This window comes from Schistocerca cancellata, chromosome 5 (assembly GCF_023864275.1).
Source record: "Schistocerca cancellata isolate TAMUIC-IGC-003103 chromosome 5, iqSchCanc2.1, whole genome shotgun sequence".
Classification (NCBI taxonomy): Eukaryota; Metazoa; Arthropoda; class Insecta; order Orthoptera; family Acrididae; genus Schistocerca; species Schistocerca cancellata.
Genome location: NC_064630.1, coordinates 631015165 through 631159343, shown reverse-complemented (window position 1 = coordinate 631159343; position 144179 = coordinate 631015165).

Below are 144179 nucleotides of genomic sequence, written 5' to 3'. Positions count from 1 at the left end.
GTTTGCCGGTCTCAGCTGCCTCATTCAGTGAATTATAAACGCAATTTCTTGAGCCAGTATTCAGAGGCACCTTTAGACCTTGTACATATCGGTTCTAAGATATTTATACGATGATGGAGAAAGACGTGACTGACAGTACCTACCAAAAAAAATCAGCAGCACGTTTAACGTAAGGGGATGTAAATATATGTTTTTTTTCTACAGTGGTTATTATAATTTGCTTTTACCAATTTATATGTAAATTTTTAAAATTCGTGGAATATTGTACATTTTGGTGCGGTGGTCCATTAACGTGATGTGTATGGTTCGTAAATGAATTTTAGCACAGCAAGCTATGGAAATTAGTGAAGTAAGTGCATAAGAATTGGTGTTCATGAATGATGTGTGTACACATGCGTATACCAGTGTATGGGTGTGTGTGCTTGTGTGCTCGTGTTTTTGTGTTTGTGTGGTTTCGCATGTGCACTCATTCACGTGTGTGCCTGCGTGAGTGTGTGTGTGTGCGTCCGTGTGTGTGTGTGTGTATGTGTGTGTGTGTGTGTGTGTGTGTGTGTGTGTGAGTCCGTGTGTGTGTGTGTGTGTGTGTGTGTGTGTGTGTGTGTGTGTGTGTGTGTGTGTTTGTCTTACATATCTCCTTCTCAACCCAAGGGTCGATTATAACCCAATCTGGTACACACATTTCTGATCTGTGAAGAGGTATTGTGGAAATAAGAATTACCTAGCTCCCATTAGGGGTATGCGCGAAGGTAAAAGAGAATGCTGAATCAAAACATCTTTCAGCCATCTAAATTTCCAATGGTTATTTTATTGAGCAACCAGTTTCAGCGATATGTTACGCCATCTTCGGGCTCCTGCGTACAGACAACATGGCAACAGTGTGAAATACATGACAAAAGGGGCAGTGTTAGTCTTACATATATTGGTAATGTGTAGTAATATATAACAATACCGAAATGAACAGGGAGTAACATCAGAATAAAGATAAATTAGATTTAATCGTAAACTGCTGAGTACAAACTGAATGTAAAATATTTAACTACATGTTGTTCTATAACAGTAAAAAATAAACCATTCACTGGAGGGAAACCCCACAGTTATCAGTATCATGATGTTTCATATACTAATAATAACTATTAAAACGAGATTATAAAGTTGCATCAAAGAAATAGATTCATAAGGTGCCACTTATGTAATAAAACTTTTAAATGAACGAGACTCCCTACTTACTGTAATAAACCATAATGGACTCCCACACGCAGTAAGTATTGAGAAGATCATAACGAACGTTATCATGAAAGTGATAAGTCTGCTGGTTAGCAGACTTGTAGCTGGGTGATGTACCAAGCCATAAACTACGAACTAAGTCTGAAGAAGACTACTGCAATACATATGAAGTGTATGCATTTCAATCAGAACAACCAAGGACAGGTACCTCTACATGCGATGTAGATCTTAAGCAGGGGAAGACAAAGGAAAATACGACCTACGACACAAAAACAACCAGAAAACATATTCAGGATACGGAATGCGTCAGTTGGCACCTTCATGAATAGATGGTTGGCAGAGAATGTGGAGGTAACTAAAAAAATTCCAGACATGTGAAAACGAACACCCGTCATGAGCCATCAAAAGAAGGTAAAGAGGAAACAACTTACAACACTAATACCATAATGCCAACAATTGTAGCGTATAACCACCATGGTTACATGTTGAAGAATGAAGTTAAGCACGTTAGTCTGTCAAGGCTGCGTCACGTTGCGTCGTACTGGAGTTGAGAAAAAAATGGAAAGGAACTAAAAACATCAATGCTGTCTCAAGAATAATAACTGCACATTTGTAGTGCAGCCAAGTAAGAAATATGTATAAAGAAATATTCCTATTCATGCCGAAGACCAGTAAAACAATAAAATGTTTACTTACATGCCTACTGTACGAAACTGCTAGCGAGAAGTACAACAATCACAATGTACAGTTATGTATCCCTTGTAACGTTATCTCATGTACACAGTACACATGAAAGTGTTGCATTGAGTACTGAGTCATAACCAGGAAACTATGTTAATGTATTCTAATATACAGGCAAACACAGCTGTAAAGTAGAGCCCCATTGTAATGATCAGAAATTTAAATCTCCCAAACAATTGTACATTAGTCTACAACCATATTTGGGAAACCAAGCCCGTGTGCTTTAAGCAGACCAATCTTAAGTAAACAAGGGCCTGAAAATCAGAAAAAGCAAGTGCATCCATATCAGACAGAACAACATGTACAACCAGGGTAACTGTGTTAGAGACCATTAACAACAAATAAAGCTTTGTGATTTGAAACGGTTAAACCAAAGTCACGAGACTCATATCATCAACACGAAAAGTACTATAGACATCGCAACGTTATCAAAAGGGCAAAGCATGCCAAAATCTCTGGAAAACCGTATAATTACTAACCTGTGCAAAAAAGGGTGGGCGGGTGGGGAGAAGGCGAACACACGACGTGAAACATGACGTATTTGTGGTTACAGTACAAAACTGAGGGAGACAAACACAGTAACCAATTAGTGGAGATCGTGCAGACGGTAACAGCTGTCCCATTACACATTGCCAAATAACATACTAAAACTGATATAGTCTCTTAAAAATTCTCGAAGAGTAGTATGCGTAACTATCTGAGTATCGGGTGGGAACGTATATCCCTCTTTGCATGTGTCGTACTATACTGCAGACATCTACAAGACCACGACAGCCAAAATCACGTCGTGGTAAACAACCTACATTCTTCATAAGAAGGCACTCAGCTGCGCTCAATTCTCAAATCAAATAACTGACAATTGAAAGCCGAGGAGCAAAGGCATACTCACTCGCAGGAACTAAAACTGCTAAGGACTCAAACAGTTGTAGAAAATGATAAGGAAACCAGCATACCAGTAAAAGTGAGTAGTTTCAGTGCGCCTACCTAAAACAGCATATAGAATGTGTCAGCAACTAATAGGTAAGCTGTGTGGAATCTAGCGAGGGAGTATCAGATCCATCAAGCCCCCTGGGACCTAGGTGTGATCGAAAGCAATGAAGCAGCAAACCACTACAGTTTTAAGAAACCAATAACGCTTGAGCACTTGCCCGCGATAGGCTAAGGTCCCGAGTTCGAGTCTCGGTCGGGCGCACAATTTTAATCCGCCAGGAAGTTTCATATCAGTGCACATCCTTTCTTTCAGGAGTGCTAGTTCTGCAAGTTTCGCAGGAGAGCTTGTGTAAAGTTTGGAAGGTAGGAGACGAGATACTGGCAGAAGTACGCCGGAAATGCATATCCTCATATTTCCATCTATTGCACTGCACTTTTTTTTCCCTTATTTTGTTACCTGAAGATATAACATTTCTGTGTCTTTGTATATTGTAATTGTTTTACTATTTGTATATATATATATATAAATTTATGTCGATGTATAATTAGTTTGTTTGTGAATATTATTTGTATTTATACGCTGGGTCTGGCCTAGGGAAAACTATGCTATCGAACGAATACATCGATAGGTCGTGTGGAGAACCAAAGTGTTTAGGATCTTTGGTAGTGTTAACTCTGTCGCGTGGACCGCGGGCAGAGGGGTGTCTGGCTGGAGTAGTGCAGTGGAGCAGGTGTGTTGTGTGTCGCTCCCGGGAGTTGCCGCGCTTTCAGGGTTTGGCAGCATGTAATTGCGCTCGACTTGCGATGATAGTTTCTGACATGGTGTCGCGGACGGGAAGCATTAGCTGGCGCACATCAAGAGCCCGTTTCGCCTGGCGACCGTGTCGAGAAGAAGGCGCGCCAACATCCAGCTTCTGCAACAGCGACGGCCGACAATGAGTGACTGTCGCCACCTCCTCGATCGACGGCTTCAAATCTTCAATCAACCAACAAGGAAGACTGGAAGCACGTAAGGTTTTAGAACTGTATGGCAGACCTCAGCTTTTAAAATTGTTGCATCACAAAATTACAGCAACTTAGCATGAACCTTTGTTGCTCATTGTCCCAATGGCATTACCAAGCAGTGTCCCTTCCTTTTCCAGAATGAACCCGAGTGTCGTTGAAATTCAGACGCCAGCATTAAAGTAATATCATTCCATTTCACTGCTTTAATTTCAAAGTTCAGTTAAAGTATTCAGAGCTGGCTACAATATTTAGATTACACAAACACAAATTAAGAGTGCGAGTTTTGTTACCATATTTTAGCTTACCTGTGACTGCAGCTCAGCTTGGTACGTACTAAATTTTACTATTGTTAATTGTTCAGAATCAAGTTCAAAGTCAAATCTTTTATTTCTAAATTGCGTAGATTCAAGTAGCTTTTGAAATGATTGTTGTGGTAGCCCAAGGTTAACCGTATTTTACTGAATTTCGATGTGTTTCAGAAACAAAGCTCACTATTTATTTCAGTTACTAAATTAACTTTCAGTTTTCCGGTTTTATTAATTCTTTTGCTAAATTGAGTCAGAGTGTAGCGAAATTTACTACTTCTGACAAACTTTCTGTTTTCACACTACACGTGTCAACCTTCAGTTGCCATGCTTCTAGTGCTAATTATATGTGTAAAAAACTTTCTTTTTCAGTTACTATAGTAATTGTCCATGGGACTGACGACTGTAATTTCCCCCAAATCTCAAATATCTAATTACCGCTAGTTAATTGTTAACGTAACGGCCGCACATTTACTTTATTTATTAACTTTACCCCTTTTCAAAATTAATTTCCACCAGTTTCATTTGCATTTTTCCTTTCATTTAGATGTAACCCATTCCTCCCTCTTTACCGACAGATTAACTTCGGTGACGATTGCTTTTCCCAAATTCCCATTAGGTACACGTGGTTTAATTTTTCACTGTCATTAAGGTCGATAAGTGAGGAGGAGGTTACAAGTACCGGGCGTGAGTCGTGCTTCGGTAGCTCAGATGGTAGAGCACTTGCCCGCGAAAGGCAAAGGTCCCGAGTTCGAGTCTCGGTCGGGCACACAGTTTTAATCTGCCAGGAAGTTTCATATCAGCGCACACTCCGCTGCAGAGTGAAAATCTCATTCTGGAAACATCCCCCAGGCTGTGGCTAAGCCATGTCTCCGCAATATCCTTTCTTTCAGGAGTGCTAGTTCTGCAAGTTTCGCAGGAGAGCTTCTGTAAAGTTTGGAAGGTAGGAGACGAGATACAGGCAGAAGTAAAGCTGTGTGTACCGGTCGTGAGTCGTGCTTCGGTAGCACAGATGGTAGAGCACTTGCCCGCGAAAGGCAAAGGTCCCGAGTTCGAGTCTAGGTCGGGCACACAGTTTTAACCTGCCAGGAAGTTTCATATCAGCGCACACTCCGCTGCAGAGTGAAAATCTGATTCTACGTCATTACTAATCATGGTGGGTATAAAGGAAGGAGGGAAATAATATGAAATAACTCGTGACAGCAGGTCATATATGAAAAGTTAATGAAAGCGGCCCATGCATTAACGTTAGGTTCAAACGAATTAGTGCTATGACACTGTATCTGTAGGAACTAACGAATAAGTCAGTAACTAAGTGATAGTATATATGTAAGAAGTAAACACCATGTAACAGAAAAATCACAAAAAGAGAAGAAAATAACACACAGTGAAAGATAGCCTCAGATGCGTATGTATAGCCGGTATATACCTCTGTAGCAAGGTAGAAACGTACTCTGGTACGCTCTGTGCAAACATTACTAAATCCCTTGTTACATGAAATGGGAATTCGTATGCAGTTACATTAACATCTACCATCCATACTCGTATTCATACTACTCATAATTATACCGGAGAGGGAGGAAGTATAACAGAAAACTTGACACTACGAAAGTACATATTGTCAATACAATTGTACTTCTCATACTTATAAAGAAGAAAAGAAAGAAGTAAAAAGAGGGAAAATATAAAATCTCGATACTATGAAGGTGGATATTGTCAAGAAATCGCATCAAAAGCTGAGGTGGTTATTAAGCGCCAAAACCTTACACGAAAAATGCGTGGAAAAGCAACATAGGAACGAAAGTTTACCCTGGCAGACCTGACGGAAGATTTCCACTTCTGGTCGAATCAGAACAGGGGCCAGCATTCAGTGATTCCCATCCGGACGTTTCTGTTCAAAATAGACAATAAGCTATGTACCTACTTGACACAGCGATCCCTTCGATCACCACTTGCCGATGTCAAACATTCAAATCAAAGCGGTCAAAGATGAAAGTCCCTGTAATTTTCAAAGACGTAGGTCACAGTCAAGGAAAGACATCTCAGGTGCAAGTCATGGAGAGTACCGTAAGTGCAAACGAACCGGAATGTAGGGAGTGCCTGTATATTGATAAGAACAACAGGACCCCTACCACAGTAAACCACGCTGAGCACCCGACCTAGAAAAAAACCCATATATCACACAAGGTAAACAAACCACCAGAAAAGAAAGTCAGAGAATTAATAAGAAATTCGTAAAATAGTGGAAATTCGTATCGGTTCACCATAAAATATGTGCATACAAGCGTAAGTGCACAATAAATTACGAAAACGGCCGAAAAAACGTTTGTTCTTTGAATCTGTATTTGTTCTTTGACTCTGTACGTTCGTTCAGTGAGTTAATAGGCGCCTTTTGAAGGTGCATATCGTTTTATCAAGAGGTCACTGTGCTTCTTTTGTCTACGGAATTGTTGTTGTTGTTGTTGTGGTCTTCAGTCCTGGTTTGATGCAGCTCTCCATGCTACTCTATCCTCTGCAAGCTTCTTCATCTCCCAGTACCTACTGCAACCTACATCCTTCTGAATCTGCTTAGTGTATTCATCTCTTGGTCTCCCCCTACGATTTTTACCCTCCACGCTGCCCTCCAATACTAAATTGGTAATCCCTTGATGCCTCAGAACATGTCCTACCAACCGATCCCTTCTTCTGGTCAAGTTGTGCCACAAACTTCTCTTCTCCCCAATCCTATTCAATACTTCCTCATTAGTTATGTGATCTACCCATCTAATCTTCAGCATTCTTCTGTAGCACCACATTTCGAAAGCTTCTATTCTCTTCTTGTCCAAACTATTTACCGTCCATGTTTCACTTCCATACATGGCTACACTCCATATAAATACTTTCAGAAATGACTTCCTGACACTTAAATCCATACTCGATGTTAACAAATTTTTCTTCTTCAGAAACGCTTTCCTTGCCATTGCCAGTCTACATTTTATATCCTCTCTACTTCGACCATCAGCAGTTATTTTGCTCCCCAAATAGCAAAACTCCTTTACTACTTTAAGTGTCTCATTTCCTAATCTAATTCCCTCAGCATCACCCGACTTAATTTGACTACATTCCATTATCCTCGTTTTACTTTTGTTGATGTTCATCTTATATCCTCCTTTCAAGACACTGTCCAATCCGTTCAACTGCTGTTCTAAGTCCTTTGCTGTCTCTGACAGAATTACAATGTCATCGGCGAACCTCAAAGTTTTTATTTCCTCTCCATGGATTTTAATACCTACTCCAAATTTTTCTTTTGTTTCCTTTACTGCTTGTTCAATATACAGATTGAATAACATCGGGGAGAGGCTACAACCCTGTCTTAGCCCTTCCCCACCGCTGCTTCCCTTTCATGTCCCTCGACTCTTATAACTGCCATCTGGTTTCTGTACAAATTGTAAATAGCCCTTCGCTCCCTGTATTTTACCCCTGCCACCTTTAGAATTTGAAAGAGAGTATTCCAGTCAACATTGTCAAAAGCTTTCTCTAAGTCTACAAGTGCTAGAAACGTAGGTTTGCCTTTCCTTAATCTTTCTTCTAAGATAAGTCGTAAGGTCAGTATTGCCTCACGTGTTCCAGTATTTCTACGGAATCCAAACTGATCTTCCCCAAGGTCGGCTTCTACTAGTTTTTCCATTCGTCTGTAAAGAATTCGTGTTAGTATTTTGCAGCTGTGGCTTATTAAACTGATTGTTCGGTAATTTTCACATCTGTCAACACCTGCTTTCTTTGGGATTGGAATTATTATATTCTTCTTGAAGTCTGAGGGTATTTCACCTGTCTCATACATCTTGTTCACTAGATGGTAGAGTTTTGTCAGGACTGGCTCTCCCAAGGCCGTCAGAAGTTCCAATGGAATGTTGTCTACTCCGGGGGCCTTGTTTCGACTCAGGTCTTTCAGTGCTCTGTCAAACTCTTCACGCAGTATCGTATCTCCCATTTCATCTTCATCTACATCCTCATCCATTTCCATAATGTTGTCCTCAAGTACATCGCCCTTGTATAGACCCTCTATATACTCCTTCCACATTTCTGCTTTTCCTTCTTTGCTTAGAACTGGGTTTCCATGTGAGCTCTTGATGTTCATACAAGTGGTTCTCTTATCTCCATAGGTCTCTTTAATTTTCCTGTAGGCAGTATCTATCTTACCCCTAGTGAGATAAGCCCCTACATCCTTGCATTTGTCCTCTAGCCATGCCTGCTTAGCCATTTTGCATTTCCTGTCGATCTCATTTTTGAGACGTCTGTATTCCTTTTTGCCTGCTTATTTACTGAATTTTTATATTTTCTCCTTTCATCAATTAAATTCAATATTTCTTCTGTTACCCAAGGATTTCTACTAGCCCTCGTCTTTTTACCTACTTGATCCTCTGCTGCCTTCACTACTTCATCCCTCAAAGCTACCCATTCCTCTTCTACTGTATTTCTTTTCCCCATTCCTGTCAATTGTTCCCTTATGCTCTCCCTGAAACTCTCTTCAACCTCTGGTTCTTTCAGTTTATCCAGGTCCCATCTCCTTAAATTCCCGCCTTTTTGCAGTTTCTTCAGTTTTAATCTACAGGTCATAACCAATAGATTGTGGTCAGAGTCCACATCTGCCCCTGGAAATGTCTTACAATTTAAAACCTGGTTCCTAAATCTCTGTCTTACCATGATATAATCTATCTGATACCTTTTAGTATCTCCAGGGTTCTTCCATGTATACAATCTTCTATCATGATTCTTAAACCAAGTGTTAGCTATGATTAAGTTGTGCTCTGTGCAAAATTCTACCAGACGGCTTCCTCTTTCATTTCGTAGCCCCAATCCATATTCACCTACTACATTTCCTTCTTTCCCTTTTCCTACACTCGAATTCCAGTCACCCATGACTATTAAATTTTCGTCTTCCTTCACTATCTGAATAATTTCTTTTATCTCATCATACATTTCATCAATTTCTTCGTCATCTGCAGAGCTAGTTGGCATATAAACTTGTACTATTGTAGTAGGTGTGGGCTTCGTATCTATCTTGGCCACAATAATGCGTTCACTATGCTGTTTGTAGTAGCTTACCCGCATTCCTATTTTCCTATTCATTATTAAACCTACTCCTGCATTACCTCTATTTGACTTTGTGTTTATAACCCTGTAGTCACCTGACCAGAAATCTTGTTCCTCCTGCCACCGAACTTCACTAATTCCCACTATATCTAACTTTAACCTATCCATTTCCCTTTTTAAATTTTCTAACCTACCTGCCCGATTAAGGGATCTGACATTCCACGCTCCGATCCGTAGAACGCCAGTTTTCTTTCTCCTGATAACGACATCCTCTTGAGTAGTCCCCGCCCGGAGATCCGAATGGGGGACTATTTTACCTCCGGAATATTTTACCCAAGAGGACGCCATCATCGTTTAATCATACAGTAAAGCTGCATGCCCTCGGGAAAAATTACGGCCGTAGTTTCCCCTTGCTTTCAGCCGTTCGCAGTACCAGCACAGCAAGGCCGTTTTGGTTATTATTACAAGGCCAGATCAGTCAATCATCCAGACTGTTGCCCTTGCAACTACTGAAAAGGCTGCTGCCCCTCTTCAGGAACCACACGTTTGTCTGGCCTCTCAACAGATACCCCTCCGTTGTGGTTGCACCTACGGTACGGCTATCTGTATCGCTGAGGCACGCAAGCCTCCCCACCAACGGCAAGGTCCATGGTTCATGGGGGGGAGGGAATAGGAATAGGAATAGGAATAGGAATAGGAAACCTTAAGATTTTCATTGATGCCTGTGGCAGTGCGGTTCATTGTTTTTAGGTGCTCTTTAAATGTAGACTGCTTAGTCGTGTGGAGGAACGTATGTTCGCGGTATCTTTCTTCAGAACATCTGCCTGTTTCACCCATATAAATGGAGTCGCCATCGTAACAGGTTATTTTACGTACACTTGATCTTGGTAATGGGTCAAAAAGTTACGCGGTATGTCTCAACAATTTAGACAACGTGTTGTTGTTATTGAAGGCTGTGTTAACGTCTCGTTTGTGAAATATGTGTGCAATATTAGTAGAAACAGAGAGCCAATATAATTTATTCTAGCAAAAACGTTTTGCTTACTTTTGTGTTGAAACTGAAAATTGTCATTTGAACATATAATTCTTGACTGAAATTTCATTCAAGTTATTACAGAGTTAGTAAGTTGGACTACCAACATAGTTAACAATAGTTCTCATTGGATTGTTCATTTTATGAATCTTAGGCTGTGCCCTTAAGCAAAAGGCCCATGCGTTCATAACTTCAAGAGACATTCTGTTCTGAATAGCTGAAGTCACGCAACCATCTGTATAAAGATGGGCAGATCAGAGATGGAAAGATCGGAAATCTTTTGAAGAATTTTTGTATGTTCAGTTTCGATCGTTTTTGGTTGAAATCTGTTATTGAATGCTATATCTTTTAGTGTATGTATTTCAAGGTTCTTCTCATAAGCGTCTAAAGGAATTTTTGTTAATCTGCCGACCAAACGATATAAGAAGGAACTTTAAAACCTATTAAGTGGACAGAATGAAATTGGGTAATAGCGTCTGTTGTCGCTGGCTTTCTGTAAACGGTGAACCTGTACTTCCCATTACTCTTCGTTAACGTAATATCCAGAAAATTTATTTTGCTGTTTTCTTTCTTTTCGTATGTGAGTTGCATCTTTTGATGCATGTTATTGAGAGCATCGACGAATTTCTTTAAACTACCATTATCATCTCAAAATAATAACAATTTATCGTCAATGTAGTGATAATAATACAGAATCAAATCGGCTAACTCTTGCTGCTGTGCGAAAAACTTTTCCTCAAGGCGACTGGCAAACAGTGTACCTGCGACACAACATCCCACCGCCAATCCATCATGCTGTCTGAAAAACTTGCCTGTCAAAGAAAAATAAATGTGTGCTAGTACAAGCTCTAAAAGTTTTAAAAAGTCATCAATCTCACCAGTGGACATAAGGCCATGTTTAAAAAAATTCTTCCTAAACAGAGGAATGACCTCCTTGACAGAGAACTTGTATATAGGTTTGTAGGTCTAATGACATGCATGTCGTTACATTCTTATTTTTCTCAATAAGATCACAAGTATTTGTAACAGAAAATTGTCTTTTGACTAAAATATCATTCAACTTATTACAGAGTTTGTAAGTTGGACTACCAACATAGTTAACAATGGTTCTCATTGGACTGCTCATTTTATGATTCGTAGGCTGTGACCTGAAGCAAGAGGCCCATGCATACATAACTTCGAGAGACATTCTGTACTGAATAGCTAAAGTCACGCAACCATCTGTATAAAGATGGACATACAGAAACCTGAAGCTAAAATGTTTGCTGATTCCTGACATCTAGGCTGCCTTGCATGACAGGCTTGTCGTGTGGGACAGTTGAGCCGAATGAGAATGAAGGAGAATACCTGTAGAAAGGGTGTATGAGATGAACAGATAGAGATGGGAGGAATGAGATGGATGTAGAGAGGGCAACAGAAGGACCTGGACTGATGGAGAGGAGGGAGGAGGGAGAAGGGAGCATAAAAGATTTTATAAGGGCATACTTTTATCGTGTACTAGCATTTTACCCACGGCTTTGTCTTCAGGTGCAAGTAACACAGACATTGCACCAGTCTCCTCGTCTCGCCCCCCCCCCCCCCCCCGGTTTCTCTGTCCATTTCCTCCTCCTCCTTCTCTCTTTCCATCTCCTCCTCTCCCATTTCTCTGTCCATTTCCTCCAACCTCTCTGTCCATCACTTCTTTCTTCCTGTCTCTGTCTAGCTCTTCCACATTCTCCTCCCTCAATTCCTATTCCACCTGCCCATCACCCTTCCCCACTTTTCATCTTCCACCTACTCTCCCCTCCTTCACCTGTTTCACCACGTTCTTCCCCTTCGCCGTACAAAACTTTTTTCCCATGTTAGGTATGTAGTGACATATTACTAGCTTACCTAATGGGTTAATGGTGATGCAAATGTAATGTAAGATATGTGAAGATGGATGGAAAGCACTACACTCCTCTTACATGCCTTCCATTACAACACCTACGTATAAATATTTTTTCTGTTCTTGAAAAGTTATGGCTAATTTACAACACCTTAGTAAGATTTGATCCCACATCTGCTCTGAAATATACCTCCAGACACTGAACACGACCAATTAATAACGCGATCGGACAACAGTTATGAAGATTCGGAGATCGCAAAACTTACACAACGCACCATGAGAAAGGAAGGATCACTCGGCAGTAACACAGCTGAGATGTAAATTACGACTATGAGTGTAATCATCTTACTACATTGCCTGAAAGTTTAATAAATTGTGTCTTACAAACTCAGCTTGTACAATACAAATGCTTTCGACATTCTTGACCTCCGCTGAGAAACAGTGAGTTTCTATGATGGAAGAAACAAGTTTCGATGACGCTGTCTGTGCTGCCGCGTATCTCGAGCTATTCCATTAAGGCCGCTTTAGCTGCAGTGCTGCGATCGACTTAAGGAACGTAATTCCAAGTGAAGGTTGATGTTATTTCGTAGCCCCTGTGCATTTTGTAACTTAAATGGATGGTGCACGTTTTACAAAGCAAGCGTTAAGTATTGACATATAGTGATATGGAACACGTGGTGGTATTCATGAGTAAACGAAGAGACTCAAGATGATAAATTCGCTAAGACCAAATATACGAAAAATGCAGTATAATGATTGGAATGACAATATAGATACGATTATTCTACATGGTTAAATAGAAGTATCGACTTGACTCGTTCACATCGCTTCGACATCATAACACAAGAATATTCCAAATAAGATTGCCATCTTCTCAAATTTGATTTTGCGAGTGAGAGTATCTGTAAGTCCCTTGAAATTGCGTGTTCTTAACTCTGCACTCCCTTTAACTACTTTAATATGCTGTTGAGTGTTAGGAATGCGCTCGACAACAACGAAGAACATTCACAGTTGACAACACCAATGTTATTTTGCTCAGTAGAAGAAGAACATTAGCGCAAATTCCTCTGACCTCTCTCTTATTTTACACAAAAAAACAAGAATCCTATAAAACTCGTAACAGGAAAATTTCCTTAAATTACCAAAACCTACCTTTCAGCTACAAAACTTTACCAATGAGAGGAAATTATTTTTTTATAGACTTCAAAATTCCTTGAATTGACTTAGGATATAAAATTTAAGCAATGCCGTTAAAATTCACTACAGGCTGGTTAGTAAATACTCAACAAATGCGTACGCCCGTTGGTGACTTAAGTTTAGCATAAAACGAAGTTATTTAAATACAGTTCAAACTACGCTACAGGCGACGATAAGGCAGCAGATGGGATGAGCGGTGCAGACCCGCCACGCACGGCCGTACTGGTAGATGGGCGGCTTAAGTGCGACAGACTAAATACAAATGTTAAAAACTAATATCTGTTTTTACAACAAAGTAACGACACATAACTTGTAACCCCAACATAAATGATAAAAACTTTTGTCCACTGACTACGTAAGGTGATCAGCAAATTCTCAGTACATGAAACTCTGAATTACACTGAGCTATACAATCCTTAACAACCGGATAATACCATAATTATAGCGGTAGGTGAAGAGAGAAGTTTTCAGTACCTCAAAATTGTTGTATCATTTGGTTGTCCATAATAATTGCAATGAAAAGGGGGAGCGATTATTGAAATAAACGTCACTATTCCTTAATAGCACAGAAGACAAACTCTTAACGCCCAAAAAATGTTTTACAAATGGTTGCCCGTAATAATTGCAGTGAAAAGGACAACCCTTACGAAAATTACTTCCCTATTTCAGTGTGCGCTGTTATGAAACTTCCTGGCAGATTAAAACTGTGTGCCGGACCGAGACTCGAGTTCGGGAACTTTGCCCTTTCGCGGGCAAGTGCTCTACCAACTGAGCTACGCAAGCACGACTCAGGACCTGTCCTCACGGCTTCAGTTCTGCCAGTATCTCGTCTCCTACCTTCCAAACTTCGCAGAAGCTCTCGTGCATACGTTGCAGAACTAGCACTCCTTGAAGAAAGGATATTGCGGAGACATGGCATAGGCACAGCATGGGGGATGTTCGCAGAATGAATCCTTTCTTCCAGGAGTACTAGTTCTGCAAGGTATGCTACGGTTTCGTACTCGGAAAGGGGTACCGATCACCGTGTGTTCTGATGAGCGAGAACGGGAGCCAAGTCTTGACAAGCCGAGATCGAAAGCGAATTACAGTGTGAAAAGTACACAGTTCTACTTATTCACAAAATCGTGCTTGAGTTCCAGTCGTATAAATGCAATCCAAAATCACGACGCAGGCTACCATGTCGAAAGCCCAAAACCGCACATAGGCATTGCGCGTATGTACAACATTACGTAAGAAGCTCGCGCTTAAGGAGGTAGACCAAGGTACAAATTTTTTTGCCCAATTTTTTATTGGCTTACGTGTTTCTCAGAGTGTCTATTTTTAGTGATTAATTCATATGAAGTGTGCCAAAAATAATAAAATATGTTAAAACAGCGATATACTACATGGGGGCCTCGCGCGTCCGGGCGCTCGAATACAACCGACATAAAACTGTAACAGTTACCGAAGGAATTGCAGTCCTGTTAGTTTCTAATGGTATCGCCGAGGGCACTGTTATCAGATAAAATATTACTCTCGACAACATGTCTCTTTATAGCATTATTCGTTAATGGTCAACATTCTGAAAGCACTTGTCTGTTTCGCTTCTGTTTAATGCGCCATTTCGCTTGTTTTTTATGCGAAGTAAAACGTGTGTGCTTAAAAATGAAAAAGAAAAGTATTTATACGGATAGCAAAGGTTAAAAAGTAATCCCAGTCACGCAAAAAAACGCTTCGATTGGTAAGAGGAGGCCAGTTAACCGACACAATTTCGTCAAAATGAGAGCGTTTCAACATCGATGGAAAAAGCCAAGGTGTACATTGCCGACTGCCGATTTGTTCAAATTCAGTGTTTAAAAAAAAAAAAAAACAGGAGTTGAAACTTGTTCGTTAAAACAACATTGTTTTCAAACATGCGGGAGTTATAACTCCTGAAATATATACGCAGTTACGTTATAACTTATATTAACTTGTAGGTGAGCATTTTTGCGATAGATTTTAGACTTTTGGTGCATGTTTTTACAATTACTTTCTTGTCAAAAATAGTGACTTTTACTTGCCGCCATTGCTTAAAACTGTTTTGTAAATATTCATACGTACTACGTTAAACAATATCATAAGTTTCAAAGCAGTTCTAGAAATTTGGTTTTGGGTTCAAATTTGTGTCGATGGGAGCTCCCACCAACTGCCCTCGAGCTCCTCGAAGGCCTTTCGCCGATGTCGTGTAGCGTCCATTGGATGCACGGATTTTGCTTAAAAATGGGTAATACAATTCTTAGAGAGTACAATAAAGGTCTAAAGTGAGTTTTGTCATTTGTCTGTTATTTTATTTTAAAAAATTATGTATGTACGTAACAAAATCGAGCGTCACCCTGATCCACCTCCTTCGGCGGTCGTGTTTCACACACTATCACGAGTGCAATGTTTAAATAAATGATATTAAGTGTTCAGTTACATACTTTCTCATAACCGGCATTATTTTGAATTTGCATATAGTGAGTTACATTATACGTACGCCCAAAAGGCCCTTTGAAACTACGTAGGACACAGTAAATAGGATATGACAGTTACATAAGTACTGGATGATTTTTATTGTATTGGGAAAAAATGGTTCAAATGGCTCGGAGCATTATTGGACTTAACTTCTGAGGTCATCAGTCCCCTAGAACTTTGAACTATTTAAACCTAGCCAACCTAAGGACATCACATACATCCATGCCCGAGGCAGCATTCGAACCTGCGACCGTAGCGGTCACGCGGTTCCAGACTGTAGCGCCTAGAACCGCTCGGCCACTCCGGCCGGCTGTATTGGGAAAAATCAGGTGAATTTTCACTAAGGTGGATGAGATCTGCGAACTAAAGAGCTTCTTTCGTCTGCTGCAACTACGTGCTGAAACACAAGAGACGTTTTAATTTGAAGAGAAATACTCCAGGAGTGATTTAGTTTAGTAGAAACTTACGTCCGTTGCTGCATACGGCTTAAGAGACGGACCAATATTAGGGTAACAAACTTATTATTAAGAGTTTATTGTGAATGTTCTAACAAAGTAAATTATATAAAATAGTAAAAAGACTATATACTCTACTTTGTGTCATCTATCTTCGGAGTGGATAGCTGCTGTCTTACATCATTTTCTACCTTGTGCTAATCTGTTCATGCGTCTGCTACACGGAACATCCCCTACGAAGACTATCTTGATCTTCTTGTAGCATATTTCTCCCCTACTGCTCCTTCCACCGTCAGGTTGACTAATTCTGGACGCTATAGCACATGTCCTACTAATCTGTATCATTATCTGCAGAGTAATTTCCCTAGATTCCTATTATCTTCTTGTATTTTTGATAAATGCTTCACATGTACACAGAATGTTTAATATTGCTACGAGTTTCATATTTCAATTTTTTTACATTTCCTTTATCTCCACATTTCCAGTGGACCACATCTCACTTCCAAACAGTGTTGTGCTCCTCATTTGCATTCTCGGGAGCATCTTCCTCAATTCTATATCAATTTCTAATACCAGTAAAGCTCTTTTATAGAAGAAAGCTTCCTTCTTTTGTGCCAGTCTACTTCCAATATTTTCAAATGGTTCAAATGGCTCTGAGCACTATGGGACTCAACATCTTAGGTCATAAGTCCCCTAGAACGTAGAACTACTTAAACCTAACTAACCTAAGGACATCACACACACCCATGCCCGGGGCAGGATTCGAACCTGCGACCGTAGCAGTCCCGCGGTTCCGGACTGCAGCGCCAGAACCGCTAGACCACCGCGGCCGGCTTCCAATATTTTCCTTGCTTTTACTAAGCTTAATAGCGTCGCTTACTAGAATTGAGACTTCCTTCACGTCTTACAATATTTTGTTCTCGCTTTTGATGTTAACAAACTCTCTACGTCGCTTCTACCAGTTTTCATCAGATTTGCATATGTTTTATTAATCCTTCAGTGTGCTTTTAGAAAGACGTTTCTCGATTGCAGTGCATCCTATCACTGATATCTGTTCATTTTGAAATTTTATTCCTGTTATCAGATGTAACGGGATGAACTACAGTGGTTGTCGAAGGGGAAGACGGAGCACCAAGACACGAGGAATCGATCCAGCAGATATCAAAATGGATGAACAGTCCCCTGTAGCAGCAAGACACTTACGAGACAGCATTCCGTATGTCAAGCCTTCTCTACTGCTTGCCGCGTGCTTACAGCCACTACGGTAAGTGATTCTGTTCCAGGAGAGTCCGACGGTAATACAGATACTCCGTACTTACGAAACGTCAGCACAGAGCAGCTGTATTTAAACCCGCACGGGACCAGCAACGAACTTCTGATGCGAACTTGCGGTTCCGAGCAGGGCCCATGGGAAATCAATATCTGATAGAAAAAATACCCACTAAAGGTCTTCATTTTGTCGTGTACGGTCGAGAACTTGCATGCATTCAAACACGCAGTCAAGAATTATTAAACTCGTCTGAAATAGTTACTCGCTACCCGCTGGCGACGGCTGCTGGCTATAGTAAGACCTCCACTGACACGCGTTGTGATGCACGTGCTAATACCTGCCTTTCTCGTGGGTCCCATTTGGCACTGCCGCACTACCTTCGCCAGGCCCCACACCTCTATCTGGCGCCTGTGAATCTGTATTTTCAGGCACTTTGACACATTCCCGGGAATGTAAGATGGGGATCCAGCCATCCTCGCCCTTGCCGAGAAATCTCGCCGACCACCATTGGCCGTGGGGCAGTCTGAAGTAACCGCAGCTGAGCAGCCACATCGGGCAGGTATGCCATTGGCCAGGAAACATGAACTCCCCTCGACAGAGCAGCTGCAGCAAGCGTACAGCTACCAACTATCAACACCATAACAGTGAGCCGGGTCGGACTCGCTTAGATGACGTTTGTTCTGTGGTATTTAGTCGCAGTGTAGTGGCGTCTTATTTACTACCGTAACGAGTTGCTGACTTGCCTCCATCAGTGGCAGCAACAGCGCTTATCGTTACTAGTACTGTTGTACCATCTTTTTCCCGGCGCGAGGTCAGTCCACGACCGCTGGCAGTGTGCACGCAAGGTCGGATTGTGAGGCACTACCTGCAAGAGCTACAAAGTTCGTTGCCCACCAAACGTGGACACTGAAGTTGAGTGATCAGTTAGCCTGTTACGAAACCTCAACTGCTGTGACATCTCTTCGTTCATTGCCAGTTGTTGCTACCTGGGCCGTTCTGGTTAGCAGCAACGTATGGTCTGTTGGAGTCGGCTAAATTTTGCAGCCATCTTCCTGTATGGTCTTCAACTATTAAATTGGTTGTTACTGATCAGTGAAGTGCACCAGCGGTATTTTCTGCCTTGTGGCCGTTAACGCCCCAGTTACCTGCACTGGTCGTTGGCGTAGTTTTCCGGCAGTGTGTTTTTCCTGTCCATGTTGATGTATGTCCGGCACGGCGTATAGTTCCACAGCCTTTTAGTTGTTTGTTCATATTTTTCTTAAGAGTGGGCATTGTGCCTTGGCTGTTTTTAGACGCCAATTTTGAAGACGTAATGCGGCTGGTATCTTCCTCCTTGGCTGATATTTTCCATTGTCGTACAGTTGGTCGGGTGGAAGGGAATTGATTGGGTTGTTGGTCGGTCCTTCAGCCGTCCCTAGGTCGGGTTGCCATCCGATTATTTAACCTTACTTTTGGCTGCCTGTCTCACCCAATCTTACGTTAGAGCTACCTCCTCTGGCCGACCCTCGGAACACTTCTAAACACCACTGTTCTGTTGATTTTAGATTGTGGTTTTCATTTTAGTCTGATGTACTGTGAGACCCCTTCAGCCGTCTATTAATTTAGTTTGTTTTAGTTTTAAATACGACCTTCAGTCAACTTAAATTAAAAATTGAAGATTGATTTGTTTCTGTCTGAAATTCTTGTTATCCAGGCCCTAAGACCCGAGTTATTTAATTTCTTGTGTGTGGTCTTCAGCCGAGTATTTACGTGAAATATTTTTTTTTTTTTAAATAAGGGCTTCAGCCGCGTGTTTTCTTTCAAGCAATTTTTTATTACTTGTGTTCAGGCCTTTAGCCGTTCTTGTTTTTGGTGTGTTTTTGTGTTCTTAAGCCTAGGAGGTATCGCAAGTGTTCTTAACTAGGCCTTTAGCCGTATTGTTTTAGTTTGATCCTTTTAAAGCAATGTGTAATTAAGTGGTTCTTAGTAAAAGAAGAGTTGGTGTGTTTTGTGCAACTAACAGTAACTCCACAACCATAACCTGATCCGGTCTATCCTGCGAAACTAGATTTCAAACAGAGACGCCAATACGTGTACTAGCCTGCCTCGCCATCGATGTTAGCAGCTTCAAAGCAGAATGATTACACCCTAGCGGTAGTAAAGAAGTTCTTCTGCTGCTCTTGGATCCGACAGACAAATCCACTCACACCCAGACGAATACGGTCACAAGCCAGAAGAGGCGCTGCAGGCGACGTCGTGCTGATAGCAAAGGTACTTGCGTCACTCACCTGATACCATAGGTCATTAACGGCAAATTTCGCGGCACTGACGTAACGGATATGTCAGTCATACGTCTCAAACCGATTTTTGTGGTTATTTCACGCAGCGTATCTTGTCTGTTAGCACCGACAACTCTATGGGAAACCGCTGCTCTCTGTCGTTAAGTGAAGGCCATTGGCCACTGCATTGTCCGTGGTGAGAGGTAATGCCTGAAAATTCTTGCTCTCGGCACACTCTTGACACTGGGGATCTCGGAATATTGGAGTCCCTACCGATTACGGAAATGGAATGTCCCATGCGTCTAGATGCAACTACCATTCCGCGTTCAGAATCTTTTAATCCCCATCGTGCGGCAATAGTCACGTTGGAAACTGTAGTGTTTGGCAGCTGGGCCAAACACCTTGTAGTCGAGGTGGCTTTTTAAGGCACGCTAACTAATGCAGACGGGCGTGAATTCTGGAACAGGATAACTATTGAATGGTAGCAAGAAAAGTACGTAGCTGCTTTATACTTAACTTTTATTCTCTGATGAATACAGCGTTCTTCTTGAGACATTTATACTATAACTCTCAAAGTAGGTAAGGCTAATGGCGCCTTGCTAGGGCGTAGCTATGGACTTAGCTGACGGCTATTCTAACTGTCTCTCGGCAAATGAGAGGAAGGCCTCGTACGTCTAGTCGCTAGCAATGTCGTCCGTACAACTGGGGCGAGTGCTGGTCCGTCTTTCTAGACCTGCCATGTGGTGGCGCTAGGTCTGCAAGTACTGATGGCGGCGACACGCGGGTCCGACATGTACTAATGGACCGCGGCCGATTTAAGCTACCACCTAGCAAGTGTGGTGTCTGGCGGTGACACCACATTCCTCCCCCGCAAATCGGCGAACGGTCGTGTTATAAGGCTTCCGCCCGCCGTGGGGAGGGCCCCATGTTGACGTATGCGATAAGGTGGGGAGCCTAACAACAGGCGAGGCTGTGCCACCCGCACCTGGCCATTCGGTCCGAGGGGAGCTAGGAAACGCCTGGAAACCTACTCCAGGGTGCACGTCAACATGCGGCGTATGCGCCCGTAATGAGACAGGGTCGACCTCCATTGCGTCGGGGTATCCGACACGCGATGACGCCATGTGGTCCGGAGCGGGCCAGAGGTCCAGGGCGGACGACAGCTGGTCACGGGAAGCGATCGGCGGCGCGTGACCCAGGGAGGCGGTTGGCGGCTGCAGCGAAGCGTCCTCTGCGGGCGGCGGCGGCGGCGGCGGCGGCGGCGGCGGCGCGACGCCATGAGGCAAAAGGGAAGGCATCGTCGGTAACACCTGGGGATGAGGCGAGCCAGTAGATGGGTCCCCAGGGCGCTGACCTGACGGCTCCGTCGCTGAAAGGAGACGGGGAGCGGCAGAACCCAGGCGACGACACAGGCGCAGCTGATTGAGATGCCGACGGACCTCACCAGAGGCCCCCAAAACCAAATACATCGCGCGGCCGAGGCAGCGAAGAATGCGCCCTGCGAGCCAACGCCTTGAACCGCGATAGTTGCGATATAATACAGCGTCGCCAGGAGCAAAAGCAGGAGTCTGCCGCTGCACGGGAACCTGATGCGGCGGATGCAGCAAAGACATCAAGGTTCGATGAGGACGACCGTGAAGCAACTCAGCCGGCGAGCGACCATCGCGGGGCTGAGAGCGATACGAAGACAAAAAGAGCAACAACGCGTCCTCCCGAGAATGCGACTCTTTCAACTTCAACATCTGTGACTTGAAAGTCCGAACCAAACGTTCAGCGGCACCGTTTGACTGAGGCGAAAACGGCGCGGATGTCAGATGTTGAATACCATTGGCCTTGCAGAATGACAAATTCTGCGGACATGAATTGTGGACCATTGTCAGAAACAATAGTCTGCGGAAGACCTTCAATGCAAAAGATAGCAGACAACGCTTGGATGGTGGCAGAGGACGCCGTGGAAGACATCCGGACAACAAAAGGAAAGTTACTGAAGGAATCGACAACAACCAACCATCGAGCATTCCAGAATGGACCAGCAAAATCTATGTGTAAGCGTTGCCAAGGGGAAGCGGCTTTCGGCCAAGCAAAGAATTTCCGCGGCGGTGCGGATTGTTGTTCGGCACACGCCATGCAAGAAGAGCACATATTCGTAATCGCAGCATCGATTCCGAACCAAGTACAGTGCTGACGAGCAAGTTGTTTCGTACGCACTATACCCCAATGTCCTTGGTGGAGAAGCTTTAAGACAGATGACTGTAACGAACGTGGGACCACGACCCTAGACTGATCATTATCGGAACGCAACAACAAAACACCACGTCGTACAAAAAGTCTCTCCTTGTGAGCAAAAAATCGGCGAACCATCGGATCCTCGATCCGTGACTTCGACACGGGCCATTGCGTAGCAACAAAACGCAAAACGGTAGCAAGGACAGGGTCAGCAGCTGTTGCTGTAGCTACACGACGAAAATCAATCGGAAACGATTCGACCACGTCATCAGTGTCCGCATCAATGAACATGCAAGCAAGTTCGGAAGAATCGAATGCTTTATCCTCGGCAACAGGCAAACGGGACAACGCATCTGCGTTTCCGTGCTTAGCAGTGGACCGGTACAAGATATCGTAGCGGTACTGCGAGAGGAAAAGAGACCAGCGAATGAATTTCTGCGCTGTACGTGGAGGTACAGGCTTGTTCGGATGAAAAAGCGATGTCAAAGGGTTGTGGTCTTTAATGATGGTAAAGTGACGACCATACAAGAAATCGTGAAACTTCGTAACACCAAACACGAGAGCCAAAGCTTCTTTCTCTATCTGGGAATAATTTCTTTGCGCTGACGAGAGCAATTTGGACGCAAAGGCAATAGGGCGATCATGCGAACCATCTTTGTGCGCAAGCACAGCACCGATCCCAAAATCCGATGCATCGACCATCAACAAAAGGGGTTTCTGGGGATCGAATGGCGTAAGGCAAGTATTTGAAAGCAACGCCGATTTCAATTGGCGAAAGGCGCGTTCGCATTCCGTCGACCAGACGAACGGAACACCTTTACGGCGTAAGCGATGAAGCGGAGCTGAAATGGAAGAGGCATTGCGCAGAAAGCGATGATAATAATTAATTTTTCCCAACACACTCTGTAGCTGCTTCAAAGTTTGTGGTGCAGGCAAGTCCTGTATGGCACGGAGGTGCTCTGGACTCGGATGTATGCCTTGGGCATTAATTACATGGCCCAGATATGGCAAGTCACGAGCAAAAAACACACATTTGTCCTTCCGCAAGCGAAGACCATTCTGTCGCAAGACCTGAAATAGTGTTCTGAGATTTTGTAAATGTTCTGCTTCTGTCTTTCCTGAGATCACTATATCGTCCAGATAGTTAGCTGCAGTAGGGACCGACGCACAAATAGTTTGTAAATATTGCTGAAACAATGCAGGGGCGGATGCACACCCGAATGGCAGTCTTTTGAATCTGTATAGGCCAAGATGCGTGTTAACCACCAATACGCGCTGGGATTCGTCGTCCACCGGTATTTGCAAGTACGCATCTGCTAGGTCCAACTTTGAAAAATATTTTCCCGGGCACAGTTTGTCAAAAAGATCTTCCGGGCGGGGCAAAGGAAAAGTAGCAGTCACTAGTTGTGGATTCACCGTTGCTTTGAAGTCCACGCAAAGTCTCAATTTTCCGGAAGGTTTTTGCAAAATCACTAAGGGTGAGGCCCAGAGAGAAGCCTGCACACGTTCAATGACACCTTGCGATTCTAAATCTTTTAATGTTCTTGCGACCTCATCACGCAATGCGTGGGGAACATTGCGCGCTCTGAAAAATTTCGGTTGCGCGTTGACTTTGAGTTCCAAATGTGCTTCATAGTTCTTAGCGCAACCAAGGCCCGGTGCAAAAATGTCTGCAAATTCCTCACATAGACTAGAAACACTGGCTGAAGGCACAGTCTGGTTCACTGATAGGACCTGATTCACAATAGACAAGTTAAACAAATGAAATAAATCTAAACCAAACAAGTTCACTGCAGCAGAAGAACGAAGAACGTAAAACGACACAAGTTTTGTTTGTCCCTTGTATGTTGCAAGAAGGCTGCACTGTCCTAACACAGGGATATGCTGTCCTGAATAACTAGTGAGCTGAACTTTTGCGGCACGCAACGGCGGTGCGCCCAGTTGTTTGTACGTGGCGTGATTGAGCAATGAAACTGCAGCTCCGGTATCGAGCTGGAATGGTATCACTTGTCCGGCAAAGTCCAAATCTACAAAAAGTTTATTGTCCTGCTGACGACAAGAGCGACTGTTTTGTGCAACGTGAACAGACACTGGTACAGAATCACTTGCGACGTGACGGGATTGCCGTCGACGTCTACGCACACTTTTTGTGGGACGAACACAGTCACTATTAGAGAGAGGAACACTGGGCGGAGTGGCATTAACTACATGAATGTCCATGGGCGAATGTTCCCGAGCCTGAGTGTCCTTGGTGTGATTCCGGCGCGAAGCAAAGGGCCTGGAACGGTTGTGATTGTCTGATCTGAGCTTTTTCTGGCAAACACTTTGAACATGTCCTTTCTTGTGACAGTAAAAGCAAATAGCTTGGCGTGACGGGCAATTTTCACGCGAATGTCTAGTAGCACACCGCGGGCATGATTTCACTGCATTTGCGGGCTGGCGAGGCACACCTGGTTTAGAGCGCGGCGTCAGCTGCGTCGAAGTGCGCGAGGGCCGGTTAACGGGCCGCGCAGCGCGTCCAGCGGGCCGGTTAATGTTACACACTGCTGGCGAAGCTTCAAAAGATTCCTGAGCACAGTCAAGTGTGTCTTGCCTATCCAATATGTCTATCACTTGTTGAAGGGAGGGATTAACTAGTTTCAAAATCTGTTCCCTTATGCGAACATCAGAAACGTTCTGTGCTATCGCATCACGCACCATTGTATCTGAATAAGGAAGGCCACAGTCACACTGAAATTCACAATCCCGAGTAAGGCCTTGCAAAGTTGCAACCCACTCCCTATTAGTTTGACCGGCCGTACGTTTCGTACGAAAGAACGTATACCGTTTTGCAACCACATTAACTGTTTCTTTGAAATAGGCATCTAAAGCCGACACAATTTCTTCGTAGGACAGAGTAGCTACGTCGCGTCGGGGAAACAATTTCACTATCACACGGTACGTTTGCACACCGACACAAGACAATAAGTGAGGCTGCCGCTCGTTACCTTGAATTCTGTAGGCTGCGAGATGGAATCCAAACTGGCGTGACCACTCCGTCCACGTTTCGTCGTCGGGACGAAATTGACGAAAAGAGGGTGCAACTGCGTTTTGTGGCTGCGGGAGCGATGAAGCGGCGGCGGCCGCATCGTTTTGCAGCGCACGTTGACCCTGGACGAGCTGTCCAAGGGCATCCAATAACGCCTGCGTCTGCTGATTCTGCAAGCGATAAAATTCGGACAGTACATCTGGAGATTGTGGCGAAGCCATGACACAAGCAAATCAAATCAGAGCAAAACAAGTAGGAAGAACACGTTGACTCGTCGCCAAACTGTTGTGGCGTAGCAAGACAGCCACACCACTCGGAGGTAGCCGAAAGGCACGCTAACTAATGCAGACGGGCGTGAATTCTGGAACAGGATAACTATTGAATGGTAGCAAGAAAAGTACGTAGCTGCTTTATACTTAACTTTTATTCTCTGATGAATACAGCGTTCTTCTTGAGACATTTATACTATAACTCTCAAAGTAGGTAAGGCTAATGGCGCCTTGCTAGGGCGTAGCTATGGACTTAGCTGACGGCTATTCTAACTGTCTCTCGGCAAATGAGAGGAAGGCCTCGTACGTCTAGTCGCTAGCAATGTCGTCCGTACAACTGGGGCGAGTGCTGGTCCGTCTTTCTAGACCTGCCATGTGGTGGCGCTAGGTCTGCAAGTACTGATGGCGGCGACACGCGGGTCCGACATGTACTAATGGACCGCGGCCGATCTGCTAGTACTGACAGTGGCGACACACGGGTCCGACATGTACTAATGGACCGCGGCCGATTTAAGCTACCACCTAGCAAGTGTGGTGTCTGGCGGTGACACCACAGAAACCTTTTCACACGAACCTGAGTACAGACGACAGCTCCGTCCATGCACTGCCCTTTTATACCTAAAGTACGTGAGACTACCGCCAGCTGCATATGTGCATATCGGTATTCCATGACTCCTGTCCCCCGTCAGTGCAACGTGAACGCACTGTAGGCAACTGACTTGACAATCTGACGAAACACGTGACACATAAAGAGAATACAATTTGTGCAACGCCCTCATTTCAGCGTCATTCACAGAGTTAGACCCGGATCAGCTCCACATAGCAAATCGTGCCCCTTTAGTGCTACGGCGTCTCTACGTTTCAGACAAACGAGGTTGGCCTTACATTGAGTTCAAAGCGCTCATGGTGTGTGGGTTATTGATTGTTGCACCAGAAAAATCAGTTGAAAGAGGGATTCGGGATGTTCACGTTTCCCTGGGACCTTTCCAATACATCGATCTTAGTTTTTCTCATATTTGTAAGTGGTCAGGTTATTTTAATTTGTTCCATATCCATAGTCGTAGATATTTTAAGGCTGGGTTTTGCAACAACTCTAGCCAGTCAGCTCATTCAGATCTAATGGCCCCAAAACCACCAATAGCTCCAAGCTATGGCTTCAACATTACGCTACTCGTTAGTCTCTAGTACATCGAAATGGCCACCGTTTGGGGCACCAGCGGTGTTCAAAAAGTCCAAGACGTTTCAGCGATACGACAGAGGGACTACGTGACACCTGGGACATCTACAGGGGTCCAGACGCGTATAAACAACGTACGCCCAAGTGCCGAAAGGCAATGAGACTGTGATCGCTGCTGAGCGCCAACAGTGGTGGGTCCGGATAAGAATTGTCACTCAGTAACCGTCAGCTGATGAAACCATCAGCACCAGGCAATAACATTTAACAGGGCCATCCAGCGGGACAGCCACGGTGGCCGAGTGGTGCTAGGCGCTTCAGACCGGAACTGCGCGACTGCTACGGTCGCAGGTTCAAATTCTGCCTCGGGCATTGATGTGTGTTATCACTTTGGTTAGTTAGGTTTAAGTAGTTCTAAGTACGTTGCTGCTAACCGGAATGGCCCAGGAAGCAACAACCAGCAATGTATGAAGAGGAGTCACAGCAGTTGAGGTTTCATAACAGGTTAACTGATCACTCAACTTCAGTGTCCAGGTTCGGTGGGCAACGAACTTCGTAGCTCTCGCAGCTAGCGCCTCACAATCCCTCTGTGTGTGCACGCCGACAGCGGTCCTGGCCTGACCTTGCACCGGGGAGACTTCCCCGCTGCTCTGTCCCAACCGACCGACTGCCACACTCACCACCACCCGGAAATATAGCGGTCACACCAAAGATGGTAAAACAGTACTAGTATCGATAAGCGCTGTTGCTGCCACTGAGGGAGGCAAGTCAGCAACTCGTTATGGTAGTAACTCAGGGAGGAATAAGACTCCACTCGATGCCAAAGAACATACAGCATCAGTGGGGGCCGGGCACAGCTCTCTGTTATGGTGTTGATAGTTGGTAGCTGTATGTTTGCTGCAGCTGCTCTGTCGAGGGGAGGTTCATGCTTCCTGGCCCAGGCTACTCTGCTGTGATTATATCAGACTGCCCCATGACCAATGGTGGCGGGCAAGATTCCTCGGCAGAGGCGAGGATGGTTTGATCCCCACCTTGTTTTCCTGAGAATGTGTCAAAGTGCCTGAAAACACAGATTCACATGCGCCATATAGAGGTGCGGGGCCTGGCGAAGGTAGTGCGGCAGTGCCAAATGGGAACCACGAGAAAGGCGGGTCTAGCATGTGCGTCACAGCTCGTGACAGTGCAGGTCTTACGAAAGGCAGCAGCCGTCGCCAGTGGGGAGCGACTCCAATAGTACTCAGAGCCATTTGAACCATCCAGCTTGGGATCCTTCACTTAGAACGGATGGGGTCGAACTGGGACCCTACAAACCACCAACCGTCTAGCGACAGCCGTCACCAAGCGCTACTACTCAGGGGTGTGGGCCACAGTTCTCTCCCTGGACGCCACAACCTTCGCTACAAGCCGCAGCCACACTGCCAGTCGCCGTTTTTTCGTGAGGCACGGCTGCGTCGCCACTCAATTTGTGCCGCCATCGGGTACCTACCCTGCGAGAACACTTTGCCCCAGTGATGTTTACAACTGTGACCTGGCTCCAGAGAGCTTACCACTTCCGCGGACAGTGGCTTCGACACAAATGCTGCACGCTGGAGCTAATGCTAATAAATGTATTTAGTTGCATCATGAGTTTTGCGGAATTTACACCTCGTCCTCACTAGAGAATCCGCACGCTCGTGTTGAGCGGGTCGGAAAGGCCACCCTGACAAGCCGAAGCCCTCTGCCCCGCCCTCCAGCTCGGTCGACGCTAACTGATGCTGCCGACTCCCTTACAGTTTGTTTCGAGTAATATGGATAATCTACGAATCATAGAACAAGGCGTTTTCTAGTCATTCATATGCAATGCCTACAGAAAACGGTCACGGGATTGACTGCTACACCGCTTTCAGTAGTGGGAAGGAGGCAGCACAAGCGTCATCACTTCGGCACAGTCTGCCATTTCAGCAACAATGGACGATATAATGTCATGCTTTCGAGTACGACACCTTTTTCCTAGATATTGAGTTTGTCGTTCCAGCAAGTCATTTCTTCGTCATTTTAATCACTGTTCCACATATCAAATACTATCCCACGATAGATTACAGTTTTCAAAACAACGTTAACAATTCTGAAGAAGAAGCCGTCCCACCCCCGTCGACCAGATGAAAAAGTGAAGGTACATGAAAATACTTCCATCCGATAAAAAGCCAATCGTCATTATCGACACGTCAACATGCATACTACCTGTAGAAAATTAGCGACTCTGTAAGAAAATCTTCGGTTTATACTTAAAATTTTGTATGAATAAAATGATGGTTGTTCAACAGATCGAAGTGGGGACTTTCAGTATCAAGATCTTGCTATGCAAGCATGCCATCCTTGAAGACGACCTAAATGCAAAAGCGTTTATGACAGATGTGGCGCATTTTAAAGAAAGTGGGTCATTACTGCCCGTTAAGAATGGTTTTCGTTTTCGGACCCTGCACAGTACAAAAAAAAATCTCTTCATTCCTCACGTGTTAATGTGTGTCATCGGGCTTTTTTTTTTAGGAGAATTGCGCTGAAGGGAGTTTCACGCATGCTGAACACGTTCCTTCTGCAAGAATCTCGGAGGCAGAGACAACGGATAAACTCGATGAATGTTCAGTCTGTCGGTGCAATATTGCACACAACAAATCGATCCACGTTAGTTGTAAGAAGCATTTCCACCAGACGCCTCCCGTCGCGTTTCGGTAGCAACCAAGATCGCCAGGATTGTCCTCTCGTTACTTTTTTCTTGCGGGGTTAGTATCTGCGTTAATCAACACCAAAGCATAAGGTGCAGTTAAATGAAAATATGATACACAGAAGAAAAGTAAATTAACTGCGCGTTATTTCAAGAGTTTGCAATGTAGAAAAAGAATGGAGTTTATTCAAAGACACTTTAGTCGAAGCAGCACAAAAAGTATGTGGCAGAACATCTGGAAAGGGAAAAGTAAGACAGACAAGCTGGTGGGATGATAACACAATCCAAGCAGTTAGAAGAAAAAATGGAGCACGGAGAAAGTGGTGGAAAACTAAAAATTGCAAAGACCGTAAAACATATATAGAGGAAAAGAAGAAGTGCAAAGAAATAGTGGAAACAGCAAAGCAAAAGGCATGGGAAGAGATTACAAAAAAATTGAAGAAGATGTGAAGAACAATAAGAAAATGTTCTATAAAATGATGAAAAATAAAAGGAGGGTTTCCGAAGTACCAGTAAAGATGGAAACGGACGACGGTACCGTGATTGAAGATCCAGGGAATATAAAAGATCTCTGGAAAGAACATTTTAAGAAACTGTTAAACGCTGAGGAGCAAGTACACGAAGAAATAACAAATAATGGAGAAATTGAGAGAAGTTGGGAAGCAGAACTAGCACAAATTACACTGGAAGAAATGGAAATAGCTGTGAAGAAGATGAATGCGGGCAAAGCCGCATGACCTCATGAAGTATCAATGGACACTATAAGACCAACAGGTCCAGTGGGAATGGAGTGGCTGTATAGAGTACTATCAAGTTTGTGGAGAAATAGTACAATACCTGACGATCGGAGGAGACATTATTCCATCTTCAAAAAATGCAATAAAAGACTTTGTAAAAACTGCAGAGGAATAACCCTTACGAGTCTTACAGCCAAGATTTTTGAAAGAATTTTACTAAATCGAGTAAGTGAAAAGATAGAAAAGGAGCTGAGTGAAGAACAGCATGGGATTAGGAAAGGATGAAGCACGATCGACCTGATATTTTCTATCCGTCAACTGTTGGAAAAAAGCTGGGAGTATAACAAAAGGGTGATAATGGTTTTTACAGACAAGGAAAAGGCATATGACCCAGTTAACAGGGAAAGCCTCTGGGAAGAAATGAAGAAGATAGATACGGAAGATGGATACATTAATGTGATAAAGACAATGTACAGAGGACACAGCTGTAGAATTAAAACACCATTGGGGAACTCTGAGTACTTCGAAATAAGACAAATACTTAAGCAAGAAAGTATTCTATCTCCTGCACTTTTTAATGTTGTGATGAAGCGAATGAATAAGGCAGTTAAAGATATAGTAAAAGAAAACGACAAAAAGATGCTTTTTGCAGATGATATGGTAATATGGGGTGTACAGTTGCAACTTGATGCGTGGAAGGAAATAATGGAAAGGTATGGACTGTAAATATACAAAGATAAGAGTGAAGTAATGGTAACTGGAAGAGAGAAAGGGATCAACGGGAATATTATCTTGAATGGAGAACTCCTCAAAGTGGTAGAAAGTTTCACTTATTTAGGGAGTGAAATATCTAAGGATGGAAGAATAACCAACAAATTATTAGGAGATTACAGAAGGAAGGCAATTTCTACCAAACAATAAAACACCTGATTTGGAATAAGGAAGTTTCAGAAAAAGCAAAACTCCTTATGTATAAGAATTATTACTTCCCTATTGTCACCTATGGTGGAGAAACATGGACAATGACAGAAACGGACTGGTTCAAATGGCTCTCAGCACTATGGGACTTAACATCTATGGTCATCAGTCCCCTATAACTTAGAACTACTTAAACCTAACTAACCTAAGGACAGCACACAACACCCAGCCATCACGAGGCAGAGAAAATCCCTGACCCCGCCGGGAATCGAACCCGGGAACCCGGGCGTGGGAAGCGAGAACGCTACCGCACGACCACGAGATAAACGGACTGGAGCAGACTGCAAGCAGGGGAAATGAAATTTCTCAGAGCAGTTAAGGGAAAAACAAGAAAGGACAGAGTAAGAAATATAGAGATTAGAAAGGACATTAAACAAGAAAGTATGGGAGAAGAAATTAAAAAAAAAGAGATTAAGATGGTATGGGCATATTAAGAGGATGCATGGGCAGAGACTCCCCAAAATTATGGAAGAAGTAAAGAGGGATGGGGAAAGACCTAGAGGGCGCCCAAGAACACGGTGGAAAATGGTAGTGATAATATCTGTGGAAAGGAGAGGCGTGACCTGACAGCAAGTGGAGGAAGAAAAGTGGTGGTAGGACCGAGTCAAATGGAGAGGACTCGTTAGCACCCAGACCCGACAGTAGCTGGAGCGGGATCCGGATATAGACAGATTATTTCAAAAGTAATCACCATAACAGTCAATACATTTATCCCACTGTGGAACAAGACCGTCAATGCCTTCATCGAAAAATGTTTTCAGTTGCATACGGAACCATTATTGAACAAAGGCGTGCACCTCTTCGTGCGCAGCACGCAGCAAACGTATGGCCACGAATATCTTTATTCAGGGCTCCAGAAACAAGGAAATCGCATGGGGAGAGATCGGTACTGTAGACGCAATATGTGGGTACATTTTGTTGATAGATTGTTTCTACTACGCTGCACATCATTCATACAGTCTCGACCTCTTCATTGCTACTTCCCTATTTTTGGAGCCCTGAAGAATGACATCCGGGGCCGTCGATTTGTTTCAGACGAAAGAGTGCACTTCTGGTTACAATATTGGTTCCGTAACCAACCGCAACCACTTTTCCACGAAGACACTGAGCATCTAGTCCCATACAGGGACAAATGTAGTAACAGTTACAACGATTACTTTTGAAATAATAAACAGTTTACTTACTTTTCTTCCGTGTGTCTCATTTTCATTTGACTGGCACTTATTGTAAAGTGCTGAAAGCGGCCATTAAAGGCGAAGTGGGCTTGAAACACCAACATCTGTTGGCCCTAGTAACGCGATAGAGTTGAGTTTTATATTCGGAGAATGACAGCTCATTTAATGATCTAATTTTCGTAGCAATGTAATGATCTAATTTTCGTAGCAATGTTCCACACCGAATCCAGGGTTATTGTGCGGTTCGGCCCCCAGTGACCCCCCCCCCCCCCCCCCACCTCCGGGAACGTCTCATAGCAGCGGGTGTAACCCCAAATGTTTGCGTGCTAGAGTAATTATGATGCACGCGTACGTGGAGACAGTGTTTGTGCAGCAGTCTCCGACATAGTGTAACTGAGGCAGAGTAAGGGAAACCAGCCCGCATTCGCCGAGGCAGAGGAAAACTGCCTTAAGAACCATCCACAGGCTGGCCGGCACACCGGACTTCGACACTAATCCGCCGGGCGGATTCGTACCGGGGACCGGCACGCCTTCCCGCCCGGAAAGCAGTGTGTTAGACTGCGAGGCTAGCCGGGCGTGCAAAAATCAACATATTAGTGTTCATTTGAAAACAGTCTGCTTTTCATACCCACTCTGACAATTAGAGCATTAAGAGTCAATAGGCGGAATTTTTCAATCAACGAGAGAAAATTAGGGGAAAACTTGTGCAGTGGGTGTGATGGTGCCTTAGTCACATGTCTAACTCGGAAACTGCAAGTTTTAGCGGAAACGTTTGCAAGTACAAAATTATTAATTAAATTTTCTACGTGTAAGGTGGTATTCATTTTTCTCCAGGACTAATAGATTACGCGCTGCAGGGGACGGAAAAATCTGAGATAGTTAAAAATACTGTGTTTATGGTATAAAATCATCGTATATTGTTAAACAACATGGATTAAGAACAAATATGTAATGTCTGTGCCACAAATAAGTGTAGTAGAACCGTATTAAGGGATAAACTCTGGTCTGTAAGTGTCGCAAGGTGGAAAGGTGGGGGAATTATATTAGAAGTGCGAGAGAAGGTAGGTCGCTGGATTGTGGTCATGCACTTCCTTCTCTTATTGGTCTGCAAAATGAAGAGTGAGAAAGCGATTCCCCATTCTCTTAGACACATCACGCCACAAAAATAGCTACATGTTGTTTCACAAAATTAAACCGACATTTCCGTGGTTTGCCTTATGAATTACTGATGACATAGTGTTTAGTTATGCCCGGGGAAGGATATTTTCCACAAAGTGCCTTAACACAATGTGGAATACGTATATGAGCTGCCAATAATACAAAACAGAGAGACGAATACGAACAGAATCCACTCAACTCTCTGCACATTATTCTACAATGCCAGAGGCAAATTAATTCTCCGTCATCCTATACGGCAGCTGTAGCGTTCTTCCAGGAAAGACAGCTTTCATCACAAGTGCTGCTCGCTTTTAAGTTAGAATATATCAGCCCAGCGTCTCCCATCCAGATCTCTCGTCAGTGGACAAAATCACTCAGCTCGTCTTTACAAAGTGGAATTACCTTCAGTTTATTGAATATATACTTGCAGTTGTTAAATGAACTATTATGCGAGAAAAGCTCAACAGCTGGAGCTGTCGACATTAAAGAGACTAACCCAAGTGTTAAATGCTGTCAGTATGTATTCGTAGCCTCCACAGTTAGTGGCTGGAGTACTTTTCGCATGTTCTGCGTCACACTAGCCTTGGTGATCTCGACGTCCGACGAGGGCTGGAGGGTGAAACTGGCTTATTTAATAACAGTTTCGCTCAACTATGTGTCGTGAAACTTCAGATATTTGGAAACCAGTTAAGCAATGAAGTGCAGCAGATTATTCTTCTATGTTTAAACATTATCGGACCTACTGATCGAACTTATTTCATCAGATATACCGACACACACCTTGCAAGATATATTGCCGATGTGTGGCAAACGGCTCCATTCTATGAGTGGAGCAAAATTGAATGGAAGATAATTATGCAGTCTCCCAGTAACAAAAAAATGGTTCAAATGGCGCTGAGCACTATGGGACTTAACATCTATGGTCATCAGTCCTCCCAGTAACACAATTAACAGTGAGGCCACTCCACAAACTTGCTAGTTATTCATTAGTTCACCACCAAATGATTACAAAACAGTTACAAGGTGTCACAATACGCTACGGAAGAGAGACGGCACCAAGATGCTGCATTTATTTGCTGCATTTACCAATCCAATCCCATTCGCACCATCACTACAAAAAATGGCTCTGAGCACTATGGGACTCAACATCTGAGGTCATCAGTCCCTTAGAACTTAGAACTACTTAAACCTAACTAACCTAAGGACATCACACACATCCATGCACGAGGCAGGATTCGAACCTGCAACCGTAGCCGTCCCACGGTTCCAAACTGAAGCGCCTGAACCACACGACCACACCGGCCGGCCCATCACTACACAGCTCGCTTACAACATCACACTTACAAATTACGCGCTTGTCAGCGACTGTTTATAGAAATATATTTTACATAAAAGCTCACTTAACGACTGCTAATAAGTACTCACTTATTTATCATTTTGATTTGCAGCTCCTTGTGTTGGCCGTGTTTGCAGTTAAAATTGTTGGATGTGAGGTCCGCCAGTTATGCAAAACACCGTTTTTCCTCCGTACCCAAACATGTTTCGGTACCACTGTGCCATCATCAGTGGGTTTTCGTTTTTATTTATTTTGTAATGCGAACATTTTTGTCAAATGATAATAAAATTATGTGGGTGTTTAGTTCAAACAATAGATCGTTTCTTTTTGTAAATACCTTTACATTTGTTGTGCATGAATTTTCCGAAGCACTTGTGTGTTAATTACAGCAGGTAGCTTGTCATCTGCAACCAAACGATGTTGATGAGAAAGTTTTTTGCTGGGAGGTAACCTATCTTCTAAAATGTAATTTAGGTTGTCGCGATGTTTTCGCGCTTATATTCGTTTTTACTTACGTTTTCGTAAGGCAAGCACTTTCATTCTCTGCATCATGGTGAGGTGTTGTGATGCACACGTAATTATAACAAGTATTTTCCGCAAATAACGTAATAAAACACTTTTCACTTCATCAAAACACAGTTTAACTGTGGATTATTTTTTGTCCCAGCCCAGTCAGTGTTCATTTGTCACCAGAGAGTTTGCGCCAATTTGAATTTTGTTTGCATTTTATCTTTGTGTGTGTGTGTTATCTGTACGCGTCGTTGCAGATTTTAGTGTATCTATTTTTCATGTGTGTGTGTGTGTGTGTGTGTGTGTGTGTGTGTGTCTGAGTGTGTGTAGAATTTATTTACTCACCTACAATAACAAGATTGTTCACAGAACAGGCAACGAATTAAAGAAACAGGGACTCCAAATAGGATACAGGACGGATACAACAACACAGAAAAAGATCAGAACACAAGAAATACCCACGAATAAATTTAACAGATCAGGAATATATGAGCTCACATCCAACACTTGCCAGTCAGTGCACATGGGACAAACTTGCAGGAACTTCAAAAGCAGATATTCAGAACATCTCATAGCTTTAAAAAGCAACAGCTCCCATAGCACATATGGCACATTTGCTTACCACCTTGTAGCCCACAATCACCACCCAACCACAACAGGAACAGACTTAAGAATATTAAAGTCTACACACACACACACACACACACACACACACACACACACACACACACACACACACACGAAAAATAGGTATACTAAAATCTGCAAAGGCGCACCATTTACACACAAAAGGAATACCATATAAAAGACAACACACACAGCTAAGAAGCGTACAGAAAACACACACACAAAGATAAAATGCAAACAAAATTCAAATTGGCGCAAACTCTCTGGTGACAAATGAACACTGACTGGGCTGGGACAAAAAATAATCCACAGTCAAACTGTGTTTTGATGAAGTGAAAAGTGTTTTATTACGTTATTTGTGGAAAATAGTTACGTGTGCATCACAACACCTCACCATGATGCGGAGAATGGAAGTGCTTGCCACACGAAAACGTAAGTAAAAACGAATATTGAAGTGAAAACATCGCGACAAACTAACTTACATTCTAGAAGATACGTTAACTTCCTGCAAGAAACTTTCTCATCAACATCGTTTGTTGCAGATGACAAGCTACCTGTTGTAATTAACACACAAGTGAGTCGGAAAATTCATGCACACTGAATGTAATGGAAGCGATCTATTGTTTGAACTAAACATCCACATAATTTTATAATCATTTAGCAAAAATGTTCACATTACATAGTAAATAAAAACGAAAACCCACTGATGATAGCACAGTGGTGCCGAAACATGTTTGGGTACTGAGAAAAAACGGTGTTTTGCATAATTAGTGGACCTCGCATCCATCAGTACTCACTTAATAAATCGAAAATACTTCTACGTATAAACGTGAATTCTGCAAAGTTATTCTGTCTGCTTACATAAGAGAATTGGACAGGAAATTCTGCGAAAGTATAGTCTATCTACTGAAATGCGAGCAGTGATCATGGTGGAGCAAAGTCGTCTTTTCTGGATGACCGCGATATCTGCCACACATGATGACTAAGAATCAATGTGCAAAAATTTACGTTGAATCCGTCTGTATGCTTTACTTGCATTTGTGTTATTAGTAACTCATATCTTTGTTATACTTACAGTTAACGCACTTTTGGAAAATAAAGTCCCCTGGGAATCTTTGCAAAGCGAGACGTCAGTGATTTAGACGGCGAGCTACGGAAGGTTCTGTATAATTTTGGGAAACAACCTGTAATTTACGTCTGTGACGTAGTGGGGTAGAGAGAACGATAAATTATCTGTTCGTTCATCATTTTAGAGATGTAAAAAGTAGACGGCCTACCTTCCCTCCATGCTGTTAACCTCCACCCCGCCTTTCCATCCTGTTACATCACCAGAACACAGTTTATCCTTTAATGCGGTCAGTGTTTCAGACGGTGAGCTGCGGAAGGGTCTGTATAATTTTGTCGTTGACAGAAAAATCCGGCGACAGGGGATAAAATTTGCTTTTTGTGCTCGTGACAGTGATAAAGAAGTGGCGTTACGTCGTTTGCATTTCTGCAGGAAACGCCGAACAGATATTATGCATTAGGATAATGTGGTACGACGAGACACAGTAAGTAATTTGGTAATCATATGCAAGAAAGGCTTACGTAACAAGTCCATGACAAACGGTATTCGTCTGAATGTTGTGGCACCAATGAAACTAGATGTATATTCTAGTTTTGATTCGGATTTTGCATTCGGACGATTAGTTTCAATCGATTTCAGAATGAGCGCATACATTTTTAAGTGTATTTTTAAACTGGAATTTCGCTCAATATAGAAAATGTGTTTGTGTGATACATTTACCGTGAACAAAACAATGTCTTCGGTATCATAATGTACAATTACACTGCTGTGTCTGTTACGTACGTCTTACGTGTACGGGATTTCTTTCTGTGGGTATCGCAATTTTTAGTTACTCTCGTAAAGTGGTAGAAGTTCATTTTACAATTGTCGTGACGTGGTGTGTAATTGGGCGCTTTCACAGCTTGTCAGAGACACATTATTGCAGGGTTTGCAAATGTATGTCGTTCTGTTACATTCAGATTAGCAACAAACAAATTATATAATTTTATACCATGTTGTAAAGTTATAATGATATTAAAAAATTCAAAAGTGCAAATTTAAGTCAGCTGGAGATACACATAGATTGATTCTTTTGAAAATAATTTTCTGGACGGTTAAGTCGCACTAATTTCACACGAAAAGACATGCATCAGTTATATTACAATTCCATATGTAAATTGTTTATGCAAACACTTAATTAGATACCTTTGTAAATTACGCCATCTTGGACAAGGACGTGTACCTCGTAGTAAATTTCAAGTTTTAGGGTCACCTGGGAAGGAATTAGAACATGGAATCTGTGGCTAGAGTTAGTATACTGTAATAAAAAGAAAATAAAGTGTGCGGCTGTTGAAATCTTTATAAAGAAGTAATGAGTGAATGATTTAAGGGTGAACTATCAGTTCTATCTAGCACTCCGTCTTCAGGCCACGAGTGGCCTACTGGGACCATCCGACCGCCGTGTCATCCTCAAGGGAGGATGCGGATAGGAGGGGCGTGGGGTCAGCACACCGCTCTTCCGATAATTACGATGGTATTCTTGACAGAAGCCGCTACTATTTGGTCGAGTAGTTCCTCAATTGGCATCACGAGGCTGAGTGCACCCCGAAAAATGGCAACAGCGCATGGCGGCTGGATTGTCACCCATCCAAGTGCTGGCCACGCCCAACAGCTCTTAACTTCGGTCATTTCACGGGAACCGGTGTGTCCACTGAGGCAAGGCCGTTGCCCGTCAGTTCTATCTAGAGTACACAAAATTATCAAAGCGACCAGGACAGACGTGGGCACTACTTTACACCAGGCTAAAATAAACCAACAAGTTATGTAAAAAAATCAGTTGTTCTCAGTTACTTTTAACGTTTGCAAACCGTCTGTTTATTGAAATACAATGCGCTCAGTTGCAAATTTAACTGAATTGGTGATCAGGTACGCTTACACCAAGAAAATTACATTCTGAACTGCACGGAATTTACGTGGGCTGTCCATGAAGTAAGTTCAGATTGATCGCGAAATCGAAACCACTGTGATAATCAGAAATATTCTATGTGCAACGGGTAGCTACAGCTTCCAGCCACTGCTCTACACAGTCACCACTCCGACTTAGACATCTGTCGTAGTGTTGTGCCAACTTCCAACGCCCTCGTCATAGAAGGCAGCCGCCTTTGCCTCCCGCCAATTCCCTAAGCTCATCTACAGCTCGTTGTCTGTGCGAAAATGTTGTCTTCATAGCCAGTAGTTAATGTGAGCAGAGATGAAACACATAGGGAGCGAATTAAGGGCTGCAGTGCGGGTGATCAAACACTTCTCATCGACAACGCTGCAGGAGCATTTTCATTGCCCCTGCTGATTGCGACCGAGAATTGTCACGAAGTAGGAACCGTATGACAGTTCTGTAATGTGGGCTGCGTAACTTTAGGCGAAATCTCTCACCAGGACCTCTTACTTGGTGGGAGACACTATTTTCATCTTTATGTGCTCACCATGCGCTCAAAACTGAAAAGAGCGAAGTGATGCAACCGACAGGCATACTAGAGACACTGTCGAACACATCTGTGCAAAGCTTCATCGGATATTCATAGTCGTTTCCATTTCGCGACCGATCGGAACTTACTTTCTGGACACCTCTCTTAATTGAAATGAACAGTGTCGGTTGCATGACAGCTTAATTCAGTGAATGAGATGACATCTGATGTAAACCACTAATAAAAAAGATGAAACAGGAACTTAGGATTTTGAAAATCGCAACTGACTAATAAACCTTCCTTGCGGAAGAATCGGTGCCATATTAACAAAATGATGACGCAGGAGCTACTGATACAACGAACATACGTTTGCTACGAATATTAAGCATTTTAATGAATTTTTTACTACCCATAGTACAATTTCTCATAACGTGAGAGCCGTCTGCTATTCGTGCTAGCGTATAAGAATAGAAACAACAGATAAATTATTTATGATTGAAATGAATGAGGAATTCTCATGAAATTACGTTTCGTAAAGTGTTTATAGAACCAAAAGGTGAGAAAGGTCTACAGAATTAGGTTAACGGTTTCTCTAACTACACAATTAGTACTGCCTGTTCTGAGAGTTATTCTACTTGGTTCGTCGATTCGGTATCTTTGGAATGAACAGTTGCTAGTTCGACTGAGAACTCACTGTTTCATTTCTCTACAGCCGATCCAGATTTGTTCACAATTTTCTCATTCCCCCACAGAACTGGGACCCTTGGGAGCCATAGAAAAGATAGAGGCGATCAGGTGAGGCCCTCCGGGTACTGTGAACGTTACGTCTCTCCCGTGAAATATCTGCTCAGCAGATCGGATCCAACAAGAAATATTTCAAGTCGTTGGAGAAATCTTCCTCTTATTTGCCAATATTATTCTTGACTTCCGTCAAACCAAAAGTCTTGTTCGTCGCCTGCTTAACTGAACTCTGAAAAGTGCTATAGCTTAATACATCAACAGTTTCCAAGATTCACAGTTGTTTTAAAATAATGTAGATATGACACACATAACGATTTTTTACTGCACTTGTAATGTACATTCTCTTCGTCTTCCCTTCATTACGATTTTTTGCCGTTTAATGATGACGTAATTTCATTTCTAGTCCAAATTTGTATAACTTATTGAGTTGTCAGTTTTGACGATACATGTCGTGACTGAGACGCCCTGATAAACGGTAGGACAAGACAGTTGGTATAAATAGTGGAAAGGGGCCAAAATAAGGGCTGTCAGTTACACTCGACCATACAACTTTATTATTTGATCAAACATTACAAGATCGCAAATAATCTTTTTTTTTTTTTTTTTAAAATACACAGCTTTAATCTTGGGACTTAATTATCAGCTGAAAGCCACTTTAATTTAAAAACGGCTGAAGGCCAATAACTTAAAACGCAAGCATAAGCAGAAATTTAACAGGCAAGCCTTATCTTAAGACATTTCTTTAATTGGGCTGAAGTAAACAAGTTAAATTCAAATCGGCTGAAGGCCTAACACTTAAAACTCCATAGCATTAATGTTTTCTAAAAAACCAAAGGCCTTACGTGAAACAGTTCTTTAAGTTAGGCTGAAGGCCTTAAGAGTAAAAGAACTCAAACTCAAACCCCAAGAGTTAAAATTCAACAACATTAAAAGTTTTAAAATGCCAAAGGTCTTTCGTGAAACTGTACCTTAAACTAGGCTGAAGGCCTTAAAAGCACAACAACTGAAACTCGAAAGCGGGTAAAGGCCCAAGACTTAAAAAAAATTCAAGAATATTAAAATTTTTAAAATGCCAAAGGGCTTACGTGAAACAGTACTTCAACTTAGGCTGAAGGCCGTAATAGCAAAACAACTCTAATTTTAAAAAAAACGGCTAGAAGCCATACAAGTTCAAACAACAAGAACAAATGAAAAAAAATGGGGCATTACACCCAAGAGCGCTCAGATGTTCAAGGGTCGGCCTGTTATTCAAACGCTAATGCTCGCTCATGTGAGACAGACAGTCGGGCCAACCATTCACGATCCGACGACAACCCAACTGACCGACAGTCAACGGACCCACCGACAAGATAGCTTCCTTTTCATCCGACCAGGGCACAACAGGGAGTTCAACGGAACAACGTAGAAGTTATTGGCACCCACAACCAATCATACATGGAGCTGTCAAATTACACACCACGCTGGACAGCAACGACACGATGAGGAAACTAAACTGCCCGAAATTTACGTCAATGGCCAGGGCTGGTAACCGGAACGTTAACGGCCACGAGGCCGAAGATTCCTCTGGTGCACTTTAATTTAAATAACCAAATAGAGTGTAACTCCACCGGAGGGTGGCTAGAATTCTGCAACTTGAAAACCACGATGTTGCTTGCGGGAATATCGCAACAGCCGACAACCAACTCCAAACGACACAATGTGAACAGTCTTGATTTGCTGGTAGATTAAATCAAAACTCAAGTTTCTTGTCCAGGGTCGGTGAGCCGCGGACCTCGTAGCAATGGGAACAGCGCCACATACTCCGACACCGCGTAGAGACTGCCAGCGTGCCCGGGCAAACCACGCCCCGCCGAGAATTCCTCGCTGCCCCACGCCAACAGAGCGACTGGTCGCACACCGCCCGGTCAACTTAGTATGTCACACGTTTCAGTGCGTACCAAACGATAAATCACGAGAAGTATTTTAATTGTATATGTTATTGAAGATGGTTTTTGCGTATTATTAATGTGTCTGAGTTGATATGATTCCAATGTATTTATGCCTGCCTGTCATTCCTTCATGTTACACAATTTTTAATCAATGGAAATCTTAGGTGTTTCAGATAAAACTGTGCAGTTATGTACATCCTTGAACAGTCCCCAAGCTGATACGAAAAGTTATTCAACACAAACCGGAAGTAGCTTTGCTGCATATAGTACTTCTCGTAACTTGTCTACTAGAATTACGGAACCTTCAAAGTACAGCTAACAGGACAATGGTTATTGTTCTCAGGAAAGCTCTGGATAGTATATTGTCAGTCGAGAGACAAAGTTCTGAAAACGATACAGTGAGGACGACGGTTCAATCCCGCGTCTGGCGATCCTGATGTAGGCTTTCCGTGATTTCCCTAAATCGCTCCAGGTAAATGCCTGGATGGTTCCTTTGAAAGGGTATGGCCGACTTTCTTCCCCGTCCTTCCCTAATCCGACGAGACCGATGACCTCGCTGTCTGGTCTCCTCCCCAAAACACCCCAACCCCCCCCCCCCCCCACCTAACCATACAGTGAACCACTTTCTCCCGTTAACCAAATTCCTCTCTCCGTAACGTATGTCCAAGAACAAAACTGTGCATTATAATACATTGTTTAATAGCGAAACAATCATAATTATAAGAAAGGAAATGAAGTGGTATATGTACACTGTTGTGCAAAACGTAAGGACGAAATTCAATTTAGTGTGATCTGTTTTTGACAAGTAATATAGCTCGATGAAACTTGGCCCACACATAGAAGGTACAGCTACAGTAGAGTCCAGAAGGTAATTGAAAGCAGCACACAGTAAGGCGAACAGAAATGACACTTTTATTCAAAGAAAATGCGGTGTTATGACCGCGACTTACGATGGTCCCCTGGAAATCACACAAGGAGAAACATAGTTATTAATAGGGTGGGTGGTCACCACGAACAACAATGCGTGCTCTTCAACGTGCTCACATTCTGGCCACAAGTTTGGCAATGAGTTCTTGTGGCAGGGCGTTCGATTCCTCCATCAGCGCAACAACTGGATGGTGGTTGATGCATTTGGACGTGCTACAGTACGCGTCCCCAACGCATCCCTTCACGTGTTCGAAGGGATTTAGGTAGGGGGAAAGGACAAACCAATCCATTCGCTGAGCATCCTCTCATTGCAAGAACTTCACTGCACAGTTCGGTGCCGTCGCGTGAAGTCAGCACCGAATATGTTTTTGAAAAGACGCACGTGGGGAAGAAATACAGTATCATAATAAGGTTGACGGCTGAATGAACCACGTTCAAAGATTCGGAGGTCAGTGCACCCACGTAGCATTATGCCTCTCCACATCAAAAGACATACACCATCAATGCGATCACATTCAACAATGTTCCTGGGTATGTAATGCACCCAGGAAATATGTTGAATGATTCATCAGGAATACACACATCCCAGTTTTAACCATTTACATCTTTCACCCAAACAAAACCTCATCATTAATCAAGTAAGACTATCAACCTGCATCATTATTCTGATGCCGACACGCCACCTTTACGTCTCTCTAAAGGACATTTATCCTGCTCCTTTGCTATAATGTCACGTGAACACTTAATAAGGTGGTCAAATGCTACATTTAATAAAAATATCACACTGAAACCATTGTCATTAGGAGTATCTTTGACATCATTATTCAGTCGTAACGGAAATCGCGAAACAGTGTGAGCAACGACGTTATCCTTACCAGGAATGTGTAAAATAGTGAATTTGAACGCTTATAAACACACTGCACACCTTTTTCACTGACTAAGAGTCGTCTTCACACTCATCAAACTTTTCAGAACACGGTAAGCTGTATACCTTCATGACCTAACCGAACGAGTAACGTCTGAATTTCATGAAAGTCCACACAACAGACAAAGACTGAAGCTCAGTAAACAAATGGTTTCCTTCACATTTAGTGAGCACCTGGCTTGTGAAAGAAATATTATGGTGATTTATAATTCCATTTACTTACATTTCTTGGTGGATCTCAGAACTCAAACCCATCTTACAGCTATTTGAGCTAGACAAAAATCTCTATTCAAACCAAAATGTGGCAGGAGAATAACTTCCAAAACTGCCTGTTTCATACCTTAAAATTCTGCTTATGTTTGGGCATCCAAGTCCCAAGGTGTATTTTTATCCATTAATGCATATGCTCATGGTGTAGCGCAAGAAGTCAAATATATAAATCTCTTACAAAATTTGATTAATCTTATATGAAGTGACAGCGGGATCGATTACATCTTGCTCAGACACTTTCTTGATTTAGCCTGCACTCTCTCGTTATAAATCAATGACGTGGGATACGGAGTGACAACAACTTTCTATGCTTTTCACCTTAAACTATTACGAGAAACTTATAATTGTTCCAGAAAGTTCCGAAAACATAGAAGAACAACCTCGCAACATGCGGAATAAATTCCCTTTCACTATCTCGCCTGTCCCCTCAGTATCATCAACCCACTTCCATATACCTCGCAAGGTGTAAATCTTCTTGTTGAAAATCTAGTGAAATGAAATGAAATGTCGTGTGGCTAGGGCCTCCAGCCGGGTAGAAGGTTCGCCTGGTGCAAGTCTTTCGATTTGACGCCACTTCGGCGACTTGCGCGTCGATGGGGATGAAATGATGATGATTAGGACAACACAACACCCAGTCCCTGAGCGGAGAAAATCTCCGACCCAGCCGGGAATAGAACCCGCGCCCTTAGGATTGACAGTCTGTCGCGCTTACCACTCAGCTATCGGGGGCGGACGAAAATCTAGTAATAAAATTGCATGAACGCTACACTCTCACGCAACAGGCTACGACTCAAGAGAAAAAATCAGATCTTGTGAGAAATTTGAGACAGTGGATTGAACTATTTCCTCTAATCACTCATTTATCAAAACTCAACTTCAGTGTAGACTCGTTGCATGTTAATATCATTTCACCGAACCCAAGTTCATACCTGCTTGACTCGTCATCAAAAAATGAAGTCCTAAAATCACGTCAATTCCCAACCATGGTACAATCACAAAATTTACGGAAAATCAAATGCCTCGTCAAAGATTTCAGTACCCACTTATCACTTCACCACAATTTTTTTTTCCAGTTATTATCCATTTTACCTCAGTCTCGTATGAAGAAGAATGGACTATATTCCTACACCTTCATATCTCTGGAATGATCACTCAATCGATACAGACGTCTGGCTACCCATATCCAAAAAACAAGAAAAAATAATTCCATTAACATTTATAGGAAGCACTTGAAAATGACGTCTTCCTGTCTCTCACTAAGGAAAAGTTCCCTCACATTTCCAAAATTCAACTTATTGAATTGTTCTTATCTATTGTTTGTCATACCTGCAGCACTGGAATAGGATAGCGAACCAACTCCTCCCGAACAGGCCATGAAAGCCCAATGGTACCGCCGTGTCATCCTAATCGATCGGCGTCACTGGATGCGAATATGGAGGGGCATGTGGTCAGCACACCGCTCTCCCGGCCGTATGTCAATTTATGAGACCGGAGCCGCTACTTCTCAATCAACTAGCTCCTCAGTTTGCCTCACAAGGGCTGAGTGCCCCTCGCTTGCCAACAGCGCTCAGCAGACCGGATTGTCACCCATCCAAGTGCTAGCCCAGTCCGATGGCGCATAACTTCGGTAATCTGACGGGAACCGGTGTTACCAATGCGGCACGGCCGGTAGCACTGGAATAGGCTGCTAGTAGCAATTTTCAGTCACGTGGTAGCAGCGTCTCCACTTGCGTGTTGGATCTGCAGATCAGTTTAATACATCTCCAAATTTGCGGACCAGCAACTCTATCATTCTATCAACTTTATCTACCCATTTTCCATACTGCCATTCTAAAAATCTCTACCTCTTCTAGAATTGTCGTGCGGTAGCGTTCTCGCTTCCCACGCCTGGGTTCCCGGGTTCGATTCCCGGCGGGGTCAGGGATTTTCTCTGCCTCGTGATGGCTGGGTGTTGTGTGATGTCCTTAGGTTAGTTAGGTTTAAGTAGTTCTAAGTTCTAGGGGACTGATGACCTAAGATGTTAAGTCCCATAGTGCTCAGAGCCATCTAGAATTGTTGCTTCATTCTGATGATGTACTTTATTCTGACTCCCTGCTCTACCGTTCCCATACCCATAATGATACAAATCATAATGTGTATGATCATGATTTCAGCTTCTCTGTGGTCTCAGATCAGAATAAGAGAACTGATTGTCATTTGACCATTAAGAATATCCAATTACAGTACAAAACATTAAAATCCTCTGAATCAGGTGGAAGTTTTCATTCTGTAACAAAATGCACGTTGATTTGAAACTTCTTCGCAAATTAAAACTGCGTGCCACACCAAGACCCGATCTCGGGAGCTTTGCCTTTCACGAGCACGTTCTCAGCCAAGTGAGCTTCCCAGCTACCACTCACTAGCCGTTCTCATAACTTTACTTCCATCAGTACCTTGCAAGATCAGCTGCAACAGATTCAGTTGTTTGCCCTTTCATATCAACATCACTGATTTCTTGAGTTACAGCCCTGATATCAGTGGCTCCTGCAACCTCTCTGATCAACAAACAGACTAATTGGGTCACTATTAGACACACTCTCATCTCCTTGAGTAGTAGCATTGATGGGTACCAGAATCAGACTGTTTCATTACCCTACAATAACCACATTTCCCTTGATAACTTTCCAAATCAAGTGCTTCTAGTCTCTTTTTGACGATCTTCTCCATCACACAATGCGTAATCGAACTATCAATGACCGAACAGTTACCTCAAAGTAACAGTACACAGTTCAAACAAAAATTTTAAAATTCCGACCACTATACCGAAAAGTTAAGTGTACGAAATTTCCAACAACTAAATTTCCGCGAACTTCGCTCGGAACGACAGGCACGAAGGCGATGAAAATCATTTGAATTTCAGGTCTGGATTCCGCGAGGCTCTTTACTAGACGCCAGAGTATAATTTCCAGCGAGCCACCAGTACTTATTAAAATTTATGAAGAATATGTCGAACGACAACTAGCTGTATTTCTAAGATGCGAGTCAATGCGGTAATATATGCTGTCAGTACGATGCAAAGCACACAGGTATGTTTTGACCAGTAGTTATGAAATAGTCACTCAAATGTTCATGACTAGTAATATCCCAGCCGTATTTCGCATCACGGTTTCCAGACAAAGCGGTGATGATCAAACCCAAACTCTGTTCTGGTTCTTCATTGCCTTTTAAGCAGCTGATCGAAATCTCTTTTCCATCGAGAACAAAAATTGAGCGAATGACTTAACCAACTGTTGCGCTGCTGATTCCACATTTCTCATTAGCATCTCGTGACCTGTTAGTTGTCACTTATTTCTGTGAATTGTATGGTCTAAAAAAATCACATCGAAATTACTCTTTCGCCATGAAACTATCATTTCAAGCCTACTGCGTAAAGAACCACAGCTTTAGCGCACATGTTGCAGACCTCAGGGAAACACCTCGAGTTTTCCTGATGTTTATTCGCTTGAAGATATGAGTAGCTCTCTCTTTTGCGTCTATTCTTGCGAAATGATCCGTACGCCGACGCTCGACGATTTTTCTGATTTTTTCATTGGTTTTAACGACGACTTCAAGGCTACATTTTTTTAACAGAAGAGTCATTCGCGGAGCTAGCCACCTGTTCGAAGCTGGCAGGATTGACATTGGTATACAACTAGTGGCGCATCTTGAGGCAATGAAAGCACTGTGCATCATTTGTGGTCGAACGCCAGACTTATATTTGACATTAATCGATGATAATTCTTCTGTCATCACGATAACACCAGAGATAATATGATTCACTGGCAACTGCTCGAACGCTTTGCAGCTGCTCGAATGCAGTTCTACTCCTCGTTGTGTAAAGCAGACGTATATCAGCGGGTAGTTGCCGATTTTGAGCCTGCAAAAATTAAATGCGAAGTACACAAGAATTTCCTACATGGGATGCATGACACAGTTAATATGAATCGTGACGCAATGAACAGACCAGGCCACATAAGAGCTCAATAGCTTGTGCTCCAGCTAGCCATGCTGTAAAAGAATGTGAGCGTTTGACATTTGTTAACTCCTCTGCATCTGTTTTATCTTTAAAAATATTGCTTGGCCACTGTACATAACAGGAACACGTCATTATGAGACGAATATCCTATAATGTTGCTGGTTATATTTATTATTCAAGGAACGCCAACCTATATCGAATTTGTAGGATTTCAGAGATCTCAAAATGTAGAACTTTTATTCAATCTAAATTGACAATGATTAATACAGACCAGTATTGTGGAAATTAAAGAGAACAAATTTAAAAAGATCTAAATTCCTTGCAACGCGTGTTTGATTGGAAGACTACAGGAAGCAAAATGGTGTATGACATCTGCATCTTGGCAGCTCGTAGAATCAAAATAAATGAGACAAATTATTTAATATAGGTAACTGAACATTCAAGTTGAATGTGAGCTGTTCAGGTGTAAGATTACGCTACTGCCTGAGAAAATCTTACTTTCTTCAGCTACAGACAGAGATAGTACCAGACAATATTCGGGAAGTGAAACCTCACCTGTCGTAGCTCTGTTCTGTGGTTTCGCATTTCCGAAGGTCCACATGAGGAAAGACTGACTAATGCTGCCAAACTGACGAACGAGTAATTTCCCTCTTCTACGTAAAAGAGAGGGAAGCAGGAGAAACTTCTCACTCAGACCTTCCAAAATGCACCATTACGTCTGACAAGGATGGTGTGTGTCATAACAGAATTCCTACTACTTGGAAGCACACAGAGGCCACCGCAGTTATTAAGATTGGGAAGGGCCCCCGTAACCCCAAAAATTATCGACCAATATCGTTCCTGCTATCACTGCTGAAACGTTTTAAAAGGGTGATAATGAACAGAACAGATGGATATGTTGACGGCTGTGTAATAGAGGGAGAGGTAGGTTTCCGCCCAAGTCAGGCGCTCACCCTGACTCAATTTACTGAAGACAGTTCCGAGAGGGGCTTCCAACAGGAGAACTGTTCATTGACCAAACTGCAGCATACGACACTACAAACCTGAGAACTCTCCTCCCTAAAGTACATCGGATGACAAATAGTGACAGACGGATAGAAATTCTTAGGACACTGCCGTTTGATAGATGATTCTTCGTCAAATTCCAACAAAGGAGAAGCAGCTGAAGAAAGCAGAAGAATGAATTGCTGCAAGATGGCTTGCTGTCGCCACTGGTGTTTAATATGTATACTAAAGACAAATCTGTCGGCGAAAAGAACACACGTTTTATTGACGCGGAAGATACAGAAACTGAGTATCAAGCAAAATCCTTTAACGAAATTGAAAATGGCAAGTGTTTCTCTTTCGCAATAAAAACTGGGAACCAGGAAAGGAGCTTAACATCATCTGGAATGGTACGCACCTGAACAGCTGTTCCCAAACATCCTATTTGGACATCAGTCTCGACAGAATCTTTACGTATAAAAACATATCAAGGAAACAAAAGCTAAGATACTAACACGTAATGACGTATGAACGAACTGTCGTCAGGTAAGTGGGCTTCCAACTCGAAGGTACTTCGTTACACAACACTCTCCACCTACTTTTCGGATTCTGAGTACAAATGCATACTTTGGGAAAGATCTCGTCGCACCTGCAGGAAGATAACTGGCTGCCTGGGTTCTTTTGTATTCATTACCGGGTACTGCCGCACCAAGTGTCAGATTATCATTCCTGAGCTTGAAAGAAAGGAATAAACAGATAAATGACCAGCCATCAAATCATGTCCAAAACACTTAAATTGATACGAAGTTTCATATACTCAGTACAACCAAGTAGAACTTCCATAAAATCATTTTGGCAAAAAGAATATTCAGAAGTCGCTATCAAAAAGGAAGCTCTACCCCAGGATCCCAACTAGACTGCCCACTGAAAATCTTTGAAACGACTTCGTATCGGTTCTGGGAAATCAAAATGACTCATGAAATATGTGAGCTACACAGTCACTGACATCTGTGAGTGTTGTAAAAAATAAACATTGGAACACATTGTATTGGAACACCTTCTCAAATGTCTGTTAACTGAGGCACTCAGAGAGTGCAATCAAGAGGTTTTTCTGAATTATACCGAGACAGCTGCAGCCTACATCAAATTCAGGATGAGCCAAATATGATATCTCCTATATTTTTTATTATGTACCTCTATATCAGACTAGCATATTTTTATATAAACATAGCAGTTTTGCCTTTTAAATTGTGTACTTGGCTTTTTTTAGTTGCAACATGTTTTATGATGTAGTTCGTACACGAATAAATAAAAATAAATGACATTGGTATTCATTTTGAACAGTCACTCCGCATTGGTCACCACCGTCTGCACTGCATCTGATGGATGGGTTATTACTTTGGATCGGTCGGTCTCCAAATCTGGAGAAAAGCAAGGAACTTTCTCACGCCAGAGAAGTGCTGGTTGTCGTTTCCTCTTTGATGTACGGATGGAAGTGTATATTTCATCCTCAAGCACACTCAGATAAATCTGTGCTGACCGGCGGCATTGAGCCTGTGGCATGATATTAGTGTCCAAAACCGTCCACAGTAACCATCTAGGAAAACGGGACAATTCCTGCGAAAAATGTCTGCCACCTATGACGTGTTAGTTGCTTGCTTATGAGACATGAAAGCCCTTGCCTGACGTCATGGGACAGTACTCTGGCTGTGTATCGAGTACTGTATCAAAGCGGCACATTTAATTATCACGACAAGACATTGAAAGCCGTCGCTCGCTTCAATCATAAATACGTATCTCAGTGAAGTTACTCACGTACCATCACAGTAAAATAAGGACAATAGATAGTAGAGGGAATATGAGTGAGAACAGTGGCGTATTTAAGTTTACGAAAGAATGACAGGTTTTATTAATCCTTTAGTAACTACAACTAGCTGATAATTCTTGCACAAAAATGGCAAACATAAATCACATGTGGATTGGTGTTTTATAGGCTAAGCATACATTGGGGTGGAAGCTACACAAAGTTTCCCCTGAATTAATCTCTTACTTTCTTCACAAGAACCCACGGTGGGGATCAACTCTGTTCAAGTGGAATCAACTACGATCTACTATAGCTCAAACGATGGTTCACTTGGAACTACGGGGTCTAGAAAAAATGTTCAAATGTATGTGAAATCTTACGGGACTTAACTGCTAAGGTCACCAGTCCCTAAGCTTACACACTACTTAACCTAAATTATCCTTAGGACAAACACACACACTCATGCCCGAGGGAGGACTCGAACCTCCGCTGGGACCAGCCGCACAGTCCATGACTGCAGCGCCTAAGACCGCACGGCTAATCCCGCGCGGCACGGAGTCTAGAGTTCTGATTATCAGAGTGCGGGAAACTTCCCAATCAGAGCCCTGAAATCTCGTTGGATTTCAGTGTGAGAAGCACGTTTTCGCTGGTCTGGCCAAACCAATTTGACTCACAGGCATGACAGTGCGTGCTGGAATTGTCAAAAGTCGCCGCGCGGGATTAGCCGAGCGGTGTAAGGCGCTGCAGTCATGGACTGTGCGGCTGGTCCCGGCGGAGGTTCGAGTCCTCCCTCGGGCATGGGTTAGTGTGTTTGTTCTTAGGATAATTTAGGTTAAGTAGTGTGTAAGCTTAGGGACTGGTGACCTTAGCAGTTAAGTCCCGTAAGATTTCACATACATTTGAACATTTTTTCTAGACCCCGTAGTTCCAAGTGAACCATCGTTTGAGCTATAGTAGATCGTAGTTGATTCCACTTGAACAGAGTTGATCCCCACCGTGGGTTCTTGTGAAGAAAGTAAGAGATTAATTCAGGGGAAACTTTGTGTAGCTTCCACCCCAATGTATGCTTAGCCTATAAAACACCAATCCACATGTGATTTATGTTTGCCATTTTTGTGCAAGAATTATCAGCTAGTTGTAGTTACTAAAGGATTAATAAAACCTGTCATTCTTTCGTAAACTTAAATACGCCACTGTTCTCACTCATATTCCCTCTACTATCTATTGTCCTTATTTTACTGTGATGGTACGTGAGTAACTTCACTGAGATACGTATTTATGATTGAAGCGAGCGACGGCTTTCAATGTCTTGTCGTGATAATTAAATGTGCCGCTTTGATACAGTACTCGATACACAGCCAGAGTACTGTCCCATGACGTCAGGCAAGGGCTTTCATGTCTCATAAGCAAGCAACTAACACGTCATAGGTGGCAGACATTTTTCGCAGGAATTGTCCCGTTTTCCTAGATGGTTACTGTGGACGGTTTTGGACACTAATATCATGCCACAGGCTCAATGCCGCCGGTCAGCACAGATTTATCTGAGTGTGCTTGAGGATGAAATATACACTTCCATCCGTACATCAAAGAGGAAACGACAACCAGCACTTCTCTGGCGTGAGAAAGTTCCTTGCTTTTCTCCAGATTTGGAGACCGACCGATCCAAAGTAATAACCCATCCATCAGATGCAGTGCAGACGGTGGTGACCAATGCGGAGTGACTGTTCAAAATGAATACCAATGTCATTTATTTTTATTTATTCGTGTACGAACTACATCATAAAACATGTTGCAACTAAAAAAAGCCAAGTACACAATTTAAAAGGCAAAACTGCTATGTTTATATAAAAATATGCTAGTCTGATATAGAGGTACATAATAAAAAATATAGGAGATATCATATTTGGCTCATCCTGAATTTGATGTAGGCTGCAGCTGTCTCGGTATAATTCAGAAAAACCTCTTGATTGCACTCTCTGAGTGCCTCAGTTAACAGACATTTGAGAAGGTGTTCCAATACAATGTGTTCCAATGTTTATTTTTTACAACACTCACAGATGTCAGTGACTGTGTAGCTCACATATTTCATGAGTCATTTTGATTTCCCAGAACCGATACGAAGTCGTTTCAAAGATTTTCAGTGGGCAGTCTAGTTGGGATCCTGGGGTAGAGCTTCCTTTTTGATAGCGACTTCTGAATATTCTTTTTGCCAAAATGATTTTATGGAAGTTCTACTTGGTTGTACTGAGTATATGAAACTTCGTATCAATTTAAGTGTTTTGGACATGATTTGATGGCTGGTCATTTATCTGTTTATTCCTTTCTTTCAAGCTCAGGAATGATAATCTGACACTTGGTGCGGCAGTACCCGGTAATGAATACAAAAGAACCCAGGCAGCCAGTTATCTTCCTGCAGGTGCGACGAGATCTTTCCCAAAGTATGCATTTGTACTCAGAATCCGAAAAGTAGGTGGAGAGTGTTGTGTAACGAAGTACCTTCGAGTTGGAAGCCCACTTACCTGACGACAGTTCGTTCATACGTCATTACGTGTTAGTATCTTAGCTTTTGTTTCCTTGATATGTTTTTATACTGCCCAAGGTAAAATGCTTCGTGAAATGTCGCCCTTCTGTCCGACCCTAAGCGGAAGGAGCCAAGGGCTTCGGCCAGAAGTCCCTCTGCAGGTAAGAACTACTGAATACCGTTTCCCAGAATCATTTGCAGGACGGGTTGCTGCGCTCAGCTTTTATGACCCCCAGTTGATCTCACTCCCTTTTCTTGATCGCCTCTGCTACGGCTGCCCGATCTCTCTACAGGTTACACATGCTGTTACAAGAACATTCTGCCCACAATTTCCTCATGTCGATATATCATTAATCACACACAGCAAATGAAGTATCAGGGAACATCGAGATAATGCCCTAAAATATGAATGTCAATCTGACTGACAGTGTTGTTGAAGAGAGAGAGTAGCGTTCCACTTCTCAAGACGACGCAAATTCGTAAAGCGAAATTAGAATCACGTTACATAACCTCTTTGTTTCTATTTAAAAAGGAATACAATTTCCGTGTCATGTAACTACATTCTTTCACCACGTGGATTATGATGTTTAAGGGGAGGTTCACTATCTTTGGCCCGAAAAAAGCATGTTCTTTGAGATTTTTTTCTCCGGGTGTGTTATAGATATCAATGCCAAATTTGGTCAGAATGTTTACTGATATTTCCTCTACAAACTGGAATTTTTTCGTCCAGAAATGTCGAAGATCAGAGGCGGAAGTGACGCCGGAACGAAACAAAATTTCGATGTAGACCACCACGCGCGGTATGTCACAGGTCAACCGGGTCGTCTGAAATCAAAATTGAGTTGACGTTAGCGAAGTATATAAGGTTCTTTAGGAGTTGTATCTCGCTTAAGTTATTTGGACCATAGGAAACAAAACGGCGGCCATTTGAAAAAAAAAATAGGTTTTTTTCATCGACTTTTCGACTTCGTCGGCCAAGCAAAAATATTTATAGTTGATGGATCGGAATAAAAGTGGTACAACTCATTGACAAATTAGTTAGCTTCGTCGAAAACAAAGAATCATGCCAATCGGTTCAGTAGATTTGAAGGTACCATATCGTGCGATAAAAAAGAACTCATTTCGAGAAAAACTAGTTTGAAATTTTGACTACATATAAATGCAATATCATGCAACTTACGTTCAGTTTTTCTAGCATTTGCAGACTTAGAGAAAGCTTTTGACAATGTTGACTGGAATACTCTCTTTCAAATTCTAAAGGTGGCAGGGGTAAAATACAGGGAACGAAAGGCTATTTACAATTTGTACAGATACCAGATGGCAGTTATAAGAGTCGAGGGACATGAAAGGGAAGCAGCGGTTGGGAAGGGAGTGAGACAGGGTTGAAGCCTTTCCCCGATGTTATTCAATCTGTATATTGAGCAAGCAGTAAAGGAAACGAAAGAAAAATTCGCAGGAGGTATTAAAATCCATGGAAAAGAAATAAAAACTTTGAGGTTCGCCGATGACATTGTAATTCTGTCAGAGACAGCAAAGGACTTGGAAGAGCATTTGAACGGAGTGGACAGTGTCTTGAGATGAGGATATAAGATGAACATCAACAAAAGCAAAACGAGGATAATGGAATGTAGTCGGGTGCTGCTGAGGGAATTAGATTAGGAAATAAGACACTTAAAGTAGTAAAGGAGTTTTGCTATTTGGGGAGCAAAATAACTGATGATGGTCGAAGCAGAGAGGATATAAAATGTAGACTGGCAATGGCAAGGAAAGCGTTTCTGAAGAAGAGAAATTTGTTAACATCGAGTATAGATTTAAGTGTCAGGAAGTCGCTTCTGAAAGTATTTGTATGGAGTGTAGCCATGTATGGAAGTGAAACATGGACGATAAATAGTTTAGACAAGAAGAGAATAGAAGCTTTCAATATGTGGTGCTACAGAAGATTGCTGAAGATTAGATGGGTAGATCACATAACTAATGAGGAGGTATTGAATAGAATTGGGGAGAAGAGGAGTTTGTGGTACAACTTGACAAGAAGAAGGGACCGGTTGGTAGGACATGTTATGAGGCATCAGGGGATCACAAATTTAGCATTGGAGGGCAGCGTGGAGGGTAAAAATTGTAGAGGGAGACCAAGAGATGAATCCACTATGCAGATTCAGAAGGATTTAGGTTGCAGTAAGTACTGGGAGATGAAGAAGCTTGCACAGGATAGAGTAGCACGGAGAGCTGCATCAAACCAGTCTCAGGACTGAAGACCACAACAACAACAACAACAATACGTTCAATTTTCTATTCCTGGTCCTTAAACTAGTCCTTCCTCTTCCTCATAGAGGGCGTTCTGTTTGATCTGGGCCATCCTGCGCTGCTTTAGAGCAGCTCGTACGGCCGGTGACCAGCGGTTTTCGGCCGCTTGAAACCGGTGGTCGTCCGAATGCTTGGCGAACTGCGTCGAATAGAGCCCCAAGGTCTTCAGAATTGCCGAATACCCTTCGTTGAAGCTGCTCACAACCAGGAAAGTCACAATCTCCACAGCCTTCGCACCAGAATACAAATGCTTGGGGGCTACCTTCCAAACACACGCTTTCAAACTTTCATTTGAATTTTGTGTGTTTCCTCCTAAGCACCGGTACAATAACTCGTCCTCCGAAAGGGCCTCGTAGATCGGATGGATCACTTTTTGAACTTCTTTGGAGAGCGGCTCGTCGTGCTGATATTCGTCTAGATGTCCTGTAGCCTCTGCAATCCGCCACTTGCACCAACTAGTTTCCCCAGCCGGACAATTTTAGTGTTGTGGGTGGTTATACATCTAACACTTGTGGAAATACGTTGCTCAAATTGCATTCTTCATCTGTTCCACCGAATTGGAATGCCGTCAGATTGCCAAGCCGTAGTGCGTCGTAAGCTCCTTGATCACCTTATCAATTTTATTCAAGGACAAGCACATAGAATAATTTTTCGCGGCTACAAAGTCGAAATTCCCGAAAAAACTGGTGCGTGATAACGGCCGATTTCAGGCAGGTGTGTCCGCAGCTCGTGGTCGTGCGGTAGCGTTCTCGCTTCCCACGCCCTGGTTCCCGGGTTCGATTCCCGGCGGGGTCAGGGATTTTCTCTGCGTCTTGATGACTGGGTGTTGTGTGATGTCCTTATGTTAGTTAGGTTTAAGTCGTTCTAAGATCTAGGGGACTGATGACCATAGCTGTTAAGTCCCATAGTGCTCAGAGCCATTTTTTCAGGCAGGTGCATTTGTTTGTTCAACCGCAACTAACAAACATTTCCGTTCCGTATTCGGAAAAACCGTTTCAGGGGTGGATTCTAAACACTTTTATGGATCCAAAAATGCAATTTTAAAAAAATCTATTTTTGAACCAAAAGATAGTAAACCTCCTCTAAGACAGATTGACAGTGTAACCAAACAGAAGAAAAGATATGGACCCCTTGCAGTATTCCAGCAAATGTATCTGATCTGAGAAATTGTCTAATTGCCTGCTCCTCTTATACAACAAAGAGTGCAAAGATGTTGGGATCATAAAAGTACCCCAGGTTTTACACTTAAACAAAAATGTCTAACAAACTAGAATTGAAAGCGATAAACTTCTCAGCCTAGGTTGACCATGCAGGCTTAATTTAATAGGTCCACTGTTAATAAAGTAACCTGCCCTGATAGCTACACGTGTTAAAGCGCCTCTTCCTGGATGGGGGGGGGGGGTGATGTCCCCGCAGTGAATCTGCCGTTGGATTAACGGCAATAGTCGGTGTGGTGGCCAGGATGGATGTGGTTTTTAGGCGATTTTCCACTTTCCATTCGGTGAAACACTGGCTGGTACCGAAATTCCGCCTCGGTTACATTCTTCGGAAACATTTAAGTAACTTTCACTCACTTTAATGAGTCACTCCACGCGCAGAGGGTAACGGGGTGGCAACAGGAAGGTAATTCAGCCAACCTTCAAACTAACCATGTCAAATACGTTAATACGCATGCAAACTCTGCACCAATGTAGACAAATGCACATGAATAAGATAAAGGATGATTGTTAATGAGCTAAAATTGTAATACGTAAAATTTTGGATTCAATATACGAGTGGTGTAGGTCAGTGTGCAAGTTTGTCAAATTTATTCAACAAGAAATAACAATGTTTTGTATCACGTAAATGAAAATTGTTATTTGAAATTGAAAGATAAAATTAAGCTTACAACTAAAATTTCACATGTTTGCGTGTATAATGGTACACAAAATAGTGTTTTTCCCCATTTGTGGGCAGATCTCTTTGCTTGAGAATAACGGAACTTACATTTGAATCAAATTCTATTTTTGACACAAAAGACGATTCGAACGGAGTATTTCGTCTTACAGTGTAAGTTGCTTTACATCCCTGCGTGTCCATAATAATTAAAAATTGGAATGTGAAACGATGTGTGTTTTCATAAGGAAAACAAGATCTATCAAGTAACTGGGCAGTTACGTTGACCAAACACCATGCTAATTTACTGGTGAAAGACAAAAAACATAGTTTGACAAAGAGAAACACTGTCTAGAAAGATGCCCTAACTTAGCAGATTTGAGCACTAGTTGCTACCTGTTGTGGTGGCTTTTGCGTAATGTTCAGTTTTTAAAACAATTAGTTACTTACACTAGATTCACTTACTTGCTACTTGTTTTACAATTGCAACAAAATAAAACAGAAAATTCTCCTTCTGAGCGTGCATTTTTCTCTTTTTTTTAACACCTTGAGAATGTGCATTTTCTCCTGTTGTGGAACTTCAGCACGCCGCACTGCACTAAAACTGTCTCAGTGCCAACTTCAGAGGTGGGGGTGGTTGTTTTGTATGCCATGTATGACTTTTCAAAGGAATGCAATTTTGAGTAACCCAGAAAAATTAAGAAAAATTTTTAATGTTTAGCCTATGGTTAAATTTAGTTAAATGATAGGTGCATGTAATTGGAGAACGTGGTTTCCACAGAAATACTAGTGCTACCATAATATTCAAAACAAGTTTGCAGCACTCTTCCATTTGTTAGTTTACGTGACAAATGTTGGTCAGATGTGCACTAAGACCATCTTAGCGGACAGCAAAAATTATCTTCAAATAACATATTCTAGTCATCGCAGTCAGTAAGCATTCACTTGAAGCATAGAGAAAAACTGTAATACCTAACACAATTAAGATCCTAACTTCTCAGCGCGCATTTGGGTGAAACTGGCACGTAACAAAAATGACTCTTTTTTTCAGCAATACCCTAAGGTCCCCACATGATGAAGTTAACTATCTCAAGGAAAGTGATTAACATACTGTAGTTGGACACGTCAAAAACGAGGTGAGGCACAGTAAATTCCATAACAAATTTGAAGAGTAACAATACTCAACATTTTGCTCTCGTTTCCTTTCGTATCCTAACATCAATGAAAGAGCAAGACATATCAATTGGACTAGCCGACATCTCTCACTTCATCTATAGCGTTCTAAAATACAGGCATTCCACATTTTATTCTATACGATAAACAAGACATGTATACTTATATTTACGAATGTGTTGGTCTACTAACGTCTTTCTGACTTTGTTAGGCATGTCTGATTCTGACGCCCTGCTCACAATTTCAGAAGCAAAAGAAATAAAGACGCTACCTCACTGCGGCCTGCAGGAGGGCTTAACAGTGATACAATTTTTCCAAAACATCGAAAATGCACAAAACTATTAACCACAGGTGACAAGGTAGGCCTACATCTATGTACACATTAAATCGCACTTAACCTTGTTACTAACACGGATGTTATGGGAAGTGCCCTTATCTGCAGCACCCTACTGTTACAGAGTTTATTAAACATAGTACACAAATCAATGCTTATCGCTTAGCAGATCATAATTAAAATTTATTTTCCCTTACAATGTCACTACTGCTAGGTCTCTCCGGGATTGGAATATCACCCCAGCGTTAGACAGAATGGAAAGTCCTGTGCTATAGGTGATCTTTTAGATCTTATAATTATGTCTCAATATCCTAGCTTAAACACAAACAAGAGACGAAATTCTTATGGTTTCGGTTTGCAAGCAGATCACAAATCGCTATGGTCACCACCCCTCCACGTTCCCACTCTCTTGGTTGGCCAAGCAGAGCATTTGGTTGATGGGACCTGACATCATTGTTTGCAGACCTCTGATTGCCTGAATGTCCTCTCTGCTTTGTGTCCTGTTATTGATAGCTACCCCAAAATTGTCACTTACGCACTCATCTTCACGTGAGCTGGTGTATTGCTGTTTATCCATTGCAAAATTCTCTTTTTTATCATCCCTCACATATCTTTCCACACCACTTAGGATATAATCCGAAAGCTTCTAGGTCACCTTCCTCTATACAGAGTTGGGACCTTTCAGTTTCCATGGCCGTCGTACTGAAGAAGAGCTGTATTAGATCGTTAGTAATATGAAGGTGGTACAGGTGCTGATGCCATTTCATAATACTATTATATAGTATATTTCGTATGGCTAATAGAATACAGCAGTAAGTAAGTAATAACACAGACAACGTATAAAAACAATGAATGGTCAGTATGTTACAGGCAACAAACAATGATTAGATCTAAAAAAGGGAGTGAAACACAAAATACACAAATACGTTAATAGTATTATGTACGTTAAGAATACTATTAACGTACACTGAGTATATCTGGAATCGTATAGATGCCATTGGCAAGGCATTTATAATATTTGTATTCACTCATTTCTAAACCACGACTGACCAGTACAGTTTCATCACTTCTGTCTCACATCCTGCAAACGTTCTGCAGTTTCTTATATCTGGCAGAACTTGTGCAATTACTTCACCAGTATCCTGGCTGGTTATAAACCCTAACATCCGCTGAATCGACTAGGAATAGGGTAACCTATTCTCACACTGACCGTTCGTTATTTTATGTGCATATGTATACTAGGAATTTTTGATGTGACAATAAATACATCTCTTGAAATCTTGCCCAATGACGGACACAGACTGTCAAAACACTTGTTGCTCCTATTTGGTCTTGCTTCTGTGTCGAAAATACATGGCTGGACTGTGTAATTTTGCGAATCCGTTGTACTCCATGTGCCCATTGAATCCTTTCTACATCCGACACTATCTGAGCCGTGATTCTCACACTAGCAGTCTACTATTTTAATTTGTACACATCTCGTCAAAGTGCGACAAATTCTTGCGTTTGAAGAAATGATCCGCTTCCGTGATGTCGGATACAATCGACTCCTTGATAACCTGCACTCTCTGTGAATGCAAGGTGTCTGCATCGTCTACTTTCTTCTCTAGCGGGTCTAAGTTCAATACGCCGTCGTCTACTCTCTTCATTGCCTCGTATAAGTTATTGGTTATCGAATTTGCACCGGAATAAGTTTTCTATGTAACAACTATATCAGATCCCAGGACTTACTTCTATCATCTAGTGATTCTTCCCTATTTGCTTTTGTTTGTTCTTCCTGAACTTCTACTGCATCTGCTTCTCTTTTCTATATGCTTCTACTTGTTGTAACATCTCTTCAACCCAGTATGTGATATCGCCAATGGTTCTGGCATTTGAAACCACGTTAGTTTCAGTTTCGTGAGTAGCACTATTCTCATTTCGTTTTGTAAATAATATGGTTTCCTGAGTCTCAGGTGACAGCACTGACCTCTGTGCCTCCCCGCTAGATAATTCCAGCATAATTTTTATGAATTTTGTAGAGTCTTCATGATGAGTGAACTTCCCGGTCTCCCCTGATGAGCGCTACCGGCGCTATCCACACAAAAATGAAGTACGTGAATCTTTAAACACAGCAAAATAGTTATCGTGTAAATTTGTCGTCCCAATCAATGCAAAAATTTAACACACATCCAGACGCTTCACACAATGTACAAAAATACTTACACAGAAAAATACAAAAAAGACTTAACAGGTCGCCGGCCGAGGTGGCCGAGCGGTTCTAGGCGCTACAATGTGGAACCGCGCGACCGCTACGGTCCCAGGTTCCAATCCTGCCTCGGGCATGGATGTGTGTGATTTCTTTAGGTTGGTTAGGTTTAGATAGTTCTAAGGTCTAGGGGACTGATGACCTCAGATGTTAAGTCCTACAGTGCTCAGAGCCATTTGAACCATTTTTTGAGACTTAACAGTTTATTTGCAACACTCTAGCGATGCCTATGCTGCATCTGTGGTTAATTTGCATTCCCAAACAAATTAAATGCAACTGGACACAACAGATTCCGCACTCCAATATACACTGCACCATGATGTTGTAATTGCAAGACAAAATGGAAGCCAAAGAAAAGTATCCTGGACAGAGGAAACAATGAAAATTGCATTCGTTGTGTTGTTAAGAAGATTTACGTAGGTGTGTAATTAGCTGATTTAGTGCCTCCACAAATTAAAGGCAAAGTATATAGGATGTTAACACATGGAATGCATGACACAATTCTGCATCTCCATCTACGTGATTACTCTGCTGTTCACAATAAAGTGCCTGGGAGAAGGTTCAATGAACCACCTTCAAGCTGTCTCTCTACCGTTACACTCTCGAACGGCTCGAGGGAGAAACGGGCACTTAAATTTTTCTGTGAGAGCCCTGATTTATCTTATTTTATCGTAATGATCACCCTATGTAGGTGGGTGCCAACAGATTGTTTTTGAAGTCGGAGAAGAAAACAAGTGATCAAAATATCATGAGAAGATATCGTCGCAACGACAAACGCCTTTGTTTTAATGATAACCACTCCAATTCACGAATCATGTCTGTGGCACCACCTCTTGATACTACAAAACAAGCCGTCCTTCTTTGAATTTTTTCGATGACATCCGTCAGTCTCAACCGATGTGGATCCCACACCGTACAGCAATACTCCAGAATAAGGTGGACAATCGTGGTTTAAGCAGTCACTTTAGTAGACTTGTTGTACTTTCTAAGTGTTCTGCCAGTGAATCGCAGTATTTGGTTTGCTCTACCCACAACATTATCTATGGGATCGTTCCAATTTAGGTTATTTGTAATTGTAGTCACTAAGTACTTACTTGAATTTACAGCCTTAAGATTTGTATGGCTTATCGCGTAATCTAAATTTAGCGGATTTCTTTTAGTACTCATGTGAATAACTTCACACTTTTCTTTATTCAGGGTCAATTGACATTTTTCGCACCATGCAGAGATCTTATCTAAATCATTTTGCAAATTCGTTTTTGTCATCTGATGACTTTACAAAACGGTAAATGACAGCACCATTTGCAAACAATCTAATAGGGCTCCTCATATTGTCCCCTATGTCGTTAATATAGATCAGTAACAACAACGGGCCTATAACATTTCCTTGGAGAACGGCAGATATTGCTTGTTTTACTAGATGACTTTCCGTCTATTACTACGAACTGTGACCTTTCTGACAGTAAATCACCAATCCAATCGCACAACTGAGGTGACATTCCGTAGCCACGCAGTTTGGTTAGAAGACGCTTGTGATGAACGGTGTCTGGAAATCTAAAAATATGGAATCAATTTGACATCCCCTGTCGATAGCACTTATTACTTAATGAGTATAAAGAGCTACTTGTGTTTCACAAGAACGATACTTTCTGAATCCGTGCTGACTATGTGTCAATAAATCGTTTTCTTCGAGGTAATTCACAATGCTCGAACACAGTATATGTTCCAGAACCCTACTGCAAATCGACGTTAGTGATATGGGCCGGTAACTCAGCGGATTACTTCTATTTCTCTTTTTGAGTATTGGTGTGACATGAGCAATTTTCCAGTCTTTAGGTACGGAACTTTCTGTGAGCGAGTGGTTGTACATAATTGCGAAATATGGGGCTATTGTATCAGCATACTCTGAAAGGAACCAGACTGGTATACAACCTGGACCGGAAGCCTTGCGTTTATTAAGCGATTTAAGCTGCTTTGCTACACCGAGGATATCTACTTCGGTGTTTCTCATCTTCGCAGGTTTTCTTGATTGGAATTCAGTAATATTTACTTCTTCTTCTTTGCTGAAGGAGTTTCGGAATACAATATTTAATAACTCTGCTTTAGTGGAGTCACCGCGCAATCAAGGTATTGATTGGTATTGATTGCTTCTTGCCACTAGTGTGCTTTATGTATCACCAGAATCTCTTTAGGTTTTCTCCGAGATTCCGAGACAGAGTTTCGTTGTGGAAATTATTAAAAGCATCTCGCATTGAAGTACGCGCTATAACTCTAACTTCTGCAAAACTTTGCCAATCTCGGGGATTTTGCGTTGTTTTAAATTTGGCATGCTTTTTTCGTTGCTTCAGCAACAGCGATCTGACGCGTTTTGTGTACCATTGGGGATTTGTACCACCAGTTATTAATTTATGTGGTATGTATCTCTCAATTGCCATCGATACTATCCCTCTGAAATCATTCCATATCTTTTCTACGTTTATGGGATAAGATTGGAAGGAGTGGAGACTGTCTCTTAAAAAGGCGTTAAGAGCATTTTTATCAGCTTTTCTTAAATAGATTACTTTGTGTTTCTTTTTGATGGTAGTAAGTGTTACGGTATTCAGCCTAGCAGCAACTGCCTTTTAGTCGCTAATCAGTGTATTCGACATGATACTCCCTATTTGTCCAGGATTATTTGTTGTTAAACGGTCAAGTATGCTTTCGCAACCATTTACGCTTCGAGTGGGCTCATGAAGTAATTGTTCAAAATAACTTTTGAGAAAGCATTCAGTACATTTCGGATGAGGTTTTATGCCTGCCGCTGGCTTTAAACGTATAATTTTCCAGCGTATCGAGGATAGATTGAAGTCACTACCTACTGTAATTGTATGAGTGGGGTATCTATTTGAAATGAGACACTAGTTTTGTTTGAACTGTTCAGCAATTATATCGTCTGAGTCGGGTGATCAGTAAAGCGATCCAAATAATAGTTTATTCCGATTGTTAAGTATAACCTCTACCCATATTATTTCGAAGAAACTATCTACTTCAATTTTACTACAAGGTAAACTACTTCTGACAGCAATAAATTGTCCACCGCCAAATGAATGTAATCTATCCTTTCTGAACACTGTTAGGTCGTTTGAAAAAATTTCGGCTGAACTTATTTCCGGCTTTAGCCAGCTTTCTGTACCTATAACTATTTGAGCTTCAGTGCTTTCTATTATGCATTGGAGCTCTGGTTCTTTCTCAATACAGCTACGACAATTTACAACTACAATACCGATTGTTTCTACAACTACCTTAGTGTGTTTTACCTGCCCACTTTTAGACGGACGCCCTTTCTGTGGTTTCCTAAGAGCGTCGAATCTAAAAGACCGCCCAGTCCCTTACACACAGCCCTCGTTTCCGTGTAGCCGCTTCCTGTGTGTAGTGGACTTCTGACCTATTAAACAGATCCCGGAAAGCCAACACCCGATGGCGCAAGTCAAGGAATCTGCAGCCTGTACGATTACAGAACGCCGGCCGCTGTGGTCGAGCGGTTCTAGGCGCTTCAGTCTGGAACCACGCTTCTTCTACGGTCGCAGTTTCGAATCCCTCTCGGGCATGGATGTATGTGATGTCCTTAGGTTGGTTAGATTTACGTAGTTCTAAGTCTAGGGGACTGATGACGTCAGATGTTAAGTCCCATAGTGCTTAGAGCCATTTGAATTTTTGATTACAGAACCGCCTGAGCCTCTGATTCAGACCCTCTACTCTGCTCTGCTCCAAAGGACCACAGTCGGTTCTGTCGACGATGCTGCAGATGGCGACCTCCGCCTTAATCTCGCATTTCCGCTAACCGCCCGAAACCAGAGAGAATCTCCTCCGATCCAAAGCGACACACGTCATTGGTACCGACATGGGCCACCACCTGCAGTTGGCTGCACCCTGTGCTCTTCATGGCATCTGGAAGCACCCATTCCACATGTGGAATGACTCCCCCCCCCCCTCCCCGGTATGTACACGTAGTGCACTCTGGCTTCCTTCTCCTCCTTGGCAGCCATTTTCCTAAGGGGCCCCATTACGCGCCTAACGTTGGAGCTCCTAACTACCAGCAAACCAACCCTCTGTGAATGCCCAGACCTTTCGGGCCGAGAAGCTTCCTCTGGAACAGGGTGGACGACTGCATCCAGCTCAGAGACTTCGTCAGCCACAGATAACGCCAGAAACCTGTTCGTCAAACGAACCAGGGAGGCTCTACGATCGGCCCCTCGGAAAGTATTTCGGTACCTGCCGGACTTTGGAACGATCTCCCATTCGACCACGGATGAGGGATCAACCTCAGCGAAGGGAGTACCAGGGGGAGCCACAGAGCGGATCGATTAGGGAACACATGGGACTTGCTCGACGTCCCTCGCATCCCCGCGTCCAAATCCCCCAAATGTGATGCCCCTTGGCAGCAGCCTCAGGCTGTGTGACGGAAGCCTACACAGTCTGGAGCTGTGAGCGAAGAGCCAAGAACTCAGCTCGCATTTGTACATAGCAATCACAGTTTCTATTACTGAAGTCACTCCTGTTTCTAGCTCAAAATAATATGTAGTAAACGAACAATGTACTCACCTTATTAGCAGCAGTGAACCGCGGTGTTCTCTCACTGACGGACTAACGTGAATAATGACGCAACTAATAGAGCACGAAGAGGCCCAAACGAAGTTCAGTAACATGTGCACCATCTATTCCTGCTAGAAAAACGTGCGGTTGTTTGACCCTTGTTACCACCTCTGTAACTCTCATTTCTTTAGAAATAATGTTTGGCCATGTGACACAATAGAATCTCGTCAGTATGAGTAAAACATCCTATATTTAGTATTTAAGTGTTACCTAACCATAGCGAACTTGTAAGACATTGGGGATCTCAAAATCTAAATCAGATTGTGAATCAATACTTTTTTAAATCCAAACAAGTGAATAATTCGTATTGAGTAATACAAAGCAATGTTGTAGAAATAATAGCGAAGTAAAGTAATACGACTCTAAATCCAATCGGATTTGCGTTTATTTGGAAGGGTGGAGGATGCAAAAATGAATACGACTTTCACATCAGGCATCCCGCAAAAGCGAGAAAATGAGGCAAATGTTTAATTTAGGTAATCGAACATTCAAGACGCATAACAAAAACAGTTAAGTATAAGCATTTCAGGTGATGTATCACACTACTGCCTGAGCGAATCTTACGTTTCTTAAGTTGTAATGGTTCTTTATTTACGTGACCATTACGGCACTCCAACCCCAGTTCTCGATACCAGTAATATCGTACTACTTTTCTACGAAGTAACAGACATATGTTTTATTAATGTGCAGGTACTCCTATGTATCGATATATTACAGTGATATGGTTCTTGTGTGTATTCATTTCTGTGTGACTGTCATAATCTTTGACTTACTTGTAACCGTTTTGGCGCGAATGCGCACAGAGCAGTCTTTGTTTCACTTTACAGAAGTTGTTATTTGGCTTTGTAAAAAACAGTCAAGTCTTGAGTTTGGTTAAAGTGGAAATTAAATATATGAAGACTGATACAAAACTGTTTTCTTGATGATATGACAATTAAGAAGAAGTATATGTGAATTTGCAAGAAGTTTAATAAAAATGTGCATCTGAACACCAAGTCAAAAATTATTTCTACCATACCATTTTTCTGATCTGGGATTGTTTGATCATTAAGAATTTCCTGAAAAACACATTTGTTAGGTCTTCAAATATTGCTAAAATACGGATCTGGACCTTCTAGCAGTCAAGGTTGAATCACTCTAGAATAAACAAGATGAGCCATAACAACTTCTACGAAATCTACGTGGGAACCCATTCAAGATAATTGTCAAAATTAATGACTTTTTTAAAGTGACTTCATCATTTCCATTCCGACGATACCACCCAAAGTCAGTAACTTTGTTGTTGCCCGATAAAGCGAACATAAGCTGCGTGAGCAACATTATTGATCTGATTTCTAACCTACTTTGCAAGTGGTGGTATTGTTAGAAAGTACAGCGAGAGGTCCCCACACAATAGCATGTGAGATGCAGGATAGAAAAACCTCTCCAATTCAAGTTCTCTCCTGAATTTTCATATTTTCCAACCTCCACTTGAAGGGGAGAATGAATGCTGTTACCAAACTGACAAGCGAATAAGTTCCTTCTTCTTTGTAAAAACAGGGGAAGATAGCAGAAACTTCCCACTCAGTCTTTGCAAAAATCATAAATACGACTCATGAGGGTGGCACTATGTCTTCAGGTTTCCCTGCGAGGCGTTGTCATCTTGATAAATTGGTTTTTCTACCGGTAATTCGCGTAAGTACTTGTACGATATTCCGATTGCATAGCTCGCAATCTCGCAATCTTCATCGGTTGCTCTCTGAGAATGGATTCAGCTTCAGGGAGTACCTGATCAAGACGCTATGCCAGTTCGAGACGGATTACCAGCAGAAAATCCGACTATAGAACGTGACAGGTTGGTACTAGTTTAGAACAGACCGTCTCCATTGTTCACCATCCTCTGCACTGAGTCTGGCGGTGGAAACATTACTTTCAATCAAGTTAAAGATAAAGTTCCACTTTCTGCACAGGTAAATCTGGTTCAACTAATCACTGCATCATCCTCTGGCAGTGGCATTATTGTGTGTGGTAAAGAGGAGCATGTGGTCCCGACACTGTTCTCCCAGTCGTTGTGATGTGTCTTGACGTTCTAACCGCTACTAATCGCTAGAGTATCTCTTCAGTTGGTCTCAGCGTACCCCGTACCAGTCCTCCCACCAAGGATAAATCCCAACCAGTGCCAGTAATAGAACGAAGGTCCTCCTAATGGCAGTCAGCCATGCTGATTATTTAGCTGTGGAGACGAACGTTACTTAGGCTGGGATAGTCTAACCTGGGACGTAAACAATCAACTTCCTCATGCTAGGGTCAGTGCAGGATTCGTCTCCTTCTTGATGGTCAGTAGAAATTTTACCGTCAGGCACCATCAGGGGAAAACTTTAATGTCTGGCAGAATTGTGGCTGTGTCAAGTGGATTAGTTTTATGAACCGTCCACAAAAAGCGTTTCGGCAACCAGAACCATTTCCGAAAAAACTAGCTGCTTGTTCCTGCTTTTGAGACATCGTGGAAGGCCATCTGCCGACTGCAAGCGACCGATGAACCCTCCAGAGCGACCTCTTCAGGCAGACTGTTAACTACTTTCCACTCCCAGCGAAACGTACGAAGCTCACACAATTAACTGTTTTCTAATCATAACAGAGCTAAAGAAAATTCGCTAAGTAACACGTAACATTCATGTCACAACTTTCTCAACGATTTAGAGGAAGTGACAAACGACCCAACTACTTTCTGATTGATTTACTCTATGATACTTTTACACTTCATATGGGAAGATGTGGAAACGTTTGGCGATCGTAAACACAGCAAGGCTTGGTCGGGGAAGTATCAATGCCTACAAAGAACTTTCTCACTACTCTCCCAGGTAATTCCGCGCCCCTGGGCAACCTTTTCCCTTCCGGTCTATATCACACGTTTGTCTGTTTCAAGTGTTGCTGAAAGACCTTGCAAATTTGTAGGCGGCTTTAGTAGTCAGCCACACATGCGCATCGCAGATTATACTTGAGACATCCTAAAGTCGTTATAAGACCATTCCTGACTGCTAGCAGCGCTTTTGCCAGCCTTCAACAGTAAAGTTGCTAATGACTGCAGGAGAAACAGCACTCATCTATAGAATTGCAACAACGCTAAGACGTTGACTATGGAAATGTCTATAAAATCGCTTGCCTAGTGTCTCCTGTTCCCGGAATGTCCTGGATGTCGTATTTCGTGCGAAGGAAGGCATTTTTACAGTAAAATATCACAGCAATGCAACTTTTTATGTACAAAATGTCCGACGTATGAAGATACTACCTATTTAACACTTAGTTTACGTACATAACAATAACTGTTCGTGATTTATTTTAATCTTCACTTCTAATAAACTTTTCTCTATTTTATTTCAAACTATTAAATATATTTTGGAGAACTAAGCATCACACAGGTCTATTAGATATCCCATTTGTCCATTTCGCTATCTTCGTTTTTTCTCGCAAATGACTAATTCAATATTTCTTATTTACCATGATAACTTTCAAGCCATTAAAACTATTTTGCAGAACTAAGCCTTATGCTTGTTAAACTGAGCCCGTTTGTTCGTTTTCCACTTTTTATTTGTTTATGAAAATTAGGACAAATACACATACCGGAAACAGCCTCTTATTGCTACTTAACTTTTTAGTACTCACCTGTATAACTTTGGAGGAATCATACTTTTTGATGCCGCACTTATCCATTTCCCAATTTTGGAGAAATATACTTAGTGGGATCATTAAAAACTTTCCCTTAATTACCGGGATTATTTACCAGAAAATTAATATACATTTCTGATGCTAGACCACACACTGGTCTATTTAATATCTCGTTTCCACGTATCTAACTCTTCGTTTGACAACGAAAACTCGGAGAACTTTCTTAAAAGTAATAATTAACTTTTGCTTAACTACCCGGATTGTTTACAAGAAATATTTTTTTTTAAATACTTAACCTCACGCTGGTCAGTTTTATACCCAATTTGTCGATTTTCAGCTATTCGCTTAGCTATGAGAATTCAGACAGGAATACATCGTGTATTTTGAGGGAGTCATGCGTTCGTTAGACTCAAACGTTTGACAAAAAAGTAAAGTAACCTAGACGATCAATGTACTAGTAAATATGGTACAAGTAGACATAACCGGCAGATTTGCAATTCCCCTGCCGGCCGCGGTGGTCTAGCGGTTCAGGCGCTCAGTCCGGAACCGCGCGACTGCTACGGTCGCAGGTTCGAATCCTGCCTCGGGCATGGATGTGTGTGATGTCCTTAGGTTAGTTAGGTTTAAGTAGTTCTACGTTCTAGGGGACTGATGACCACAGAAGTTAAGTCCCATAGTGCTCAGAGCCATTTGAACCTTTTTGCAATTCCCCTAACTGGTAGACAGCCATCAGAGAGCAATAGTATTCTTCGCCTTTGTGTTGTTATCAGGCCTGATTCAGTATATAAATTGTGTGAACTTTGACAGATATTCAGTGACTACTGTGAAGGACAATGAGATACTGCGTTCTCGTGTGAGACAATGATATCAGCACATGACAGAGTTTGAAAGGGGTCTGATTGTGGATCTCCAGTTGACTAGCTGCCCGAAATGAGCTGAATCCAGATTTGTGTGACAGTAGAATGTGACAGTGGCACGAGGTTGGACTGCATGTGTATATGAGGGCTGCGACGCTCGTCGTCAGCTATTGTCAAGTTGTCGTCACCACTCGTGCATTCCACACCCACCTACTGACTCCTCAACTTAGCTGAAATGTTGCATGGTGGCTCGTTGCTTAACACGAAACAAATTTCTAAAGCAATTAAATGAAATGCACAGATGGTAAAAAATCGGAACACCAAAAAATAATTAATTGAGAGCAATGAAATTTCGGGAATATGTTTGTCTACGTAACATTTTTTAGTGATTAACACTGCAAGATCACATATTAATGTGTCAGATGAACCATTGCAAATGTGAAATGCTGGTACATTAATAACCGGTGTAATGGCCAGAATGTTTAACGGAAGTATGCAAACATGCATACATTGTGTTGTACAAGTGCCAGATGTCAGTTTGTTGGGTGGAGTTCCATGCTTGTTGCACTTGGTCAGTCAATACGGACACGGTTAATGCTTGTTGTAGTCTGTCCCACCTGTGCTAGTTTGAAGACAGATCGCTGAGCGAGCAGGCCAAGTCAGCATGTCGACACTCTGTAGAGCATGTTGGGTTACACTTCGTATATGGTCGAGTGTTATCCTATTAGAAAACACCCGCTGGAATGTTGTTCATGAATGGCAGCACATCAAGTCGAATCATAACACGTTCAAATTAGCAGCAAGGATGCGTGGGATAACACGAGAGAGCTCCTGCTGTCGTACGAAATCGCAGCCCACTCCTTAGCTCGAAGTGTAGACTCAGGTGTCTAGCACGCAGACAGATTGGCTGCAGACGTTCAACTGGCCTCCTAACCAACAAACGGCCAACACTAGCACCGAGGCAGAACCAGCTTTCATCAGATATCACAAAAAACCTCCACTCTACCCTCCAATGATCTCTCGCTTGACACCACTGGCGTCACAAATGGCGGTGCTTTGGGGTCAGTGGAGTGCACTGTACAGGGCTTCTGGCTCGGAACTATCTTTGAAGTAACCGATTTGTAACAGTTCGTTCTGTCACTGTGGTGCCAACAGTTGCTCAAATTTCTGCTGCAGGTACTATAAGGTGAGTCAGAGCCAAACTCCGAACACGATGGTTCTCCCTGTCGGTAGTGCCACGTGGCTGTCTGGACCCTGGTCTTCTTGCGACCGTACTTCCCAGTGACCACCGCTGTCAGCAGTCATGTAGAGTTGCTGCAACCCGCCAAGCCTTACTGCTGTATATCAGAAGCAACATACACCTTCTCGTAGCTTTATTACAACGACTCGTTCAAACAGTGAGATGCTGATAATGGCGTTTTTGTCATCTTAAAGGCATTCTTGACTTACATCAACTCACCGGTCCCAGTCTCAAAGGTAACCAACGCTCACGACCGCTTAAAGCGAACATGATTTTCATTTTCACAGTGGCGCCACTGGCACCACTCTTAAGCGACTTGCGCGAAATTTGAATAGACCTGTTTCAGGTGTACAAACACGCCTGCCAATTTTCGTTTTGGTGGAACAAGTTCCTTTTGGTGTTGCGATCTTTTTCCGTCAGTGTATTTATCCCCACTTTCAGTCCTAATTTCGTCAATCAGCAAACATCTTTACGTCTTCGACCGAGTGTTACTCCTTTCAAGAGGGAAATAAAAAAGCGCTTGTGTGGACAAAATAGTTCGATGGTTAGAAATCGTTTTCTTTGGAGTTTTTGGTGGTTAGTGACGACGAAAACTATTACAGACTCAGCAAGTACATCTATTAATTGTGGACTATTGTAATTCTTTGACTTTTCGACAGTGCCTACACGGGATATGTCAACTCGTGGCGGGACTCTTCCTCACCTCCTATCGTCTGTCACTTTAATAAATAGTTTCCATTTTGCGTTGAAAATTCTATGGAGGTAAGAGAATAAGGGCATTCCTGAATAGTGGAATAGATAAGATGCGGCAGCAGCATTAAGTATGATAAAGAAAATAAGATGCCACATGCTGCAACAGATACCATCAGGGTCCTTGGCGGATCACGGTGATTTCAGACAATAGATGAACTGGCAATGACACAGCTCTTGACAAAACGATGGAAGCCTAGTAAGTCGGACACATTTCGCTGTTAGATTCGAGAGGTTTTCGTATGAAAATTAAAACACATAAGGAAACTGGTATTTATGCGCGCAACCAAGAATGGACTTCCGTCAGAGCGATGAACAGCAGTCGATTCACTCACACACCTCGTCACCTGTGGAGAAGACTCCTGGCAACTATTCAGCGAAATGCGGTGGCTTACCTACTGGAACCGCGCGACTGCTACGGTCGCAGGTTCGAATCCTGCCTCCGTCATGGATGTGTTTGATGTCCTTAGGTTAGTTAGGTTTAAATAGTTCTACGTTAAAGGGGACTGATGACCTCGGATGTTAAGTCCCGTAATGCTGACAGCCATTTGTACGATTTTTTACCTATTGGAGCTAAATTTCGTGCTATTTTGTTTCAATGTATTGGAAAATTTAAAAAAACGATTGTCATAAGAATTTCATAAATGGTGGGAAAAATGAAGCTCTCTAAATTGGTCGGTGCAAAAGAGTTTCCAATTAGGTCTGACGTGAGTTTCGGGATCGCCGACCCTTAGAGAGAACCTGGCATCAGTAAAAAAATTCATAATCTGGTATTCATTATTTCTGCAACCAAAAACTGAAGTAAGCAAAATAAAACAAATGAATTTAGTTTTAAAATTAAAAACAAACAAAATTAAATCTTTTATTTTTCCGTTAATCTGTCAAGATGTCCCTAAACGGCTTTATTGATTCAGATAAACATTGTTAAATTCAGCTCAGTATGGATACTCACTGATTTAAAATTCACTTCTTCGGAACCTGAATTACATCCTTTATCAGTGGTCCAAAACATTATTTCCGAGAAACGAGATAAGTTCGTATTTCTTTATTTAATGAGGTATATATGTTACATGTACTGGAATGCAAATGTTATGATTTGGAAGTCGCAGCTGGGCTGTTGAATTTTATTTTAAATATTTAATTTTAAATCTGAGTTACCAGATTGTGGATTTCGACCTACTAAATGTTGAGTAGAGCACTGCAAAACACAGACCAGAGGAAATCGGATCAGAGGAACATGCTCTGTATGCTAATTTCATGCAATGTAGCCTTCGTTGGTAGCCTGGTATCGTATTGCAAACAACTGAATTACCCCTCTAAGCCCGGTAAATTTTAACAGGTCCTGCATTATGAAGCAAAGATAAACTATGCATTTGTTCATCATTACCTCTCCTCAGCTTAGTTGGAATGCCTCGACTGAACCCTTTCCAGGAGTCCTGCACAGGACCTGCAGCTTCAAACAGGGTTGACAGAGACTCGTCGGCCCATGTGACGTAGATCTTTTTTGTCCAGCGCAGCCGAATTCTGCTTCTGTGTACACCCTTTTTACAAGAGATTTAGCACTATCGTCTCGACTGTCAACGCTTTACGTACACATTGATTCCAATTACCGTGTTATCTAAAGGCATGCAGTGTTAATAAATCACTGCTGTTGCAGTGGTTTCCTTATCTGAGACGAGAAGCTCCTTTCACGCAATAAAGTCTAAACTATCTTTTTAAAAGTGTAATTTTTGTCCATTACTCTGGTAAGAAACTGAAAAAAATCTTAGATCTCTTATTAGGCCAGCCGTGGATAGTCTTTTTGATACCCTTAATCTTTTTTGACAGCTATAGCGAATGTTCCAAGTAAATGAGTATTAATTATCTGCGATGTTGCATAGTCTTTATGATTAGACTTATCTGTTATAAAGGCACATACCATTAACATACGTGAACATGTGATTTACTGTTGGAATTGGTCATTAAGTCAGCAGAGGCAGACACTCAGTGGGTTGGATTGAGGCAGACTACTGCCAACAACGCGCAGTCAAGCATGCACCAAGCGGAGGATTCCTTTTAACGGTTCACCAGAGGTAAGAGTGACAAAGTGCTTTTGGACAAAAAATGACCTTGAACTTTCAGCTCACCTACGTAGGGGGCAGGAGACAGTCCGTGATGTTATGCTCCAACCCTTCCCACTTCCTCAACCCACCCTTCCCCATTAAGTTCCCTCTCATACTCCACACCGATTTCTCGGAAATAGGTTGCTTCTAAGCCCACAAACATTTCGCTCTCCGAGTCACTGGCCATTAAAATGAAGTAGCCAATCAGTATCTACCCCAGAGTCGCTCATTTTGTTTTCCAGTTTGATGCCTAAATACGACTAAAGTTCAATATCTATACCCACAGGGTGCAAGAAACAGTGGACTCTCATAGTATCACAAAGTTATTTTCATGAATAAATTGTGTATACTGTTTCTCTATAACAGAAGTAGTGCCATTTGGTTCTTTATTGGCAGTGCTGGTGTAACTTACAGGTTAAGAAGTATAAACGTGGTCCGAGTAGGCTGTGTCTGTGCGATCGGCCAATTTTGACACTGGGTCATTTTCATGTACATATCTTAGGCTTCCAGCTTGAAAATGTCGAGGCTGAAATTGGCCTATCACACAGACAATAAAAATAATACAGCCTATTTGGATCATGTTTTCTTTCTTAAAAGAGTTTTGAGGATGTGGACCCCTATAAAAAGAAAATTTTAAAATGTTTACAGGTTAATGTTGAAAACCACCTGCTCCTCTTTCTTGAACTAATCTAAGTACATGATTTGTAATTCCAGTAAAAGGTCCTGAAAATATTCCACTTTTATATTAAATTTTGACCCTAGAATAATTGAAATCTTTAGAGCTAAGAAGTGCTTTCACTGCACAAGAGAAAATAAAACTGGGAGCTTTGACGAATATTTGAAGAACCTAGGTTAACGATTACAGCTTTTAACATTCTGGCATGATACGTAAGTGTAAGTGTGAACTCCATTAATAAGCATACCATGTGTAGTGATGATATGCAACCACAGTCTGGAAGACAACACCCATCTACAAAAGGAACATGAATTATATCAGGCTTGTCGAACACGGTATGGAATAGCGTTAAGTTTCGCCTGCATTGATTTGCCTGTACTGTCTGTAAAGGCATGGCCGGCCGGATTGGCCGAGAGGTTCTAGGCGCTACAGTCTAGAACCACGCGACTGCTACGGTCGCAGGTTCGAATCCTGCCTCGGGCATGGATGTGTATGATGTCCTTAGGTTAATTAGGTTCGAACCCAGCATCCAGCGCCGTCGTTTTATAGCCAGGAAAAAACGATAAACAGCTATTGTTGGTTCACCAGTAACGAGATGTGCACATGTTTAGTTAGACATCAGGCGGCGAAAACTTCTGTGCTGAATGGAATTCAAATCCCGCACACGTGGTCATGAAGACACTTAAACTATCAAATTCTTTTCCAGTAATAGCTAGGAGTGGCATGTTTGTACTTTCAATGATGTGATGGAAAATACTCTGCTGGCTAAAAGTTGAATCCACAACATATCGTCGTTGGTGATCACAACGAACACAACGTCAAACCCAAATCCGTTTTCGCCTGTAGGATGGAGAGGAATGTTTGAACTTGAAAAGATGTAAGGAAACGTTTGATCTTGTAATGTTGTGCTAAAAAGCTCATCATGTGGCTGTGAGCTGAAACGAACACGTTACAGCTGACAACGCACGAAGAGACGTTGAAAATGCAACTATTTTTCACTAGTAGTTCGGAGTGAACATGCTAGGGCTTGAAATGAAATAAAGAATATTTTGTGCTGATCAGGATTCTGAACCAGATAGGTGCCTTTCGAGGAGGCCTAGAAGAGTTTTCAATCTTGGGGAACACAGTGAAATCGAATTCGAATCCCAGTCCAGTACCACAATTTTCAACGTCTCAGTTTCAGATAAAGTAAAAGCCTTGTGAACTGAGATGGCCATTGGTTCATTAAATGAAATACGTTTTCTAGTTTACGACGGCTTGCTGGTGACAGAGTCTCTACCTCCCGGGGTTTCTCCATCTGTCACAGCTCAAACGAATGCCGCTCTGCCCCAGTCGGCAGCGAAGTCTTTACTGCGGATATTGAACTACGGAGCTTACTAGCGTTCTGCACTTGGCGTTACTAGGGGTGAGGGAGAGCTACTTGTGTGTGTTAAAAATCTGCGCCTGACGTGAGATGTGAACCTACACGTTTTACACATCAATACAGGATTAATCCACCAGACCACAGAATCCCCCGCCAAGCACATAATTACGGGTTGCAGAGTATTCATTTAGATGTAGATGTCAAGGGACGGGTAACAGGAAGGAGGGCGGCATCTGGGAATGGATAGAAGTGCAAAAGTGCAAAATATAAGCGTGAAATGCTTGTAAAGTATTGCTTACTTAGATGTGTGCCACAGCTTGTTTTATCTTAGGACCGAGAGATAAGGAAGGACTGTTTTCAGAACGAAGAACGGGTTATAGGGAAGTGGACATGAAAGAATACGATTTTTATAGGTGTTTAGAGGAATAACAGAGAGTAAAGACAGCAGAAATTAAAAGAGAAAATGTAGCGTCAATGGAAACCGCTAGATTTGTTTATAAAGTTTTGGGGGAATGGAACATAAGGGCACTTGCGGCGATAGTGTCAGAGAGAGAGAGAGTGTGAGAGAGAATAGGGGAGATATTAACAACGAGTGAACATAATATGAAATTGTTTGCGTATTGTGTGGAGGACGGATGGTGTATTCATGGATGGAAGGGAAGAGAGAGATGTATTTGAAATAACAAAAACTACTGTGACAGAGTCCTCTACGCTGATTAGTTTGTAAGTATCTAGACAGGGTATAAATCAAATCAGTATAGAATATTTAACAAACTGTATATTCAAAAGAAACCCACTTCAATTAAAAAGGCAACTCAAAGGAAAGCTAACCCATGTTGTATCTTTTCTGTTGCCACGCGATCTTCCACGAGCTCCCAATGAGGAAAAATGACGAAAAGGAAGACATAACAAAACATTTTAAGGACTTTAATATTTTATCCAGAATCCTTCATTATTTTGTACTTGGCATAGAATGTATAAGCCGTCGGATGTAACAGCCTGAAGAAGCAACTTCCTCCCAGGCTTCCGGGATGCAATCCCAAAGAGCGTCCGCAGTAGTTAGTTGGTTTCGTGGCCAGTTCTCTGTTAATGTTCTGGCGACCTCAGCCGACATGTTTTCCATGGGGTTCATGTCAGCCGCCCGTGGCGGCCAGTCCACGACGTTGACGCCAATCGTGGAGAGCCGCTGCTGAACAAATGCAGACTTGTGAATGGGAGAATTGTCCTCTTGCAATGTGACGTCCCCGTCTGCGTACAGCATTCGCACTGACGGAAGCATCAAATTTTCCAGTATGTGGGTACACTGCACGCTGCCCAGTGTTCCTTCTATCCTGTGAAGAATTCCCGCCCCTCTCGCAGATATCCAACCCCAGCAGGTAACAGACAGTCGGCCACTTCCTCTCGTCGTGGTTACATATTCGCGTCGATGGCGAGTCCCTTGCGGCCTGTAAACGATTCGTTGGCCGTCGTTACTTGTGGAAAACACCTTCCCATCAGTGAAAATGACGTTGTCCCACGACGCCCTCAGATGGAGCTCCGCAAATGCTAGCCCGTATTAAACGTTGTCTTCGCTGAGCACTTGTTTCACGGCGGATCGTCGTGCATGCAATCCAGCGTCCCTCAGCCTTCGGCGAATCGTCTCACTGGAGCCGGGGAAGTTGGTCTCCCGCCGCAACTGCTTCGCGTTCAGAAAGGGATTTCCTCTGCTCCTAGACACTATAGGTCCCTGTCTTCCTGCTGTGAGCTCACACTCTTCCTGCCTGAGGCAGGGGGCCTGTTGGTGGTGCCTCTTTCAAGGTAGATCCTCCACAATCTCGTTGTAGTGGTATGTGGTACGCCATACCGTCTTGCAGCTTCTCTGATGGAACATCCTCCTTCTTCAATGAGAGCGACGACTCTAACTCGAGTAGACCTCTCCCAGTGAGCGATTACGGCAGACAGCTTGATGAGTATTTCTGCTTGCCGCTCTTATACTGATGACAGGAGAGGAGGTAAACATATTTACGTCAAACGGAGCGGCAGAGGTAGAGGCATGCGGTGCAGCCGTGCTGGCTCGTCCCGGGCTGTTGTCCCACCAACGCCACCGCCAGCTCGCTCGCTTCCGTCTCGCCTCGGCCAGCCTGGCTGGCCCGTAGCTCGCGAGCCGCGGCTAGTACAGACCCGGGCGCAAGGCCATGATCACCCCTTGAAGGATCAAAAGTTACAACTAACCTAACCAAGTCTGTAGGATACACTAACGCAACTACAGCTATTATGCTACAGCGTGTGCAGGCACTCCTACAGTTGACGATTCATTCCAATATTTGACGAACAATACACTCAAAAATACATTCATTTTAAACATAGCTACCTCAAAATATTTCACCTAGCTATCAATAGCATGACGCAGGAAATTATTTTTTCTTGTAAGCGCTCTGCATTAGATGTAGCCTTAAGAAAACGTGTATTCAACCACGACAACTAAGCGGAATGTAAAAGTAAACACTTTTGGCGGCAGCTTCTCCAAATAATAGACTATACCTCATATATAATACACGTTTTGTGCACTTATAACATGTACTCAGTGTCTCTGAAACAATACGTGCTGCACAACGGAAATTACTTTCTGCTGAGGCACTTCATTTATGTACACGACTACTAGAGAACATTGCTCTTTACGGCAGTAAATCCACTTGTAAATGAACACCATGATATTCCAGATATTAGGCAACATGTTACTAGGGATGAGAAAGGCCTTAAGGTTTGCAACTAAACATGCTACTCCTAGCTACTACTGAATAAGAATTTAATTATTAACGTGTCTTCATAACTATGTGTGCGGCGTTCGACTCTCAGTCAGCATAGACGTTTTCGTCGCCTTATTTCTAGTTAAACGTGCGCACATCTCCGTAATGGTGGACGAACGTTTGACGTTTCTCGTCTGTTCCTGGTTAGACAACGACGGTGATAGGCACCGGTTTCGAATCCCGGTCAGGCAATACAACTTCAGTCCTCATTTAAGGTTCCAACCTCACTACTGGTGACAAACTGTGATATCTACATTCTGATTTTACGTACTTCTTCAACATTCCGATTAGGTGCTGGGTTCGCATCCTTGTCACCAGCATTACATGATGGCATTTCAATTTTAAACATGTGCATCCTTTGTTCCTTAACAATACAACGTCTTTCGAGGTTAATTACCATGAAGGTAAGTGTCATGTTAGGGTTCCTGGTATCATACAAACATTATCATGATTTACTTTCAAGTTCAGAACTAATAACTGATACTGGTGCAAACGTCAATATTTGACGTTTCTTTCTGCCTAGTGATTGAGTCTCGATACGGTACAAAGCTTCATTGGTTAACAATAGCTTTACGTTCTGGGTTTGCATCCAGATCCAGAATAAAGGCGTTGGTCATGTCATTTAAAGTACAACTTTGTGTACAAGTAACTGTTGATGAGTAATGTGAACAATGATATTACTTGTGATACACTGTTAATGTTGGGATTTCCGTAGAGTGCTTGCCGCCGTTAAAAACGTTTTCATTTAACTGCTTAGTATTACATAAAGTTGATGCGAAACAACTCCCTGTTGAACGTGAACGACGTTCAGCATGTGTTGGGTAAACCTTTTAGACAGCAAAGAACTTGTTTCCAATTGCCATACAACTTTATAAAGTCATATACTGTCTCAAATATTTAATTGTGCCTAAGGATTACTGAACGATTTATTTGACAAAATTATTTGTCCCATAACGTTTGAAATGTCACTTGTTGTAATTAAGTTTAGTTTACAAACGTTAAGGACTGTCTGATCTCTTCTGTACTATCGTGGTGTTACTTTACATCTGGACGGACTGTCATAAAGACTGGTGTTCTCTATTAGTCTCTAGCGGTACCCATTATCAGTGAAAATCTCATTCCGGAAACATCCCTGAGGCTGTGGCTAAGCCATGTCTCCGCAATATCCTTTCTTTCAAGAGTGCTAGTTCTGAAAGGTTCGCAGGAGAGCTTCTGTAAAGTTTGGAAAGTAGGAGACGAGTAAAGCTGTGAGGACGTGGCGTGAGTCGTGCTTGGGTAGCTCAGTTGGTAGAGCAGTTGCCCGTCAAAGGCAAAGGTCCCGAGATCGAGTCTCGGTCTGGCACACAGTTTTGATCTGCCAGAAAGTTTCATATCAGCGCACTCTCTGCTGCAGAGTGAAAATCTCATTCTAGAATGTATTTATCAAAAATTATACGAAAAATTAGTAATTTATGCACGCTTCAGCGGCTATCATATCAACAAACCATGTAAAATATATACACTTCACATGGCTAATTAAGAATTCCAAGACAAGTTTGTGAAAGTGTGCTGATTTCTTTTTCCTTTAATGTGATTTTATTCCCCTGCCCATATGGGCAGGGGAGGGCTGTCAGCGGCTCAATCCGCCGCTCTTCAGCCGAGTGACATGACAACTAAAACAAGAATAAAATGTTACATATATAAGTCGACGAAAAAGGGGGACATAAAACAGAGTACGGGGAGAAAATGGAGGTAAAAATACACTGACATGGAGACGTTCATGGGGGACAATTAAAAAAGTCACCAGAAACTTAAAAAACACAATGGCGATTCTTAAAACACAAAGAAGACACTGAATGCACATGTACAGGTTAAAAGTCGGCCACAGTATTAAAAACACTCCAGAACAACACACATAAAACCCACTTGGAGCAAACACAATGAAGAATAAAACTGCCAGGCGGGACCTGCCGAGGGAAAGGTCAGAGAGGATGGAAAAGGAGGGGATAGCAAGGGGCAGCAGGGGAGGTGATGGGATGAAGAGAGTAGGGGCGTCAGTGGGTACACCAAGAGGCAGGAGACACATGGGGCAGGAGATGAAGAAGGAAGACAAGGCAGGAGGGAGTGCAGAGACACTGTAAGGGAGCCCAAGAGAGGGAGGGGGAGTAGGAGGGGGAAGCTGCTCAGGAGAAGGGAGTGGGAGGAGAGGGAACCCTGAGGAGAAGGCAGGAAGATGGGGTTAGAGTTTGTAGGAAGGGTAGATATAAGGGCGAAGCTCATCATCCGGGAGGGGTAGATGGTGGAAGTTGCGTTGGGAGAGGAGTTGGAGCGTGTGGAGATGGAGAGAGGGTGGGACACAACGATAAGGGCGTGGCAATGGGTTGGTGGTGGAGAGGAAGCGAGACACCAGGGGGTGAGGGGGATCAAGGCGGTGGACAATATATAGTGTGCAGATGTGTTCAAGGAAAAGGACAAGGTGGGGGAAGGGGATTAGTTCATAGAGGATGCACATGGGGGACAGAAGGCGGATGTGGAAGGCAAGGAGGAGCGCATGGCGTTCGAAGATTTGGAATGCTTTATAGAACCAGGAAGGGGCGGAAATCCAAGCTATGCTGGCATAACAGAGGATGGGGTGGATCAAGGATTTGTAGGTGTGAAGGATGGTGGAAGGATGCAGGCCCCACGTCCGGCCAGACAGGAGTTTCAGGAGGCGGAGGTGGTTGTGAGCTTTGTTTTGGATGGTAAGGAGATGGGGAGTCCAGGTGAGGTGGCAGTCGAGGGTGAGGCCAAGGTATTTGAGGGTAGGAGTGAGTTGGATAGGATAGCCATAAATTGTGAGGTAGAAATCGTGGAGAGATGGAAGGAGTGGTTGGTGCAGTTTATGATGATCGCCAGGGTCTTGGAGTGGTTGATACGGAGGAACCACTGGTTGCACCAAGCAGTGAATTGGTCGAAGTGGGTTTGGAGGTTACGTTGGGACCGTTGAAGGGTAGGATAAAGGGCTAGGAGGTGGTTGTTGAACAGATGGGGGCTAGGAGGTGGTTGATGAACAGATGGGGGAAGTTTGTGCATATTAGCAGTGTACAGCAGATAGAGGAGAGGGGAAAGGACAAAACCTTGGGGTACGCTGGCAGAGGGATAGAAAGTACGGGATTTGGATTTGTGAGTAGTCACATAGGAGGGACGATAGGAGAGGAAGGAAGCAACGAGACAGACGAAGTTGATGGGCAGAGCATAGGTCTGGAGTTTGAAGAGGAGCCCGAGATGCCAGACATGGTCATAGGAGTTCTGGAGATCAAGGGAAACAAAGATAGCAGAGCGATGGGAGTTAAGTTGGAGGGAAAGAAGATTGGTAAGGTTAAGGAACTGGTCATTGGTGGAGAAGGAAGGCTGGAAGCCACATTGGGTAAGGGGAAGGAGGTGGTGTTGGTTAAGGTGGCGGTGAATACGGTGAGAGATGATTGCCTCAAAGACCTTACTGAACACGGAGGTGAGGCAGATGGGACGATAGGAAGAGGTATCAGAGGGGTTTTGTTAGGTTTAGGGAACAGCACGGCACGGGAAGTCTTCCACAGGTTCGGGAAAAATCCAGCAGAGAGGATGACATTGTACAGGGTAGCTAGGACAGACAGGAAGGATGGGGGGTTCCTTGAAGTGGCAGTAGGTGAGGGCTATCACGACCAGGGGTGGTGTTGCGTTTGGAACGGAGGGTGAGTGTGATGTCATGTGCAGTGATGGGAGTGTTGATGTCTGAGGGGGGGGGGGGTAACTGATCCAAGTACTGGAAGCTAGGGGCGAGCAGGGGGACAGAGGTGTCAGTGCGGTCTAGGACGGTGGGGAAGAGGATCAAAATGGGGATCACCAGGAATGGAGAAGACCTCAGACAGGTGGGAAGCAAAATGGTTAGCCTTACTGAGGTTGTCAGGAAATAGTTGATCGTCATGGAGGATGGGGTAATGCAGGGTGGGATGGCTACCAGTAGGGCGGTGGAAGGCTGACCAGTACTTGGAGGAGTTGACAGGGAGGGTGGAGTTGAGGTGTGTGCATGTCTGGCGCCAGTCCCGGCGTTTCTTTGCTGTAAGGTGGTTCCGGATGTGTCCCTGTAATTGCCGGTGGCGGGTGAGTGTATCCCGGTCACGGGTGCGGAGAAAGGAGCGGTAGAGCCTGAGGGATTCACGGACGGCCTGTGAAGGAAGCGTAGGGCAGTGAGGGTGGATAACATTGGTAGGGACATGAGCCTCCACAGGAGCCTCTTCTGAAGGAAGGAAGAGGCATGAGTGATGTCAGCAGGTTGGTGAAAGGTGAGGGGGTGGCTTTCGACCTGTAAGCCAATGGATTCCCGATAGGCATCCCAATTGGCACGGCAGTATTCATGGACAGACTTTGGAGGGGCAGCTGGGTGGGTGGCTGCAGGGGTGGGACGGGCAGAGGAGATGTTGAGAAGGACAGGGAGACGCTCACTACCCAACTATGGGCTGATTTTTTTTTCTTTATTGTGATTTCATTCCCCTGCCCCGTATGGGCAGGGGAGGGCTGTCAGCAGCACAATCCGCCGCTCTTCAGCCGAGTGACACGACAACTAAAACAAGAATAAAATAATAGATACATAAAGAGATAAAAAAGGGGAACATAAAACAGAGTAAGGGGAGAAACTGGAGGTAAAAATACACTGACACGTAGACGGTCATTGGGGACAGTTAAAAAAGTCACCAGAAAGTTAAAAAACACAGGTGGCGATTCTTAAAACACAGAGAAGACACTGGATGCGCATGCACAGATTAAAAATTGGCCACAGTATTAAAAAACACTCCAAAACAACACACTTAAAACCCACTTGGAGCACACACGACGAAGAATAAAACTACCAGGTGGGACCTGCCGAGGGAAAGGTCAGAGAGGATGGAAAAGGAGGGGAGAGCATGAGGCAGCTGGGGAAGCGGCGAGATGAAGAGAGGAGTGGCAACCGTGGGTTCACGAAGAGGCAGGAGACACATGGGGCGGGAGAGGAAAAGGGAAGACAGGGCAGGAGGGAGCGCAGAGACACTGAAAGAAGGCACAAGAGATGGAGGGGGAGTAGGAGGGGAAATCCGCTCAGAAGGAGGGAGGGGGGGAGAGGGAGTCCTGAGGAGGAGGCAGGAAGAGGGGGTTAGAGTTGGTAGGAAGGGTAGATGTCAGGGCGAAGCTCATCATCCGGGAGGGGTAGGTGGTGGAAGTTGTGTTGGGAAAGGAGATGGAGGGTGTGGAGATGGTGAGAGGGAGGGACACAACGGTAAAGGCACGGCAACTGGTTGGGAGTGGAGAGGAAGGGAGACAGCAGGGGGTGAGGGGGATCAAGGCGGCGGATAATATATAGTGTGCGGATGTGTTCAAGGAAAAGGAGAAGGTGGGGGAAGGGGATGAGGTCATAGAGGATGCGCGTGGGGGACGGAAGGCGGATGCGGAAGGCGAGATGTAGTGCATGGCGTTCGAGGATTTGGAGGGCTTTATAGAACCGGGGCTATGTGCTGATTGAAACACTTATTTATAAATAAATGATTATCTGAACCATGTTGAAGCACATTTAAAAAACCTTGAATTATTATTAAAAAAATAAGTATGCAGTGGTCATTACCACAAGAAAATGGCAAACGTTGTCCCAATGATCAAAAGAGTGTAAACTGTCGTCATAAGAAATTGTTAAAATGAAATTATAGTAAAATAGATTGGTATTAGGATAGCAACGCCCTCTACTGGACGTTTCGGCAGTGTTACTGTGCTGGTGTCGGCGCCTTCACTGTGCTACATTTCTGTGTTTTTCAGCACCGTGCATTGGACTCGGCATGGTCTCCTCTCCCACACAGACGCTGCGTCCGCCAACTCCCACTTCCTTGGAAGTCTATTTTTGTATGGTTCACAGGAGGACCGGATCGTCGAAAACACTGAACAAGAAATTCCGATAGGAACCATTCTGATCATTCCACGCATTTGTGGGATCCAGCATGTGGTGTACGTGAATTTAACGTTCTTTCAATAAATCAAATGTCCGCCTTTTATTTCCTCTGTGTAAAATTTCAAGATTTCTTTGTGGTCATTCGACAGAGTGTTTACATTCTACTAAGTGTGCACCAAAAGGTGTCTTACTGCTACGGAAGCGTAAGTGTTCTCTTTTAAAATCTCGTCCCATCTGCCTTATGTATATTTTTTCGCATTTACTAGGCATTCAGTTCCAGAAGAGTTTCTTGGACCACGACCTCACATCCCGAAGGGTTTACAAACAGCTGTGTCATCCAGTCGTGAAATCGTTCATTCTATAAACGAATTCTTGTTATTATTAATGTTGTGACGTAATAGTGTGTTAAGCGGTTTTTCTGACCAGCAATATATGTTAACTTTGCTGTTAGGAAAATATTTTGCCATCTAATCGGACGCCTGACCTCAACAAGTCATTTGTCATTTTTTCATCTTTAGCGTAGAGTTTCTTCAGAATCTTACTGGGGTTGTTTACCATATGTTGCTGTTCCATTTTTTATTTTTTTTTCTTGTACAATGATGTCACAGGATTGCTTCTTTAAGCGTGTTATAGCTGTTTATTTTAAGGTATGAAGTTAATTCATTATTTCGTTCTCAGTCAGGGACAGTTTTGGAATTCTCGTGCTCGCAGCCTGAAAGTACGTCACAAAGAACATAAGAGAATGTAGACAACCCTGTTATCATCCCACTTCGCCCATGTTTTGCCTCCTCCCCGTTTTGGATCCTTTCTTCCAAATCCCTATAAAACAACGAACGGCGATATTCTAATTTCGATCTTTTATCAATCAACTATGTGATGTACATTCATTGAAATTTTAAATGAATTTACCATGTTCAAAGTGCTTAACTAAATTTATTTTTCCGTAGGATTTTGTGGATTAAACACATCTGAAGATGGGAAATATTTGCCGAAACCGGTAATTTTTTTTATATCTAAGTGATCGTTGACGTAAAAATTATGATGTAAACCTCACAAATGTCGCTTTCTTCCAGATGGCAGCATGTAAGTTTTAAAGAAAAAAACCATATATACGCTTCCGAAAAACACCATTAGGACATGTCAGCATCGTAAACAACTATATTAACATGGGACCGGCCGGTTCCCTTAAACGGAATATCTCTCAGGAGCAATAACGTCTTTGGGAAACGTTGCACACAGAGGAAACTTCAACCTCTAATGGCGTACGAATCTTTGATTCTCGCAAAAAAGTAAAACAGCACTTTATAGAAACCAAGAAGTGGATGTACTTTTTGCCCGCATCTCGTGGTCGTGCGGTAGCGTTCTCGCTTCCCACGCCCGGGTTCCCGGGTTCGATTCCCGGCGGGGTCAGGGATTTTCTCTGCCTCGTGATGGCTGGGTGTTGTGTGCTGTCCTTAGGTTAGTTAGGTTTAAGTAGTTCTAAGTTCTAGGGGACTTATGGCCACAGCAGTTGAGTCCCATAGTGCTCGGAGCCATTTGAACCATTTTTGGATGTACTTTTTATAAAAATACGTAAATATTTCTTCAGTACAAAACTCAAATGGCTCACTTATTACGGGAACTGACAACCTTACCGGTTTAGATCCACTGACGATGAAAGTGGCAAGTTATTTATATGGTCCATAGATCATCTCTAACAATATTTAATCGAAATGACGTGTAACAAGTTTTTGTGCACTGAGAGCTTCCCAGTTCTGGAAGAAAATGAAAATGAGCTACGAAAAACAGTGTATAAATTACATCAGTTAGAGAACAGAGAATATAAACATAGAGTATCAACAAAGATGAGAAAAATCATGGCTCATCATGGGAAATACCCTACTCCACTCAAAGTAATCAGATAAAACACAAATAATACGTCACATATCTGTCAGTATGCAGGATGATAAACAAAATATTCCAGAACAAAATACGGGAGGAAACAAAATTTTAATTTTATAAAACCATGGCTACACCTGTTTGCTACATGGAAGTCAGAGAACTCTAAATAACAAGACAGAAGTAAACTACAAGCAGCAGAAATAAGATTAATTAGGAAACGAGAGATGTTACAAGGGAAGACCATATAAGAAATGGTTCTATTAGGAATGAACGGGATATTTACAACATTAATGAAAAGGTTTTAGAAAACGAAATATTACGGAAACATCACCCACAAAGAGTGAGTGCAGAGAGGCAGAGAGAATACATCAGTTCGCGCTGCACCAGCCAATATGAAGAAGGAATGTAGGAAAACCCAGGATGAGGTGACACTGAAAAGTGAGGACGGAACAGGTAAAAGTGGCTAAATCGCAAAGCGCAGACGATGAAGAATTTTAGTTTACCACTTTAGGAAATGAATGATCGTCAAACATAGTTATTCCATTAGCTTTAAACTACGTCAGTTGGTTTTCTGTCGCCACATGCACGATGTCGAGACAACTACAGTTAGATAAAATGACCACTACTATAAGCAGATACAAACGATGATGGAGGTTTGTAAATGAGTCATTGTGTATCCTCTAATACAGTGCACTTTCTGTGAGTACTCCAACATATGGCCACTTCCTATTGGCATTCATAACAAATGCTGGTTTCTTGTATTCTTCCTAGTCACATCAGAGTTTTCCATATACTGTTTAAAGTAATTTGTACGCCTCGTTTGCACATCTGCAATGCGTTGCTCTTTTTTCGGCAGTAATATTCTCCACTGTGACAACTGTTTCTGCCAGATTATCCGGTTTGGTTTTTGACTAGAACGGTTCCATTGTAACCAAAGTACATCTTGCATAAAGTCCATCAGAGAAACTAAAATAATTCAGATGTTCTACAGGCGCATATTCAGAATATTCCCATTAATCTTCACCACCCTAAATAACGTTCTGTCCACAAGAAAAACAAAGAAAATTAACAAATAGGGGAGAGTGTTGTTTTTGGAGGGTAGTGCACCTAGGAACACACGGTGTTTCGTGGTCCGTGTTTCAGTCTAATGATCGATATTACAATCACATGAAGAAATGCCACTAGAGACCACCATAAACCATTTCCGACAGTTTACACTGTTTTTATTTTGAAGCATAACGTAGTATTTTGTAGCATTTGTAAATATTGCAAGTCATACATATTTAAGAGTTGCGTAATACATTCAAGCTATTTGGAGAATCTTGTTAATACTGCAGTTACAGAGTTTTATGGAGAGCTAAATTATGTACATATTTTAAAACTAGTTACATAACGTGTGGACCTTTAAGCCGTACTTCATCATTTATGCACCATCTTGTGCGTTGAAATAGCGCAGCTGCTCTACCATGGAAATGAACTGAGGATCCTCGGTTTTTAAAATAGAAATTTATGTTAGTTGGAGATAGCTTTTGTTTTAAAATGTTTTTAACTTATAACTAGTTTTTGATGATATTTCTTCCCAATTTCTCTTCCATTATCACTGCGTAGTAGAGTAATAATATAACAGAAACTGTTAAATACAGTACTGACAAGATTTTCTCGACTACAACAATTTTAAATTTGTTCCTAGGCAAATGACCACATTGTAGTTTGGAACAGTTTTTCACGTTTGGAAGAACCTTATCTTTCTGCCATAATTCCATAAAAAGACTGCAGCACACATAAAACTAATGCTATCATATCTAAACTGAATAACAAAATTTATTAAACTTCTATTGCAGGGCTGGGTGGTAGCGGAAGTCTCCGAAGGCGCAGTAATCTCCCATAAATGTTTTGCTGCCTAGGCCTTTGACCAGAAAAAAATACTCGAACCTTAGTCGCACCAACGAGAAAATGGTACTTCCACCAAGAATCAACAATCTTTTGTGTCCGACTACCTGAGTAGTGAGACGCCAGATTTACGAAAAGACACGAGGGCGCTGGCCAGCTCAGTCGGCATCCATCCGTGAGAGCGGGAACGTCTCTGCGCGTCTGGTTTTTTCGATATTCGAACTTGAGATGTGTGCTGCAATAGAAAATCCCACCAGTTGTGAGGTGCAGCCTGTGAAACGGTTTTTGTTGGCAAAAAACCAAAAACCTACAGTAATTTTTCGTGAAATGTGCGAAGTGTACGGAACAACGTAACGAGTTAATGTTCCGTCCGGGAATGGTGCATTCAGTTTATAAATGGCCGATGAAGAGAAGAGTGGACTCCCGAGCATTGTGACTGATGATCTTTTCGCTAAACTTGATGAAACGATTCGTGAAAACCGTCGCTTCACAATAACGGAGCTTTCGATTTCTTTTCCACAAGTTCCACGGACTTTGTTGTTTGAAATTATCACTCAAAAGCTAGACTACCACAAATTTTGTGCACGATGGGTGCCCAAAATGTTTACAGAGCACCATAAAGAACAGTGAGTAGGGGCAACGTTGACATTTCTGGACGCGTACCACAAATATGGTAATTAATTCCTGGATCGAATCGTAGCAGGTGACGAGACTTGGGTGAAACACGTCAATTGCGAGACGAAATTACAGTCTATCGAGTGGGGGCACACAAGGTCCCCCCAAAAACCAAGAAAATGTATGCAAGCCTTGTCAGCAAGGAAGGTAATGGTGACATGGTTTTGGGATAGACAAGGTGTGCTTCTTATTGATTTCCTCGAACTTGGAGTAACCATAAATTCTGCCCAGTACTGTCAAACTTTGCACAGCCTTAGAACAGCAGTTCGAAACAAACGCCGAGGAAAGCTGACGTCCAAAATTTTGATTTTTCATGACAAAGCCCGACCTCTCACGGCAAACCTCACTAAAGAACTCCTTAATTCAATCAAGAGGGTAAATTTCCTTTATCCGCCCTACAGCCCGGCTTTTTCCAAGTATACTTCCACCTCTTGTGATTCTTGCTGATTAATCTGTTAAAGAATCAATAAGCAAATAAGAAAGAAGTGGCATACGGACATGTTAAGCAATGACGAGATACCCTTGAACTTCTCTAAACAATAAGGAATAGCGCAGCAGGCAGTATAGTTGAAAAGGAATGCACATCTTTAAAAAAAAACAGCAGTCACAGAAGTTGGAAAGAAAAACATCGCTACAAAGAACGTAATTGTGAAGAAACAATGAGTAGCAGAAGAAATTCAGGAATAAAGAAATACAAGTCACAATGACATAAATAGGAAATGCAGGGAAGCTAAGTCGAAATGCTGCATCTAAAACGTGAAGAAATAGGAAAAGAGATGCTTTTTTAAAGGACTGACTCAGCATATATGAAATGCAAAACAATCTTCGATTGAATTAAGAGCAAGGGTGTTACCATTAAGAGTGCAACGGGAATTCCGTTGTTAAATGGAGATGAGAGAGCGAGTAGGTGGAAAGAGTACACTGAAGGCCTCTGTGAGGGGGAGGATTTGTCTCATGTGATAGAAGAAGAAGCACGAGTCAATTTAGAAGCGATAGGGGATCCAGTATTATTGTCAAAATGTAAAAGAGCTTTTGAGGAACTGAAATCAAATAAGGTAGAAGGGGTAGATAACATTCCATAAGAATTCCTATAATCATTGGGCGAACTGGCAATAAAACAACTATTCGCATTGGTGTGTAGAATGTATGAGTATGGTGACATACCATGACTTTCAGAATAATAACATCCACAGAATCCCGAAGACTGCAAGTGCTGCCAAGTGCAGAATTATCGAGTAATCAGCTTAACAGCTCATGCATCAAAGTTACTAATAAGAATAAGATACATACGAATTGAAAAGAAAATTGAGGATGTGTTAGACGACGATCAGAATGGCTTTAGGAAAGGTAAAGACACCAGAGAGGTAATTTTGACTTTCATAATGGAAGCAAGACTAAAGAAAAATCAAAAAACTTTCATAGGATTTGTCAACCTGGGAAAAGAGCTCGACAATGTAAAATCGTGCAATATGTTCGAAAAGTGGAGCAAAATTGGGCTAAGCTATAGGGGGAGATGGGTAATATATGGTACGTACAAGAGCCAAGAGGGACAAATAAGAATGGACGACCAAGAACGAAGTGCTCGGATTAGAAAGGGGTGTAAGAGAGGGATGTAGTCTTTCACCCCTACTATTTGCACAACGAAGATGGAATACTGGAAATAAATAGAAAGATTCAGAACTGGACTTAAAACTCAAGGTCAAAGGATATGAATACTACGATTCGCTGATGACATTGCTATCTTGGGGGAAAGTGAAGAAGAATTACATGATCTCCTAAATGGACTGAACAGCCTAATGAGTGAATGAGATAACGAAAATATAGACTGAGAGTAAATCGAAGAAAGTCAAAAGTATTGAGAAGTAGCAGAAATGGGAACAGTGAGAAACTTAACATCAGGATTGGTGGTCACGAGGTAGATGAAATAAAGGAATTCTGCTATTTAGGCAGCAAAATAACCAATGACGGAAGGAGCATGGAGAACATGAAAAGCGGACTAGCACTGGCAAAATGGGCAGTACTGGTGAGAGAAATTTAATAATATCAAACATAGGCATTAATTTGAAGAAGAAATTTCTGAGAATGCACGTTCCGAGCAGAGCATTGTATGTCAGTGGCAAATAGACTGGGTAAAGCGGGACAGAATAGAAGCATTTGAGATGAGATGGTACAGATGAATGTTGGAAAGTAGTGGACTGATAAGGACTGAGGAGGTTCTGCGCAGAATGGGAGAGGAAAGGAACGTATGGGGAACACTGATATGAAGAAGGGACATGATGATAGAACTTCTTTTAAGGCATTAGAAAATGACTTCCATGGTACTAAAGGGACCTGAAGAGGTCACAAACTGTAGGGCGAGGTAGACATTTGAATACATCCAGCAAATATTTGAGGACGTAGGTTGCAAGTGCGAACTCCTGAGATGAAGAGTTTGGTACAGGAGAGAAATTCGTGGTGGGCCGCAACAAACCAGTCAGAAGACTGGTGACCCCCCCCCCCCCCCCAAAAAAAAGAAAAAAAAGCTGTATTTATTCCTTGGTCTCCCTCTAAAACTTTTTCCTCCTCCCTCCAACACACAAACACACAAACGCATTGCTCCATTACCACAATGACAAGTCCTTGATACACCCGGATGTTTTTTGCCGACTGATTTCTTGTGTTAATGATCTTATGCTATATTAATTTCATTTTACCCTAATTCGATTCAGTGAGTCTTCATTATTTACTCGATCGTCTGTAGCGCTAGAGTTCAAAACCTTCTAGTTTCTTCTTTTCCGAACTGCTTAGTGTCTACTGCTCAGGGCATACTTCAAATACCTTCTGAAAAGCCTTCTTGAGTTTTTAACTTTTACGTTGTTGTTGTTGTTGTGGTCTTCAGTCCTGAGACTGGTTTGATGCAGCTCTCCATGCTACTCTATCCTGTACAAGCTTCTTCATCTCCCAGTACCTACTGCAGCAACATCCTTCTGAATTTGCTTAGTGTATTCATCTCTTGGTCTCCCTCTACGATTTATACCCTCCACGCTGACCTCCAATACAAATTGGTGGTCCCTTGATGCGTCAAAACATGTCCTACCAACCGATCCCTTCTTCTGGTCACGTTGCGCCACAAACTCCTAGTCTCCCCAGTTCTATTCAGTACCTCCTGACTGGTTATGTGATCTACCCATCTAATCTTCAGCATTCTTCTGTAGCACCACATATCGAAAGCTTCTATTCTCTTCTTGTCTAAACTACACTCCTGGAAATTGAAATAAGAACACCGTGAATTCATTGTCCCAGGAAGGGGAAACTTTATTGACACATTCCTGGGGTCAGATACATCACATGATCACACTGACAGAACTACAGGCACATAGACACAGGCAACAGAGTATGCACAATGTCGGCACTAGTACAGTGTATATCCACCTTTCGCAGCAATGCAGGCTGCTATTCTCCCATGGAGACGATCGTAGAAATGCTAGATGTAGTCCTGTGGGATGCTGGATGTAGTCCTGTGGAACGGCTTGCCATGCCATTTCCACCTGGTGCCTCAGTTGGACCAGCGTTCGTGCTGGACGTGCAGACCGCGTGAGACGACGCTTCATCCAGTCCCAAACATGCACAATGGGGGACAGATCCGGAGATCTTGCTGGCTAGGGTAGTTGACTTACACCTTCTAGAGCACGTTGGGTGGCACGGGATACATGCGGACATGCATTGTCCTGTTGGAACAGCAAGTTCCCTTGCCGGTCTAGGAATGGTAGAACGATGAGTTCGATGACGGTTTGGATGTACCGTGCACTATTCAGTGTCCCCTCGACGATCACCAGTGGTGTACGGCCAGTGTAGGAGATCGCTCCCCACACCATGATGCCGGGTGTTGGCCCTGTGTGCCTCGGTCGTATGCAGTCCTGATTGTGGCGCTCACCTGCACGGCGCCAAACACGCATACGACCATCATTGGCACCAAGGCAGAAGCGACTCTCATCGCTGAAGACGACACGTCTCCATTCGTCCCTCCATTCACGCCTGTCGCGACACCACTGGAGGCGGGCTGCACGATGTTGGGGCGTGAGCGGAAGACGGCCTAACGGTGTGCGGGACCGTAGCCCAGCTTCATGGAGACGGTTGCGAATGGTCCTCGCCGATACCCCAGGAGCAACAGTGTCCCTAATTTGCTGGGAAGTGGCGGTGCGGTCCCCTACGGCACTGCGTAGGATCCTACGGTCTTGGCGTGCATCCGTGCGTCGCTGCGGTCCGGTCCCAGGTCGACGGGCACGTGCACCTTCCGCCGACCACTGGCGACAACATCGATGTACTGTGGAGACCTCACGCCCCACGTGTTGAGCAATTCGGCGGTACGTCCACCCGGCCTCCCGCATGCCCACTATACGCCCTCGCTCAAAATCCGTCAACTGCACATACGGTTCACGTCCACGCTGTCGCGGCATGCTAACAGTGTTAAAGACTGCGATGGAGCTCCGTATGCCACGGCAAACTGGCTGACACTGACGGCGGCGGTGCACAAATGCTGCGCAGCTAGCGCCATTCGACGGCCAACACCGCGGTTCCTGGTGTGTCCGCTGTGCCGTGCGTGTGATCATTGCTTGTACAGCCCTCTCGCAGTGTCCGGAGCAAGTATGGTGGGTCTGAAATGTTCAAATGGTTCAAATGTCTCTGAGCACTATGGGACTTAACAGCAATGGTCATCAGTCCCCTAGAACTTAGAACTACTTAAACCTAACTAACCTAAGGACATCACACAACACCCAGTCATCACGAGGCAGAGAAAATCCCTGACCCCGCCGGGAATCGAACCCGGAACCCTGGCGTGGGAAGCGAGAACGCTACCGCACGACCACGAGCTGCGGACTGGTGGGTCTGAGACACCGGTGTCAATGTGTTCTTTTTTCAATTTCCAGGAGTATATTTATCGTCCATGTTTCACTTCCATACATGGCTACACTCCATACAAATACTTTCAGAAACGACTTCCTGACACTTAAATCTATACTCGATGTTAACAAATTTCTGTTCTCCAGAAACGCTTTCCTTGCCATTGCCAGTCTACATTTTATATCCTCTCTACGTCGACAATCATCAGTTATTTTGCTCCCCAAACAGCAAAACTCCTTTACTACTTTAAGTGTCTCAGTTCCTAATCTAATTCCCTCAGCATCACCCGACTTAATACGGCTACATTCCATTATCCTTCTTTGGCTTTTGTTGATGTTCATCTTATATCTTTCTTTCAAGACACAGTCCATTCCGTTCAAATGCTCTTCCAAGCCCTTTGCTGTCTCTGACAGAATTACAATGTCATCGACGAACCTCAAAGTTTTTATTTCTTATCCATGGACTATAATATCTACTCTGAACTTTTCTTTTGTTTCCTTTACTGCTTGCTCAATATACAGATTGAATACCAACGGGTAGAGGCTACAACCCCTTCTCCCTCCCTTCCCAACCACTGCTTCCCTTTCATGTCCCTCGACTCTTATAACTGCCATCTGGTTTCTGTACAATTTGTAAATAGCCTTTCGTTCCCCGTATTTTACCCCTGCCACCTTCAGAATTTGAAAAAGGGTATTCCAGTCAACATTGTCAAAAGCTTTCTGTAAGTCTACAATTGCTAGAAACGTAGGTTTGCCTTTCCTTATTCTTTCTTCCAAGATAAGTCGTAGGGTCAGTATTGCCTCACGTGTTCCAGCATTTCTACGGAATCCAAACTGATCTTCCCCGAGGTCGGCTTCTACCAGTTTTTCCATTCGTCCGTTAAGAATTCGCGTTAGTATTTAGCAGCTGTTACTTATTAAACTGATAGTTCGGTAATTTTCACCTCTGTCAGCACCTGCTTTCTTTGCAATTGGAATTATTATATTCTCCTTGAAGTCTGAGGGAATTTCGCCTGTCTCATACTTCTTGCTCACCAGATGGTAGAGTTTTGTCAGGACTGGCTCTCCCAAGGCTGTCAGTAGTTCTAATGGAACGTTGTCTGCTCCCGAGGCCTTGTTTCGACTCAGGTATTTCAGTGCTCTGTCAGACTCTTCACGCAGTATCATATCTCCCATTTCATCCTCATCTACATCCTCTTCCATTTCCATAATATTGTCCTCAAGAACATAGCCCTTGTATAGACCCTCTATATACTCGTTCCACCTTTCTGCTTTCCCATCTTTGCTTCGAACTGTGTTTCCATCTGAGCTCTTGATATTCATGGAAGTGGTTCTCTTTTCTCCAAAGGTCTCTTCAATTTTACTGTAGGCACTATCTATCTTACCCCTAGTGAGATAAGCCTCTACATCCTTACATTTGTCCTCTAGCCATCCCTGCTTCGCCATTTTGCAATTCCTGTCGATCTCATTTTTGAGACATTTGTATTCCTTTTTGCCTGCTTCACTTACTGCATTTTTATATTTTTTCCTTTCATCAATTAAATTCAGTATCCCTTCTGTTACCCAAGGATTTCTACTAGCCCTCGTCTTTTTACCTACTTGATCCTCTGCTGCCTTCACTACTTCATCCCTCACAGCTACCCATTCTTCTTCTACTGTATTTCTTTTCTTTCCCCCATCCCTGTCAATTTCTCCCTTATGCCCTGCCTGAAACTCTGTACAACCTCTGGTTCTTTCAGTTTATCCAGGTCCCATCTCCTTAATTTCCCACCTTTTTGCAGTTTCTTCAGTTTTAATCCACAGTTCATAACCAATAGATTGTGGTCAGAGTCCACATCTGCCCCTGGAAATGTCTTACAATTTAAAACCTAGTTCCTAAATCTCTGTCTCACCATTGTATAATCTATCTGAAACCTTCTAGTATCTCCAGGGTTCTTACACGTATACAACCTTCTTTCATGATTCTTGAAGCAAGTGGTAGCTATGATTAAGTTATGCTCTGTGCAAAATTCTACCAGGCGGCCTCCGCTTGCATTTCTTAGCCCCAATCCATATTCACCTACTACGTTTCCTTCTCTCCCTTTTCCTACTGTCGAATTCGTGTCACCCATGACTATTATATTTTCGTCTCCCTTCACTACCTGAATAATTTCTTTTATCTCATCATACATTTCATCATTTCTTCATCTGCAGAGCTAGTTGGCATATAAACTTGTACTACTGTAGTAGGCGTGGGCTTCGTATCTATCTTGGTCACAATAATGCTTTCACTATGCTGTTTGTAGTAGCTTACCCGCACTCCTATTTTTTTTATTCATTATTAACCCTACTCCTGCATTACCCCTATTTGATTTTGTATTTATAACCCTGTATTCAGCTGACCAAAAGTCTTGTTCCTCCTGCCACCGAACGTCACTAATTCCCACTATATCTAACTGTAACCTATCCATTTCCCTTTTAAAATTTTCTAATCTACCTGCCCGATTAAGGGATCTGACATTCCACGCTCCGATCCGGAGAACGCCAGTGTTAGATGCTAACAAATTCCTCGTTTTCAGAAATGCTTTTCTTGCTTTAGGAATTCAGCTTTTTATACCCTGTATGCAACGTCGATCATCAGTTGGTTTGATGCCTAAACAGAAAAAACTCGTCTACTGGTTTTAGTGTTTCATTTCAAAATCTAATTCTATGAGCATCACGTGGCTCAATTCGATCATATTCTATATCCCTTGTTTCACTTAGGGTAATATTCATCTTATAATCCCATTTCAATTAGCTGTTCATTTCGTTCAACTGTTTTCCAAATCCTATGCTGTCTGTGACAGAATTACGTCATCAGCAAACTTGAAAGTGTCATTTCGTCTTCCCAAATTTGTCTCTGGTTTCCTTTAATGCTTGGTCACAGAACAGACTGAGTAACATCGGGAATAGACTACAACCCTATCTCACTCCATTCTCAGCAACTACTTCAATTTCATGACTTTCGCCTCTTATAACTGCAGTCTTGTTTCTGTACACATTATAACTAATCCTTGGCTCCCTGTATGGAAGACCCGCTTGAATAAAGAGTGTATTCCATTCAACACTGTCAAAAACTTCAAATCTACTAATCTTGTAGGTTTGCCTTTCTACTAAGATGAATCTTAAGGTGAGTATTGGCTCACGCCTTACTACATTTCTCCAGAACCCAAATCTAACCTTCGCTGAGGTTGGCTATAAAAAGTTTCCTTTCTCATGTAAATAATTCATGTCAAATTTTGGAACCACGAATTATTAACGTAGGAATGCGGCAATACTCACACCTGTCAGAAACTGCATTGATTGGCATTGTAGTTACTACATTCGAGCGTGAGCGTACGTTGCTTGTCTCATGGGTCTCGCACAACAGGAGGAATAATTATTTCACTGCTTGCCTTTGTGAGGATGTCAGTTATTCTGAAGGAATTTAATCTACTCCAGGAACTCTGTTTACATAAATATCTTCCAGTGATCTGACAAAGTATTCCTCTCGGAGTGTCATACCTCGTATCTCATGGGACCGATGACTTCAGCAGTTTGGTCGCATAAGATCTTACCACAAATTTAAATTTCTTATCTCACCTTCCCTTCCCTTACAAACGCTAGGCTGGACTTAGCTGTACAACTGTATTCTATATTATGGAAGTAATGAGGCGCCCAATGGTCTCCTCCTCAATTTCTCAAAGCATTGGAACAGTTTGTAACCTCCCCCTCACTTATCGACCTTAATGACAGTGAAAAATTAAACCACGTGTACCTAATGGAAATTTGGGAAAAGCAATCGTCACCGAGGTTAATTTGTCGGTAAAGAGGGAGGAAAGGGTTACATCTAAATGAAAGGAAAAATGCTAATGAAACTGGTGGAAATTAATTTTGGAAAAGGGGTAAAGTTAATAAAGAAAGTAAATGTGCGGCCGTTTCGTTAACAATCAACTAGCGGTAATTAGATATTTAAGATTTGGGGGAAATTACGGTCGCCATTCCTAAGGACAATTACTATAGTAACTGAAAAAGAAAGATTATTACATATATAATTAGCACTAGAAGCGTGGCAACTGAAGGTTGACAAGTGTAGTGTGAAAACTGAAAGTTTGTCAGAAGTAATAAATTTCGCTACACTCTGACTTAATTTAGCAAAAGAATTAATAAAACCGGAAAATCGAAAGTTAATTTAGTGACTGAAGTTAATAGTGAGCTTTCTTTCTGAAGCACATCGAAATTCAGTAAAATACGGTTAGTCTTGGACTACCTCAACAATCATTTCAAAAGCTACTTGAATCTACGCAATTTAGAAATAAGAGATTTAACTTTGAACTTGAATTAAATGATTCTGAACAATTAACAATAGTAAAATTTAGTACGTACCAAGCTGAGCTGCAGTCACAGGTAAGCTAAAATATGGTAACAAAACTAGCACTCTTAATTTTTGCTTGTGTAATCTGAGTATTGTAGCCAGCTATGAATACTTTAACTGAACTTTGAAATTAAAGTAGTGAAATGGAATGATTGTATTTTAATGCTGGCGTCTGAATTTGAACGACACTCGGGTTCATTCCGGAAAAGGAAGGGACCCTGCTTGGTAATGCAATTGGGACAATGAGCAACAAAGGTTCATGCTAAGTAGCTGTAATTTTGTGATGCAACAATTTTAAAAATTTGAAAAGCTGAGGTCTGCCATACAGTTCTAAAACTTTACGTGCTTCCAGTCTTCCTTGTTGGTTGACTGAAGGTTTGAAGCCGTCGATCGAGGAGGTGGCGACAGTCACTCATTGTCGGCCGTCGCTGTTGCAGAAGCTGGATGTTGGCGCGCCTTCTTCTCGACACGGTAACCAGACGAAACGGGCTCTTGATGTGCGCCAGCTAATGCTTCCCGTCCGCGACACCATGTCAGAAACTATCATCGCAAGTCGAGCGCAATTACATGATGCCAAACCCCGAAAGCGCGGCAACTCGCGGGAGCTTCACACAACGCACCTGCTCCACTCGCTACTCCAGCCAGACTCCCCTTGCTCAGCCCGCGCTCCACGCGGCAGAGTTAACACTACCAAAGATCCTACACACTTTGATTCTTCACACGACCTATCGATGTAATCGTTCGATAGCAGTTTTTCCTAGGCAAGACCCAGCGTAAAAATACAAATAATATTTACGAAACAAACTAATTATACATCGACATAAATGCATAAATATATACATACAAATAGTAAAACAATTACAATATGTAAAGACACAGAAATGTCGTATATTCAGGTAACAAAAATACGGTCGCAGGTTCGAATCCTGCCTCGGGCATGGGTGTGTGTGATGTCCTTAGGTTAGTTAGGTTTAAGTAGTTCTAAGTTCTAGGGGACTTATGACCTAAGATGTTGAGTCCCATAGTGCTCAGAGCCATTCCAGGTAACAAAAATAAGGAAAACAAATTTTGTAGTACAATAGATGGAAATAGGAGGATATGCATTTCCGGCGTTACAAGTTTACTTCCAATATATAGTATTACAACGTGTTGCACAATGCGACTAATGTAAGCAGTTATCCTCACCAGAATTACGCCTTTCTTAATGACAAATGTATGCCTACACAATATAAGAAGCATATTCATGTTACTGTGTGTAAATGAAAGGATCCATGTTTATGAAGTTGGTATTAACAATGCAAGCATACAATCAGATTTTTATGTGGTAGTTTAGTATTTTCATCTGTTTCAGTACAAAGGACATCTATTTTTAGCATGTGGGAGCAGGGAGAGCACATTAAACGAATAGTAAGCAGTTTTTATTTCCCGCGCGCACTCTGTCTTCTGTATTGGTCAGAAATGTGACGTTGTGAGTCAATAAAACAGCTGACTGCCGAGTTGAGCATAGTCTTTGGCCACCAGTAAATGGTTATCTTGGGCTCTCACGTAGGGGATGTAGCGGAAACGGTAGAGCAAACGTCTGCTGGATAATAGACTCGTGCAGAGGCACCCGTGTAGTCGCACTGGTAGAGAAACGCCGGTCTGTGATAGTCATTGAGCCCTTCAATAGCACCTGGGTGACACGTGCTTTTGCCGTGCGGTGCTTGTGCGAGGGAGACACATTTAACGTTAGAACACTTTTGTCTTTTTATCGCTCCTCTCACTTTAACTGCTGAAGTCACATTCTGTTAGCTGATTCCTGAAATTGATAATTAAACCTTTTTTGAGGAGGCCTATTCCTTGGCAATGTGGTCTCCAGCCAAATATACACTAAAAGAAAAATAAATAACACACAACGAAGGAACTATCCGAATGAGACAGAAATGGCTATTTCTGTTCTACGCCCAGTTTTGTTGCCCTTCATGGCAAGCCATTCTGGGCTCACACTTTGCTAAGTATCTCATGAAAATGTGTTCTGCAAGTCGTGAATAGTTTCTGCAGTGAAGCAAAGATTGCTTCATTATGCAGCGCGAAACAGATAAATCCACTAAGTCACAGCGCGACACAACAGTAACTTTATAAGGAGCTATAGTATTGTATACTGTGTTACTATTATTAGTATTAACATTGCTATTAATGTCAGTGCTCAGGCGAAAAGCACTGGCAGCTGTAAATCTTCCGATTTCTGCCAGTACACACGTCGAGCACTCTTGTGATTTACGAACAGTACGTGCAGCATTATAACTTGATTGATTTTGAATGTGGGATGGAGGGTGCTGATGAAGGGGAAACGTGTTTTGTAACAAGTGTCCACTTCCACCGTGGGTAGCTAGATTTCTTTTCTGCGTTGGAGCTGTAAGCTGCACTTCTCATGCTCCGGAAGTTGCTTCATTATTCACTCTAGCAAACACACACACACACACACACACACACACACACACACACACACACATTATCCGGACAAAGCATGTGGAAACGATATGCGGCATTCAAGTTTTATCGATGGGAAAGTGATAGCAATGGAAGCAAAAACAAGGATGTGAGTGGACTTGGAGGTCTCTTCATGATGTACACTGCTAAATATGAAAAATTCATTAGACGTTTGCAGTAACATTTGCCCCATTGACTCATTAGTTGTTATTTAGTGTCACAAGCAACACGAAGGAATTAAAGACATTAACTGCGAATGAGCATTGATTTATATCAATGGGGCAAGTTCAAAGATAGTGCCGAACCAGGATTCGACCCAGGTCTCCTGCTTACCAGTCAGATGTGCTGATCACGACACCATCCGAACACAGCGGTCGTCACAACCACACGGACTACCCTAGCACGCCTCCAGTCAGGCCCAAATTCTCAATTTATAACAAACACTGCTGATGTAGTGCCCCTGCTCATTAGGCTCATGGCTCGCAGCATCTCGCCGATTGGCATGAGAGTTTGAGCTTGGTGTGTATCTGCACTGAGAGAATCACTGACCGTCTTCGCCTTTACAGGATGTTCATTTTAACTGAAGACATTGAAATATCTTGAAAACTAAATATGGGGACAAAAAAATTTTGTTTCTAATATTTTTCTCTCCAAGGGACACGTCCAGTAATACCACACTCGACCCCCACCCCCACCTGTGCGTTGGTTGGGGTGGGGTGGGGGGCGGAGAACCTTTGTTGCTGACTACGATTCTGCAGTAAAATCTACATACTTTTTGTCTGAAGCATTTTCTTCGTTCTGCCACAGATGGAGCGGTAACTGGAGCAATAGAAATGGATACATAAGCATAATTTACAACGTACTATTCACTGGCCCTTGAATATCCAATGGCATGTGGGATCCCACCTCCATTTTGCGAGGGTAGGGCAGGACAGTATTTCATAAATTATACAAGCTGCGACATTGTCGTGAATAAAACAGTGAACCGTATATGCAATAAGCATCCTTTTTTTACGTCTATGGTCACAAACGTTTTGTTAACAGATTACCGGTATCGGTCTATAATGATCATCATCAGATCTGTTTCATAAAAACAAAGTCCTAATGTACGGCAGCCGTAGTGGTATCGTCAAATGTGCTGATTCTGCATTTAACATTTGACGATGCCACTATGGCTGCCGTACATTAGGACTTCGTTTTTATGAAACAGATCTGATGATGGTCATTATAGACTGAAACCGGTAATCTGTTAACAGAACGTTTGTGAACATAGACGTGAAGTAAAGTAAGCTCATAACTTAATAATTGGAAATCCTATTCGCAACGTTTGTATTCCTCCGAGATGTCGAACCCTCCTCGACGCGCCACTGTGGCCGTGTCTCGAGGCAAACGCTTCTCCGTTTTTCCAATTAGTGTTCAAACATAGCAGTACCAACTCAGTAAACTTAGTGATCCGCTCTTCAAATGGCCGTACACAGGATAGAAGCATCTCTGTGGGGACGCCAGCACAGGAGTTCCTCATACGGTCGCGATTGACTTCAGAACCTGTTGGTATTTGCTAGTGCATCTTATGTTTTAAATATCCCCAGGAAAAGAGATCCGGCGACGCCAAATCCGCCGACCTAGATGGCTAATTGCCGGCCGGAGAGGCCGAGCGGTTCTAGACGCTTCAGTCTGGAACCGCGGGATCGCTACGGTCGCAGGTTCGAATCTTGCTTCGGGCATGGATGTGAGTGATGTCCTTAGGTTAGTTAGGTTTAAGTAGTTCTATGTTCTAGGGGACTAATGACCTCAGATGTTAAGTCCCATAGTGCTCAGAGCCATTTGAATTTTTAGAGGGCAAATTAATATCTCTGCCGATGTACCGACCAGTGTAAACACGGTCTAATACCTCTCGAACTGCAGTTGCGTAATGCGCCGGGCAACCGTCACACTAAAGCGACGTACGTGGTCGAACGTTTAGGCAACATTTTGAAGTAGCACCGGTAGTTCTTGTTCCAAAACGTTCGATACTTGCGTCCATTCAACGCACTGTCGATAAAAAACAGGACAATCAGTTTGTTCCCCATGATACCACACCATACGTTAACCGACCAAGGACGTTGACGGTCAACTTGCCGTAACCAGTGGGGACTGTCTACCCTCCAGCAGTGCATGTTAAGCTGGTTAATACTACCAACCTTTGTGAATGTAGACTCATCGGAAAATAGTAAGGCAGCAGTGAACGTGGGCGTCGTTTTCATGTGCTGAAGTGTCCATTCACAAAACACTACCGAGTTATGGGAAGCGGCGCCATGAAGTTCTTGATGCAGTGACACGTGATATAGATGATATTTTCGACGATGCTGTTGCGTGACTTTACTATCTACGGACATATCAGAATCGAGGAGTAATTGCCCAGCGTTCATCCATGGGTTGTAGTACAGCTAATTTATTAGCTTCTGCTGTAACATTTTGTTTCGTCTCCTTTTGCCGATCTGTGCTCTGCTAGCAGACATAAAAACATTCACAACCTTGTAAAAGCAGGAACGAGAGAAAGCTTTCCCTGGAAACCGCTCGGCATTCAGGGCAACAGCAGCCTCAAAGTTTCTGCTACACTCTCCGTAAATCAGGATAATTTCAGTATTTTCTTCTGTGGTTGCAACATTCATCGTTCATTCGCGCTTCTGTTCTCCAAATGTTCGTTCTGCAGCAACAGACACTGGGCAGGTTTTGTAATGCTTACAGCCGCTATTTGTTCTACGTATGCACGATACGTGAGCTGTTACGATGAGTCATAATTCGCTACATGGGCGCGGTGGCGCGTCGAGTAGTGCCCTTTTCGATATGTTGGAGAAATACAACGTTTTGAATAGTGTTTCCAAATAGAAGTTATGAAATACTGACCTGCACTACCCTCGCAACATGGACGTGGAGTCCCACGTGCAATTGGACATATTCAGATATGTGTGAAATTCTAAGGGACCAAACTGCTGAGGTAATCGGTCCTTATAGTTACACACTACTTAAACTAACGTATGCTAAGAACAAAACACTCGTCCATGCCCGAGGGAGGACTCGAACCTCCGGCGGGAGGGGTCGCGCAATTCGTGACTGACGCCTCTAACTGCGCAGCCACTCCGTGCGGTTGCCGTTGTATTTTCAAAAATGGTTCAAATGGCTCTAAACACTATGGGACTTAACATATGAGGTCATCAGTCCCCTAGACTTAGAACTACTTAAACCTGACTAACTTAAGGACATCGCACACAACCATGCCCGAGGCAGGATTTGAACCTGCAGCAGCGTGGTTCCGGACTGAAGCGCCTATAACCACTGCAATAATCTGCAATAAAGAACGCGGTTTCCCATGGAAGATCTCAAAGCTGCTCCCGCCTCACACGAACGGGGTGGGATGGGAAGAGGGTCGAGTGTGGTATTATTGGATGTCCCACTCCGCGACAAGCAAACTGGAAGTATAACTTTTATTTGATTCAATGTGTAGTGATCGAGACATTTCAGTGTCTTCAGTCAATTGTGCCTGTTCTCCCGAAAACGTCTGAAGAAACAGACACCACGATAATTCTACAGCCACTATAAAGCAACACACTTTATAAAATTCAGATGATGGTGGGGAGAGGGGCTGGACACAGCGGGAGGTACCAGATAACAGCTGACGGCACTCGGGAATAGTGGTCTAAGAAAGGTTGGCAACCACTCTGCTACGATTATGAGGTTGATGTCAGCAAGTAAAAGTTTATCTGATGGCAGAGATTTCATTTAGTAGCACTATATCTCTTTTGTAACACCCTTACTTTGCTAGAACAGATACTTTCTCTTAAACTGTCGCGTTGTAAATGTTATTTAATTTAAACGCTTCGCGATGCCTTTTATGTATACAGGGTGATCCATTGGCAACCACCGGGCCAAATATCTCACGAAATAAGCGTCAAACGAAAAACTACAAAGAACGAAACTCATCTAGGTTGAAGGGATAAACCAGATGGCACTATGGTTACACAGCCAGATGGCGCTGCCATAGGTCAAACGGGTATAAACTGCGTTTCTTTAAACAGGAACCCCCATTTTTTATTACATATTCGTGTAGTACGTAAAGAAATATGAATGTTTTAGTTGGATCACTTTTTTCGTTTTGTGATAGATGGTGCTGTAATAGTCACAAACGTGTAAATACGTGGTATCACGTAACATTCCGCCAGTGCGGACGGTATTTGCTTCGTGATACATTACCCGTGTTAAAATGGGCCGTTTACCAATTGCGGAAAAGGTCGGTATCGTGTTGATGTATGGCTATTGCGATGAAAATGCCCAACGGGCGTGTGCTCGATATACTGGACGACATCATCCAAGTGTCCGGACCGTTCGACTGATAGTTACGTTATTTAAGGATACAGGAAGTGTTCAGCCACATGTGAAACGTCAACCACGACCTGCAAAAAATGGTGATGCCCAAGTAGGTGTTTTAGCTGCTGTCGGGGCTAATCCGCACATCAGTAGCAGACAAATTGCACGAGACTCGGGAAGCTCAAAAACGTCGGTGTTGAGAATGCTACATCAACATCGATTGCACCCGTACCATATTTCTAGGCACCAGGAATTGCATGGCGAAGACTTTGAACGTCGTGTACAGTTCTGCCACTGGGCACATGAGAAATTACGGGACGATGGCAGATTTTTTGCACGCGTTCTATTTAGCGACGAAGCGTTATTCACCAACAGCGGTAACGTGAACCGGCATAATATGCACTATTGGGAAACGGAAAATCCACGTCGGCTGCGACAAGTGGAACATCAACGACCTTGGCGGGTTAATGTATGGTGTGGCATTATGGGAGGAAGGATAATTGGCTCCTATTATATCGATCGCAATCTAAATGGTGCAATGTATGCTGATTTCCTACGTAATGTTGAACCGATGTTACTACAAGATGTTTCACTGCATGACAGAATGTCGATGTACTTCCAGCATGTGGATGTCCGGCACATAGCTCGCGTGCGGTTGAAGCGGTATTGAATAGCATATTTCATGACAGGTGGGTTGGTCGTCGAAGCACGATATCCATGACCCGCACGTTCACCGGATCTGACGTCCCCGGATTTCTTTCTGTGGGGAAAGTTGAAGGATATTTGCTATGCGATCCACCGACACCGCCTGACAACATGCCTTAGCGCACTGTCAATGCATGTGCAAACATTACGGAAGGCGAACTACTCGCTGTTGAGAGGAATGTCGTTACACGTATTGCCAAATGCATTGAGGCTGACGGACATCATTTTGAGCATTTATTGCATTACTGTGGCATTTACAGGTAATCACGCTGTAACAGCAAGCGTTCTCAGACATGATAGGTTCACAAAGGTACATGTATCACATTGGAACAACCGAAATAAAATGTTCAAACGTACCTACGTTCTGTATTTTAATTTTAAAAAACCTACCTGTTACCAACTGTGTAACTTCCCTCTAGAAAAATTAATGACTGACTGTGCTGATAAAGCTCTTACATTATTTGATTTTCAAACAGCTGAGCAAAACTGAAAATAATCAGACATTACTCTCTTTACTTATTCTGATCAACACTAAACTGCGCAACGCAATCTGTCTTTCAATAATCCCTACAAAAGAATGGCCCTGACTAACATTAACCTATACCTTTCATAAACCACTTACCTCAGAAAAATCTTCGTTACTCAAGCTACTGCAATACAGCGAGCGCCACTATTGCCAGCTAAATAAAAGATGCTGAAGGCACTAACTACTGATAGGCATATTTAGCAAATGAAAGATTTTGATAGAGAACAAACAATGTATTTATGTTAATAGTGTTCAAAAGTCATAATATATATATATCAGTTCATGACATCCACTCTTGCAAATTTACTGTCCCTGATGGACACACGTCCAGATCATCCGCTCTCAAAACTCGGCCATCTGTCTCCCCACATCCACCACTGGTGGCGGCTCACCTCCAACTGCGCAACGCTACGCGCTGTTAACATCCAGCTGCCCAACACTACAATAGCAAACAACAATGCAAACCAGCCACAGAGTGAACACAGCACAGCCAGCGATTTTCATACAGAGCGCTACATGGCGTTATCAATAGAAAAACCTAAACAGCCTACTTACAACTGTTCGTCTAAAATTGTGAGCCATATGTTTGTGACTATTACAGCGCCATCTAACACAAAGCGAAAAAAGTGGTCCAACTAAAACATTCATATTTCTTTACGTACTACACGATTATGTAATAAAAAATGGGTGTTCCTGTTTAAGGAAACGCAATTGATATCCGTTTGACCTCTGGCAGCGCCATCTAGTGGGCCAACCATAGCGCCATCTGGTTTCCCCCTTCAAGCTAGACAAGTTTCGTTCCTTGTAGTTTTTTCCTTTGACGCTTATTTCGGGAAATACGAGGTGCATTCAAGTTCTAAGGCCTCCGATTTTTTTTCTCCGGACTGGAAAGAGATAGAAACATGCGCATTGTTTTAAAATGAGGCCGCGTTCATTGTCAATACGTCCCAGAGATGGCAGCACCGTACGGCAGATGGAATTATACCGCCAGCGCCGAGAATGAGAACTGTTTTAAATACTTAAAATGGCGACGTTTTCCTTACTTGAACAGCGTGCAATCATTCGTTTTCTGAATTTGCGTGGTGTGAAACCAATTGAAATTCATCGACAGTTGAAGGAGACATGTGCTGATGGAGTTATGGATGTGTCGAAAGTGCGTTCATGGGTGCGACAGTTTAATAAAGGCAGAAAATCCTGTGACAACAAACCGAAACAACCTCGAGCTCGAACAATCCGGTCTGACGACATGATGGAGAAAGTGGAGAGAATTGTTTTGGGGGATCGCCGAATGACTGTTGAACAGATCGCCTCCAGAGATGGCATTTCTGTGGGTTCTGTGCACACAATCCTGCATGACGACCTGAAAATGCGAAAAGTGTCATCCAGGTGGGTGCCACGAATGCTGACGGACGACCACACGGCTGCCTGTGTGGCATGTTGCCAAGGAATGTTGACGCGCAAGGGACTTTCTTTTCGTCGGTTGTGACAATGGATGAGACGTGGATGCCATTTTTCTATTCAGAAACAAAGCGCCAGTCAGCTGAATGGAAGCACACAGATTCACCGCCACCAAAAAAATTTCGGGTAACCGCCAGTGCTGAAAAAACGATGGTGTCCATGTTCTGGGACAGCGAGGGCGTAATCCTTACCCATTGCATTCCAAAGGGCACTACGGTAACAGGTGCATCCTACGAAAATGTTTTGAAGAACAAATTCCTTCCTGGACTGCAACAAAAACGTCCGGGAAGGGCTGCGCGTGTGCTGTTTCACCAAGACAACGCAACCGCACATCGAGCTAACGTTACGCAACAGTTTCTTCGTGATAACATCTTTGAAGTGATTCCTCATGCTCCCTACTCACCTCACCTGGCTCCTAGTGACTTTTGGCTTTTTCCAACAATGAAAGACACTCTCCGTGGCCGCACATTCACCAGCCGTGCTGCTATTGCCTCAGCGATTTTTCCAGTGGTCAAAACAGACTCCAAAAGAAGCCTTCGCTGCTGCCATGGAATCATGGTGTCAGCGTTGTGAAAAATGTGTACGTCTGCAAGGCGATTACGTCGAGAAGTAACGCCAGTTTCATCGATTTCCGGTAAGTAGTCAATTAGAAAAAAAATCGGAGGCCTTAGAACCTGAATGCACCTCGTATTTGGCCCAGTCACGATCAGTGGACCACCCTGTATAATGTTGCGAGGCGAGGGTCGTGTGTAACACTGTATCTCTCACAGCGAGGATGGGGAGGTGATAATGTGGCTTTGCCCCGTGTAAGGCAGGGGAGAAAGCCACGCCGCTCGCTGCGGGAGACGGCGTCGGTAAGTGATCTGGGATTCGTCAGAGGTTTGAGGCGCCAGAACCGCTCGCCGGATCGTGCACAGCGCGCGCGGTCGGTGGCGCGAGGTGACCTGCAGCCGCCCGCCGGCGCGCTGGGGCGCTGGACGCTGCGCAAATGGAATCAGCTGCGGGCCACGGTGGGCGCGTAATGAGCGCAATCAGTCCGGGGCACGGCGAGGCCCGGCGAGGCGCGGATCAGGCCCGCCCGTGATTGGGATTCCATCACTGCGCTACGCCCGCCTCTGTTGATTTTCCCCTTTCGTCCTGCTGCTCCACTTCTTTTTTTTCCCCTTCTTCCTTTTTTTGTGGCCTGCACGCTAGTCCATCCTGCCGCCACGGTGCAGTGCACCGGTCGGTCACATGTTTACGTACAAAGCCCCCCACCGTGCTCGGAAACTCATTTGGAACGTGGCTTCCGCAGCGAGAGCAAATGAAGTTACCTGGCAGAGCCGCAGGTACAAGAGTTGTCTCTCTCTATTATACTCTTCTTTTTCTATCTCTCTGTCTCTGTCCCCCTCTACCCCTCCTCTCTCTCTCTCAGCCTCTCTCTCTCACACACACACACTTTAAACCATCCTGTTCGTCATGCGGAAACGTGAGAGCTATTGTTTTTTGCACATGCAGCTTGCCGGGAATTTGGCACAATTCGTATTCACCAAATACGACGAACGTCCCCGGGCGACGCAGCTGGAAAGCGCAGTCTCTATTCAAACGATGAAGCAGTCGCTTTGCCACTATTTGTGCGGACCCCTAAAATTCGTACGGTCGCTGACGTGCAGGTTACACAGCCGCAGCGTAAAACATGCTGCGGCCCGAACGACGCTGTGAGAGTCTATCAGAGGAAAAAGAATGGCCAGGCAAACACTGTCGCGACAGTTGTGTCATCGTAGCGTCCTCCATGAAACTTTATTTATACATCACTGAATTTATTACTTCACCTCTCTTTTAATATTGGACGTCTCTGAACCTCAGCTGCAAGCAATATTAAATTATTAATAGATTATGTCTGTCGATGTGCAACTGCATAAATGCGACTTTCGGTGTTGCCAGACCCATTACACCTTAAGCCCAGCAATACTAACGCATTTACTATAACCGCATCACCAAAGGGAATTGGGGGTGCTTTATGCGGATCCTTAAAAAAATGAGAGAGAGGGAGAGAGAGAAAAGAAAGAAAACTAAAATTAGTTTTTTTGTTGTAGGCTTTGTATATCAACAACATATGTTTTAAGTATACGCTGACTTTTATTTAGGGTCCAAAACCTGAAAATATCTTGTAGCACACTCTCAACAATATCAACACACTTTCAGTATCGTGTACTACAACGGGAGGTCGGGGGAGGGAATTTTACGCCCACCGAAAACAAAATTTTAAAAATGCAGATTTCATTAATTGTTGTTGACGTTTGCTTACAACATGCTATTTAAGAGATAGTGACGTGTTACTGAGCTCCTGAACCAAAAATATTGAATATGACTTTCATCGGGGGAGTGGCATCTACTCACAAGACTTAAAATTTCCGTTAACTTCAACCGAAAGATGTAAGAAATTTATGGAATGTGGTAGAAGAACTCATTAAAAATTAAAAAATATACACTCCTGGAAATTGAAATAAGAACACAGTGAATTCATTGTCCCAGGAAGGGGAAACTTTATTGAGACATTCCTGGGGTCAGATACATCACATGATCACACTGACAGAACCACAGGCACATAAGCACAGGCAATAGAGCATGCACAATGTCGGCACTAGTACAGTGTATACCCACCTTTCGCAGCAATTCAGGCTGCTATTCTCCCATGGAGACGATCGTAGAGATGCTGGATGTAGTCCTGTGGAACGGCTTGCCATGCCATTACCACCTGGCGCCTCAGTTGGACCAGCGTTCGTGCTGGACGTGCAGACCGCGTAAGACGACGCTTCATCCAGTCCCAAACATGCTCAATGGGGGACAGATCCGGAGATCTTGCTGGCCAGGGTAGTTGACTTACACCTTCTAGAGCACGTTGGGTGGCACGGGATACATGTGGACGTGCATTGTCCTGTTGGAACAGCAAGTTCCCTTGCCGGTCTAGGGATGGTAGAACGATGGGTTCGATGACGGTTTGGATGTACCGTGCACTATTCAGTGTCCCCTCGACGATCACCAGTGGTGTACGGCCAGTGTAGGAGATCGCTCCCCACACCATGATGCCGGGTGTTGGCCCTGTGTGCCTCGGTCGTATGCAGTCCTGATTGTGGCGCTCACCTGCACGGCGCCAAACACGCATACGACCATCATTGGCACCAAGGCAGAAGCGACTCTCATCGCTGAAGACGACACGTCTCCATTCGTCCCTCCATTCACGCCTGTCGCGACACCACTGGAGGCGGGCTGCACGATGTTGGGGCGTGAGCGGAAGACGGCCTAACGGTGTGCGGGACCGTAGCCCAGCTTCATGGAGACGGTTGCGAATGGCCCTCGCCGATACCCCAGGAGCAACAGTGTCCCTAATTTGCTGGGAAGTGGCGGTGCGGTCCCCTACGGCACTGCGTAGGATCCTACGGTCTTGGCGTGCATCCGTGCGTCGCTGCGGTCCGGTCCCAGGTCGACGGGCACGTGCACCTTCCGCCGACCACTGGCGACAACATCGATGTACTGTGGAGACCTCACGCCCCACGTGTTGAGCAATTCGGCGGTACGTCCATCCGGCCTCCCGCATGCCCACTATACGCCCTCGCTCAAAGTCCGTCAACTGCACATACGGTTCACGTCCACGCTGTCGCGGCATGCTACCAGTGTTAAAGACTGCGATGGAGCTCCGTATGCCACGGCAAACTGGCTGACACTGACGGCGGCGGTGCACAAATGCTGCGCAGCTAGCGCCATTCGACGGCCAAACCGCGGTTCCTGGTGTGTCCGCTGTGCCGTGCGTCTGATCATTGCTTGTACAGCCCTCTCGCAGTGTCCGGAGCAAGTATGGTGGGTCTGACACACCGGTGTCAATGTGTTCTTTTTTCCATTTCCAGGAGTGTATTTTCCAAAGTTTTAAAATGCAAAGTACTGACTAGATTACAATATTTCCAAAAGGTGGGCACAGAGTACTTTTCATCTCCCTGCGAAGGATAATTACTCAAGGCGTTTTCAGTGGCCCGAAACACGTACATTTGGTCACTTAAATGTGGTCCTCTAAAGCACATGCTCGCACTTATCGGCAAACAGTTCTGGTCTCAGTACACGAGTACATTCTCGGTCATGCCGTATTACAGTTCGTTGAGATTGTCCGATCTCTGGGTGTAATAGAATATCAGTGACACCGGCGTAGGGGTGAGGCACGCACTAGTCATAATTAATGCCATAGACTGCCACTGTTCACGGAAAGATGCCACTAGACAATGATGGTTCAAATGGCTCTAAGCACTATGGGACTTAACATCTGAGACCATTAGTCCGCTAGGCATAGAACTACTTAAATCTAACTAACCTAAGGACAACACACACATCCATGCCAGACGATTCGAACCTGCGACCGTAGCAGCAGCGCGGTTCCGGATTGAAGCGCCTAGAACCGCTCGGCCGGCGCTAGACAATGATCGGCACAGTCAGTCACCACTGTCCATCTCGGAGTCGAGATGGACCCTTTCACAGAAACGATGATTCTCTATAGAGACAACTGCAGATGTCCATAATAGAACGAGAAGCCAGTTCCAGGACAGAAGACTTATTTGCGCAATGCCTGCCAAAGGTGGATAGGAAAGAGTCGGCGCAGAATGAATAAATTTTCGTACGGAACATCACTCCCTTGGTGTGCAGAGGGAACTTAATGAACAAGAAGTATTGAACTTTCATAGCAAACGACGAGATTTATGCAAATTAATGATGTACTCGTCCAATTTAGCGTAAGGCTGCTATGGATGGACCGACCACATCAGAGTGCCGACTCGATTTCTCTGTGGATGTTGGCAGTAGGCGCATGCCAGTAAATACTGTGTGTATCCCTTGTTGCCATAGACTGGCCATTCTAGTTGTTCCACGAAGACACAAACAACAGTGGAAAATGATCACATTTGCAGTTTGTTCTTGTAATTGACTAGTATTAATGATTGAAACGTCGTAGTGATATGGTAATAGTGATTAAATTTCTGCAACCATCGTTGGAAAGTACGAGCAGTTCACACCATTTTGTCATATTCACGGTATAAGGTTACGTGATGTTGATGGACACTGGGTGCTGGTAAGCGATGAAGTGCGAGTTGCATTGAATGAACGACGTCGAACATTGTTTAATGTTAGGCCTAAGTAAATTGTTATGACCAAAATTTAAGTTAAGGTTTTCATTATATATTCTCTGATAGTTTTTAAGCGGTTTGATAATACGTCAAATGTACTTGTTTTTACCATCAAAGGTGACATTTATTCTCTTAGCTTCCTTGACTTAGAATACATGTTACTCGGTTCAGGTGCCAACAAAAAAAAACGTGTAAAAATAAAAATTATGGAATGTTTTACTGCTATGCCAGGAAATCCCACTCAAGGAATCTGCCTGGGTCAGTGCAGGAAACCAGTTCCCTCAGTTGGCCGATATGTTTTAATTTTTCAAATATTTCATTTTACATTAAATATCTACACTCCTGGAAATGGAAAAAAGAACACATTGACACCGGTGTGTCAGACCCACCATACTTGCTCCGGACACTGCGAGAGGGCTGTACAAGCAATGATCACACGCACGGCACAGCGGACACACCAGGAACCGCGGTGTTGGCCGTCGAATGGCGCTAGCTGCGCAGCATTTGTGCACCGCCGCCGTCAGTGTCAGCCAGTTTGCCGTGGCATACGGAGCTCCATCGCAGTCTTTAACACTGGTAGCATGCCGCGACAGCGTGGACGTGAACAGTATGTGCAGTTGACGGACTTTGAGCGAGGGCGTATAGTGGGCATGCGGGAGGCCGGGTGAACGTACCGCCGAATTGCTCAACACGTGGGGCGTGAGGTCTCCACAGTACATCGATGTTGTCGCCAGTGATCGGCGGAAGGTGCACGTGCCCGTCGACCTGGGACCGGACCGCAGCGACGCACGGATGCACGCCAAGACCGTAGGATCCTACGCAGTGCCGTAGGGGACCGCACCGCCACTTCCCAGCAAATTAGGGACACTGTTGCTCCTGGGGTATCGGCGAGGACCATTCGCAACCGTCTCCATGAAGCTGGGCTACGGTCCCGCACACCGTTAGGCCGTCTTCCGCTCACGCCCCAACATCGTGCAGCCCGCCTCCAGTGGTGTCGCGACAGGCGTGAATGGAGGGACGAATGGAGACGTGTCGTCTTCAGCGATGAGAGTCGCTTCTGCCTTGGTGCCAATGATGGTCGTATGCGTGTTTGGCGCCGTGCAGGTGAGCGCCACAATCAGGACTGCATACGACCGAGGCACACAGGGCCAACACCCGGCATCATGGTGTGGGGAGCGATCTCCTACACTGGCCGTACACCACTGGTGATCGTCGATGGGACACTGAATAGTGCACGGTACATCCAAACCGTCATCGAACCCATCGTTCTACCATTCCTAGACCGGCAAGGGAACTTGCTGTTCCAACAGGACAATGCACGTCCGCATGTATCCCGTGCCACCCAACGTGCTCTAGAAGGTGTAAGTCAACTACCCTGGCCAGCAAGATCTCCGGATCTGTCCCCCATTGAGCATGTTTGGGACTGGATGAAGCGTCGTCTCGCGCGGTCTGCACGTCCAGCACGAACGCTGGTCCAACTGAGGCGCCAGGTGGAAATGGCATGGCAAGCCGTTCCACAGGACTACATCCAGCATCTCTACGATCGTCTCCATGGGAGAATAGCAGCCTGCATTGCTGCGAAAGGTGGATATACACTGTACTAGTGCCGACATTGTGCATGCTCTGTTGCCTGTGTCTATGTGCCTGTGGTTCTGTCAGTGTGATCATGTGATGTATCTGACCCCAGGAATGTGTCAATAAAGTTTCCCCTTCCTGGGAAAATGAATTCACGGTGTTCTTATTTCAATTTCCAGGAGTGTATTACTTAGTGACTATTATAGTGAAAAGTAGAACATAATTTTCAAGTTACACTGAAAATAAAATATTTATTACAATTTCCGAGGATTTTATTGCCCTTTTTTTAGGGGTCCCATTAACAACAACCTTCCCCTAATAAAGTAATTTCAATGGTGAATTTTGATACATGGGTGCACTCAGTATAAACTCGCTACTGTAACCAAATAAATTTAAACAACTGACAAAGACCATAGAAAAATTCAATGTGGCACATATTGACGATGTTTATGAAACAATGGCACTGACGACTGCATTTGATGGTACACTGGCGTTTGGTATGCGAAGTGAGTATGCTTCCTGTTCAGGCAAAATAAAACAGATAAGCTGCTGATTCGAGCGAGTAATGATAGCTGTAATTAGAGAGTTGACTAGGTCTGTAGAGCTTATTACTGGCTGTGACGTACATACAGGAAGATCTATTGTAACTGACCGAATCACAAAGACACTGAAAAATAGGTTTCAACAATCAATCGTTTGCCTACTGGAGAAGGCAGCCTCAATATTCAATCATTAGAGATGGTCGATATAAGAAGGGAAGCTTTCCAGGTTATAAGTAAGATCGCACAGTAGAACCTAAAAAAAAACTGGAAATTATGTAATGCATCATTTGTTACTCAAATAAGGGAGCTAACTTCACCATTTACCATCCCAAGTTCGGGATCTCATTCTGCAAGTAATGAGGAAGGAGGAGAGGAAGGAGTAACATCTTCGAAATAATGTGGGTCCATCTCGCCTATGATGGTAGCACTCCCTGCCCAGACACGTCTGTGTGGCTGTCACCGGTAATCTGGTCAGCGTCTGCTGGCTTGCTGAACTCGGCTGTGATTGAATCTTCTGGAACTCAAACGTCAAATTGTGTGCAATCCTTTGGGATTTCGCCACCATAACGTCAACACGTACCAATAATCAGGACAGAACGATGGGAAACAATCCACTACTCTGGGCTCCAGTCAGTAAGGCATCATCGGATTCCAGGGGATCAGGTACGTCATGAAGAGAAGAATTGGATCTTCTCAAAAACCTTCAAGACGGAGAGAATATTTTACATGGCTGCACTCAACATAAACACACTACTGCAACCATGTAAACTGAAACAACTGACAAACACCATGGATAAATTCAGCATCAGAATTCTGGCTATATAAGAAACACGATTCTCAGATGAGAATCACTTTGAAACGGAAAATTACAGAATACTCTTGGGGAAAGCATCTATAACCATTCCAGGAAGAAATTCCACACTCTCCAGAACAGGATTACTAGTACACAAATCAATACTGGGCTCCTTAATAGATTTCAATTCAAAATCATAAAAAAATTCAACTCACATGATACGATCTGGAAACAGAGCTTATGCACTAATCAGTGGACGTGCCCCTACAGATAAATACAACAAAAAAAACCTACAGGTGTTACAAGAATTCTGGACAGATCTGGAAGGAACCACCAACAAAAACCCCACGGATCACATGAACGTGTTACTAGGATAGTTTAAAGTCCTATTAGGCAGGGAACGAAAATTCAAAGACACAACAGGAAAAGACACGGCCCAGAAGAGGATAAACAAATCTGAGGAGAACCTGATAAATATCTCCAGGAATTTCGACATCAAAATCATGCCAGGGAAATTCCACAAACCACACATGAAACTACGAACTTGGAAATCCTCCAAAAACGCCCTAGGAGAATTTCAGACAGAGCGCGTAGTGATATTTACGAAAAACACCAGAGAAATTATGACTGTAAGAACAAGGAGTTCTTGAATGCCATCATAACCTCTTCCAAATCGAAGAGAAATTTGTACCCAACAGAAAAATAATGAAAACCAACAGAACATTCAGAATACACGCAGAGTATTAACAGATAAACAAGAAAGAAATAACAGAGAAAGACAATCGACAGTAACAGCTGAACAGAACTGTCAGGAAGAATGAATGAAAAACAATAAGACCACTACCGAGAAAAAGGAAATGCGGATGGTGGAATGTGAATGTGACATAACCACAGAAGCTGGAATCCGAGCCTGGAAAAAATTTAACAGGCATAGAACATCCGAAAAAAGGGGAGGATCCTACAGGATGCAGAAGACCACTTCGAAAATAATCCGTAGAGAAAAAAGACGTTACGGAAACAAGAGAATGAAAGATTTGGAGGTGGACTTAAAAAAAAAAAAAACGAAATTTTTCAGAACGTTCGCAGAAAATGTGACAGGATGTCAACCACTGTGGCTTATGCTTCGAAAGACAAGGCGTAACACTGGACAAAACCTGAAAAACTGTGAAATATTTGTGCAATACTTCAATACTTCGACACATTAACTAACTGTGACGAAGCGATGCACAGTCTACAGTTCGAGAAATCAGAACCTAATCTCTATTCAAAACACCCAACACACGAGGAGACTGTGAAAATAGTGAAAATAATAAAAACGTTGAAGACTAACAGAGCACCTGTAGAAAACGGACTGATTGCGTAAATCTGGAAATTAGACCTAGAAGACATTACAGACAAAATACACAAAATCATCGAACACATGTGAGAAACAGAAATGGTACCAGAAGTAATAAAATCAGCCCTAGTATATCCGCTCCAAAAGAAAGGGAACAAAACAGACTCTAATAACTAAGAGCGATTTCGCTACTGCCAGTAACAAACAAAATTCTATCCAAAGCCAAGTTAAATCGGCTACAGCCTCAGATAGATCCACAGATAGGAGAATACCAAGGAGCTTTCAGAAAGGGAAGATCATGCAGTGAATAGATCTGGTGCCTGAGAACGACACTGACAACAAGAAAGTCCAGGAACGCCACATCAACAAAAACCCAGATACCAGGGAGAGATCGTACAAAAAACAGCACAGAACTTGCAGAATATCATTAGTAATTTTCCTGATTATGTCGTTGTATAGGGGTGACTCCAACATGCCAGGTAGGGAATGTTACGCCATCAAATCTGGTGCTAGAGGCAAGAATTCGTACGGAAATGTTCTGGATGTCTTGTCCGAAAATTATCTTGAGCAGATAGAGAACCAACTACTGAGGGTAACGTCTTTGACCTCCTGCAACAAAAAGATCTGAACTTATCGAATCAGTTACCATTGATCATAAGGCTGTGACAGCATCTACGACAACGGGTCCTGCAAGAAATGTTAAAAAAGGTAGGAAGATATAGCTGCTCAGCAAGGAGACAGGATACAAATTTCAGAATATCTCAGCAGTCAGCATCAATCATTCGGTGATGTCGACGAAGATGTGGAGAACAAATGGAAAAAATTCAAAGACATCATTCCGTATGCCCCAGACAAGTATGTTCCGAGCAAGGTCTTAAGCGATGGGAAATATCCACCATGGTTTAATAGCCCTGTTAGAAAAGCACTATGAAAACAAAGAGCACTTCATCTCAGATGCAAGACAAGTAAAAACCTAGCTGACAAAAAAAAAAAAAAAGACTGAACAAAGCGAAAATGAGCGTAAGGAGAGTAATGAGAGATATGTTCAATGATTTTTAAAGTAAGACATTGTCAACCGACCTGAGTAAAAACACTAAGAGATTTTGGTCGTATGTAAAATCACCTAAGTGGGTCAAAATCATATATTCATTCTCTAAGCGACCGCACCGGCACCAAAACGGGAGATAACGGAGAGAAGGCCGAAATACTGAATTCGGTCTTCCGAAGTTGTTTCAACGCGGAAGATCGTAACACTGTCCCTCCTTTCAATCGTCGTACGAACGTCGAAATGGCAGATATTGACAAAAGCGACAGCGGAACTCAAAAAGAGCTATAATCGCTTATTTGTGGAAAGGCGTCAGGACCAGATGTGATACCTACAAGATAATGTGAAGATTATGTGAAAGAACTTGCTCCACTTCTAGCAGTAATTCATCGTAGACATCTTGAGCAACGAAAGGTACCTAACGACTGGAAAAAAGCGCAGGTCATTCCCGTTTTTAAGAAAGGCAGTAAGACAGATCCACACAATTATAGACCCATATCGTTGGCGTCAGTCTGTTGTAGAATTATGGAACATGTTTTATGCTAAAGAATTATGACTTTTTGGAAAATGAACAACTCCTCTATAAGAATAAACATGGACTCCACAAACAGAGACCCGGCTAAACTCAGTTCGCTCTCTTCCTCCATGAGATCAACAGCGCAGTGGACAACGGCGCTCAGGTTGATGCCGTGTTCCTTGGTTTCAATAAGGCATCTCACAACGTCCCGCATTGCCGTTTGATGAAAAAAATACAAGCTTACTGAGAGTCGGAGCAGACTTGTACTGGATGCAAGACTTTCTTGCAGAAAGAACTCAACACGTTGCTCGTAACGGAACAAAATCGACAGGTGTGAAGGTAATATTCGGAGTACCACAGGGAAGTGTGATAGGACCGCTGCTGTTTACAATATATATGAATGATATAGTAGAAAGCGTCAGATGCTCTCTAAGGTTATTCGCAAATGATGCAGTTGTCTATACCAAAGTAGCAACGCCAGAACATAGTACGAATTTGCAAAACGACCTGCAGAGAACTGATGAATGGTGCAGGCTCTGGCAGTTGACTCTGAACTTAAATAAATGTGACATATTGCGCACACATACGAAAGGAAATCCACAACTGTACGGCTACACTATAGATGACAAACAGCTGCCGCAAAAAACTAGGAGTAACTATCCAGAGCGACGTTAAGAGGAATGACCAGCAGACACTAGATTCAGATTCATCGAAAGAATCTCAAGAAAATGTAGCTCATTCACGAAAAAACTGGCTTATAACGCGCTTGTTCGCCCGATACTTGAGTATTGTTCATCTATCTGGGTACCCTATCAGGTAGTACTGATAGAGAGATAGAGAAAATCCAACAAAGAGCGGCACGTTTCTTAACGGGTCGTTTAGCTGTCGAGAGAGCGTTACGGAGATGCTAAACAAACTCCACTGGAAGACGTTAAAAGAGAGGCGTTGTGCATCACGGAGAGATTTACTATCGAAATTTGGGGACAGCACTTTTCAGGAAGAATCGGAAAACATATTACTTCCCCAAATACATCTCGCGTATTGACCACGAGGAGAAAATTCGAGAAATTAGAGTCAATACAGAGGCTTACCGACATTCATTCTTCCCACGCACTATTCGCGAGTGGAACAGGGTTGGAGGATCAGATAGTGGTAACGAAAGTACTCTCCGCCCACACCATTAGGTGGCTTGCGGAGTGTGATGTAGATGTAGGTGCAATTATCAACTCGACATCGAATTAAGAGAGGATCACAAAACTACAAAACGTATACAGACTTATATGGAACCATTACTACATAATAATTTCCATTAACGACAAATTAATAACTGCTCTATGGGTCTTCAATGCCTCAGAAACAACAGTAATGAAGGGAAATACGAAAACTAAGAGGAAGGATAAGCAAGAGAGGAAAATACTGAGAAAGATCTAAGGACCGGTTCAGAAAGAAGGGATCTGGATAAAAAGACCGACAAAAGAACTGTACGAACTGTCACAGACGATTACAAATAACATCAGGAAAAGAAGGGCAAAGTTCTTTGGGGATATACATACGATGAACGAAAAGAGACTCACCAAGAAAATTTTGAACATAATGACACCTAAGGCAGTGAAAACCAGCTGAGTAAAGGAAATCGTGGAAAACGTCATGAAATTGAATATCTCCACAGGGGACACGACTACCGGGAAAAATATAGAGAAAAATGCAGCAAAAAGAATTTCCAGCGAAAGCCAAAACAGAGGAAAACAGGAAAGAAGTGGACAGAAGAGAGGGAGAAGAAATACTGTGAATATAAGAGAGGGTTTATGGAAGGAAAAAAGAAAGGATAGAAAATATGCCATGACAATTGGTCGTGTTTTAACGCTCTCCTTAAGTGAGGATTAATGATACTACTATTAATAATAATAAATAAAGAAGCTTAGCAACTATAGACATTGCAAACAATGGTTAACTTGCAGCTATCTGTACTAGTTGACAAAACAGTGAAGTACCCTAAGACACGGTCGTATGTCGGTCCCATGTCATGTACAAGAGTGTCAGTGAGTATTTAAATGTGACATGGCGTCAGGAAGGTTTGGAACGGGTAAGAGAGTTTCTCTGCCGTAGCTGAGTGAGGCAACATATTCTGTTCATCAGAATTTTTGTAGGCAGTGAGCAGTTACAGAGATCACAGGAAACTACAATAAATTGTTGTGTATATGTATTTCACAAACGCGAGAACATACATATGCCAACGACAACCTAATACAAAAGTGGTGCTAAAACAAAGACAATGGCGTCAGCTGTCAAACAGATAATTTATAAGTAAAGCGGAGCAAGAACTGTAAACTCATGTGTATTTATAGGCAAGAACCGTCACATTAATGTAATTTTCGTAATCTTGAGAAATTAAAGTCAGTAGGTAGTGTCGCTGGTCAATAACGTACAGGAAATTATATAACATCTTCCCAACATATGTAGATAAGTATTTACACTTGACATTTATGATGAGGCAAGAACAAATATGAAGCAACAATGAAGGCAACAGAAACTAAATAATATTTGGGTGTGAAATAGTCTGAAAAATTAACTATGATCACTAGTCATACAGGGCCTTCATATGATGTATGTACTTCAAAAAAATGGTGTACATTTATTAACCATGTCAGACAGTCCAGAACTACACGAATGTGTAAGAACCATTAATGAAAATGGTAAGGTGCAAGCAACTCCATGAGAACATGCCACAAGTTCTACCATAACTGTTTCTAGATGAGCATGGACCAACTCGGTTACATTCTCACGACATTTATGGATTCAGAGTGATACATTTCGTTTTCTCTCGACAATACACAATAGTTAAACATCTGCGACGCATGCTAGTCCATAGACTTCTTGTCTGGGCATTGGACTGTGGGTTTTCCCACCAACGGCGCTAATCAGACTCGCCATAAAGGAAGTGTACAATGCTGGTCTCCTCGGCTCTCGCTTGGTGACGTGCAGCACACAAAATAAAATCAACTGCTTTTTCTACGTTCAAGGCATTACTTAAAAATAACGCAATCTCACCTACCGTCACTTAGCTCTGGAGATATTTGTTCGCGGAAACGTTTGGCATTCTACAACTGGAAGATCACAGAGAAAGAGACAATATGTGAAGGGCAGAAAAAAGAAGTGATACGGGAGGATGTAGAGACGGAGAAAGAAACGCATATTCACTACTAAACATGGAAGAAAAAAAAATGGCTTGCTATTCATCGCTAACCGTCCAGAGAAGCCACTACACTGTACATTTTAACTTTTTGTCTGCCCTGTAGATAATATTACGGTTTTTCACTCGTTACGCTAACGAGGAATAAGGGACTGAAAATAAAAATTTCCTATCACATACTTTTTTTCAAAAATAGAGATTTTAATATCATGAAAAATACGTATTTATGAATCTTTGAAATGAGAAATACTTCACCCAAGGATAAGTAAAGGCGGGCATATTCGGTCGTTTTCAAATGGTTCAAATGGCTCTGAACACTATGGGACTTAACATCTGTGGTCATCAGTCCCCTAGAACTTAGAACTACTTAAACCTAACTGACCAAAGAACATCACACACATCCATGCCCGAGGAAGGATTCGAACCTCCGGCCGTAGCGGTCACGCGGTTCCAGACTGAAGCGCCGAGAACCGCACGGCCACACAGGCCGGCGCGGTCGTTTTCTTTTGTATTCATGTTCAGCATTGTGTCCAATTAACGCCCAGCAAAATTATGCCAAAAAGTTGCAGTTCCACCGCCCCACAAACCGCTTTTCCATTACTATAATGCCCTGGTAAAACTGTTCCCCGTTTTCATCAATTATAGCCCCCAAGCTCTGACGAAAGAAAAAGATGACAGTCAAGGAAATGTATCTCTGTGTCATGATAATTCTTAGTTGCAAAATCAAGTTATTGGCAATGTCTTTATATACTGACGGCAAAAATCACAATACCAAAAAATAATTAATGTAGAGTAATGAAATTTTCGGAATACATTTGTCTAGGTAATGCATTTAAGTGATTCACACTACAAGGTCACAGATTAATATAAGCGTGAGACAAGCCATAGCAAATGTGAAATGCTGGTACTTTAATATTCGGTGTAACCATCATAATGTTGAATGCAAGCGTGCATACGTGCGTACATTACGTCGCACAGGTGCGAGATGTCAGTTTGTGGGAACGAGTTCCATCCCTGTTGCACTTGGTGGATGACGCTGGAGGTGTCGTCCGATGATGCCCCACTTGAGCCCAACTGGAGACAGATGTCGTGATAGAGCAGGCCATGACAACATATCGACACTCTGTAGCACATGTTGGATTTCAACAGCGGTATGTGGGTGAGAGTTATAGTGTTGGAAAACACCCACAGGAATGCTGTTCACGAATGGAAGCACAACAGGTCTAATGACCAGACTGACGAACAAAGTTGCATCCCGGGTGCATGGGATAACCACCTGCTGTCATACGAAATCGACCGTAGACCGTAACTCCAGGTGTAGGTCCAGTGTGTCTATCACGCAAACACGATGGTTGCAGGCGGTCGAGTGCCATCTTTCTAATTAACACACGGTCATCATTGGCACCGAGGCAGAAAAAGCTGTCACCGGAAAGTACAACAGACCTCCACCCTGCTCTCCTATAAGATTAACTCACAAACGGCAGTGGTTTGGGGTCGATGGAATGCACGCTACAGAGATTGTTGCTCGGAGCCGTCCTTGAAGTAATCACTTTGTAACAGTTTCGCCTTGTGTCAGCGTGGCGTCGATATCTGCTCAAATCACGGCTGCAGGTGCAGTACAATGCGCCATAGGCATAGGTCAAACACGATGTTCTTCACACTAATAGAGCAATGTGGCCGTCCGTAGCCTGGTCTTCTTCCCACCGTACATTTTCGTGACTACCACTGCCAGCAATCACGTACATAGGCTACGTTCTTGCCACGTCTGTCTGCAGTTGCACAGAAGGAACATCGAGCTTTTCGTAGCCCTATTACGGGACCTCCATCAAACTCAGTGAGGTGTTGATAACGGCGTCATTGTCCCCTTAAAGGCATTCTTGGCTAACATCAACTCTCCATCTCCAATCTAAAAGACAACTAAGCGTGTATTTAAAGCAAATGTAATTTTGACTGTCATCGTGGCAATCTTCAACGACTGGCGCGAAATTCGAATAGACATCATCTTTCAAATGGTTCATATGGCTCTAAGCACTATGGGACATAACATCTGAGGTCATCAGTCCTCTAGACTTAGAACTACTTAACCCTAACTAACCTAAGGGCATCACAGACATCCATGCTCGAGGCAGGATTCGAACCTGCGACCGTAGCAGCAGCCCGGTTCCGGACTGAAGCGCCTAGAACCACTCGGCCGTCAGACATCGTCTTTCAGATGTAGAAACACGCAAATCAACTTTCGTTTATGCCGCACGACTCCTTGCTGCTGAGATTTTTTTTCCATGAATGTAGTCATCAGATTTGTGATGTACATACACACTAAATTGAATGCATTCCATGCATCTTTCTGAGGCTTACTTAACGAATTGATGAAATCTGTATCTTGCTTACGCTGTCGTATTTGGGTGTAATAAACACTCCTTCAGGGGAAATTTCTCTTCAGGTCTGCGAGAGCTTCATCTTTTCTGTCCAGAGATTTTACGAATACCTTCATTAATTCAGTGCTAGCATGCAGAGGTGGAAATAAGCATCGTCGGGATTTAAAAAACTCACTCGACACACTCAATTTACCTGGTGTGTAGACGTTTCACTTAGGCCAATCTTTGTAGATGTAAAGTTCTTTCTTGTTGCGACTGTCCCACACAGAAAGGAACAGTATTTCTTCTAACTTAGTTGCATACCAGTCAATAGCCGTATTACTTTCAGGTCTACGTAAGTTCAGTTATACATGTCATAGCGTAAGTAATTGTGCAAATTTCTCATAGGCGCATAAGTCTCTATCTTGTTAGTCAAATATCTGATAGGAACTAAGGAATATTTATTACCATTACAAAGGAGGACTGCCTTTAAATTTGATATCGAGGAAGAGTAAAGAGTCTCCATCGCTCAGGTTTTGTGACCGTGACGCAGTGCTGCAGACAAACCATTAATCTCAGTACAGTGCATAAACTGCGTGGAAGAGAGAAAAAAAAAGGTTTCTAAATCATTCTGGCGCCTCATACACGAAATCATTTTAACACCATGAGCGAACAAATACCATCCTTGTCATCATGAAGTCAGTAACTCAGGTTGTGCCTGTGACAGGTTCAAGTCGCTACAGAGGTCGTTAAGTTCTCCCTGCGTAATGCGAAGAATTGATGTTGAATACTTCTCATCACGAACTGCTATGCTGGATGTTTCAAATGGTTCAAATGGCTCTAAACACTATGGGACTTACGATCTGAGTTCATCAGTCCCCTAGACCTGGAACTACTTAAATATAACCAACCTAAGAACATCACACACATCCAAGCCCGAGGTAGGATTCGAACCTGCTACCGTATCAGTAGCGCGGATGCTGACTGAATCGCCTAGAACCGCTCGGTTACAGAGGCCGACTGCTGGATTCTGCCTACCGCTTTCGTTCCCACTGGTGTCGGATAGCATCTCCATATGTTAATCATCAACTTGGTGGCTTCAAAGGTGGAAACTTGTGATGAAGGACTGGCCCTTCCTCATAGCGTAGATTTCACATTGGTCAAGCCAAAATAGTAGTTATTGGCATGATCCTTCCGTTCGCGCTACACCATTGGTACCATAAATTGCGTTGATCCTCGAGAGCTCTGTAGGCACTTAGTCAAGTCTCTTGCACAAGTGCCACAACAAATATGAGGCGTAAAAGGCTTTTCTTGGTCCTACCTGTGCAGTCAATTACAACTTGTATGCCTTCTTACCTAATGGAGTAAGATAATGCTTTTGGCATATCACTGCATGTTCGCCATGTACGTAACAAAACATACCGGGTGATTCACCAAAACAAGAATAGATTTCAGTAGTCTGTTACAGACTAATTATAAACGATAGCAATACATTGTACGTATCACTGGACAGAGCAAGTTTCATAGCTATGATACAACTGCGCTGTCGTTTGTTTCTAGCAACATGGCGACTATACCACAAAAAAAATTACTTTCTGTGTTGGAATTTGTGCGAAGTCAGTACATCGTTCAAGTGCATCGAGCATTCCGCAGTCGATTCGTCAATAACCCGCTTCTGGACAAGCGCCTTTACAAAATTTTTGGAAACTGGTTACATATGCAATGAGAAGAGCTCTCATCGATCGAGCACGTCTGACGAAAATGCTGAGTGTATTCGAGATGCGTTCAATAAACAGGGACCTGTTGAGTCATTTGTGGAATGAAATGGACTACTGTTTCGATGTTTCTCGAGCAACGCACGGCTCATGTTGAGTGTACGGTAGAGAGTCTGAGCGATCATAAAACGTTCCTGTATCAAGTGACATGCGCAACTAGTTTCTGTCTTTGTTAGTTTGTCTGTAATAAACAATTGAAATTTGTTTTAGCTTTTTAAATTGCCCTCTATTGGGGTTATTAACACATTGTCTCCACATTTTGTGCAGAAGTTTCCGACAGAATGTACTAGTCTATCACAAACTTCGCATAAGCACAACACACAACGCAGTAGAATCTGCCTTTACAGTATAGCACTAATACTCTTTCTTAGAAATTGCATGAACACTCATCAAGTGGCAGCAACAGCTAGACTTGTGACTCCTGTTTGTGATAGCTAACATTAGATGGTCAAACACAGGTATAAAAATTCACATAGGCAACAGGTTGTATGTGAGTTGAAACTTACTTCAGTTACCGTAACACATATTTCCGTAGCAGAGAAAAACCTGCTATCCAGAAGAAACCGTACGTGATAGAGAAAAACTGTTAGGTATGTGAATAAGTTCGTAGCGTTTTTGTTTTGCATGTTGTTACTCCGTTTGCTATGGGTTTATTTATCGAGTGTCACTTTTTATTTGTTGTACAGTGTTGCTATTTGAGTTTACACATTGTCATTTTCCCGCTTGGAGATAGTGAGTGGAGCTGTGGACGATAGCAAATGGACTGCCGAGACGAGAAGTCGGAACAAAAAAATGGCTCTGAGCACTATGGGACTCTGCTGCTGAGGTCATTAGTCCCCTAAAACTTATAACTAGTTAAACCTAACTAACCTAAGGACATCACACACATCCATGCCCGAGGCAGGATTCGAACCTGCGACCGTAGCGGTCTCGCGGTTCCAGACTGCAGCGCCAGGACCGCGCGGCCACTTCGGCCGGCGAAATCGGAACATTTTGGACTTACTCGTATTCTCCTGTTTGAGTTCAATAGAGGGCTGACACCAGCGGAGGCAGCCAGAAACATTGGACAGTTCGACAAGAAAATCGTTTTTAGTTTCAAGGAGGATTATTTTGACATCGGTGACTCTCCATGGTGAAGAAGACATTCGGGGTTTGATGAAGATCGTCCAAGCACATTAATCTACAATGACCCACGTCGGGATACTCGAGAACTGGCGGCTGAGATGAACTGTCATCATTCCATCATCGTGCGACATTTTTATACAATGGGGAAGTTTCAAAAATCGGGCGAATGGGCATTGCACGCTCTAAGCCAAAACCACAAAATCAGCGGGTTGGCATAGCTACGCTTGCTCGTCGTCAGTTGGTTCCTATATTGTTACCAGTGACGAGAAATTGTATCCTTATGCCAGCGTAACGAAAAGAAAGGAATGGTTGAGACCAGATAAAGCAGCAACTCCACGTAAAGGATCTGCGCGCATCACCTGGGCGCATCCGCGAAAGATAATGTTATGCATCTGGTAGAACAACGACGGTGTGGTGTGCTGACCGTCACTGCTGACATTCATTGTCAGCAACTGAGACGTCGTGCACACTTAGCCCAACGGCCAGAAAACTGTGTGAAGTGATGCTACACAACGACAACGCCCACCAGCATTCTGCTAGATGATGATGATGATGATGATTTTTGGTTTGTGGGCCGGTCAACTGCGTGGTTATCAGCACCTGTACAAGTTTCCAACCTTTGCTCAGTCCAAACTCGCCACTTTCATGAATGATGATGAAATGATGAGGACAACACAAACACCCAGTCATTTCGAGGCAGGTGAAAATCCCTGACCCCACCGGGAATCAAACCGGGGACCCCGTGCTCGGGAAGCGAGTCTGCGACCGCGAGACCACGAGTTGCGGACACATTCTGCTACACTTAGAGAAATATTATACAGAAGTTCTGTTAGAAAGTCATTCCGCACACATCTTATTCAACCGATATTAGGTCCTCAGATTTTCGTCTTTTTTTTTCTCTCTCTCTCTCTTTCTCTCTCTCTCTATCGAACAATTTTCAAGGAACCTCCTTCATGGGTGAAAAGGCATTCCGGACATGGCCCGACGAATTCTTCGCATCAAAACCATATGATATCTGGAATCGCGGATTCCAAAAGTTACCGCAGCATTTGCAAGCTGTCGAAAACAGTAAAGGAGAATATACACTGAAGCGCCAAAGAAACTGGTATAGGCATACCTATTCAAATACAGAGATATGAAAACAGAATAGGGCGCTGCGGTCGGCAACGCCTATGTAAGACAACAAGAGTCTGGCGTAGTTGTCAGATCGATTACTGGTGCTACAATGGCTGGTTGTAAGATCAGATTGAGTTTGAACATGGTGTTATAGCCGGTGCAAGAGCGATAGGACACAGAATCTCCAAGGTAGCAATGAAGTGGGGATTTCCCGTACAACCACTTCACGAGTGTTACTGTGTACGTGAAGAATGCGGCAAAACATCGAATCATTGACATCGCTGCTGCCGGAAAAACATCCTGCAGGAATGAGACCAACGACGGCTATCGAGAATCGTTCAACGTGACAGAAATGCAGCCCCTCCGCGAATTGCTGCAGATTTCAGTGCTGGAAAATCAACAAGTGTCAGCATGCGAACCAATCGACGAAACAACATCTACATGGGCTTTAGGAGCCGAAGGATCACTCGTGTACAGTAGATGATTGCACGAAACAAAACTTTACGCCTGCCCTGGGCGAAGGCCGCGGTGATAGAGGTGTTCTAGGCGCTTCAGTCCGGAACCACGCGACCGCTAAGGTCGCAGGATCAAATCCTGCCTCGGGCACGGATGTCTGTGGCGTCCTTAGGTTAGTCAGGTTTAAACAGTTCTGAGTTCTAGGGGACTGTGACCTTAGACGTTAAGTACTAAGAGACATTTGAACCATTTGAACCTCACCTGGGCCTATCAAAATTGGATGTTAACGACTGGAACACGTTGCCAGGTCGGACGAGTTTCGCTTCAGAACGTATCGAGCGGATGGACGTGACGGGTATGGAGACAATCTCATGAATCCATGGATCCTGCATGTCAGCAGGGGACTGTTCTAGCTGGTGGAGGCTCTTTAATGGCGTGTGGCATGTGCAGTTGGAGTGGTATGGGATCCCTGATAACATCTACATGCGACTCTGACAGGCGACACGTACGTAAGCATCCTGTCTGATCACCTGCGTCCACTCACTTGCACTGTGCATTCCGATTGACTTTGGCAAATCCAGCAGGACAATGTGATCCCCACCAGAATTGCTACAGAGTGGTTTCAGGACACTCTTTTGAGATGACACACCTCCGCTGGCCACCAAACTCCCCAGACATGAACGTCATTGGGCATATGTGGGATGTCTTGGAACGTGCTGTGTAGATGAGATCTCCATCCCCTGGTTTATGGAGGGCCTTGCAGGATTCTTGGTACCATTTCCTTCCAGTACTATTTCAGACATTAGTCGAATACATGCCACGTCGAATTGAGGCACTTCTGCTTGCTCGCGGGGGCTCTACACGATATTATGCAACTTTACCAGTTTCTTTGGCTCTTCAGTGTATTATTGATGACTCAAGTCCCTTTTAAGTGTATTTGTTGTGTTTATTATACTTATCAAATCAAAACTGAATTCAGCATACGAACACTAGCCATATTTACTTACACTACTGGCCATTAAAATTGCTACACCACGAAGATGACTTGCTACAGACACGAAATTTAACCGACAGGTAGAAGATGCTGGGATATGCAAATGATTAGCTTTTCAGAGCATTCACACAAGGTTGGCGCCGGTGGCGACACCTACAACGTGCCGACATGAGGAAAGTTTCCAAACGATTCCTCATACACAAACAGCAGTTGACCGGCGTTGCCTGGTGAAACGTTGTTGTGATGCCTCGTATAAGGAGGAGAAATGCGCACCACCGCGTTTCCGACTTTGATAAAGGTGGGATTGTAGCCTATCGCGACTGCGGTTTATCGTATCGTGACATTGCTGTTTGCGTTGGTTGAGATCCAATGGCTGTTAGCAGAATATGGAATCGGTGTCTTCAGGAGGTTAATACGGAACGCCGTGGTGTATCCCAACGGCCTCGTGTCACTAGCAGTCGAGATGACAGGCATCTTATCCGCATGGCTATAACGGACCTGCCCGCATCTCGTGGTCGTGCGGGAGCGTTCTCGCTTCCCTCGCCCGGGTTCCCGGGTTCGATTCCCGGCGGGGTCAGGGATTTTCTCTGCCTCGTGATGGCTGGGTGTTGTGTGCTGTCCTTAGGTTAGTTAGGTTTAAGTAGTTCTAAGTTCTAGGGGACTTATGACCACAGCAGTTGAGTCCCATAGTGCTCAGAGCCATTTGAACCATTTTTTTTATAACGGACCGTGCAGCCACGTCTCGATCCCTGAGTCAACAGATGGGGACGTTTCCAATACAACAACGATCTGTACGAACAGTTCGACGACGATTGCAGCAGCATGGGCTATCAGCTAGGAGACTATGGCTGCGGTTACCCTTGGCGCGGCATCACAGACAGGAGAGCATGCGATGGTGTACTCAACGACGAATCTGGGTGCACGAATGGCAAAACGTCATTTTTTCTGTTGAATACAGGTTCTGTTTATAGGATCATGATGGTCGCATCCGCGTTTGGCGACATCGCGGTGAACGCACATTGGAAGCGTGTATTCGTCATCACCACACTGGCGTATCACCCGGCGTGATGGTACGGGGTGCCACTGGTTACACGTCTCGGTCACCTCTTGTTCGCATTGACGGCTACTGTGAACAGTGGACGTTACATTTCATATGTGTTACGACCCGTGGCTCTACTCTTCATACGATCCCTGCGAAACCCTACATTTCAGCAGGATAATGCACGACCGCTTGTTGCAGGTCCTGTACGGGCCTTTCTGGATACAGAAAATGTTCGACTGCTGCCCGGGCCAGCACATTCCCCATATCTCTCACCTATTGGAAACGTCTCGTCAAAGGTAGCCGAGCAACTGGCTCGTCACAATACGCCAGTCACTACTGTTGATGAACTGTGGTATCGTGTTGAAGCTGCATGGCCAGCTGTACCTGTACACGCCATCCAAGGTCTGTTTGAGCCAATGCCCAGGCGGCCAGAGGTGGTTGTTCTGGGTACTGATTTCTGAGGATCTATGCACCCAAATTGCGTGAAAATGTAATCACATGTCAGTTCTAGTATACTATATTTGTCCAATGAATACCCGTTTATCATCTGCATTTCTTCTTGGTGTAGCAATTTGAATGGCCAGTAGTGTATTTTCATGCAGATGGGAAAAAATGTGCTGTGCAGGGCTATCACACAGCAGCCGGTATGAATGACCCGGGCATGGAGGAGGTGAACGCGGTCTACCGGGCCCAGTGGTGAGTGCCCAACCGGGGCCGCTCGCTGCCGCTGTCGCCCCGCGACGCCGCGCGGCTGCCGCGGAATGCGGCCGTTGGCGCCTGCAGCCGGCGTGTAATTGCAAATTGCGGCGGGCGTCGCGTTTAATGGAGAGGAAGTGACGCCATTAGCCGCGCCGCGCGGCCACAGCCCGCTGCCACGCCGTCTTTGTCTCGCACTCGCGCCGTCTGCTCATTCATACACGCTCACAGACAACAGCGTACCACGGAACACTTGACAGAAAGCTGCAACGCTGCGAGAAAAAAAAAATTGCATACACTCTAGAAAAGCCAAAAACGGCACAATATCTCTGCCACATGGGGCATGTATGATAATGTCCCCTGAAACGTTCCTTACGACAATTGTGGGAACTAAGGCGGCGGCTCGAGATGTCCCATTCACGAAGTGCGGCATGTGAGAGTTTGCTCTGTAGACATCCCCACGAAACGTTTGTAGGTGGATTTAAATTTGAGTCATGTGTTATTTATAATCCCAAGAATAAATTATATCACTGAATAAGACTTATAACTCCTATAGTTACGAAGTCTATTAGACAATTATCTGACCTGTGGCTGAGGAAAACAAACTGACTTGCCTGGAGCGTTGGACACCTAATAACCCTCAAAGTCTATCACTTAGGGCTCCACACACGTCTTCCTTCGGTGGCGCCATTGCTCGAAGCATTCCGAAAAAGCCCCTTTCGGAAAGGAGTTTAGATCAGCTGTCGTTTCTGCCATGATGTACTCTCTTTTCCGAAATAGCATTCCTTTCAATAGCCTCTTGAGTTCGGGGAGCAGCCAGAAGTATCAAGGGGCCATATCAGGAGAACAAGGGGCCTCTTGAAGCACAGTAATCTGGTTTTCTGAATCATGTGCGGGGAATGTGATGGAGCATTGTGGTGATGGGGGCGCCAATTTCCTATTGACCGCACGTCCGGTCTCTGGCGCCGCACAGCATCAGTTAGGTGACGGAGAAAATCCCTGTAGAACTGTTTGGTGATTGTTCGACCCTGTGGTGCGTACTCGTGCCAAATGTCGATCTTAGGCCCTGTTCTTACCTCAGTAAAATTCCGCCTGCCACACCTGGGAGGCGAAGAAAGCAGTCAGCATCACTTGCTGCGCGCCAGACGGGCCTGCTTTGGTCTTGGTGACAAGGAATGCGTCCACTGACACTTCTGGGGTTTGGTTTCTGGTTCGTACCCGTACTCCCCAGTCTCGTCACCAGTGATTATGGTGTTCATGAAGTAGAGGTCATTGTTTGCGGAGTCCAGCACGTGCTCTGAGATTTCAACATGAAGTAGTTTTGCTTCCCTGTCAGCAGCTTCGGCACGAATTTATTAACACTCCCTTCATGGACGAATCTTCGATGACTATTGTAACCTCCCCACAAAAATGAAAAGATAAAAATTATTTTTAAATGTTAATGGACATAGAGCCAAGTGTAACCTTCCCGGAGAATTTTGAAAGACAATAATAAAAATGTTAATGGGAATAGGGCCTAGTGTAACCTACCAGCTAATAAAATAATTTATTGACAATGACAATTAAATGAGAACTAGCAATCTGACCCATGTGTAACCTCCCACAAAAAAGAAAGTCAGTTCAATAAAAGGAATGAAATCTCAATGACAATGAAAACGCAAATAGACCGAAATGTCGATCTTAGGCCCTGTTCTTACCTCAGTAAAATTCCATCTGCTCTTTTTTTTTCGCAATAGCTTGGAGGAAATGCATCGCAAAAATTCTTTGAACTTAAGTAAATTTTTTCTTTACGGAAATGCAAGGGAAATTTTCTTTCAATAAAATGTTTGTTTTATTAAAATGCTTGGTTTGAAAACAAAGTTATTATTGTGGCGATTCTTGAACAAATTAATTACAATTACAATGCATTATTAGCTGAGAATGCTGTTTCATTACCTTATTTAAAAAATATACCTTGTCCTGAATCTCGACCAGAGTTCCTTGTCGACGCCCGCCGACTCCTCACACACAACAGCTAACTCGCAACTGCAACTACCGAATCCCTACATGCAACTGCCCTCTCGCGCGGTCAAGCGCAGACTAGCAACGATAAATAACTCTCTGGTAAGAGATTCTCTCATGGCTCGCCATCGCTGTCTATGAAATGTACGCGTTTCACTATGGAACTTTCTAAAAAGTGCTGATGCCCACATCTTCTACAATTTCTCTCACAGTCACAGGAAGGTCCCATCACTACAGTTTTCAGTCTGCCATGTCATTTCGGCATGTCGATGGCCGAACGGAGCGTGGCTAGCTCTCAACCGATGTGCAGTCGTCTTTAAACCGATTCTGCCGCTCCTTAAGCTGTGTCATGCCCATAGCATCGTCACCGAAAGCCGTATGAATCTTCCAAATGTTTTCCACCTGGCTGTCACCCAGTTCTTGGCATAGTTTGATGCAGTAGCGCTGCTCCAATCGCTCCGTCATTTCCCATGCGAACGCTACACACTGCCTTACTCAACTGCTGCTTGCCAGCAACCGACGCTACTGACGCGAAAGGGTTCACACATGTGCACGAATGTTCAAGGTCGGCTAATGCAAGTGCCCTACATTCAGATGCCTCGGGTTTCCGTAAAAGAAATATCAGACACTTTTCGAAGAGACCTCGTAATACACAGAAGAAGGCTGCAACCACATAGTCTCCTATAGTAACAAATATTCCTATATCCTGGGAATCGGAGTAGGGGGAGTAGATGCAGGAAGCCTGCAAGGTCCTACCGAGGTTTGTTTGCCGCTGCCTTCCTCCGACCTGCTATACAGTGTCAAAGCTATCTACACTCCTGGAAATTGAAATAAGAACACCGTGAATTCATTGTCCCAGGAAGGGGAAACTTTATTGACACATTCCTGGGGTCAGATACATCACATGATCACACTGACAGAACCACAGGCACATAGACACAGGCAACAGAGCATGCACAATGTCGGCACTAGTACAGTGTATATCCACATTTCGCAGCAATGCAGGCTGCTATTCTCCCATGGAGACGATCGTAGAGATGCTGGATGTAGTCCTGTGTTGCCCTGCCATTTCCACCTGGCGCCTCAGTTGGACCAGCGTTCGTGCTGGACGTGCAGACCGCGTGAGACGACGCTTCATCCAGTCCCAAACAAGCTCAATGGGGGACAGATCCGGAGATCTTGCTGGCCAGGGTAGTTGACTTACACCTTCTAGAGCACGTTGGGTGGCACGGGATACATGCGGACGTCCATTGTCCTGTTGGAACAGCAAGTTCCCTTGCCGGTCTAGGAATGGTAGAACGATGGGTTCGATGACGGTTTGGATGTACCGTGCACTATTCAGTGTCCCCTCGACGATCACCAGTGGTGTACGGCCAGTGTAGGAGATCGCTCCCCACACCATGATGCCGGGTGTTGGCCCTGTGTGCCTCAGTCGTATGCAGTCCTGATTGTGGCGCTCACCTGCACGGCGCCAAACACGCATACGACCATCATTGGCACCAAGGCAGAAGCGACTCTCATCGCTGAAGACGACACGTCTCCAATCGTCCCTCCATTCACGCCTGTCGCGACACCACTGGAGGCGGGCTGCACGATGTTGGGGCGTGAGCGGAAGACGGCCTAACGGTGTGCGGGACCGTAGCCCAGCTTCATGGAGACGGTTGCGAATGGTCCTCGCCGATACCCCAGGAGCAACAGTGTCCCTAATTTGCTGGGAAGTGGCGGTGCGGTCCCCTACGGCACTGCGTAGGATCCTACGGTCTTGGCGTGCATCCGTGCGTCGCTGCGGTCCGGTCCCAGGTCGACGGGCACGTGCACCTTCCGCCGACCACTGGCGACAACATCGATGTACTGTGGAGACCTCACGCCCCACGTGTTGAGCAATTCGGCGGTACGTCCACCCGGCCTCCCGCATGCCCACTATACGCCCTCGCTCAAAGTCCGTCAACTGCACATACGGTTCACGTCCACGCTGTCGCGGCATGCTACCAGTGTTAAAGACTGCGATGGAGCTCCGTATGCCACGGCAAACTGGCTGACACTGACGGCGGCGGTGCACAAATGCTGCGCAGCTAGCGCCATCCGACGGCCAACACCGCGGTTCCTGGTGTGTCCGCTGTGCCGTGCGTGTGATCATTGCTTGTACAGCCCTCTCGCAGTGTCCGGAGCAAGTATATTGGGTCTGACACACCGGTGTCAATGTGTTCTTTTTTCCATTTCCAGGAGTGTATGTCGTGTTGTTGACTGTGATTAGTCCTTATGCATGTAGTGATGGGTTTGTGCCGCCTTGGATGAAGGGAAGGGTGAGGAGGTAACACGTCGCTAACAAATATCCTACTTCTCTTTAGAAGTACTAACGGGGCAGCCGAGCTTAACGACGTCCCCATCTGATGGTCGGACCACCGTCAACAGTGTCACATACCGACACTTCATTTAATCCAGGACAATGTCGAAAAGACCGGTGGTCGGAAACTTTACGCCACCAATTCTCCACCTCCTGCCGCCAAAATACTGGCTCTGAGAATTTCATCCACCTTCATTATACGAACTCCGATACAAGTGCCACCATGCATATATGCGTCAGCGACCTCGGTTACGGAGGCGGCCTAGTATCGTTTAGAAAAATATAAATCAAAGACTTCGCTAATACTAAATCTGTTAAATCACTAGTTGTGACCCAGAAAACAAATCAACGGTTGATCAAACTTGACTTTCAAACTATAAACTATTGTTATATGGAAATTTGTGTTAAGTTGCTGTGGGACCAAACTCCTGAGGTCGTCGGTTCCTAGGCTTACACACTACTTAATCTAACTTTAACTTAAGCTAAAGACAGCACACACACCCGTGCCGAGGGAGGACTCGAACCTCCGACGGGGGAGACCGCGCGGCTACCCCGCGCGGCTATTTTTATTTGTCTAACTTCCTTAATTTCCGTTCTTGGTGGTGCAACGTGTGGTCTTGTCTTAATACTTATAGCGTAACTTGTTCCTAACGTTCTAAAAGAACTATATTTTTCTTCATTTTTTTTATTCCAGTCTTTGATCACAATGTAAAGTTCTTCCAACGATGACCGGTTTCAGTCAGTAATGATCATCCTCAGATCTACGATATAAACTATGCACCTACTGGGCAGTCTATCTTTGAAGACAGTACAGCATTTCATATCACGATATACTCTCATACAAACTGGGAAATGTAGAGATAAAATAAGGTAATAAGGTAAACTTAAAACATGGAAACATCCAGAATGGAGGAAGGGGGAGTGGCAGCTAGACCATGTCTTTATGGACAAAAATTTTCATAAGGAGATCCACAATGTTGAAGTACTGAGAGGAGTAGACACAGGCTCAGACTATTATATAGTTAAAATTAAAATCAAATTCACTCCGTTAAAGAAAAGGACCGGAAAAACTAATAAAATAAAAAGGAGGTTTGACCCACATCCGCTAATTAAAAATAATAAATACCAACAAATAACACAAACCATCAAATTAACATATTATCTAGAACAACTAGCGCCTAATCTTAAAAAAGAAGCAGAGAATCTAGCTCGCTTGAACCCACGAAGGAAACATGCATGCTGGACATCAGAATGTGACAAATTCCATGAAGATAGACACCAAGCATGGTTAAAGTTTCAAACACATAAAACTGAAGAAAATGCCATCAACCTAAAAAATGAAAGACAAAAATTCACACAAAATATTAGAAAATTCAAGAGAGACGTCCAAAAATATATTATAAACTCTATAGAAGGTAATTATCATAAAACCAACTCCAGGAAGTACTATAAGATCTTTGGGAAAGAACTACAACAATATGGGGCCCCTACACTAATACTCAAAGATGAAGATGGAAGAATGACACAGTAACTAGGAAAATGCAGAAATCATGGCAAAAGCATTTAGCAAACTTATGCCTATCACCACTACTGTTCAACTGTGCACTGGAATACATAATGAGAGAATGGTACAAGGACAATCCAAAGATGGTAAGAATTGGAAGTACAAAAGGTGATATCAGCTTAAACTGTGCTTGGGATTCGCTGATGATCTTGCTCTCCTAACCAACACTGTTCAAGAAGCCAGGCAACAAGTGAAATCACTACAAGAAATAGCGGAGAAAGTAGGCCTTAGAAATCAATTGAAAAAACGGAGATTATGCTAACTGATCCACCACTTGCAAACAAAATTACAATAGGAGAACAGGAAATCAAAATTGTTGATAAATTTAAAAATTTAGGCGAAATATTAACATACAATCTAAATGAGAAGCCATCATGGCAGAATAGAATAAAAAATCTGAACTACGCAAATTACATTACCAAAACTACGTACAACAAGAAAAGCCTATCTATAGATGCAAAATTAAAACACTATAAAACACTTACACAACCAGAAATAACGTATGTAGCTGAAACTGTCTTCGATGCAACTAATACAGCAGAAATTGACAGAATACTAAAAATAGAAAGAAGAATAATTAGGACATGTAAATATAAATAGTATAAAATAAATGAACATTGGAGAATAGCATTAAATGAAACAGTATATAAGAAAATAGAACCAATCATGAACACGATCAGGAAGAAATGCATCTCGTTCTCATGAGAACTCCAGAAAACAGAATTAGTAAAAAAATAATACAAAACTTATGGAATAGCAAGAGCGACATTAAATGGATCACAGAAATTAAGGAAGATATAAAAGAACTACAAATTACAGTAGATGACCTAAAACACAAGACAGACAAAACCAGAATACTGCAAGACCCACAAACCAGACTAAAAATGAAAATCGATAAAAGGAGTACAGGAAGAGTGGTCTCAGATGAAGAAAGAGACTAAAAATGAAAATCAATAAAAGGAGTACAGGAAGAGTGGTCTCAGATGAAGAAAGAAAGTAATTATATGAAAGAATGAAGAAATATTGGGCAGACAGAAGAGCAAAACACCTTTCATATAAGAATAGACTCTAATAATTATATTACCTCAATATCATATTAAGTTATTGTTGAGCCAAATTGTATCGCTGTGTAACAACTTGTTTACAACTTTGGATTATTGACTAGAGTGTTCCAATGAAGCCCAAAAAAAAAAAAAAAAAAAAAAAAATAAAATAAAAAATTAAAAAGCGTACCTATTATACACCATGTCCTAATGTGATAAAGCCGTAACGGCATCGTCAAAACTTATCAATACCTCAGCAAAGCATTTTCACGCCGATCTAAAATATGTTGTAAGACAGGCCACATCGTTCACACAGTCATTTTGCAACGTGACGATACTTTGCCAAGTGTATTTATATGTTTTGACGATGCCATTACGGCTTTATCACATTAGGACACGGTGTAGAACAGGTACGCTTTACTTTGTTTTATCTGTATGTTTCCCAGTTTGTATGCGGCCGTACTTCGCCTTGTGTTTCTTTTAATCGCCAAAGCGTGTGGTTTTTGGCGTACAGTTTTTAGGTTTTTATCACCATTTTTACAGTCACTCATCTCTTTCGCTATCTTCCAATATGCTTCCCCTTTTATTCGTCTGTTTCGCTGTATTTCCTCTTTAATGTTGTTTTAAATGTCTCCATGTTCTGTACTTTCTGTCTGTGTCTTGGCTGAAGAGCGGCGCCTATGCTGCTGCCAGCCCGCCGAATTGCGGCATTGAAATACAGGGTGATTCAAAAAGAATACCACAACTTTAGGAATTTAAAACCCTGCAACGACAAAAGGCAGAGCTAAGCACTATCTGTCGGCGAATTAAGGGAGCTATAAAGTTTCATTTAGTTGTACATTTGTTCGCTTGAGGTGCTGTTGACTAGGCGTCAGCGTCAGTTGATGCTAAGATGGCGACCGCTCAACAGAAAGCTTTTTGTGTTATTGAGTACGGCAGAAGTGAATCGACGACAGTTGTTCAGCGTGCACTGAGAATCCGCGGGAAACAACTCAGTATGAACGTGACTCGCCTAAGGTGAACGTTTTCTGTGCCATTTCAGCCAATAAAGTTTTTGGTCCCTTTTTCTTCGAAGGTGCTACTGTAACTGGACTACAGTATCTGGAGATGTTAGAGAATTGGCTGTTCCCTCAGCTCGAACAAGAAGCACAACAATTCATATTTCAGCAGGATGGAGCGCCACCACATTGGCACTTATCTGTACGTAACTACCTGAACGTCAACTACCCGAGGCGATGGATCGGCCGCCAGGCAGCCCGTGACAGAGCACTTCATCACTGGCCTCCAAGAAGCCCTGATCTTACCCCCTGCGATTTTTTCTTATGGAGGTATGTTAAGGATATGGTGTTTCGGCCACCTCTCCCAGCCACCATTGATGATTTGAAACGAGAAATAACAGCAGCTATCCAAACTGTTACGCCTGATATGCTACAGAGAGTGTGGAACGAGTTGGAGTACCGGGTTGATATTGCTCGAGTGTCTGGAGGGGGCCATATTGAGCATCTCTGAACTTGTTTTTGAGTGAAAAAAACCTTTTTAAATACTCTTTGTAATGATGTATAAGAGAAGGTTATATTATGTTTCTTTCTTTAAATACACATTTTTAAAGTTGTGGTATTCTTTTTGAATGACCCTGTACAATAAAAAATTTGACAGTACCTGGTTCACTGTTTGTATTTTCGACTACGTCACCGAAGGGTTTTTCAATAATATCAACTACTTTACGATGGACAGATTGTTGTGGTGCAGGATCTGTCGTGCTCATCCATCAGAATTAGATAAGGAAGATTAAACCAAGAATAGGTGACAGGCTGTTCGATGTCTACTCCTCAGCACAGAAAGTAGAGGCCGGAGGCTTGGCTGTTCTGTCAGTCAGGACAGGTAGCCCTGGTGGTAGATATGACGACAGAATACAGTGCTAGTGCAGGGACAAATGTTTCGGAGGTCACCATTCGGCATACACTCCAGAACATGTCCGACGCCCCAGATGACCCCCAACATGTTCCCATGTTGACCCAATGTCATTGCCTGTTACGACTGCCCTACCACTGAGATTGGTTCGTGAATCAGTGAAAACATGCCATCAGACCTCAAGAATAACGTTGCACCATTTCGAGGTTCGAGAACACCATCACCTCGGCGAACAACTGCTTGAAACTTGCGTATACCACGCCAGGCTGGTTAGGCAACATTATGTTTTGGGGAACATGACTTGGACTTCCATGGGCCTGTGCTACTAATCGAAGGTACCTCATGACAACTGTGTGTTACATGAACACTATTGCGGACACATGCTTGGTTCCTATGACAACTTTCACTCGGGTAGCTGTCTGTGTCACAAGATCACAATCGTGCTGCGTTCGATTGAGGAGCGTCGGAATAAGTTCACGTTGATGTCTTGGCTATCAAATTCACATCTAAACCCGATGGAACACATCGAGAACACTGTCGGATACCTATATGAGAAATAATACAAGAAAATCGTAAAATAAAAATAGGAGATTGTGATACAAAGTAGGGGCGCCATCTCGTAATAAAATGCAAATGTCGTGTGACTAGGGCCTCCACTCGGGTAGACCGTGGCCGGGTGCAAGTGTTTTGATTTGACACGACTTCCACGTTTGCGCATCAATGGGGATAAAATTATGGTGATTGAGACAACACAACACCCAGTCCCTGAGCGGAGAAAATCACCGACCCAGCCGGGAATCGAACCGGGGACCTTACGATTGACATTCTGTCGCACTGACCACTCAGCTAGCACAGGTGAAGATCTCGTAATGATTTAAATAATGATGTATGAGTCGTGTTGGGCTCGTGATATGCGTTGGTTTAAACCTTGGTTCCTATTCTGTATTTGGTTTCCGGCGGTTATTGCGATTATGCTCCTGTTCCCTCTCTCCGTGAGAGACATACACACCTTGTACTATATTTGGTCTGGTGCTTATAGCTTCCAGCTGTCCTTCGGGTTTAGCAGGGCGTTTCAGTGTATTTTAATTTCCGCATGACATTGGTATAGAATATTGTCAGGTAATACAGAACCTGTAACAAGGTGAACGGCTGTAATACGAGAGTCATTCAGAAATTAAGGAACCATCGTCGAGAAATGGAAACTACAGTTGCGTGCGCACAGTAAGTGCCTAAAGATGCCTAGAAAATAGTGTCTCCTGCCAATTATGGGTGCCTGACGTGAGATATCCCACGATTTCAAGCAAACCCACATAATGTAACTGTCATATATTTCCTTCTTCATGACAGCTCTCGGCCGCACAGACCAGGGGCAACGAGGACGCTCAAGCAGCGTTTTCGATGGGAATTGTTTGATCACCCACCATACAACCCGCATTGGGTACCCTCTGATGTTTTCCTCTGCTCACAAGAACCGCTGGCTATGAAGAGAACGTTTTGACGCAGAGAACGAGCAGCAGTCCAGCGTAGAAAATTGTAGCAAATCATAGGAGGCTACCTTCTATGACAAGGGTGGCGGAAAGTTCGTGCAACACTATGACAGATGTTTGCGACTATGCACAGAAGTAACTGGAAGGTGTAGCTAACTGTTGAAAAATTAAGCAGTTTAGATTTCATTTGTGGTTTCCAGTTAGCGATCGATGTTCCTTACTTTCCGAATAGCCCTCTTAGTACAGGTTGTTGTATCCTAAGTCGCTACCTCTATGAGGTAGTCCACTCTTACGTTGCAGCAGTGTTTCAGCGTGCCTACACCACGATGACACCATCCGCAACCGCAATATTTTGCCACGTCTCTGACCTACGTCACTAACACACAATACCCTGCTTACTGAGCCGACACCTGTTAGCGCTTGCAGCAACAGCCAACAGCGTGAATTCGCTATAGTAATCCGAGCCTCTTAATAATTCGTCGCTGGGGGAGTTCGAATACAATTCGTTGGCGCAGTTCAGAGGTGGAGTATGATGGGAAGATAAGCGAAGTTCACAATCGGTGGAACCAAGAGTTCAAGATACCTCTACATACAGCAGTTTATCATTGGCTGTCAGGAATCGGTTTTCTCCGTCGGAGGGCGTCAGCTACACAGGCCAGAGCTCGCGTTAGCAACAGTCGGAAGACAACTGCGTCCCAGGCCAGAATCTACAACCCACAAGTAAACTGCCAACGAGGACAGAGACCACCGCAGCCTGGAACTGAATGTTTGTTTATGTCACTCATTTTCTCACACTGGGGAGATTCACGCGCTTTTTAGTGGAACTGGATGTACGTTTATGAGAGCGTTGCAATAAACAAATGTCCATGTAATTGTTCTAACTGTCGGTTTGTAGAGATGTTGCAGAACTCATATGAGGCAGGTCAATCACGTTGAAAGCGCCTTATTCAACAACATAATCGAGGAATTAGCTAAAAGTACGCCTGTTAAACCTCCAATTACAAACAGTAAAATGAATCCATGTGCTTGTCATAGTGGTGTGTTAAACTTCATTTTCGTTTGATAGTGTGAAGCCATTCGTCTAAATAGGATCGTACTTTTTGATCCTTTACTACTGATCCAGAAATATAATTAACTAAACAGACGTGGAAAGTGGCCCAAAGATTACACTCAATCTGGCCGGTGTACCACACCAACTGTGACTATTCTGCCGTGGGGATTCAATCTAGGTATTACTTTCCTCCTTGTCTTCTAAGTTAGCGCCCCGTTTGATAATCCATACGAGCAGCGTAAGGACATGAGTTGGGGAGTACTTGATGTGTTATGTGAGACAATAGGTAGGTTGCTGTGAAAACGATTTTGAAACAAAGTAAGCGATCACATTAGGTTCAAGCATGGGTCGCCTGTGGGATACAACTGAGAAAGAGAACATTGGCTGCTAAACAAATATTTACTGAGATGCTCATTAAACGAATTTTTGCATTGCACAAATAATCATATCTGTGTAGCAATGGCGCTCTTAGACTGAAAATTCGATATATTGATCGACCCTAGGGTAAATCTGTTAATATAGTATGTGGCTCAATAAAAATACAGACTAATGTGATAAACTGTTACTTTTGACTGCCGAAAATGGTCATAATCCTGAAGTACGTGACTATCCATTCAAATCAGCTGGCCAAGTGT